Consider the following 123,065-nt stretch of genomic DNA (forward strand, 5'->3'; position numbering starts at 1 on the left):
AGAAGACCATAACCTCATCACCTACATCAAACACTTGAGGTCGGCAGTGCTTGTCTGTGGCCATCTTGTACTTGGCGTTGGATTGCTCTAGCTTCTGGCTTCACGGCTTCTTGGACGGACTGGATTTGTTCTGCCATCTGTTCTGCTGAGATATTTGCGCTGGATACTCTAGGTAGCTTCACTAAGTCTAGTGCATGGTTAGGGACCTTCATGTATACGATGGAGAAAGGGGATCTGCCTGTAGAACTGTGCACTGCATTGTTATAGGCGAACTTAGCCTGAGCAATGGCGAAGTCCCACTGCTTTGGCCTTTCCCGGCATATGCTGCGGATTAAATTCCCTAAGGTCCGGTTTACCACTTCTGTTTGTCCATCTGTCTGCGGATGGGCTGTACTGCTGAAATTAAGTGATGAATCAAACATCTTCCACAGGGTCATCCAAAAGTGACTGAGGAACCGTGTATCGTGATCTAAAGTGATGGTCTTGGGTACCCCATGTAAGCGAACAATCTCCCTGAAAAATAATTTGGCTGTTGCGGATGCATCTGTTGTTTTCTTGCATGGGAGGAAGTGAGCCATTTTTGAGAACCTATCAACCACCACGAAGACGGAGTCCATGTTCCTCTAGGTCTTTGGCAAGCCTAGCACAAAATCCATGGATAAGTCGTTCCATATAGCAGTAGGAACGGGTAGGGGCATGTAGAGACCTGTGTTATGGGTTTGTCCCTTAGTTGTCTGACAAACATAGCACCTGCTTACGATGGTAGACACGTCCCTTCTTAATTTCAGCCAGTAATATCGCCCCTTAACGGCTTCTATTGTTTTGTCCCTTCCCAAGTGTCTTGCTAATCCACCCCCATGCAAATCCCTGATGATCTTTTCGTGGAGAGAGGTGCAAGGGATACACAATTGTTCCCCTTTCATAAGGAACCCATCATAAATAAAGAAGTCCTCAGCTGGCTGGTTAGTCACACATTTCTCCCATACCTGTTGGAAGTCTCCATCCTAGGCATATAAGTCCTTTAGGCACTCAAAACCCACAATCTCAACGCTGAGGGTCTTGATGAAAGCTACACGCCTGCTAAGTGCATCAGCCACTTTATTTTGTTGTCCTGTCTTATACACAATTTTATATGGGAACTTGTCTAGGAAAGCAGACCATCTAGCATGTAAATCACTTCTTAATTGCTTTTGCCCACTAAGATATTTTAGGGCTTGATGGTCAGTGTAGAGAACAAATTCTTTTCCAATCAAATAGTGTTCCCATGTTTTCAGGGCTCTAACCATAGCATAAAACTCCTTGTCGTAAGTAGACCACTTTCTCCTGGTTTCACATAATTTTTCACTAAAGAAAGCAATGGGTCTTTTCTCTTGGGACAATACAGCCCCTATGCCAACTCCACTGGCATCACATTCAACTTCAAATAACTTATTAAAATCTGGCAAGGCAAGAACAGGAGCAGTACATAACTTTTCTTTTATGAGAGCAAAACTTTGCTCTTGTTCTTCTCCCCATTGAAATTTCCCCTTTTTCAAGCATTCAGTAATGGGAGCCATGATACTACTAAAATTCTTAATAGAAACGCCTATAGAAGGTTGCCAACCCATGAAATCGCCTGACATCTGTGACAATGGATGGGGTCGGCCACTCCCTAATGGCTTTCACCTTTTCCTCATTTACTTTCACACCATCCTTGCTTATAATAAATCCCAGGAATAATAAATTATCATTCATAAAGATGCATTTCTTCAAATTAGCATATAATTTATTTTCCCTCAATGTTTTCAGGACCTCCCTAATATGCCCACATGCTCAGTGATAGATTTGTTGTATATCAAAATATCATCAAAATAGACTACCACAAATTTACCAATGAAGGGGCACAATACCTGGTTCATCAGCCTCATGAAAGTGTTGGGTGCGTTGGTTAGTCCAAAGGGTATGACTAACCACTCGAACAAGCCATCTCTAGTCTTGAAGGCTATCTTCCATTCATCTCCGGGACGGATCCTGATTTGATGATATCCACTCCTGAGATCTATTTTTGAGAAAACTACAGCTCCGCTTAGTTGGTCCAACATGTCATCCAGCCTAGAAATGGGAAATTTGTACCCAATGGTGATCTTGTTAATGACCCTGTTGTCGTCACACATTCTCCAACTACCATCATTCTTAGGTGTTAATAAGGCAGGTACTGCACAAGGACTCATGTTGATTTGAATGTGTCCCTTTTTCAATAATTCTTCTACCTTTTCCCGTAAGATTTCATTCTCCTTAGGACTCATCATGTAATGTGGGAGGTTAGGTAGACTAGCACCTGGAACAAAATCAATATGGTGTTGTATATCTCTCATGGGAGGGAGTTCATTTGGTAACTCCTCTAGAACTACATCATTAAATTCATCCAGTAGTCCCTGTATTTCAACTGGAATTGTATTTTCATCATTAACATCTTCTCCTTTTACTACTAACAAATGTATCTCATGAGTATCCTTACATTCTTTAACAAATTCAGCATAATGATGGGTGATGGTAAGGAGATTCTTTTCATGTGCCTTTGGAGTATTTGTAATACTTTTTTCTACTATGGGTAACAAAGTATAACGTGTACCTTCTTTTTCAAGTTGGTAGGTATTCTTCCTATCCATGTGCCTTGCATCTGTATCAAATTGCCAAGGCCTCCCTAACAAAATATGGCAAGCATCCATATCTACAATATCACAATATGCTTCATCATGGTACTTACCAATTGGAAAAGGTACCTTGCAGCGTTCTTCCACTTGTATGTCGCCTCCTTCCTTGATCCACCCAATTGTGTATGGGTTGGGATGTTTTTCAAGAATCAGCTATAATTGTTGGATGATATCCCTGCAAATAATATTTTCCTGACTACCACTATCAATAATTAAATTAAATAATTTTCCCTTGACAGTACATCTGGTACGAAATAATCTGTGCCTATGAGAAATATCCTTATTTTTCTGGGACAATATTAATTTTCTTACCACACAAGTATACTCCTCATGTTCATATGGACCCTCTTCATCCTCCCCATCAGGTCCACAATATACTTCTTCCTCAATATCTTCTTCCTCCTCCCTTTCTACCATATTAACTGCCTTCCTCCTGGGACAGTCACTGGATCTATGTCCAACCTCATTACATTTAAAACATTTAATAGGAGCAGGCCTTGCATAAGGGTTACTGGGTTTAGGAGGATTGGAAGGATTACCTCGAGTATGTCCTCCTGTAGTAGCCTTACCAGCGTTACTGGTGCTGGCCGGGTGAGAAGGTTGTACTGCCGGGACTGATTTGTTCCGGCGGTAATTATCACTGTGCGCCTTGTCTTGGAACATTAATTCTGCTTTCAATGCTAGGTTTCTTGCTTCTTGCACACTAAGAACCATTTGTACACCAATTTTGTCTCTGATGGACGGTCTCAAACCGCTCAGATAACGGGCTGCTTGCTGGTTATCACTTTTAGATAATTGGTTTCTTTCAGCTAATCTCAAAAATTCAGATGTATATTCGTTAACACTACGAGAACCCTGCGCACACCTCTGATAAGATTCAAACATATATTGTTCATAGTCATGAGGTAAAAATCTACCTCTGATTAATTGTTTCAGGCGCCTCCAAGTTCGAACAGGACCCCTTCCTTCTCTCATCCGTTCCCACCAAACAGATGTGCCTCCCTTTAATCGGAAAACTACTAATTTAAATTCATCCGTTCCCACCAAACCTATTGACTTCTGTGATCCAATCCAAAAGTCCCTCTATACCAAGATCTCCACTAAAAGTAGGAATATCTACCTTGAGTTTAAATTCATCATTATTCCTACGAGGATTGAAATTACCTTGAGTGTGCCAATTTCTACCATTTCTGTCGTTGCTGGGAAGAATTGGAGCACCACCAAATTCGAAATCGTCATCACTGTCATTGTCAAGAATTGGTCGTCGAGACGCAGTAGCGACGGGTGGTCTGTCGTGGTCGTCTCCTTCGATCTGCTGTGGATTTTCCCGGTTCCGTGGGACAACCTCCCGTAACAAGGTTTGCAGTTGTTCAGTCACCTCTGCCAACTGCCGTTCGATGTTACATGTGGCTGTACGCTGCTCTTCGATTGCTCTCCAAATAGCTGGGAACCCCTGATCTCCGTCACGGGGTGGGCTGCGACTGCTACCATTTTGGTTGGCCATCTGACTGGGTGAACTCCCTGCTCTGATACCACCTGACGTAGCGTGGAAGCAATGAGAACCGGAGCTGGCTATGCAAGCACCGGGCGTTCGCTAGCCCTAGCGAATAACACTGATTTCTCTAGGAGAGAGAAAAGGTGGCGAAAACCCAAAGAAGAGAACTCAAGAAAATCTGAAAATCTGAAGTATGAATTGATGAATAACTTTGGGAAAATAGCAGTATTTATAATACACTTGAAAATTGTAAAAGAACTAGGAAATAATAACTAGGATAGATCTAAACATCTAATTTGATAGGATCGAACTCTCCTTGGTTTGATCTCCTCCGTCCGATCTCCCTAGGTGCATGGATCTTGGACTAATCTTGATGCTTCTTGGAGTCTTTCTTGATAATCTTGGAAGAGTCTTGCTAATCTTGGATTCTTGGATCCCTTGCTTATCTTGAATTCTTGGATCTTAGTTAACTTATCCTTATCCTAGGAGCTGCCGCCCCTAGGGATGAGATGGGCCTCCATCACTATGTTAATCGATTATATAATAGTGGTGTTCATTTATTGGCTTAGTCCAATAGGGTCTTTGGTTTCAGAATCCCCCAGCCTGGTTTTCTCGTTTGGCTTGCCTTAGAGAGCTTTTATCCTCTGGTGAATCTTGTATGAAGTATATTTCTGGCTCTGAATTAATGAAATGACTAAATGTTTTACCAAAAAAAAAGTAACGTGTTCAGGTAATTAAACAAAATTTTCGTGAGCCGTGAGAGGATCAGGGATGAAAAGAGTGGCAAGTTGAAGTTCCGAGATGATTTAACGAAGGAATGCTTGTAGTAATTTCAAAGTCTGGGCCACAAGTTCCACCATCTCAAGACATGGGAAATTTGAAATAATAATAACAGTAAACAGAACAGGATTTTGAGAATGGTTCGAATGATGATTTTACCAGAACCATGATCAATATTTATAATGTTGAGTCAGAAGATTCCAAGTACAGCACAAATTAGTATAGATTACAACAAGAGAGATGGGAGATAATGATTATCTAGCTAGTTTATCTAGAGAAGAGAAAAATTCTAGATAAATTATAACTGAGATTAACCCATTTGAGTGGAGTCTTGATATCTATCTGATGATGTGGTAACTACTGGTGATATGTCACCATTATCCTCAATATGCCCCCTTAAGCTAATGAGCATAGGAAACACATGCAGCTTGTCAACTTTCAATGTGAACCGTGGGGACAATAGAGGCTTGGTGAAAATGTCAGTGAACTGATCAAGAAAAGGAATACATTGTATCTGAAGTGAACGCTTAAAAAGATCTCAAAGAAAGTGGAAGTCAACTTCAATATGGCGAGTGCGAGCATGAAAAATTGGATGAACAACAAGATAGCAAGCACCCACATTGTCACAATGAAGAGTTGGAGTTGAAAGCAATTGAACTCCAAGATCTATTAAGAGAGACTGTAACCAAAGTAGTTCGGTGGTGGTATTGGCAAGAGAACAGAATTCAGCCTCCGTACTAGAGTGTGTGATTTTCTACTGTTTCTTAGCACTTCAGCTAACAAGATGAGAGCCAAGAAAGATACAATAACCACTAGTGGATCTTCGATCATTTGGACAATCGGCCCAATCAACAACAGAGAATGCAGTAAGGTGGACAAATGACTTTGAGTAGTAAAATAACGCATGGTCCAGTGTATGTTTTAGATACCGAAGAATGCGTTTAACTGTCGTCCAGTGTTCATCAATGGGATTATGTAAAAACTAGCAAGCCTTGTTAACTGAAAAACTAATATCAAGCCAAGTGAGAGTGAGATACTGCAAGTCCCCAACAACACTCCAATACTGAGAAGGGTCAGAGAGTGGTGAGCCATGGAGCTTCAAAAGCTTAGTAGAGGCTGCCATCGGAGTTGAAAGTGGCTTAACACCATCAAGACCAGCACGGTGAAGAAGATCAATAATATACCTGCGCTGGCTGAGATAGAAGCCATAGAAGATAGTTGTCGCTGTTTAATTTGATGGACAAATAATGTGTGATGTTTGGCATCGATGTTGATGCTCTTGGAGTTATAACTGAAGTCAACAATCCGACTGTTGATAGCTCCTTCAGCTGAGCTATTGATTGACGGCATGATGAAGATGCTTTGGTACCAAGTTAGAAATAATAAGAACAGTAAACAGAATAGGATTTTGAGAATGGTTCGAACAGTGACTTTACCAAAACTATGATCAATATTTATAGTTGAGCCGAAAGACTCCAAGTACAACACTAACTAGTATGGATTATCTTAGGATAATGATTATCTAACTAATTTGTCTAAAGAAGAGAAAATTCCTAGATAAACTATAACTGAGATTAACCAGTTTGAGTGGAGTCTTGATATCTATCTAATGATGTGGTAACTACTGGTGACATGTCACCATTATCCTCGATATGGGATATTGGGATTTAATCTCTCAAGAGTACACAAGAACTACTAGGTCTGCTTCTTCGCCAACTGCTGAGAAAGGAAGATTTCTCCGGTATACCCGGCTTGATACAGAGATTATTGAGACAGTATAAGCTTAATTGCTACGATCAGAATAAGTTTAACCAGTTGACTCACTGGATTGTTCTCTTATGGGTTAATTTGCATGCTTAATTTCCTCTGCATGAGAAAAAGAAACAACACAATGTGCTCATACCTAGGATGACTTGATGAGAACTCTTACAACAGTGGAATAAATGAAAGGAGAAAAGGAACAGATATATAATGAAACCTTTAAGAAATAAGCATTTGTTAATGTACATAAATCCTCCATTCCTGGCAAGTGCACAGGAATACCTATGGAACATCAGTGTGGCAAGTCAACCTCTTGGGTTGGACATATAGCTCAAACAAGCAGACTGACTAAAGGGTCTCAGACATTGCATTAATTTAGAATTTTGGAGCTGATAGCCATATATAAGAAATAGTTCTACAACACAGAAGTGTGTAGTGTGTAGTCAGTCTAAGCTTTGGAGCTATATATACATTAATCTAGAGCACCTACGACTGAACAATCTTAAGCGATGAATCATTCGTTGGTATGCCTCGTAAGGCATGCAGCAAGCTAGTACTCACAGAAACTGTAAATGTTGAATGTTTCAAAAATCAGAGCCAACCAATGAGTGGGTTCCAACTAAGACCATGGATGTATAAAAGATCAGTTTAATGAGACTATGTTTCAACCATCTTATTTGGACATTCTACATAGAACTACGTGACTCTTAGACAAACTTATCTCCATTTTTTGAAAGCAGTAACAGCAGTGGGCTGCTAACATGTTACAGGTGGCAAGTTAGGATTTATAGTCCAAGAGGACCAAGACCCACATATACATCTTGTGTCCCCAGATCCGGGGAAGTCAGGAAAGAGTTCTGGCAATTGGCATTCATAAGATGTGTAAATTTACCAAGGTTTTGAATGATCACCTCATAGACCATGACCGTTTTAGGGGAAAAGAACTTTCATCTTCTTACATTTTCTTAATTAATTCTTGTATTTTCTTAGTACTAGTGGAATGGCACGTCGGATGCACGGGGTATTTGATATTGATGGTGATGTATGACTATGCTTTTACATCTCGGGCATAGATGAAAGTTCATATATCGCTTAAGTCCTAAGACAATTATATAATACATAAAAAAGACTATCCTCACAAAATGCCAAGATCTAAGTTTTACAATTATAAAATGTTGGTTGCTAATGCATTAGATTGAAACATTAATGCACCAAATCAATGATAAAATTACATTCAATGACATTATATACAAATACAGTTCATCCTAATGAAACACAAAATTTATGGAGAACTGGAGATGCTACTCTTAACCGATTTCTTGTTTTGTGATAACCTAAAACTTATGAAAATAATTACTATTAATGGTTAGAAGTAAACTAAGCTATTATGTTAATTTACTCAATTAACTACTAAATAGCGGAAGTTGTTATCTAAGATGACTATTAAAAACTTACATTTAAGCCTTAAAACATTTTTTTCATACTTTTTAACCAAGAGGAGATAAAGAAATTAGTTTGAAGCAAAATTTATCAACCAACCACTAGAGTAACATGTATGCAAACACTTTCTAGGCACATTGAGCACCTTCGCACATTTGTACAAGAATAAAACAATCGAACAATTCATAATGTGTCACAATGTTGCATATAACTGAGGACATGAGTTGCGGGCCCTACTTAACAACTGGCCACATGATAACATATAGTCCCAGTGGCCAAATGCCCTTATAACTGAGGACATGGAATGAAATTTCTGTTTTTTGTGTAACTTTTGTTATATTTTTTCATTTTTTTATATTTTTCTATAAATTCTTGTTTTATTCTGCAATTTCTATTCATTTTTCTGTAATTTATGGTTTTTCATTTGTTGTAATTTTTGTTATTTTTCATCAATTTTTATGGTTTTCTACATTTTTGTAATTTTTTTATGTATTTCTTTGTTTTTTGTAATTTATATTATTTTCTTCATTTTCTATATTTTTCAAAATTATTTTGCAATTTTTATTTTTTATTTAATTTATGTTATTTTCTACACTTTCTATCTTTATTTGTATATTATGTATTTTTTATAGTTATATTTTTTGAAAATTTATGTATTATGTGAAAAATTAATGGGTTAGGTTATGGTGGGTTTGGGTTGAACCCGGAATGGGTCATTAACAGGTTGATGGGTCAAGTGCCCCCCAATGGCCTTTTAGAAAAGACAATGTTTTTTTTTTTTTTTGCCAACAACTATCATGCACCCTCATATAGAATTGGGATATGTTGGAAAAACCAAAAAAACTAAGGGGTAGAATTGGTATGAAAAATCAAGGTCTTTTGACCACACTAATTGAATCATTCTCATTTTTATATATGGTAATAGATATATAAATTCTTATTTTATTTTATGATTTTTTTTACTTTTTTGTAATTTATGGTTTTTTCTTCAATTTTTAGGATTTTCTATATTTTTTTGTAAACTTTCTATATGTTTCTTTGTTTTTTTTTTGTAATTTATATTATTTTCTTCATTTTTTGTGTTTTTTCACAATTATTTTGCAATGACAATATATACAATCAGAAAAAAAAAAATAGAAAGTTTAGGGTAAAGTTAGAAAGTAATATAAGCATGTTTTGAGCAAACCAATTGCAACATTCTTAGTTTTTAGTATGGTATATAGAAATTTCTATGAATTTTTATATTTTTTTTTGTAAATTTTCTATGTATGTCTTTATTCTTTTGCAATTTATATTATTTTTTCCATTTTATGTTTTTCATAATTATTTTGCAATGACAATATATACAATGAGAAAAAATAGAAAGTTGAGGGTAAAGTTGAAAAATAAATCAGGGTGTTTTGACCGAACCAATTGTAACAAGGTCACCACCGGAAAGTGTATGTGGCCATTTATGATAAGATCAAATACTTGAGCAATCAAAATAGAATATTGGAAAACAAAAATTATTGAGGATAAAGACGGAAAGTAAAATCAAGGTACAACCATCTTAACAGATTGCATTCTCATTTTTTATCATTGGAAAAAGTTTGATGGACAGCCGCATGAATCATGATAGTTAAATTAAATACTGGAAAAACAAAAATTATAGAGGGTAAAAAGGGAAACTAAAATCAGGCTTTTTGACTAAAGGTTGTTACCATCTCATTTTTATAAATGGTTAATACTGGAAAAACAAAAATTATAGAGGGTAAAAAAGGAAACTAAAATCAGGCTTTTTGACTAAAAGTTGTTACCATCTCACTTGTATAAATGGTACAGATAATTGATCAACTACTAGATCAAGGTTTCTACAGAACAACATGAAAAATGCATAGGCAGATCGCTTTGAACCTGCCATTGACACGAATAAACATCTTTTGTTGTTTAATGAGCCTTCACTCTTCAAAATGTTATTCATTTTAATTTCTATTATCACAATGACATGTAAGATTTTGCAAGTAATTTCTCTGCACCCTTTAATTTTTCAACTGCTTTTTTGAAAGCCCAAAGACAAATCCATTCAACTCAAAATCTCACTTACATCAGAATACAAGACTGGAATATTGAGAAAATCAGGGGGTCAATGATAGCGCCTTTCTGGTTGTTTGGGCCAAATGCATGGTTCAACCATTCAGGTCAACGACAGTTTTAAGACCTTGATACAATCTAATAGCAACCAATTTGTAAAGATTAAAGATTAATTTAAGATGTTCTTGGTTACTAATAGGTACATTATCCACCCTAGTACTTTGTATGTAAAAATATGGCTTTGATAGAGCATAATGGTGGCATGTTATCGACCTCAAATACGCCGAGTTGAATGCATTTGGTTGTATATTTTAATAAAACTCCTTGTTTAAATGTACTACTAGATTTTATATTAGTTATAAACTGTGAAGCAACTCAGACCAAATCCATGATGAGTGAGTGGCCCCTTATTAATAAATGGATCCCTCCTTCTAGTCAATCTCTGAATGTAAAATTTGAGGAAGGAGAATGGTAGAGCTTCAGTTGGCTGTATCTGCAGGAACCAGGAAAGAAAAACATCAGGAGTCAGGATGAAATTGGGAGAAAGTCCTGGGCCTCTTGGCCCAACCACAATTAACGTGGCCAAGACCTGGGCCGCAAGAGAGGCCCATTGATGGCTAAAGCAAGTAGAGTCTCAAGTATATGGATCCAGTGAGATTCAAAGCTTGCCATTGACAGTCTCAACTCTCAAGAGAAACACTCATCCGCTGTGTAGAGAAATTGCAAGCCTAATTGTCTTGAAATCGCTAGGGAAGCGGGATTGGAAATCAAGTACTTGCATTTCTTCAGGAAAGCAAATCAAACCACGGATAAATTTGAAATTAATGCTAAGTTTGGAAGGAGTACAAATACAAATATGTACAGTACAAATGCATACAAAATACAAGGTTTTGTACTCTACAAATTTGTATTTGTACTCCTTCCAAACTGAGCCTAAGTATATATTACTTCGATGGATTTTGGAGAGCACCCATTTGCCATCATCAAAAGACAAAGGCAAGTATAATTTGATGGTGATAAGTGTATGTGATCAACCCTAGTTGGTCACTTTTATCGGGCATTCTCCAAAGTCCAAATGATGGAAAAACCGCACTCGAATTTCATCAAAAGCTATGGACTATTAAATAACTAAAAAGAAAAGCATCCCATTACATATGCTGTCGTGGGTCGTGGCACAAAATTTTTCTTTGGTAGATTTAATTTAGACAATCCATTTGATATGGGACCCATATTTATCACATTTTTCCACCAAGAATAATGATCATTAAATTTTGTTGAATTAGTTCCCCAGACAATATGTGGGTGAATCATGTGAAAGAGTGTTTGGGTTGAAACTTGCTACATAGAAAAAGGGTGAGAGAGAGGTAGACCCCACACCTCATGTAAAGGTCATACAAATTAATTAAAGCCCAACTACGTATGTGTTGTGATTAATAACAAGTACATCACATGGGCAGCTGCTATTTGAATGATTTAATATGGGGCTTAACCAATACAAAATTACATTACAAATGGAGAATGCATTTCCTTTTCATTTTTTTAGCTACAAGTATTAAGTAAATTTGATGTAAGCACCCTTTCATGTAGGGGCCAGGGGGACCCTTCACCCTTGTCATGTCAAAACCCAGTTCCAGACGTAGGTAACCAACCACCAAGAAAATGGTGGAGTTGGCTAGGGGCAAAATTTCATGTCCAACTTACATAGAAGTCTGACTTGTCTCAGTTCACAGCTGGTAACCAAGTGGTTGTTTATAAAGTAGAATGCTAATTCGGATTCCATTGATCAATTTCCCTTAATTTATTCTGCAACTAACTTATGACTGTTCTCATAAATCACAATGCAACAAAGTCAAAAGGAGAGAGTTTCTTCCTTCAACCCTTATTCCCATGTTCCAATTAACTTCTTGTGTTAAGCCCTAATTTTCTTTAATGCCAATTCAAATATGGTTCATTACAAAGCATCCCTACCATTGTTTCAGAGAAATACCAATATTATAAGACTCGGTTTGGATGGAGTATAAATACAAATATGTAGAGTACAAAATCTTACATTTTTATGTATTTATACTGTACATACTCCTTCCAAATTAAAACTGAGCCTAAAGGGAATATTTAAGGTGCCATGAACAGGCCAATCTGATCAGTGAAACCACTGGAATTAGCTAGCTAGGACTGTATTTACTCTTTTTCTTTTATTCTCACGCCCACGACAACCCATGTTACTGGGCTACCAGGACCAAGCTTAAGGTTCCCACATGTGCCTACCACTGAACGACTGTACCATTTTATAAGGAATGGTATATAATACAACTTTTGATTCTAGGAAATGGGTTGGCTGGGTGGCAAACGGACATGCAGCTTTACACTGCAAATCTCTTGATAGAATGACACCAATTCTTTACCACTGTCATACATTGTTTTCGGTAATTTCTGAAGGGCATAATTGCTCGTGATATATGCTAGGCGGTTTGGCACTAATGGGTCTGAGTCAGCCAGTCAGGTATGGTAGTCTGTTCAAACAAGCCAGCCCCTTGGGATTGTTTTAGGTAAGCACTAATACTCTGTGTATTGGCATTAATTTCAAGTTGGTACCTACTATACAGTAAAACTAAGATATTAAACAGTAAAAAACTCCTTCAATTATTACTTGTGTCCATGTAAGAGAGATTGATTGATCAACCCATTTATGAATCCTATTTATTCATGCTAAGCCGAACAGAAAAAAACAAATGAAAAGAAATCAGAAGTATGTTCATGATGGCCAAAACCCTAGTTTCATAGCAGAACGAGGCATTGAACAAGCCTGATCAAAGGAGTCCATATAGAAACAATGTTACTACATGTATTATTTTTGCTTAGGCTCTATCTATTTGTAGTACAATTTCATTTGCACAAATATAAATTCATGATAATGCAAAAGAGAAGAATGCAAATTCTAGTCCGTCTCTATTTTGCTTTGGGTTATGCTTCACAAACAAACAAGATAAATGTTGGAACAAAAATAAATCAGAATTTGCAATCAAATCATTTGTATTTCCATGCTTTGCACTATTGCAAATGAAATTGCACCACAAACAAACCAGGCCTTAGTGATATGCTATGAAAAACCAAAATATCCAGTTATTAATACTTGACCTCTTTTAAATGCTAAACAAATAGTCATTATTATTTATTATTTAGTGTTCCACTAGCTAATATAACTATAAATATTTCAATCTATTAGTGTTAATTAGAAACTCTAAGAGTCCATAATTTAACATTAGACATGACAATAAATAGAATGGATAAGGCTTTATTGAGTTGAATTTTTTTTTTTTTGTCTCCCACCATTATCATCACAGAATAACATTTATATATTCCATGCTAACAGACGTGCAAAGCCCATTTGTGATGGAGTGGTTAATTTATTTCCGAGCTTGTCCCTTTTTATATTTTATTCCTCTTCCTTACTTTTGACTTTACTTAATTAATAATTTACTATAATAAAAATATAACTTTAAAATGAAATCCGAGTCAGGCCTCATCCACTGGTTTTTAGAATGCTAACGGCTGCAAGTTGCCACTTAGCATCATGGATTTGATTTTTATGATTAATCAACCCCCATAAAATAATATGTTCAAATGACAAACCAATCTACTTGGTGGCTTTACATCTTCAAATTTTATGAAGGGTAATATATAACGCAAGGGTAATATGGTTTTGTTTTTAAAAATCAAAACAAACTTACCATTTGGTCATTACTATTTCTAATTTGAAATTTAATACATAGTTGGAGAAATCACAAGAGGAGAAACCAAGACTATAACAGACTAGAAACCTAATTTCATATTATGATGCTGGAAAAACATGATTCCGGAAAAACTTATATCCAATCAGGTGGTTTTTCATCAAAATTAAAGGGGTTTTGATTGGTCAAAGTCTTTCAGGTATCATACATTTTTGGTATCATAGATTTTTCTTTTGATAAGAATATTTTAATTAAACAAAATAATTCTTTAAAATTAGAACCTATCTATATTTCTCACTGAGGTTGGATTTTTCAATCCAATCCAATTGGCCAATAAAGATTCATATATATATATATATATATATATATATATATATATATATATATATATATTTGTATAAGGTATTTATAAACCTTGTATTTGCATCATACATATTTATATTTACACCCTTTCCAGCATATATATTTATAAGTAAAAAAAAAAAACTGTAATTACCTAACATGGTATATAACATAGTGTTGGCATGATAAGTGAAAAAAAATGATTTTTCTCTAAAAAACAAAAAAAAAATAAGAATGATAGTTTATTTTGTTTTTATCTTCATTTTATGCAATCGTCTTTTTCTGCATTGTGCATTGATGTCAATGGGTCGGGTTTGACATTCTCAACCCAAATCTGACCTGAAGAACTCCTACCTGAACCTGACATGACTAGATAAAGATGGGATAGCCAACCTTCCCCACCCTATCTCATATATAATATTCAATGCTAAATATATAACAGAATGGGTTCAAGTGTTCAACACAGGTTTTCCTTAACCCAAACCTGACCCAAAACCCGAGTATGATAGGCCCAACCCTAACCCGATAAGATTGGGTCTGTGGATTTACTGCTTCACCCAACACACTGACATCCTTAATTATTTATTGCCTATAAATCGTCTTTTTATTCACTTTATAAACTATTATTATTTATTTATTTTCTCTTTTCCTCACTCTCATGCATTGCATAATTTATTTGACAGTTATGGCAATTTACACATAGAACCTCTGACCCATTTTCATGGATCCAGGCATATTACTCTTTTCGACATAGATAAAAAAAAGAGGAATATTCAAAAAAAAAAAGCGTTGCCCTCAAAAGATGCATGCCACCAGCCATTTAAAAAAAAGAAGAAAATCTTCTAAAATAATCTTATTAGGGCGACAGATTACTACATTTGAATGACTGAATAAGATTATTCAAAGTTTCAAATTTTTGTTCCCATGTGAAGTTTCTTGGTCAAATTAAAATTTTAAATGGGGGCCCATTATGAGCCAACATATAAGATGTGACAGAGATACCTCTGATTTAAGGTGTCCAAACCGATTACATATAGAGAATATTCCTCAGGTTTAACTGGTCTTTGATGATAGCCACGTCAGCAACAGACTCACAAACCCAATTAATAGTTTGGTTCAATTAAAATAATAAAAGCTGTATTTTTGTCAATATTTTATATTTAAAAACTATCCATATGTGCCAACATGCAATTATATATTGCCAACATGATACAGAGAGCAGTATCGATGTTGACCTAATTTGTTCTATCGTACTTGATTAGTTTCTTGTGGCGGTTGGGCCTGGGGGGCCACGATTAGTTGTCACAAAAATCAACAGCAGTTAGCCCATCCTGGTTGGATCATATCTCAACCAATCTAGGCCCTTTATTACTGGGCCACAGTGCCTTATTTGTGCTTTTGAATGGTCAACCAACACTGAGCCTGACAGCACGTGGCTGGTCAATAATTGTATGATGTTTGATCATGATTAATAGTTGGTTTTAAGTTGTTTGTGTTATGGGCCTTGTGGGCCCTCTTTTAACGGTGGGTATTGGGACTCTCGAGAAGGCACCTAAATCTCGAGGCAAGGATTTCTGGGGCAGGCCTGGGCTGGGCTCTGGCTGAAAATTCGACACGTGTTTGCTGATTCACTTGAAGGCTGAAGCTTAACGAGCACCTAACCGTCAATAACTTAACAGATATCTACCACGTGGCATGCGGTCGTGCCAACCACACACTGAATAAGGGTCCCGTCTATGGTCCATCCATCAACTTGATGGCCAAATGGACCAATTGTTATTAATTAATTAATTAATTAATTAAGAAAGAAGAGAAGAGAAGACATGAGATGAGATGAGGAGCTAAATAATGTTTGATATGTTTATTGGTGTGCTTTTTCAGGTTTTTTTTAACTCAGAAAACCAAAAACTGTGTATTTTTCCTTTATTTGGCAATGAAAGGCATGAAGTTGAAAAATCCGCACTCCAGAAAGTTCACTAAATTTTAAAATGGCCAAAAATACGAAGCTTCAAATAAAGCTTTTCATTTTTATCAAACGGTTTAAACTGACCAAAACCCGGTAAATTATAATAGGCCAGCATAATTTTTTTTAAGGTTAAAATCATATTTCTTTCATTCAAGAAATTGATATAATTACATACAATTGTCAATAAGGTCAATCAGAATTTAAATACAATTTCTCAAGAAAGAACAAAATATATAAATGAATTTTTACAATCCAACAAAAGTGAAAAAATCACCAATAGAAGTAGAACAGCACAACTCCAAACGGTTTTAGCCCCAAAAAATAAACATTTATTTTGACCATATGAATCATGAATATCTTTCTAAAATAAGACTTGCTAAATGGCACCAATGTTATCGGATATCAATTAATAATTATGGTGGGTTAGTTAATCTGGTTTAACTAAAATAGTGATTCGGGTCAATTTATTTTCAAATTACAAAGATCCATTCAAGTGACCCAAGCTGTTTAATCCATCATTTTGGCTGGTCTGTCTAATTTATGAAGTGTTCAATACTGTATTGTGGATGAGACTATTTTGGTCCCCTTCATGATAATAATTGGTGTTCAATTCATTGATGATAGTCCCTGTCCCTTAATAATTCATAAACAAGGATTTTGTTTTTGTTTTCTATATTTTTTTTTGTGAATCCACCGGTGGAGAAAAAGGGGCACGTACCATCAAATGCTTTAGTATTTTGTTGTTTTTTACCATTACACCCAAATCTATAATTTGATGATATACGTTTTATTTTTTCAGCATAAGTTCTACTATTTTTATTGAGGTTTTGAATTATTTAAATTTTATTAATAAACATATTTTTTAATTATTTTCTCACTTATTTTTTTATTAAAACAAATTTTAATGGTTAATATGAATTTATTCATGATATTTACAAATGAATTTGGGTTATTGAATATTATTACTTATTTATAATCGATTGCGTAACTATTTTACAAATTGTATATGAGATATATAGAATAAAAAAATGTGGTATGGATGCAAATGGTAAATTCACACAACTTATCCACAATTTAGAACATTTGTGAAATGTGGCATGATGTAAATTGATTTCTACCATAATGATATAGCATTAACCAATCAATACCCACCAAACCAACGAAGTCTACACAACTAGCCCCCCCCCCCCTCACTATGGTTGAAGATCTGTAATCGTCAATTTCTCGAGATGTTAACGACTGATATATTAAATTTCTCCGGGTTGTGTTTCGTTGTTTCCGTTCACAAGGGCATTTACGATACAAAATAAATGCCCCCCACTATTTTTAGTTTTAATTATCAAAAATTGAATTAATTACGAAATCTTCCCCCGGGAGAAAAAAGTAGATCGTAAGATGAAGCTTTCAGCTTTGAGATAAGGGATCGATTTCCAAGAAAAAACATTAATACGTTAATACTTTCAAGATCTGTTTTTCACAAAAAAATGTTTCTGTCATCCTGTTTGGTAAGGTGATTTTCATCACCGTTTTTTATGTATGTACTGACAGGTAAGCATTACATAGGATATATATCAGTCAACCATTGGGGGAAACGATTCACCAATGTAACGGCGTTTCATGCATCGGTGGGGTTTCGATTTTTTAATAATCGGCTGAACCAAATAATGAGATACATGGGCGTTTGTTGAAATGCCTGTGTGGATCCGACATGGCACTGTTTTTTTGAAAAACGGCCACGACTCCAAACATCCTCGTAGCTACCATCGCCGTTGCCACTTGCCATTTCATTTCCCATAAACATTAAATACAAGTAAAGGAGGTGTTTTAGATGCAGACTATGCAATCGAAACATGCTATGAGGTCGGTGTGAGGTGGGTTCTATAAGGAGAAGATTCAAACTCATATTGAAAGTATCTCATGAAAAATAACAAATAAGAATGGAAAATGTTCTCGGTATACATAATTGAAATGAAGTGAGATCTGCTTCTCACACAGGGTGCCTCACAACGACCTCACAGGAACATCCCACTGTGCATTGGGAACAACTCCAATATATGCCTATGAGGTCGATGTGAGGCATCATTTGTGAGGAATAGATCTGGTCTCAACTGAAATATGCTGTGATGTCAATGTGAGAAGCACTCTGTCAAGAACAGATCGAGATTTTGTGCGCTCCGCTCTGCTCTGATCTCCTCTAAAAGAAAACTGGATTCAGTCAGTGTAGAGCCCGTTTAAATAGCCATTATAACTTTGTATTGGGAATATCTCCCCATAAAATAAAGCACAGAAGCAGTAAAGATGCAAGGCTGTAGAACTGTTCGAACGACGCTTGCACCGACTGAAGTGGATCTCCGAAAGCTATAATATAGGAAAAAAATTTAAAAATAATCAAACCAAAACTCCATAAGCCGGATGGGAAACCTTTTAGGCTACCCCTACTCCTAATTTTTGTCGTGCTATGCCCTTATATTTCAACTTAATTCCAAAGTGGTACTAATTACTCTTAAATGTTGACACGTGGCAAGTTAAATTACTAAAATACCCTTTGAAATTCACAAATATGTATTTTACCACCCTCGAGACTGAGATCAGGTGCATGAATAATCAAAAAGGGAATATGAGTTCACAAGCTGAATAGTTGAATAAACGACTTATTGGATTTAGTCAACATCTATGGAACTTGAACAAAGGGTATGTAGAGAAATACAAAATTGGGCACAGTGTATGGTCTGCTTCAGTTTGAATTAAGACGAAGTAACGACATAGAGGCCGGCTATATAGCCTATACTTATAGGTTGTACTGGTCAATAGATTATTTATTTACAAAGGATGTGGACTTATAAGATGTCGTGGTTGCCAGGAATTTATTTCCTTCAAGCCAAAGTTTCCTTTGCATTTGTGGAGAGTGTGCAACTCATCAAAGTGAATTTATACTCAGTTTGGTTTAAAAAAGTGTTGGATAAGGATGTGTCTTGCAGTCTTATCACTGAAAATTAAAGCAAATGTTTTTTTTTTACTTTTTGCATTTAAAATATGAGTAAAATTGGTCAATGTAAAAAAAAAAGGTAGATTTTAATAATTTCGAAATTTGTGTTTATAGTCATCACAACCAAACAAGTTTAATAAGAATGTAAAATTTATCAAAAAAACAAATGAAGTTTGCATTTTCATGAACCCAACAATATTTGTATTTGCCTTTACACTCTTGCCAAACACAGTTTAAACTCAAGTTCTCAAATGTTGAGTCTTATAAGCTTATTTAGACACATTTAGCACGTTTTGATTGATTAAAAGATCATTTTTTTTCCTGATAAACATTTATGCTCCAATCAATCAACCCTTCAAAGGAATCACAAGAGAGAAACAATGTGGCTTGTACAAAGCAAAAGATGGGATTCTTTATCATATATTACTGGCCAAGTATTAAAATATTGATATAATATATTCCAATGGTGTACCTAAATACACTTGAATGCATTAATACATAGCTTTTTTTTTTTTGAAACATTTAAAAGCTGGCAATTGTCTTTCCAACCCCTTGATCTTATAAATAAAATAAATAAAAAAGTAAAAAGGACAAACATAATACCCATGTTTGTATATCAATCATATCGATATTTTAATCCATGTGTATCAATGTACATCAATATTTTAATCCTTACTAGTGACTTGATTTTGCACATGTAGTTTGCATACACATAGGCTTTAATATTCAAATCTATTCAATTAATGGAATAAATTGAAGAAATCATAACCAAATAATAAGATTCAAAGTATTGGTACAATAACATCATCGGTAGCTATTTTAGAGAGAGAGAGAGAGATCAGTCAATAGAACTTTGAACTTTGTGATATGGCTCGAGAATTTGGATGTGGACAAAGCATGAGAGCTAGAAAGGCTGAAAAGATGGATGATGTTTACCAAATTTATGTGGGAAGTAGTGTAACAATAACTTCTTCAAAGGTGCCAAAGCTGACCTGGTTTGAGTGCATCTGTGGAGCCTTCGAATCGACTCAAAGGTAGCAAAGAAACAACAATATCTGACAAATTAAAGTCATAGTAAATCATTTGGAAGGCAATGTATTGGAAGATGATTTGTGCTCAACGTTAATTAATTATATTGATGATTCCTTTGTTAATAGTAACGATGTTGCTCCTAGCTTTGTTATTCTTGGATTTGGCCTAGTTGGATCGACATATTGTAGTGTGTATTCTTGGAAAATTGTAAAATGGGATGAGCAGTCTATTTGAAGAAGTTGGTTATTTTATGAAGTTTTTAGCAAAATGTAAAATTGTATGTTTTGTAAACAACAACCTAGTAGCACATGAACAAACTAATAGAGCTAGTTAGATTAGCCAAGTCAAATTTAGAATAAATTGATTTGCCTCTGGATTGGATTTTTTATCCATTCTTCCAATTCTCGAGAATCTTGTAATTCTGATATGAATGAATGAATTACTTTTCTTTTGTCCAAAAGAGAGAGAGAAATCAAAAAGAAGGAAAAAAAATCAATCAATCCTTTAATTGTTGTTTCTAGTGTTGGAAAATGGGGTCACTGTAATTTTGGAGGAGAAGCTCTGAAGCACGTCTGAAGGTATTGTCTTTAAAACGTTATTTGCCCCCACTTAGTTTTACTAAGTTTGCTGTTGAGTTACATGCAAATTCGTTCATATGATGCAACAGAGCCTTGGGCGAGAATCTACAACTAGCAAAGTTGAAGAATCTCCGAAGAAACGTTCTGTGAGACTATAGCAGACCGGACTGAGAGAGAGAGAGAAAGATAAAGTAGATTTCGAAAATGTGTGTTTTTGAAGTCTGATTCATGCTCCTTAAATAGTTTATGAAGAGGTATGAAGAAAAGGTAGGTGCTGTTTAAAAAGTAATTAACAGTTAATGACTGTTAACTTTGAATTGTCTCTTGATCACACCCGATCGAATCGTACTCGTTGATCTCACCAACGGTGATCAACGGTTAGCATCGCGCCAAAACCAAAGCCACATTTCGCGAGCCACGCGGGTGTGAGCAAAGTGCACCTCTAAAGCGCCTTATTGCGCCCCACACGCATGTGTGTGTGTTGCGTAGTATCAAACCCCCATACTCTCCTCTACTATTTCTAAGGAGTGTAAATCAACTTCTATTAAAATACTGAAAACAAAGCTTATAATTTTCCAATGTGGGACAAGCTCAAAACTGGGTTTTATAAGAAAAAAGCTAATTTTCAATCAAATGTGCAGGTGCAATTTCTCATGTAATTGACCAATCAAACCCATTGAATTTAATCTCTTATTAGATTAAAATTCAACATCTAGTTCTTTACTTTTATTTAAAATCTTCTCTAAAGCGTTATTTCATGATTTTTATTGTATGTTTCAATCTTGTTGTTGTTGTTGAAATGGTAGCCAATACTTATGTCTATTTTTTCAAAGCTATTGATGAGTCTTAAAGAGCCTAGAGAACCATTCATAACTCATGTGACATTCACTTCTCTCCCAAGTTGCAAAAGTTTTTCCAAGAATTAGATTTTCTTCTTTTTCTTTTTTATTTTTTTAGGTTTTCAAATAAATGTTTCTAATGAAATACATATTTGTTTCCCATTCTTATTGTTCTTTTGATTGCTTTAACTAACATATCTATCTCTCCTTCTCTTTAGTTTTGACCCTTCCTTCTATTGTAGTAAAAGGTAAATGACACCTCCAAATAGAAGAATTCTCCCTATCATTGTTTCAGGGCAAATTGGTACTTGCACCATTCGAGCAGCCGCTTATTGCAACCTTGTTATATTGCTCCCATTACCATTCATCTTTCCCCATATGAATTGTAATTTCTTGTCTTAATGGAGATAGTTTTGGCTTTTGAGCAGATGTCATGCATTGTTTTTTCATTGGTATTTATCATCTTTGTTTGTTGTTGTTTTAACTTTTTTTTTGGGTTTTGATCACCATATTGATGATTAAAGTGGCAATAGCAATTGGGATACTCTATTTTTATATTTCCTCATACAATTTTAATCTTTTTTTTTTTGTATTTCAATGCTATTATGAAATCAATTTGATTTTTTTTCTTTTTTTGTTTCAATTAGCTAATTATACCAATAACTATTTCACGTGCCACGCCTTTATTACTTTGCATATAATAGACACCATGTGGGCTCAACAATTATTATGGTTTTATGGGACATCTAACATCATGAAGATCCTCTACATGAAATGTGTAGAACTAGAAAATACAAGGCATTCTAGTCCACAATTACTTGATTGAATTTTGTTTGATAAATTAACCTTATCTCTCATTGTCCTTATTATAATTTATTTCTCATTGTCTCTTCATTTTAATTAGAATCCAACTAATGCATCTCCATGTTTACATAAGGTGTATTTGTTATCAGGACATTAACAACATTAAAGATATTATATATGATGTGTCATTTTATTATTGGTTCATGTCTTTTGCTGCTGGGTACATTTGATGCACCATATATTTTGCCTCATTTTTATTAGCTTATAACTAATTATTATATAATTTCCCATTTATATTCTTCTAGTTTTGTTATGTGTCTAGTAAGAGTGCAAAAAGTGAATGCAATTTTTTTTTTTTTTTTTTAAATGGAAGGATGCAAACTCAAATTTTGCATGAATGAATTTTTATATTGCATTTACCAATTGAGTGGTGGAAGCGAATTTTGCTTTCATTTTAAATGCAAAAATGGTTGAAAAACCACATCAGTACAAAATTTATCCTAGTTCTGCATTTGCACCCTTACCAAAACGCAGCCTAAACATTTGAAGGATAACAGATCTCACCTAATTTGGACTGTTGTAGGTTGTGTAGGACTTGATTTGATATGATATGGGTTGTTTTGTGGCGTGGGAGCATGGTCTTCTAATGTGGGATGTCACATACAATCCATTTTTTTTTTTCACATAAAATCAGGCATATGTGGTGTAGGAAGTGAATCTTATTTATGTCCCTGACTTTTTGAAACAGATTTTTCAAAAAGCACTTTTACAAAAGTAAAGTCCAATCATTTCCTGTTTGCATGTGTTATCTCCCTATTGGAGAGTAGGTCATGTCCATTTGTCAACAGATCATCAATATATTTGTTTAGTTGGTTTCCTCTGAAATTAATGGCAAAATCGTAATATCCAGTAAAGGAAATGCCAAATAGGTAATGAAAGCCCCTCCATTGACTCGAGTCAATTTCCAATGGCGTGGAATTCTTTAACGACAGAAAATGACACAGGGAATTGGCAACAAATCTGTATTTGCCGAATTAGATTAAGGGCAAATCAGTCATTCCGTTTCAAAATTGGCAAACATCATTTCGCTTTCCAACACTACTTAAAAAGCAAACAAAGAGCTTCTCCTTCTCCTCTCTCCCTGTCTTTCTCTCTGTCTCTCCCCTTGGCCTGTCTGTTTATCACTGCAACATCAATTCTCTTGGGCATTTAGTCGAACAGTTCCTCTTCACTGACTTCTTTCTGATTTCCTGCCGGGAAAAGCAATCCGGTCGACGCGAGTTGAAGTGAAAGAAGACATAAGACGGAGAATGGAGTGATGAAAGTTTTTATTTTTATTTTTTATTTTTTAAGCTATGTCGTTTCCATGACTTGAGTGGTGGGGGGTGAAAGGTAGCGATGGGGAAGGTGGGCTTCGGTTTGGCTTTGAGTTGTGCAGTGGCGTCGTGTACGATCGCAGCTATATTGGTGAGTCGAAGAGTAAAGAGCCGGCGGAAGTGGAGCAGGGTGGTGGGTGTCTTGAAGGAATTAGAAGAGGGATGTTCCACGTCGATAGGAAGATTGAAGCAGGTTGTTGATGCAATGGCCGTTGAGATGCACGCAGGGTTGGCATCTGAAGGCGGGAGCAAACTCAAGATGCTTCTCACCTTCGTTGACAATCTCCCCGACGGGTAATGAGTCTCTCTCTCTCTCTCTCTCTCGTCCTTTCTCTCTTTTATTTTTTGTTGAGGATTTATGGGTTTTACTCTTGTCACTGGGACGATTAATTGGATGGTCCATGCGTCTCCGCTTGTTCATTAGTTTCTCAGGTTTTAGCACTTCTAGGTTTTTTTGTTATTCTTTTGTGTTCTTTTGTTGATTGGAAGTGGTTTTGTCTGTTTTGTTATTATTTTTATTGAGGTTTTAATCCTTCAATCTTTTGGTTCTATCTATTGATGTCCACTTTCTGTGCTTTGTAGAGTTTCATTTTTTAAATTTATTTTATTCTATTTTGCCTTGGTTGTCATGTCTTTGACATTAGAATAGATTTGTTGTGTTGTTTTATTCTTTTCACCAATGTCTTTGCAATTTTTTTCTCCTGATTAATAGTTATTGAAGGGTAACTTGTTCTTTTTCTGTTTCCTTATTGTTGTTGTGCAAATTGAACTCTTTTAAAAATTGTCACTGGTATTGCCTTGAGTTGTTAATTTTGAATTTGATAGAAGTTTGTTTTTTCATTCTTTTCCTTTTTGGTTCCACTGTTTCATTTCTTTATTGTGCATTTTATTATGGAAAACTGTCTTTTATTATTCATACTTTTTCCTTCAAGTGAAGAGAAGAATATAATCTTCTTTTCCTAGTTATGGTGGCGGTTTTGTTTGTTTGTACGGAACTTACTGTATACTACACTGTAAATTAATCAAATGGATCTATCTGCAGTTTTCTCTCATTTGTTATTGCATATATTTGTTTAAATTGTTGTCAATGTGAAAGGAGGGAGGGACATGGAATCCTTATTTTTTATTGATTTCTTGGCTTCATTACTGAACTATTTCAGTGACGTGCACCGCTGATTGTTTGATCCAGCAACTATTCAGGACTTCTGATCGTTGCATTTCCACTTTTATATTGATTGAGAGGGAGGGAGTCAATTTATTGTTGTGATCTTTCCTCCAGGAATGAAAAAGGAACTTACTATGCACTCCATCTTGGCGGAACCAATTTTAGAGTATTGCGGGTTCAGCTAGGGGGGGAAAATTCATTGATCTTGGGACATGAGGTGGATCGACAACCTATTCCCCAACATTTAATGACTAGTACAAGTGAGGTACCCCACCCCCCTAAAAAAGGAAAAAGAAAAGAAAAACTTGTTTGGATAGCTCTAAAATCTTACAGTCTTACCAAATTTACATACTCCTCATGAATGCAGGGTCTTTTTGATTTTATTGTCTCAAAATTAGAACAGTTTGTTGAGAGAGAGGGCAACGGCTCTATGTCTATGCTGGACAAAAGGAGGGAGCTTGGCTTTACGTTTTCTTTTCCTGTTAAACAAACATCTGTTTCATCAGGCATTCTCATCAAGTGGACAAAAGGATTTTCCATTGAAGACATGGTAAGTTGGATATTATTCCAAATATAGAAAAAATACATGGTACATAAACCTTTTCTTTGCTAAACATTTCTTTGATTTATATTCTTCATAACAGAATTCATTGAAAGCATCTCTTACCTCCCCAGTTGAAATTTAGTTCTATATTATTTAATCTACTTGTGATTGGTAGAATTATGGTAAACCTTTTTTTAATAAATTTAACCACAAAGTATTATCTGCAATTAGAAATCATTTCTTGTTATATTTGCAAAATAGGTGGCTGCCCCTCCACCGGGAGTAAAATTTTGGGTTAAAAAAGAGTATGGATTTATGATTACTAATAGCATCTGAATCTGTCTAATACTTGAATGTTGATAGCAGCTTAAAGCGGATATCCTAACTTATAGGTTTCTGCTGATGTAACTCAAGGATGTTTGGATCAATTGACTTTAAACATGAAGTTCAAGAAAATTAATAGAGAACCCGTAGTTAAGAAACATCAGAGTGCAAAACAGCCAGGTCCCAAGGTTCAAATTGTTCATGGCATAGGAAAAAAATCACTACTTGTGCTTAGGTATGATGGACTGATGGCTAAAGAGAGGAGCAAATAATTTGAATAAATTTTTAGTGTTTTTTCTAACTTTTCTATTTAGTATTTTTTGGTCATGGCAGTTTTGGTGGTTCAATCCATGGCATTTAACTAGTTTTATATTCTAAAGATTTTTCTCCAATCCTCAGTTAATTTGGATAATGCATGGAGCCGAAAGAAAAATAACAATTCAAATTGTTTAGAGTTTAGACCTATAAGTAACTTGCATCCTTTATTCTCATTCCAGAGAGTCAGAAGCTTTGCACTGTTAATGAGGATGATTTGTGACATCCTTGAAGCCTGAAACTTCTACATGTATATTCTTTTCTTTACATTGTTTTTTTGGTTAAAAAATATGATCTAGATTGATATTCTGTGGTGGTCCTTCCTCCTGCTAGATTGGATCACTAAGTTCTTATGGTGGATCTTTGATAGCATGGCAATTAAGATACTCTTAGGTGAGTTTGAATGTCCCTATAACCCTTTGCTATTGCAGATGGAGAGAATGCTAATTTTCTCTTCTGTTGTTGAAAATCCATATATCAGCTTTTGTTTTATTTCTACCTTTTTGAAGTTAAATAGATTCAGTGGATTCGGGAGATTTACTTGACAATCTTTTGTAGGCTTATCACACTATTAGAATTGATAAACATATTTTTGGAAGTTGGCTCCTTTTGTCATGTGCTTTTGCCTATTGAAGGAGGGGAAACATAGCTTTGCTAATTTGCTCCTTGGCTGAATGAAAGGTTATTATACACTTCTATCATGAAAAGTCCATGGAATAGTTTGAAGTTTTGAAAATAGATGAATGCTTTTCCTAGTTGGGAAACATAGTTTTTGTTGCCATCCATCTTCCTTGGAATTTGCCTTTTGTGGTAGGGAAAATTTTCTGTTGCTCTTTGCCCTTTTCTTATATTATTCTGGTTCAGGATAGATTCTTACTTAGGGGCCATTGGGCCATTGCTTGGTTTAATGGTAAAATCTTGGGTTTGCAAGCATGAGAACGCAGGGTCCAGTCTGAGAGTAATTACTTTGTGCAAAAAAAAAAAAAATGCCAATAGTTGGGATTGTATCCAAGCTACCCCTCCCAAGACCTTAGATAGCTGGGATTAACATTGGGTAATGGTCTATTGGCCTTTCTATGTATCCTTATCTAGGGGCTGTTTGATAACAGATGGAGTGGCTCAACTGATTCTTAGGTCCTTTGTCTTTCAGTTGATAAATAAAATAGTTAAATGATAAAATATTTGAGGGTATAGCAATCAACCCAATTTCATCTCAAACCATTAAAGGAGGTCAAAACCCTACTTAATAACTTGTTTACTAAATCACAAAACAGTAAGCCTTTCAGTTCAGCTGCTTCAGCTGTCTTTTGGTAAGCTAGAAACCGAGCATGATGGTGAATTTAACTCTGGCTAATAAAATAAGTTATTTTGATTTTTTTGATCGGAAATGGTAACTTTCATTAACTTCAAAGAAAATAGAACGACTATCACCTTCAAAAAGGTGATCCCCAAATCACAAACAGTCTTACAAACATGCCCAAAATAAAATTTCCCTATTAACCCCTTGCTTTGCTAGAGCATTGGCCAAGGGATTTGCTGATCTTCTAGCCCATTTGAACTGTACCCTAAGCTCCCTTGTTAGATTCAAAATTTCCCTTACAGTTTGTCTAAGGGTCCAAGTGCCTAGCTATTTGTTTGCATCCAGCATATTACCAACTTTGAATCTCCCTCCACTTCCAGCTGCTGAAAGCCCAATTGTTTTGCCAATCTGAGCCCTTGCAGTAGTGCCATTACCTCCACCCTAAGTGAGTTACGCAGCCCAACTGGTCCAGAGAAAAGAGCCAGGTTTTTTCCTTCCACATCTCTAAAAACACCCCCAACTCCAGAGGGGCCAGGGTTACCTACAGAACTGCTATCAAAATTCAATTTTACCCTGTGCTGTAAAGAAGAGAACCAACTTTCAAGAATAGTAGTAAATGAGGAAGATGAGCCTGCTACTGCACTCCAGCCTCTAAGCAAGTCATCTACCGAAAAGGCCTTGAAAAGATTCAAAATTTTCAGCCAATGTATGACCTTGATGGTTATTCCTTCTTACCTATTCATCCTTTGATTTCTCTTGCCCTAGGAAAAGAAGCTCAAATTAGTAAACCAAGAATGAATAACTACTTAGAAATTATTTCTTAATCAAAGAAGCACCGGTTTGTAAAATGAACTTTTCACAAAAAATGGTGATCCAATAATGCCGTTTTGAGTGCAACCATATTACAAAATCCCATGGCACTGCTAGCTTTAACTCTGCAAGATTTAATCCAATTGTTTTTTTTATTTTGAGAAAAAATAACTGATTGTATTAAAAAAAAAGAGAAAGTACATGAGGTTGTGTACAGTGTACAGGAAGAACCAGCAATAGAAATTACAAAGGCAGAATTCTTTTACTATACAAGTTTTCTCTAAAGATGCCCGATCTAGCCAAACTGTCAACTGTAGAATTTAGCTCCCTGGGAATCCAGGTTAGATTTACAGCCAAGGTGTCCAAAATATCTCTGACTTCAGTCAGGTAGTGTGCCAGTCTCCATGGGCCTCCCTCCTCCATGTGAATCCAATTGTCCCAACTATGCTTCATCTTGTTCTCCTGTCCCCAGAAAAAAGATGTATATTTCTAGTGTAATGGTGTTATTGATCTATTGAGGAATTTTAAAATGATTCACAGCAAAAGCAGGGAAAGTGGCCAATACAGAATTGATAAGCACGCCTTTGGAAGCTTTTCTAGGGTGTTAGCACTGGAGGAGACCTCTGACTTCTGGAAATTAATTAGCTAGCTTGATGCCCTCAAGTAGTCCTAATAAGTTGCATAAATTTTATGGCAATTAGAATGTTGGCTTTCAGAGTAGCACACAATTGTTGCAAAAAATATGTTTGAGAGGATCGTGCTGTTCCTCTGTAACCTAAGCCCTTTCAATTCACCATTGTTGATTGCAGAGCTAATCATAAGGGTAGGACTTGGGCCGTGAGGATGAATAGGTAGAGGGAAAAGGAATACCCTTGCTGGATCTGCTCGAGGGACAAATCCTACATTTTTGAACACCATTGAATGAAATTGTGAATGCAGTTGGAGAAATACATTGGTACACCAAGGATCTGCAATGGGCCTCAATGTCCAATTTCTCTGTGAAATTCCATTCAATGTGATCATTGGAGGGGTGGAATAGGTAACTTAGCCCAAAGCAAGGTGTAAGCAAGTTAATAGTTAAACCTGAGGGGAGGTCATAGTATTTGACCAAAACCCCAGGGGAAGTATAATTGGTTTACCCTCTTTAATTATCTGCGGAAAATGCTTGACTTGTTTGGACTTGTTTTCCTATCCAACTTACCATTTTTAATTGAATAAATTTTTATTTCCATTTAGATTAAATAATTTTATCATACAGGAATTGCAATAATTATTGATTTGATCTAGGGTTATTGGAACCATTTTGGAATGAACATATATGTATGACACAAATTATACACGTATGCAATGCATATAAAGTTCATGCACGCATTATACTGCATATGTATTCTGCAACCTCTTTCCTGATGTGTTATGTTTGCCTGTCAGATTGGAAAAGATGTTTCTGAATGTTTGCAGCAAGCAATAAGAAAGAGAGGACTTGATATGCGGGTAGCAGCATTGGTAAGGCACCGTCTTATTGATCATCATGATTTTCTGGATTTTGGGTGGCAGCATACATGAGCAAAATGCATGCTTTTTAGTTGTGTTGGGGCCACATAATTTAATTTGGTATGTTGCTTTCTTCAGTAGTTCAGATGGCTAGATTACTAGATTAGGGGTCAGTGAAATCATTGTTCCTACTCTTCAGATATATGAATTGCTCATTCTTGGGTCTGTGAACAGATAGGATTTGGATTGAATTGGGGTACACTGGAGATCAATTTGGTTATTAGAATGTCATGTTTGAAACTTTGAATTCAATTTGTAATCTGATTAAAAAAATTGAATTTCCAAATTGGATCTGATTAAATTTCAGAACTCCCCCAAAAGGCCGACACTGAAAATAAGGAAAAAATTGTACACTTTTCACAGTGCAAATGATTTTTTTGGTGGATAGGTAACTAACTTTTTATTCAAAATTTTCTGTAACAGTAACTTGTCAAAAAATTAAATATAGATAGGCTAAAATGACAAATATATGCAGGAAAGTGGTTTTACCCTATTTTTAATCTGTATCTACCATATATGTACCTAAAACAGTAGAATTTATCCCTTGTGCAATAGAAGCCTAAGATGATATAATCAAGTTTAACTTGAAAGTCAAATAATCCACAAACGGCTCTTTAACCTACATATGACAGAAAATGAACTAACTGCTTGGTCTTAAATAACACAAATAAATCATTTTCTTCATTTCTTGTAAGAGCTTTAAAACAACCCTCCCTTACAAAACTAATTATAAACCAAAAAAATGACGAAAGTAGAGAACTAATTCTTAATTGAATTTATTTGAATCGTAGTGTATCATAGGAATCATATAAATCATAAGATTTGTGCATCAAATTGTAGGATTCATACAAAAATTGTAAGGTTTTTGCAGAAAAGGATTTAGACATAAGATTCAAATCAAAACCCTTTTGGCTTCATGATTCAAATCATGAATCGTATCATGAATCATAAGATTTTGACAATGACCAATGTTTTCGAAGGTAGAGGTATGAGACATCGTGCAAGGATCTTCCAATCAATAAAAGCATAAGCTTTGAGATGTCATTTTTATAAGGAAAATGGACTAAAATAAGTATAAGGATAATAATATGTATGAAGGGACTATAATTATATATAGGAATGTTTGGATGACTAAAGTTTTGAGAATTTAGAAGAATTAATTGCATTTACCCAAATCCATTGCTACTAGAAAGTTCTTAACATAAAACAGAAATTTTTAAGTGGATGTTCAAATCAATGATGATTGCTTATTCTCCTTTCTATGTGACGGTTCATAATTTGACCGTCTGGGTTGAATGGATCAAAACCATTTGATCAAAATAATAGATCTAAGCCATTAGATTGGAATATAAGGATAATAATATGTATGAAGGGACTATAATTATATATAGGAATGTTTGGATGACTAAAGTTTTGAGAATTTAGAAGAATTATTTGCATTTACCCAAATCCATTGCTACTAGAAAGTTCTTAACATAAAACAGAAATTTTTAAGTGGATGTTCAAATCAATGGTGATTGCTTATTCTCCTTTCTATGTGACGGTTCATAATTTGACCGTTTGGGTTGAATGGATCAAAACCATTTGATCAAAATAATAGATCCAAGCCATTAGATTGGAATATTAGGTCAGATTCTACTCAGTATTTTAAAAGTACAAGGTGCAAAAAAGCGTAAGAGACATTTTGCACCCAAGGTACAAGGTGAGGCACACACCTTTTTGAAGCAAGGCAGAAAATGCAAAAAACATTTTACAGCAGATGAATTTTGGGCAGAAATGGAGGAACTGGGTAAAAGTTTGTATCACCTCTCCAAAGTTCTCAATTTTGGTTAATGGACAGTCCGCAGGCTTCTTTGATAGTTCCAGGGGTCTTAGACAGGGTGATCCTCTGTCTCCTCTACTCTTTATATGTGTAATGGAGATCCTCACTTTATTCTATACAAAGGCTGCTGTTTCCGGTGAGTGGGGAGGTTTTGCAATTGCTCCGAGGGGAGAGAAGGTGAATATTCTCCATTTTGCAGATGTTACGTTATGCTTTGTGGATGCCTCCCCCTCACAAGTAGAGTTAAACCTTGGGATCTTATCTTGGTTTGAAGTGGTTTCTGGTCTAAAAGTCAATTGGAACAAGAGTCAAATTATCCCAGTGGGTCAGGTTTCCAATTTAGTAGATTGTGCTGGAATCTTGGCTTGTTAGATAGAGTCCCTTCCATCAAATATTTGGGGCTCCCTCTGGGGGTGAGTGGTGGTTCTTCTACAATTTGGGACCTGGTAATTGAGAGAATGGAAAGAAAGCTGGCCTCTTGGAAGGCAAAATACCTTTCTTTTGGGGGTAGGGTGACTCTGATTAAGAGTACTCTCTCCAATTTACCCATCTATTTCCTGTCTCTTTTCTCTATTCCAAACAATGTTGCAAATCAGCTTGAAAAGCTTCAAAGGAGTTTTCTTTGGAGAGGTTGGGAGGAGGAGAAAAAAGTGCATTTGGTGAGTTGGGAGCAAGTCTGCCTCCCCAAAGATGAAGGGGGGTTAGGCCATAGTTTTCAAAGCGTCTAGGCGATTCTGGGCGACACTGGGGCGCCTAGTCGCCTAGGCGATAAAAATTGTATAATATGAAAAACTAACTTTTGGCTAGTTTCCTAGTTTTATATACCATTCAACATGTATGTTACTTGAAAAATAACAATTCTCTTTATTAAGAAAATTAAATTTCCTCTAAAAATGTGGCAAATCATCACATCTAAAAGATAAAAATCTTTTACATATATTAATTTCATTATTTTCAAAAATAATACTACTATAATAAGTATTTAATAAAGCAAATTCATATTAATTAGCAGCTAAAGAAGATTATTAACTTTATATGATAAATATTCAAGATGGAAAGTAAAATAGAAAAAAAAACAAGGATTGAGTTTCTGTTTTATTTAATTAGAGAGAGAATAGAAAAAAGAACTTTATTATTCTATTGTTACTTTCCCCTTTCTTTTCTTTTCTTTCTTTCTTTCTTTTTCTCTTCTTAAAACCCTTTGATCTTTTAAATTTCAATAGTAAAACAATAAAACAAAATATAATTGATATATATATATATATATAGCATATAATCAAATGTACTAACGCATACATTAATAAGATACAACAATATAACTGATATTATAAAAGGTGCCTGCCTTGTCATTTTTGTCGCCTAGAAGGGCACCTAGTTGCTAAAGGCGTTTGGGCGAGGCGCCCAGCCAAGGGCACCTAGGCCCGCCTAGGCGACGCCTTGACAACCATGGGTTAGGCATAAGGAAGTTGAAATGTTTTAATTCTGCTCTCCTCTACAAGTGGATTTGGAGATTTGTAGCAGAAAATGATGCCTCTTGGAAGTTAAAATACCTTTCTTTTGGGGGTAGGGTGACTCTGATTAAGAGTACTCTCTCCAATTTACCCACCTATTTCCTGTCTCTTTTTTCTATTCCAAACAATGTTGCAAATCAGCTTGAAAAGCTTCAAAGGAGTTTTCTTTGGAGAGGTTGGGAGGAGGAGAAAAAAGTGCATTTGGTGAGTTGGGAGCAAGTCTGCCTCCCCAAAGATGAAGGGGGGTTAGGCATAAGGAAGTTGAAATCTTTTAATTCTGCTCTCCTCTGCAAGTGGGTTTGGAGATTTGTAGCAGAAAATGATGCCTGGTGGAGATCTCCCATTGCTAGCAAATATGGTGTGGAATGGGGTAATTGGAGAACGAGGGACCCTCCTCCCAATTGGGGTAACTCTTTGTGGAGAGGGATAATGAAGAAATTTTCAGCTCCGGCTGCTGGGGTCTCAATTAAAGTTTGCAATGGTATTAGGACCAAATTCTGGAAGGACTCTTGGTGCTCATATGAACCCCTTGCTGATTCCTTTCCTCTCCTCTTCCAGTGTGCTTCGAATCAAGAGGCTTCAGTTGCAGAGTGCTATAGTGTATCTGGTGGTTCAGTTCATTGGTCTCCTTCATTTAGAAGGAACCTTTTTGATTGGGAGGTGGCTGGGGTTTTGAATCTGTTGACCTGTCTTCAGAATCATGAGCTGGAGTACAGTTCAGAGGATAAGTGGCAGTGGAAGTGGAACTCAGATGGTGTGTTCTCTGTCAAGTCTCTGGCTTCTAACCTCTGTAGTAGTGGTGTTCCTGATTTCCTTGGCTGTCAAGTGTGGAATCCCACCAGCCCAACTAAATCTAACTTCCTAGTTTGGACTATGGCTCTTAATAAAAGTCTTACTAGAGCTAACCTTGTGAGAAGGGGCATTCAGATTTTGGACCTGTCGTGCAGTCTATGTGGGAGTAGTGCTGAATCCACTGACCATTTGTGCATCAACTGCCCGTTTTCTGCTCAGCCGTGGAGTCATTTCCTCAGCTCCATGAACTTAAGTTGGGTTATGCCGAGGTCGGTTAAGGAGCTGTTGTGTTGCTGGAAGCTCATGGGTTTGAGCAAGAAAAAGAAGGCTGTTTGGAAGACGATTCCAATTGCTGTGTTTTGGCCCATCTGGTCTGAGAGGAATAGAAGGATATTCTGTAACAAGGCTTTAAGTCCGGAAGAGCTAATTCAGAAAACAGTGGGCAAACTGATGTCTTGGGTGTCTGTGTCTGAGGATTTCAGAAATTGTAATGTGTCAGCTATTTTTCTTTCTAGTTCCTGGTGGAATGTGTAATTGCTGATTTGATCAGTTGGCCTTTTCTGGGACCGATCTCAGCCTCCATTGTGTATTTCTTATCTTAATAAATATTACTTTACCTTTTCCAAAAAAATGTAAATTAGGTTGACTGGTGCAGTGGTTTAGCTATCTGGTTGAATGGCTTTTTGACGAAGTCAACTGTTTTTTGTGTATTGATGGGTTAAGTTGGATCAAACGGTCTTGGCCTCTTGGTTGTCAAATGCTTTGATCATCTTGGTCAATGATGGGCTGAAAACATTGGTTAAATTACAGAGTAATTAGAGTGCAAAGATACATTTTTTTTTTAGAAAAGGTAATGTAATTTTATTGATAGAAAATACTAGTACAAAGGCCCCACAACTAACACCTTAGAAGGGGAAACAGCCCAAACATAGCAAAATTACAGATGCCAAAGGCTCCTAGAATTCAGCCCAGTCCCCAACTGAGTAGCCTGAATTCCCTTCATAGTTTTCAAGGCATCTAGGCGATTCTGGGCGACACTGGGGCGCCTAGTCGCCTAGGCGATAAAAATTTTATAATATAAAAATCTGACTTTTGGCTAGTTTCCTATTTTTATATACCATTCAGCATGTATGCTAATTGAAAAAGTAGCAATTCTCTTTATTAAGAACATTAAATTTCCTCTAAAAATGTGGTAAATCATCACATCTAAAAGATAAAAATCTTTTACATATATTAATTTCATTATTTTCAAAAATAATACTACTATAATAAGTATTTAATAGAGAAAATTCATATTAATTAGCAGCTAAAGACGGTTATCAACTTTATATGATAAATATTCAAGATGGAAAGTAAAATAGAAAACAAAAACAAGGATGGAGTTTATGTTTTATTTAATTAGAGAGAAAGAGGATAGAAAAAATAACTTTATTATTATATTCTTTCTTTCCTCTTTCTTTTCTTTCTTTCTTTTTCTCTTCTCAAAACCTTTCGATCTTTTAAATTTCAATAGTAAAACATTAAAACAAAGTATAATTGATATATATATATAGCATATAATAAAATGTATTAACACATACATTAATAAGATACAGCAATATAAATGATATTATAAAAGGCGCCCACCTTGTCATTTTTGTCGCCTAGGTGGGTGCCTAGTTGCTAAAAGTCAAGGCGTTTGGGCGAGGCGCCCAGCCAAGGGCGCCTAGTCGCCTAGGCGACACCTTGACAACTATGATTCCCTTCGAAGCCGAGACCCAAGAAATCAGCTTTCCAAAAGAAATAGCTATCAGGTCTTTCGGATCCTTATAGATATTCTGAAATAATCTATTGTTCCTTTCTGCCCAAATGGTACTGATAACTGCTGCCGGAATGGACATCCACACTACTGAAGCAAGCTTTGACAATCCCTGTAATCCCCAGCTCCACATCATCTCCTTCACCGAAGCTGGCATTGACCAGGCAAGACCCACCGAACCAAGAAAGTGATTCCAAATACTAGCAGAAATTGAGCAGTGCAGAAACAGATGACTGCTATCTTCCACTCCTTGACCACATAACACACACCTCTGATCCTGAATATGAACCCCTCTCTTACATAGGTGGGCTTTAGTTAAACACCTGTCTAGAACTGCCGCCCACACTAGAGCATTGATTTTTGAGGGAGAGGTTGGATTCCAGATTCTGGAGGCAGGCATTTCTTCTGAAGTACTCATTGTCATGTGAGTGGCAAATGGCTTGACTGAGAAGAGGCCATCTGTACTCCAAGTCCAGGACCAGTTGTCTTCTTTGAGCAGATTTAGGGGTTGAAGGGAGAGCAGATCGAGTAGGTCAGCCAGGACAGGAATTTCCCAATCCTGAAAATTCCTTCTGAAAGAGTGCAAAGATACATAGAAAGCTCAAATTTGTCGTTAACTCGGTATTGTGGCCAGAATTGTCCATTTAATGTATGAAGCACTTCTTGTCATAACTCATCTAATGTGTAGGCATGGATGCATGCCCAATATATTTTCAGGTGTGAACCCCAATACTTAAGTCTGATTCCTCTCTCCTATTGAGTTATTTTTACATTTCTTTATTTATTTAACGTAAGATCTGTAGATGGACACAAATGCTACTACAGTAAACAGGGATACGGTTTCTCATTTCTCAAAATCCAAGGCAAACCCAAATATTTCCAACTGATGGTAGTTGATTTTTTTTTTGATCCCTCTCCCCTTTCTTTTTAAAGGCCAAAACTATGGTTACAAAAAGGTGTGAAGGGTTTGTGGTGGCACAAAGAGCAAACACAAAAAGCAAACAAATTAGGACACCATTTTGACACATAATTTCAAAACTATATGCCCAAAATATTGTTTCTATTTATGCCCATACATTTGTAGTTATGCATGCTATATATACTATAAATCTTTGTTTATATATTATATATTATTGTATTTACAGATGCTAGTAACGTAGCTAGGCCATATGAGCATAATTCTCTGGTCTATGTAAGCAGGTGAATGATACTGTGGGAACATTAGCTCTTGGACATTATCATGATGCGGACACTGTTGCTGCAGTGATTATTGGAACAGGCACAAATGCTTGCTATGTGGAGCGGACAGATTCAATTATCAAGTGTCAAGGCCTTCTGACAAAATCTGGAGGCATGGTATCTTTTCTTCGTAGCTCTAATTCATAATGATTTAATAACTGAATTCATGTGCAGTTGTACTGTTTATGTCTCATTCTAAGCCATCTGCTGTTAATCAGGTTGTGAACATGGAATGGGGAAACTTCTGGTCAACCCATCTGCCAAGAACTTCGTACGATATTGATCTAGATAGTGATAGTCCTAACCCAAATGATCAGGCAAGAGCCAGCTACTATTGAAAAACATTTTTTTTTCTCAAACTTGCCTTCCTCATGGATTTAGTGTATGACATGGCCTTGTAATTTTGGCTTCAGGGGTTTGAGAAGATGATATCAGGAATGTATCTGGGTGATATTGTAAGGAGGGTAATGCTTAGGATGTCAAAGGAATCAGATATTTTTGGGGATGCTACATCTAGGCTATCAGTGCCATTTATCTTGAAGTAAGTTTCATTAATAGATTTTTCTTTCTTAATATAAACATCTGGTATATACCCCTGCTCAACATCTAGAGAATCTCATCAATGATAAGCCTATAAATGGGTGAGTGAAACATCGGTCATTATATGGAAATCCTCTTTCTCTTTATATTCCTATAAGTATCTGCAATTTATATTGATGTTGTTTTCTTGTTTTTAATATTCTGATTTCAACATTGCTTCATTTCTATAGGATTCTAAATAACCTGATCTTTAATTGTATTTATTGCTTTTGATAGTTCTTCCTATGACATGAACATTCTTTTCCCCCATTGTCACCCTATATCTTGCCCCTCACTTGATTTGTGTCTTGGTGCTGTGGCTGCAGCTATCTGTTTAAGATCCTTTGTCCTTCCTTTTCTTTTCTGAAGTTCTAAAACCTAGGTCTCAAAGTTGTTCGTAAGGTGCAATGACGCGGTCTAAGCAGCAGTTATTGACACCTTAGGTATCCTGAACTTTACTCTCTATTTCATGATAGGCACAGTTTTTCTTCTATGTTGCTCATTCACAGTACATGACCATTTGCTGTCAGTTAACCTGTGGTTACATGGATTAATATAGAGAGCTGCTGCTTTTCACCTCTGTACCATGCTGATGCAAATCAGCCAGAAGGAATAACTAAGTGATCCAACCTATCTGCTTAGCTGTAACATCAGTTGCAAAGTCTTTGGATAACTTACATGAGAATTTTGTGCGTTCTTTATATGCCACATGAATGAAGTTTATCATCACATGAGAGAATCTTGTGTTGGAGCACCAGGGCCAGGGATTGAGTTCTAAAGAATTTATTCTGATAAAAGATGGTTTGCTGAGCCTGGGCTGTTTTGTACTTGTACCTTGCTATTTTCCCCTTTGGATGGTAAAGTGATTTCTAAGTATGCAATAAAAGTCAAATTTACTATTGACTATCCAAAAAAAAAATGCATGAATGAAGTTTATCGTGACATTAAGTAGTAGAAATAGGACATCAGAATTTTGTATATGATAAATCTAGACAAGTTGGGGAGCATCATGCATGTAATGTAATGTAATACTAGAACCTTTCATTGCATATCATTTTTATATCATCATCATTATTCTTGGAATAGGATAATCATTTCAATCATCTAGTGGCATCTGTATTTCTGTCTATCCACCATCCATGCATGTGATTATACACTATTATACACTATGATATGCTTATAAGTATCCACATGGTTTTATATACAGAATGCAAACTGGGAGTTTTATCACACAAAGACATCTCAGATGCCTGTTTGGTTCATGGGAATAGGGGTCTGGAATGGGCTATTCTGATTCCAACTGTTTGGTTGGATGGAATTGGAATCCCATTCCCATTCCTGCTGGAATGGCCATTCTCTGCCCCTCCCTTAGGAATGAAATCCCATTCCTGCTGATTTCAATTCCCATTCCCATTCATGTCTGAACCAAACAGACTATGGGAATGGCCCATTCCAATTCCGATTCTGGAGGATTTCGATTCCAATTCCAATTCTGATTCTGACTGCGAACCAAACGGACCCTGTGTAAAAGTGCATGAATATTTCTTTGCGTGCATTGCAAATAATTTCAACTATCAAAGTGGCTGAGCTCTCATTCATCTTTGTGATTGAAATGATGAAACAGACCTTTTCAGTGATATTTCTTTGCGTGCATCCTGTGCATTTAATTTCTTAGGTTTCATTTGTTTGTAGTGAAGAATGCAATTTCTGATTTACTTTTTACTTTGGGTTTTATCTATTTTTTGTTTCATTTTTTTTTGTACTTCATTGGTAATGCAAACAAATAAGATGAGGCAAGAGCTGAAACAGAAATGAACCAGAGTTTGCACTCAGATCATTTGTATTCCCATATTTTTGCATCAGATGAAATTGCACTGAAAACAAACTAGGCCTTAGGTTCTTGAGAAAAAAACAAGGATTTTCAACTCATGACAACCAAAAGGGAAGATCAAATAGAATAGCCATCAAAATTCCAAATTCTGACTGATTTTCTTTTAATATTTCTTTCTTAAAAACGATTAAATGACCGTTGCATGATGATTAATCAACTTTGATCTGTTTGCTTTATGTTGGAGAAGTTTTGGCCTAAAGACTCGACATGGACCCAAAAATTTATTCTTAGAAAGATATAAAACCCATATCCAGCCCAATCACAAGAACACTAAAATGGAACTGAAATGAAGCCCATTTTGTCTGCTCATCACACTATTATATTATTATCTCTCTGGGTCTGTGAAGGAGGGCATTTGTTGATAAAAAGCATAGTGTAAAGTTTACCTTTTTGTTGGTTTACTATTACATACCCTGTTGTTGGGTTTGTTTTTTCGTTTTTGCTTTTACCACTCTAGCATAACAGCCTTAGATTTCCTGTGGAAAGGGAAAATGTCCTAGCTAAGAGGGAGAAGAGATAGGGACATGAAACTTGGGCAGGGAGAAGAGATAATAATAATGTACAAGAAAGTCCCTTGTGGTGGGTGGCATGCATAACCATGCTAATTATCAGCTTTTCTTTAAGCGATGGCAATTAGTCTTTTCCTTTTTCTTCTCTCTACATAATAATTTACTGTTCATGCTTAGTTATACCCACCGTCCACATTATTCTCTGTCATGACATTTTGGCATTGACTCCCTTATTGATCACTTCGGGTCAGAATTCTTTTGTAATTTTATTTCTGTTGGTAGTTTGAGAAAGTGAAGCCCATACAGCTTTATGTCTACTAAGATCTACAATTGCAGAAGTATACGCCATGTTTGATAGTATTTAGAAACTTCAGAAGATGAAATATTTGAAAGTTGAGGGCCAAGGGCACGCCTGCCTGGGCGTCACGCATTGTTGCCCCCAAGCTGCTGCATTGACCTGGATATCTAGCATTCAAGTGGTCTGATATGTCAATAGTTATGAAGAAATTCTGCAATGTACTATACGGATTGTAAATGGATGAAACTCATTCTGGACTATGTTAACCTTCCAATTACCATTCAAGTGGTAAAATCATTGGTCCAATAGCTAAGAATTGGAGTATTCTGGATGGACTCCATATATGATTTAGTGGAATCAGATAGAGATCAACTATCAGGCTATTCATCTGAATCTCTTTCTCATTTGATCTAATTCAAACAGGGTAGGCCTGCCTTTAGTGGTTGTTTTGAGTTGTCCATAAATGTAATTGAGACTCAACTGCAAGTGTAGGGAAAGATGTATGGGTTGCAGATATGATAGTAATTTTTTTAACTCTGCATAGATAGTAATTTTTTTTTAACTCTGCATCTTTCCTTGTGCGACTTCTTTTAGAATCCTTCTGTATCTGCTTTGAGTTCTGCATTGTTCTCAACATCATGCGAATAGTATTTCTATTGTTGTTAAACTCTATGGCTTTTGCACAGCTTTTGTTGTACTCCTGACAGTGTAGCCAATGGAATTCTTTTTAACTTGGAAACATTAGATTTGTCCGGGATTATACGTTAAAGGCATTAATCAGGAGTCTATGGATGTCTATTTAATCTTCTTAGAAATCTTGTGTTACGGAGTTGATACCATCTTTAACGACTTAAAGTAGCATCTATTGACAGTTGCACACCAATGTGTTATATTTATTGGATTTACATATCGCCATTGGATTTTATACACTTGGAAAGGCCTTTCCGTTCATTAAATTTACTTTATCTGAATCTCGTAGACAAATATGCAACAAATTTTTACTCGAGTTCTAAATGTATGTATAGGACGCCTCTGATGGCTGCCATGCATGAAGATGATTCTCCTGACTTGAAGGATGTATCAAGAATCTTGAAAGAAACTCTTGAGGTACAATAGTTGTCTACTTTGTTCAGATGTGTTTATTTTTCCTTATACCTTGTATAAAAAATTTCTGTTACAACTTACCTTTTTGTCTGGTTCTGTTTTTTTGGATGAATTTTGTAGTCTGATTCTTTCTCTTTGAATGATAATGATATGCCTTTTTTAGATATCTGATGTCCCACTGAAGGTGAGGAAGCTGATCGTGAGAATATGTGATGTGGTGACCCGGAGGGCTGCCCGATTGGCTGCTGCAGGTATCGTAGGGATCTTGAAGAAAATTGGAAGGGATGGGAGTGGTGGCATTATGAGTGGAAGAACCAAGAGTGGTGAAACATCAAGCAGAAAGAGAAGAACAGTCGTGGCGATAGAGGGTGGTTTGTACACTAGTTATTCCCTATTCAGGGAGTACTTGAATGAAGCTGTGGCTGAGATTTTGGGGGAAGAAATGGCTCCGTATGTTGTCCTCAAGGTTTCAGAAGATGGCTCAGGAATCGGAGCTGCTCTGCTTGCTGCTTCTCATTCTTATCCCAGTATTGGTCCTGTAAACGTTGCCATAAAATGATAAAAAGTATATAGTCTCTTGTAAAAAGAAGAATTCATTTTTCATATTTAAAATATATATATATATATATATATATATATATATATATATATATATATATAGAAGCTTCCATGTTGTGCAATGCCTTTATAGATATTGCATGTGAATATCTACTTTTTTCTTCTTTTCATTTTTGTTACAAAAATCACCAATCCATTGCCCATTGTTGATTGTTCGCTATCCTGGCAACAAGTGGGATCTAAATTCAAATTCCACGACTGAAAATCATAAATTCTATTCTCTACCCGTTTTTTATTGAGCCCATATACCTAAACAAGCTTATATTCACCCCAACGTTAGCACCATATACTGCTGACTCTGAGCACAAGTTGAACCCCAATATAGTTGTGGGCCAGTAAGGATGTCTTTTACAGTTGAAGATGATTTGTGTCATACGGGGAGTGGAACATGCTCACACAAATTTTGCGATTCCAAGAATTAATTTTTAAGTTTGGATGCATAAGAAATCTTCAAATCAAGTCTTGCTTGTGTTCAAAACTCATTTTAAAAATTGATTCTTGAAACTGAGAAATTTAGCTTGAAAAAATAATCATTTTTAGTTCGAAACTCGTTCATCAAATAGTGATTCTTTGGAGCTGAATTTTAACTAGGCTGGATTGAATCATGCCATGTCATCACACAAAGAAGAGTTAGTATTATCCAGGTGAGGAAAAAGTATGGAATATGTGTCAATTAGAGTTTACACGTGGCTAAATTTATGGCACACATCATTTAAATTACCACATTAGTCGTCAAATATGCCATGTCAGCTGGTGAAACGTCAATACTGTGGTCTAGATACTGATAATATATGATTTTATCAAAATGGGATCAAGTCATGCATCCTGTTTAATTTTTTCCCCAATTAAATACTGGAAAATGAATTTTATCATATACTTGGTCTATGCAAGTGGCAACCTAATATGCAGGATGCCAAACAGAACAAGTTTTTCATATACTTGATCCTAAGAATTCCAATTGAAAAGAAAAAAGAAAATTACCTAGGGACCCTAATTATTGAGGGAAGAGTAATCAAAAGAGACTTTCAAAAAAGTAGAGGATAATGTAAACAAAAAGCTTGCAGGATGGAAGAGAAACTCTCTTTCTCTACGAAAAAGGGTCACCCTCCTAAAGGCTTCTATCGCAATGATGCCACAGTTCCTAATAAGGTCCTTCAAGTTTCCTAAAGAGTTGGTAGAAACCCTAGAAAAGAAACAGAGAAACTTCCTCTAGGGAGGTAAGGAAAAAAAGAGCATAAATTTGGTAAAATGGGACACAATTTGTAAGCCCAAGTAAGATTGTCAATGGACTGGTTTTGGATTGGACCCTGTCCAGTCTAAAATCAATTTGGACGGATTGGATGGACCAATAAAACATATTGGATTGGACCAATCCGGTCCATAATATTTATTAGATTGGATTGGACCTGGTCTATTTGTAATAAATTTATATTAGATTGGATTAAGACAATATTTGGTCCATTGATATAAAGCACTATTCATTTTCTTTCTCTTGCAATCCATTCATCAGAGTCATCGTCCGCCGCCGCCTCCGGCAACACTTCTGCCTATCTCCGCTCACCTCCGCCTCCGCCTCTGGCAACGTTGCTGTAGGTGGGCAGAGGCAGCGGCGCTGGTGGTCATTTCTCTACCCAACGCCGCCACCTCCGCCCACCAGTGCCGCCGCCTTTGCTTTTGCCCACCTCTAGCAACGTTGCCGGAGGCGAAGGTGGAGGTGACAATGTTGGGTAGAGGAATGACCACCAACATTGCCGCCACATTTGCCTCTACCCACCTCCGGCAATGTTGCTGGAGGCGGAGGTGGCGGCGTTGGGTGGATGAATGACCACCAACGCCGCCACCGCTGCCTCTGCCTCCGCTCACCTCCGGCAACATTGTCGAAGGCTGTGGTGGGCGATGGTGCTGATGAATGGATTGAAAGAGGAAGAAGATGAATAGTGTTTTTGCCATAAATTGATATTATTTTTAAAAAGTTAACCTATTTTTGAATTTTTTTTAAATATTACTTTTATTGATATTAGGGCCCAAAAGTTGCTTATCTGCTATCCCACAGAGAAATTCTAAAAAAAGGAATTGGTTGGAATATATGAAATGATCAATCTATTAATTTGTGGAAAGATATTTGGGTAGGAAAGTCTTAGGACCTAGGGAGAGCATAACTATAACCTATTGGTAAGTGATGTCATAAATGACACAAAAAATTATAATAATGACAAAATATTGGGCCTACTCCCTCAGAACCTATGGGAAAAAATCAGAGCCATCCCATCCGGATGAGGGAGCAACAAGATTCCATGATTTAGAAACTTGATCCTAAAGGAAAATTTTCAATAAAGACGGTCTATCGACTGATGGGGGAAGGTTATGACCATGATGCAATGGAAAATAGACAGAGTAAACTATGGAAATTAATATGTCCGCAAAGGATCATATTCTTCCTCTACCTCTGTTTAAAAAAGAAGATTTTAGCAAACTCAAGGTTGAAAAGCCGGGCCTTAAGAGGTGATGCTGATTGTCCCTTATGTGGGCAGGAGGAGGATAATGAGCATTTGTTTATGTACTGCCAAGACTCAAAACAAGTATGGGAGATTACAGGGGAAATTAGACTTACCCCAATCTCTAATTAGTCGATGATGGAGTGGTGGGATAGGATCCGACGTAACACAACAGAAAATAAGCATAAATATGGTTTAGAAAAAGTTTGGTTTATTCTATGGAATATATGGGAAAAAAGAAATGAGAAGATATTTAACAATAAGTATGTTCCCCCAGTATAAGTATAATTAGTGCAAAGATCAGATCGGAATTTGATAAATATCTTAAGATTTTCAATCTTGGTAAAGAGATAGCAAGGAAGGTGAAATTAAATATTGGATGGGCCAAACCAGGAGTGGAGACTGGAGAGATCAAAATAAACTTCGATGCCTCCCTCCCACAGGATGAGTGGCAAATGTGTCATAGGAGCAATTATGAGGGATGAATTAGGTCAGTCCATTTATTTGGACCAGTTGTAGAGATATAGGTGATTGTTCGATAAATGAAGTTGAAGGATGAGCCGCTTTTGAAGCCCACCAAATTGCATGCGTTAACTATGATGATTCGAGACTTGTCATCAACTACCTCAACAAGAAGACAGAGCCTCCATGGAACATCAGTAATTTCATCGATGGATGCCACGACTTGCAAGACCTCAATAATCTTAGAATAAGATATAGACATGTTCTCAGAGAAGCAAATAGCGCAGGTGACAGATTGGCAAACTTGGGACACCTAAGAGAATTTCGAGCCCCTCCTCTAGTGACTCGGATTTGGCTTTTATCTGTTTACTTAGATGCTTGTGGTTTTTCTTCTCGTTTGTCTAAGGTGTAATTTCCCTTCTTCTGGTTTCTCCTTGTCATTAATTCCAACTAGTGAATGACCCCGTATTAAGTACGGGGAATCCGTATTATTAAATTTATATTTATTAATATTTTAAATAATTATTAAAATTTTAAGAAATATTTATTTTAAAAAATAGTTTTTCAATATTTATTAGAATATGGATTGAAATTGATTGTGGATAACCACTTTTATATTTTCTATATTTTGTAGAAATGGATTGAAAATGGTGGTAGTGGGTTGTGGGCTTTAACAGTAATTTTTTAGAAAATGCCATGTGTCTACCTTTTCAGATAAATGAGAAGGCCATGTGTTTGAATAGTGGGGAGTTGTAGCCTGATAATGGATTGTGGGCTTTAGCAGGAATTTCTCAGAAATCGCCAGGTGTCTAACTTTCTAAAAAAATGAGATGGCCATTTGTTTGAAAGATGGTAGTGGACTTTAACAGTAACTTATCAGAAAATGCCATATGTCACTCATTGGAAATTGGGTAAATTGTAAAAGACTTTCCATCGTATCCAACCTGGGCTTGGTTTGGGCTTCTTCAAATTTCACTCATTGATGGTTATATTTCCGTATACCGTAGCCTTAGGCCCAAGACGTTCCCTTGTGAGTTTGGACTCTTGCTACCCCATGTCTATGGAGTATAGAGAAAGATACAGAACACGATTGTCTCTCGCTCGCTAGTGTTGTTCTTCCGTGACTGTGAACCGTAAGCTGCGCAGTCTCTGAATCAACTCCTATGGCCGGTGAAAGCAAACCCAACGTCAAGAGCAAGAAGAGGAGGCAGCGTTATCTTCCCCATAATGTGAGTCCTCTCTCTCTCTCTCTCTCTATCTATCTATTGATCCCAGAAGAACCCTGAGAACTGTTTGATATGTGATCTCAATGAAACTTCTCTTACTCATTTGTTTTTCCTCTTCTTGTCTTTTGTCTTTCAGAAACCCGTAAAGAAGGGTTCCTACCCATTACGACCTGGAGTTCAGGGTTTCTTCCTCACCTGTGATGGCGGTAGAGAACGCCAAGCCACTAACGAGGCCATTAATGTCATTGATAGCGTATGCTTCTTTCCTTCTCTGTTTGTGCGTGTGTGAGTTGTCTTAGTATTTTCCTTAATCTTTTAGCTCTCCAAAATGGGTATACTATGGCTTCAAAAGTTCCAGTTTTTCATAGATAAGTTATCAATTTTGTTTTGTTTTTGAGGGTTGAATTTTGATTTTGTACAGAAGCTAAGAAGTTGTTTTTTCCTTGTAACTTTGAATTCTTCTGTTGTTTTAAATGGGTTCACCTTCAATCTTCAGTTAGTAGTGTATGTGGTCTTTCTAGATTGCCATTTTGGTGTTGTAGTAAATTCAACTTACCATTTGTAACTGATTATAGTTCTAGTGTTTGCAAATAATTGGTTGAGATATATGTTAATTTATGAAACAACCAGTTTCTCTTCGTGCAGCTGAAATCCTGGTGGCAGGAGGTAGTTGAAGTCGTGAATAACTTTCTACTCGATGGCTGATTATATGTTTTTGCTTCCAGAATATGGAATCATTTATTGTCTATCTTCATTTCACAGTGGGATTCATTTGAATACGAGAGCCTTTTGGGACGATCTCTATAATCATGCAAAAGGATTTAATGTAGTGGAAATCATCAAGAAACGGAGTAGGTTGAGGAAGTTATTTTGCTTTGAGTATATCCAGCCATAGAGACAATATGTTTTCTGATGTTTCTCTGCCCGTGTAACTCTGTTTCTGCCTCCTAAGGCCTTGTACTTTGTTAACTTTCCTCAGTTAACTCTTAATAAAATCTAATCTTTCTATTGGAATCTGATTCAGATGGAAAGGTGGAAGCTTGCTTCCCAGGAAAAAAAAAAGGAAAAATCTCCTCCAATTAGTATTAAAATTGGTACCAATGTTCTCTGCTAGATGATTTTAAATGCTAATTAAGTGACACTTTCTGTTGATTTTTTCTTATGCCTAGTATTAGTCTTTTATTTTTCCGTGTTTTACTCTTCTTAGTGGTGCCTGAATTTTGGTGCCCCCTCCAACTGTTAACTGCTGCGGTTTACAGTTATGATTCTTAAGAACCACATTTATTTTTTGGTTGGTGAGACCATTGCTTCTTCCTGAGGTAGAAGTGGAGCTTCTTTATTTTCCAGTGGGGTATCTTGAGATAGTGTGGCAGTCTAGTACAATTTACCTGCTCCTGATTCTATTTCAAACTCTTATATGGCTTATTGACTGGAGAGGATATTGAGATTCATGTTGTATCCTGCCTTTTATTCAGTACTGTTCCTTTTGATATTTTCTAGAATGTTTGAGCCCCTCTTCTGTTTGCGTCCTTTACTAATGCTTGCTGCTACATTTGAGCTGGTATTAAAATTAAAACACTGCATTCATGGCCTCCTTTCAACATTCAGTTACAGAACTTCAAAATTGAGACATAGGACCATCCAGATCAAGATAAGGACTTTAAACACTATTCTTTATGGAGGCAAGATGAAATTACTTATTTGGTTGCTTTTTGTATTGGAAAATTAGTTACTCAATGCAAGAAGTGAATAGACGGATGCAATAACATGTAGAAAAAGCCAGAAGGCACACTAACATCACACTTCAATTGGTGATCTGTCCACGAATTGCAACCTAGTTGCTATTTCATGAAATATTTAGAATTCAGAAAGATAAAGGTGGGGTTTGAAGCTTGCTTTATCTCCTTAGATTAAAGAACTTTCTAGAAAAGTTAGGGGTTTTGATCTTTCTGGGTTTGAAAACTTTCATCATCTTCTTTGATGAAAGTTAGCTGTATTTAGGACACTGATAAGTTAGCTGATATTTTGCACTTTCACACTCATGGAAATACCAATTTCCATGACTATGAAGGTTAGGACACTGATAAGTTAGCTGATATTTTGCACCTTTACATTCATGGAAATGCCAATTAGGTCACTCTTAATTTGTTTTAAGACCTCTTGGTTATTCTTGTATGCAGGGAACAACTCATTGCTTTCAATGTGCAGAGAAGATAGCAATATAAAATAACCAGAAAAGTTAAATGAAGTGACAGATTTAATGTAGTTTTCTTGGTAGCCTACATCCATGGGGGAGCATCAAAATACCACTACTTGTGGAAAAGTAGAACATACAAGGATGATAAATTGAACCCTCTCCTATGCAACACAAACAACAAAATAGAAATCCACTGGTCACAACTATGCATCTAGTGAACTGCATTGCTAGGATTGATGTTCAAATGTTTACATGAAAAAGGCTTCTAGTAGCAATAATCTAAAACTTGGAATCAAGTGTTCTTTTTTGTGTCAAGTCTTGTGACTTCATACTTGCTTATGCTCACTAATTTCTCTTATTAATTCAATACTTCTACTCTTACAATAAAAAAAGGAATTCGGGAGCCAATATTAGTGGATAGTGGATAGTGAATAGTGGATTGAAGGAGATCCCAGCACCCAAGCTTTTGTTACTTCAGTCATTGGGGTATTAGCATATTTGCAAGACATTGTCAGTGATTTTTTCTTTATTTAGGTATTCTTGTATATTAATACATGCCCTATGCTTGTAATGCATAAAAACTAAGAATAGAAAGACTTGAACACTCATTAATATGCAAAATGAATTTGATGTGTTTTTTTTTTCATAGTTTGGAATATTCTTTTATTAGCAGTCTAAACTTGGCAGAAAGCTTGCTGTTAGATTAAAATTCCTGTTTGTTCTTGCTTTATAACATCTTACATCTATCAGCTTCATATTGTGATTTAAGTAGTCTGTCTTTTAAGTTAGTGAACTCTCCTAGGTTTTCCATGTGTTGCATCATCTCAGAATCATTCACACACCATGTACACTTCCAAGTGAAAGAGAAAGAACTGGATCATGCTTATTTTACCTTTGGAATCTCTAGATTAGTTGCATTAAGTATCGGATCTTAACCTACTTGTCTGTGATATTGTGCTGAATAGTCATTATCTCAATGCTTCCTCTAAAACAAAATCTTATTTTTTTTTATTCGTACCATCCTCCATTTTCTAAACATGTCTAGAAAATGAATGTGGCAGAAATGCAAATGCTAAGATGAATAAGTAGAAAAACTAGAAAGGATAGGATTAGGAATAAAGTTATCCATTGGAACCTAGGAGTAGTTCCAATAGGTGATAAAATGAGAGAGAGTAGATAGTTTGGGCACGTGCATAGAAGATCACTAACTGCGCCAGTTAGAAGAAGTGAATTGTTGCACATTGAAGGGGCTAGAAGATCTCAGGGTAACCAAAAAGGACATGGGTAGAAGTAGTAAGAAATGATTTAAGCACTAATAATTTAACAGTGGATATGGCTTTAAATAGAATGGATTGGTGAAACAGGTTGACCCCATATGGTTGGGATAAGCATGGATGATGATGATGACCATCCTCCATTTTTATGGACTCCATTAAGTGAATTTGACCTTGATCTAGCGTAGGCCTTTTTAATTATTTGTATAGCTACTATAGCATAAAAAATCCCATTCCTTGTCAATCACAGGGTTGGAGACTATCTGTTGTGCAAAGGGTATGCACAACAGATAGTAGCAGTTGTAATTGATTGCTTAAAGCAGTAAATGTGGAGACTATCTTGCGTTTGAGAAGAATTTTCTCTCAGCTCATGAATTCATGGTCTGAGCATGAGAGAGTTTCTTTGTTACAATTCACAAAGAATATGGTGCTAAAAGTTTTGACCTCTTGTTATGTTCATGTTATGAAAAGATTATGTGACATTTTGATGGAAGTCATTGGTTTTGAATTTAACTTTTCCCCTTGCATGACCCTGAAATATGCTTACAATATTTATGCCCGTGGGTTCAACCACTAAATAAATTGTTTTCCCCTCACTTTGAGATTTGAATAGATTTTGTACTCCCGCAGTTAGCATTTCTTTTTATTTTGCAGTTCTATGAGGAGCTAGTCCATGGAGAAAGCATGTGTGTGCAGCGTGCAGTGCTTCCAAATAAGCCCATGAATAAAATAACTAAATTTTCAGATTCTGATTCTTCAAGTGCAGAGGATGGTGATGACAGTGATGAGGATAATGAGTCAGATCCTCATAAAGAGGATGACACAAATTGTGAAAATCCAGAAATAAAAAAATCTGATGCTCAGAAAGAAGATGCTGCAAATCATGAAAATGAAGCAAATGAAGAGTCAGGTTCTGCAAGTCAAGCAAATGAAAAATCAGATCCTCAAATAGAGGACCATGCAAGTCATGAAAAAGGAAATTCTGATCCTCATAGGGAGGAAACTGGTAATGATGAAAATCAGTCAAATGAAATAGTTGAGGCACCGGCAAAAAAACAACGCCTAGATACTGAGACATCAAAATGTGAAAATGCAGTCTGTTACAAAAAGGAAGAAAAATCCATTGATAAGCTAATTGAAGCTGAACTCAAAGAGCTGGGTGATAGGAACAAGGTGAGCTTATAAAATAAACTGAATTTTTCTATACAATTTTGGTTTATATTATTTTTAGAAAGGATATGCAAAAGAGGTATGTGGGATTTTTATTTGGCTCTTCATTACTTCTTTTCTTTTTTCCTCATGTTTGTTTCTTGAAAAAAATAATGGTGTCAATATGTCTTCCCTTTAACAGATTTTTTCCTTTGTTCTGTTTAATATGCTGAGATTTTTCTCATTTATAATGTCCTGATCTTCTTAGATTTATTCTGTGCTGCAAAGGAAGTAGATGATGCCAATTATAGATTGATTAGTCTTTAAGTTGTTATTTTTTAATTAACCTATGGGTGTTAACTTTCTTTTGATATTTCCTCTGCTTTTTTTCTTGCTTGATTCTTCTACCTCCTTTATCAATGTGTAGTATTTTTTTATCAATATATTAATGCTAGCTTGTGAGCTGGTCATTGTCCCTAATCTCTTAGTAATCTTCAATACATGTACTGAACTCAATTGACCTACATACCAACTTTTGGGGTCAGCTCTTTAAATCCTGTCCTGCCAATATGCTCTATCAAGAGAAATTTACATTTTACATTACATGTAATTTCCTAATAATCGATATATGTTATTAATCCCTAGATTGTCATCCCAATACATGATTAAAAACAATGTTTTCAAAACCGGACCGGACCGGACGGTCGAACCGGAAAATGGTAACCAGTCACCTGACTGGTTCCGATTTACCCCAAAACCGTTATTTGGCCAAAAACCATTGATTTGTTTAGCGAACCACTGACCCAGGTGGTCGAACCATCAAACCATCAAACTGGGAGTGGTTTTTGGCCATTTTTTGGGTTCTTTAAATTTTTATTTTATTTTTTATTTTTTTTGTCAAAGCAGGCCGTCCGTTCGGACTGTTCGACCTGGGAACCAGACCCAGAACGCTTCCCTGTCCGGTCTGGTTTTAAAAACCTTGATTAAAAAGAGTCAGATGTATTTTCATGTTGTTCAACATAGGACCTTTCTCTCAAACCCCTTTGCTAGGGATGCCAACTGATAGGATATCAGCAAGACTAAAACTCCTCTTTATAGTAAAGTAAAATTTATATACAGAAAAGCTAAAATAAAGCCACATAACACATTACAATATCTACAAAGTGACATACATACAACCCCCATAACTTACAGAGCCAACTCAATTGGTGCCAACAAATCAATTTCTAAACCTAAGACTGGAAAATTTTAAAGAGTACAACTACAAGCAAACCCAACTAAAACTGTTTAGTGTGGAGATCAACCTCTGACAGAAGCATTCCCAACTGTTTGAGATTGCCTAGAACAAAGAGTGTTTGGCAGCAGATGCTTTCTCTGTTGGCAGTGAGACGGGTGATTGGTGCCCCATTTTTAGAAGGAATTTAAATGACTGGGGGGGTGGAACCTTGGATGGAGTTGCAGCAAAGGCTAAACTTGATAAGACTTGATAGTTCAAGACAAGATAGAAGAATATGGATGTGAGAGACTTAAGGAAGATTTACAGTCAAACCCATTCTATTATAAGCAGATTGGTGCTGAGACAGAAATATTCCCGGAGGTTGGAGTGTGGAAATCAGCAGCCCCTGTGAAAGTAGTTTTCATGGTGTGGAAAGCTACACTGGTGAAATGCCTCACAGTTGATAATCTGACTAGGAGGGGAATGGTGGTAAGTAACAATGCATAATGTGTGGTGAGGCAACAGAAGAGGCAGACAATTTATTCATACAAAATGCAGCTTTGCAAGAAGTTTATGGGTAAATGTTTTGTGAGTATTTGGGATACAGCTATGTTTCCCAAAGTCTTATCAAGTTTCCCACATTGGTGGAGCTGTTGTTGAGCTGGCAACAGAAGAGAACTAATGGAGGTGGGAGATGAAAACATCAGAGGCTCCAAAGACACACATGGTGTTCCCCAACAGAGCCAGCTGTTTGGCCATCACCTGAGCCACACTGCAAATCCGAGCTTGAGCATGGTTGCCAATCAGGAGAGATCTTGTTCACCCCTAGAACTATCCCTTATCCTTTCTTCAATATGTGGAAACCCTTCAAATGACTATACTTCTTATATACTGTAAACGTGTTCTAGTAAAAATATAAAAACTTGCTGAAGTTAAACTGGATAAAGTCAAGCACCTGAGTCTTATTTTATTCTTAATGTTCTCAGCTTCTGTTAAAAATTTAACCTGGCTAGGTTTTGTGGTTGAAAGAAGTCGAAAACAGTTCACTTGATGTATGGAACTGTTTGAGATTAGATGCAAAACAGAAACTAAACAAACAAGAGAGGAAGGGAAGAGAGAGAGCTGGCGGCAATGAGTGTTAGAGAGTGAGAGTTTCGAACTTAACCTCACTCTAACACTCTAAACATTTTATTAAGGTGTTAATCTTTGATAAATTACAGAGAGGCCCTTGAGTGGGTAGAAAAAATACAAAAAACAGAACATTACAGAGTATGGGCCCAGAATAAGGCCCATAACAAAGAGAAACATAACATAACATGAAATGACAGTCTATGGGCCATTCGGCCCATCTCCTCTACACTCCCCCTCAAGCTGAGCATAGATGTTAATCATGCCCAGCTTGCTAGTATCATGTTGAAGCCTTGCCTTGGAAATGCCCTTGGTGAGAAAATCTGCCAATTGTCCTTCAGAAGTAATGAATGGAAGACACACTTCACCGGAGGAGACTCTTTCTCGAATAAAGTGTCGATCAACCTCAATATGTTTGGTTCGATCATGTTGTACCGGGTTGTGAGCAATGCAGCCTGATTATCACAGTACAACATCATGGGTTTGTCATGATCAATTTCTTCCATTAAGGACCTTAGCCACAACAATTCCGAGACTCCATGTGCCATGGCTCTATACTCTGCTTCTGCGGAGGATCGGGCCACAACAGATTGTTTCTTACTCCTCCAAGAGACAACATTACCAGCCACCAGACTGCAATACCTTGAAGTAGGTCTTCTATCATCAATATTTCCAGCCCAATCAGCATCAGTATAGGCTTCAAGTTTCAGATGACCATGCTTGGTAAATAGAATTCCTTTTCCTGGAGAGCCTTTCAGATAGCACAAAATCCATTCTGCGGCTGCCATATGAGTATCTCTAGGAGCATGCATGAACTGGTTAATGCAACTGGCAGCATACGCAATATCTGGCCTAGTCATGCACAGATACAGAAGCTTCCCAAGAAGTCTCTGAAAGACCCCTTTGTCTTCCAACAAAGTTCCATCCGAAGCTGAAAGTTTGTAACTCATCAATGGGAGTTGCAGCTGGTCTTGCACCCAGTTTTCCAGTTTCAGACAACAAATCAAGGACATATTTCCTTTGGGAAATAAGAATCCCATCCTTGGATCTGACAACTTCTATGCCAAGGAAGTATCTCAACTCCCCCAGATCCTTAATCTCAAATTCTGTACGGAGGAAAGACTTAAGAGCCAGAATGCCTGAGGCATCATCACCAGTTACTATAATGTCATCAACATACACAATGAGATACACTGCTAGAAATCCACTTTTCTTTACAAACAGAGTATGATCTGATTGTGTCTGAACATAGCCGAATTTAACAAGTGCAGCTCTAAATCTCTCAAACCAGGCTCTAGGAGTTTGTTTGAGACCATAAAGTGATTTCTTCAATTTACATACTTTTCCTTGCATATCTTTCCCATACATTCCTGGAGGAAGACACATGTAGACCTCCTCATGTAAGTCACCATTCAGAAATGCATTCTTTACATCTAACTGATAGAGAGGCCAATCAAAGTGAACTGCCAGAGATAAAAGAACCCTCACAGATGTCATCTTGGCAACAGGGGCAAAAGTCTCCAGGTAGTCAATCCCATATCCATGTATGTAGCCTTTTGCAACAAGTCTGGCCTTGTACCTCTCAATAGTTCCATCAGCCCTGTATTTAATGGTAAAGATCCATTTGCACCCAACTAGATCCTCCCCTTCAGGCAAATCCACCACCTCCCAAGACCCATTTGCATGTAGAGCATCCATTTCAGTCTTCATGGCATCTCTCCATTCTGGAATCCCAAGAGCTTCTGAGACAGACCTAGGAATGGGGTTAGAAGCAACAGAAAAGAGGTAGGCAAAGTATGAAGGAGAAAGCAGGTCATAAGAAAGGTGTTTGGAAATGTAGTGTGCAGTACACTTCCGCTTCCCTTTCCTAACAGCAATGGGGACATCAAGGTCTAGGAAGGATGATTCCAAAGGAGCTGAAGCAGTACCTGTTATCTCATCTGTGATTGGGAATGTATGAGCCTCATCTGTTGTAAGGGAAACTACTTGTTCATTCCTGGATCTCTCTACCTTTGATACACTTTGGGATTATGGGTAGGACGAGGAGGTAAAGAAATAGGGGCACTAGGACAAGAGGTATGAAGTGATTGATCATCCTTTGATTCATTTGGTGAGGATACAGGTTTGTCAAGAGGGTCAACTGGGACAGGAAGAGGAAGAGCAAAAACTTGTGACAGACTCTCCCCCTGTGGACAATGTCCTTCCTGAGAGGAACCATAAAAAAGAGAAAGTTCATCAAAGGTAACATCCATAGAAACATGTCGGGTGCCAGTCTTTGGATCAAAACAACAATAACCCTTTTGTGTGGGGGAGTAACCATGGAAGATACATTTGTGGGCTTTCGGTTCAAACTTATGTCTCTGCACACTTGGAATGTGAACATAGCAGGTACAGCCAAACACACGAAGAGGAATTGGGAAGAGATCCTTGTCTGGATGAAGAAGACAGAAGGGGGATTTAAACCCTAAAACCCTGGATGGCATACGGTTTATGAGATAGGTAGCAGTAAGTACAACATCACCCCAAAATCTTGTGGGAACATGTGAGGCAAACAAAAGGCTCCTTGCAACTTCAACAATATGTCTATTTTTCCTCTCAGCATCTCCATTTTGTTCAGGGGTTCTAACACAGGAGCTTTGATGAATAACCCCTATGTCAGAGAGATACAAGGATAAACTCTTCTCAAAATACTCTTTTGCATTGTCAGATCTGAAAACCTTAATTCTGGTATCAAATTGAGTTAAAACAAGCTCATGAAACTGCCTCACAAGTCTTGGGACTTCATCCCGGGATTTCATTAAATATATCCAAGTGAATCTAGAAAAGTCATCAATAAACAGGACAAAATATCTGTAACCCCCCATAGAGGATAAGTGGTAAGGCCCCCACACATCAGAATGCACAATATGAAAAGGAAAAGAGGATCTTTTATTGCTCACAGGATAATTTTTTCTACAATGCTTTGACAACTGATAGGACTCACAATTGAGACTGGACACACTGACTCCCTTAAACAGTTTGGGAAACAAATGACTTAAAGCAGAAAAAGGTAAATGACCCAACCGACAATGACTCAACATAATTTGACTGACAGACTCTGGAACAGTAGAACCAAAAGCAACATTCTTGGGATGATCAAAGCATTGGCCAGGGGTGTCGAGCAAGTATATTCCATTCGCTTCATGGCCACTCCCAATCACCTTCTGAGACTTCAGGTCCTGAAACACACAATGAGAAGGGAAAAAGGTTACACAACAATTCAATGACTTGGTCAAGTTACTTACAGATAATAAGTTGGTATTTAATTTAGGTACATGAAGAGTGGAAGATAAGAGTAAGGAGTCTGTAGCCTTGACAGTTCCCTTGCCAGAAATAGGGGCAAGAGAACCATCAGCTAAGGTGATTTTGTCACGACCAGGAAGTAAATCATATGAAACAAACAAAGTGGAAAGGTTGGTCATGTGATCAGAAGCACCTGAGTCTATGATCCATGGGGTTTTGAGATTACCTGAGGTGGATGCATGGTTAGCAGAAACCCTTATACCTGAGTGAGCAAATGCGGTGGTGGCTGGACTTCCAAAAGGGTTGGATGATGAAGTTACACCTTCAAGCTGGCTGATCATCTTTCCAAACTTCTCATATTCAGCTTTCATGGCTGCCAACTGTGCACTGGTAGACTCAACCTCTGTATCTGTGCTTGTGGCTGCATGTGCACTTCCTGTCTTTCTACTATCATTCTTCTTCTGGAATCTGATAGGAACAAGATTGGGATGCAATTTCCAGCACTTGTCCTTTGTGTGTTTTGGCTTCTTACAATATTCACACACCACCTCCTTCTTTCCTGTGCCACTGTGAGCTCCTGTAACCCCTTTGGTTTAATTCCCATATTTGCAAAATGATCATTGATACTGACTCCTTGAACCTGCACTTGCCTCCTACTTTCTTCACTGCTGACCAAAGCATATGCTTGTGACAATGAAACATCTTCCTTGGACAAGATGTTTTGCTTTGTAATGTCATATTCAGAGTTCAGCCCTGTCAAGAACTCAAAGACCCTATTCCTTTCAACCAATTTCCTATATGTTTCAGCATCCTTGAGGGTATCCCATGTCACAGCCTCTATCAAATCAATCTCTTGCCATAGAGATTTCAGGGTTGAGAAGTATGTTGCAAGTGACTTCTCCCCCTGCCTTAGATTCTTCACATCACTTCTCAGTTTGTAGGCTCTAGCAACATTCAACTTTTGGGAGTAAGTTTCTGCAACACTATCCCAGATTTCTTTAGCCGAGTTCATCCACAGATAATGTTGGCTAATTTGTGGTTGCATTGAGTTCACAAGCCACCCAATCACTGTGTAATTCTCCTGCACCCATTTCTCATAAGAGGGATCCTCCTCTGGGGGAGCTTTCTTGCTCCCAGAGATAAACCCCCACTTTCCTCTACTGCAAATATGAATTTTTACGGATTGCGACCAGGCCAAATAATTGGTTCCATCCAATTTAACTGTAGTTACAACCAACAAGGAATTAGTTGTAGTTCCCAAATTATGTCCATATTCAGCAGTGCTCTTGTTCTCAATTTCTGAGAAGTCCATTATGTAACAGCTTCAATTAGGGTTTCGGCAAGCCTTCCAAAAGTGACCTGATTTCAAAGAACTCAGATTGGGTTGAAACAATAGCAAACACAGTAACACACAAACTCAGTTAAGATCTGACAGCCGGGAGAACCAAGTTTAGTGGCAGCACTTTCAAGGAGAGGAAACCCTGATTCAGCCTTCAAGGAACAACCAGTAGGCCTCCAAACAATATGTATCCTTGGTTCCCAACAATAATTTCCCAAGGAGAACAACAAATACAGTCCACAGTACCTAAGAGGACTTTTTACAAACACTATGTATGCAACAGTCAACACTTCACTGTTAACCCAGCAGAAATCACTTCAAGAACACTCCATCTAGGTCCAAGAAGTAGCTGAACTAAAGTAGAGGCTTGTACCACTTAGTTTAGATCAGTTTTCAGCAGTTTTGGAAGTCCAATAACAGCCGAACTACACTTCCAGAATAACCCAGAAATTTCTGAGTAGAATCAGTCCAGCAACGGTGGGCCGAATGGAGGTGTGCTTTGAATGCTTTAACAGTCCTCCCAAATAACAAAATAACTCAGCAAAGAACTGAGAAAACAACTTACAGTATCTCTGGTTTGAACTTCAAACCAGGCCGAACACTTTGCTCTCTGAGCTAGTTTCGAAATCCCCTTTTTCTGATTTCAAATCAGGCTGGAAAACTTGCTCTCTGATTCTTCCTGGTCACCGAACCCTTCTCCAAGTGTATAGAAACTTGGGCACACTCCAATGACCTCCAAGAACCAGGCGAATGATTGTAAACATTCAGCCCTAGAACCTCCTCATGCAGTTGGCTGAACTAGAACCACATGAGGGACACGCCAAGCAATGACCCGCTCTGATACCAAGTTGAAAACAGTTCACTTGATGCATGGAACTGTTTGAGATTAGATGCAAAACAGAAACTAAACAAACAAGAGAGGAAGGGAAGAGAGAGAGCTGGCGGCAATGAGTGTTAGAGAGTGAGAGTTTCGAACTTAACCTCACTCTAACACTCTAAACATTTTATTAAGGTGTTAATCTTTGATAAATTACAGAGAGGCCCTTGAGTGGGCAGAAAAAATACAAAAAACAGAACATTACAGAGTATGGGCCCAGAATAAGGCCCATAACAAAGAGAAACATAACATAACATGAAATGACAGTCTATGGGCCATTCGGCCCATCTCCTCTACAAAAGGCTACTAACATTGAACCAGGGACAACCAGGCAAGGAGAAAGAGTCGTGTAGGCTCTGTCATCTCCTGAAAAAAGTATGAAGCATGTCATCCACATTTACATTGGCTAACAATTCATAGAATAAAGAGGGAGATTAATCCTTTTGAACCAGGGGCAACCAGGCAAGAAGAGAGAGTCATGGGCTTTGTCATCATATGAAAAAATTATGAAGCATGTCATCTACATTTACATTGACTAACAATTCATAGAATAAAATCTTGTTAACAACATTTTAACTGATCAAAAAAAAAAAAAACAATTCATAGAATAAAGAGGGAGATTAATCCCTTTTGAGGACTTCCCTTATAATTTTCTTCATCCATGTATTTTCCTTTGAGTTCACTTCTGCTACGACACTGTCGTAGCGCAGGGCTAACACAGAAAATCATGGCCTTGGATCTACTGCAGTGGCCCCACCAATCACTTCATCTAATTCAAGGTCGGGCCATGACAGCAAATCAAAGGCTTTGATTTACTTGTTTCAGTGCAGGGCTACGACACTGTCGTAGCAAATGTGGGTTGTTTTCCTTTTTCCCCAGTGCTGCATTGCCTGCTCCTTTTACCAACTGTTCTTGTTCCTTATTTATGTTAATAAAGATGTCCCTGTTAATGATTAAAATATTGTGATGAATTGGATTACCTTTCCTTTTTTATTTGCAAGTATTATTCAGCTTCTTTTTATGGAGACTTTTCTATGTATTTTAATTTTTAGCCCTCTTTTCTATTGTGGGCCTTGGACTGTTTTTTCCCTTCTAGACTCTAGTGCATACACAAGGAGTGGTTTACTCTTGTGCTGAGACTGACTTATCTGTGAAACAGAGGCGTTTTGTCAGTCTTGATTCAGGTTGTAATGGAGTTGTCTTTGTCCAAATGCATAAGAGAGATGGGGACCCTAGCCCCAAAGAGATTGTTCAGCACATGATGACATCAACTGCTTCCACTAGGAAACATGTTTCAAGGTAGGTATATCCTATGTTTCATCTCTTTCAAGTTAAATTTATCTGAAGGATCAAAGATACATTCTTTATTTTGTCTGCATTGCACAAAATATTTGTATTTTGGTGCCTATTTGCTGAACTGAAAATATATCTTGTAACATATGCAGGTTCATCTTGCGAGTATTGCCAGTTGAAGTTACATGCTATGCTTCAGAAGAGGAAATCTCAAAAGCAATCAAACCTCTTATTTCCCGATACTTCCCAGCAGATGCTCAGATGCCACAGAAAGTATAGTTAAAACACTAATTTTCTGTTGTTGTTAATGCATGACTGGTAGCTTTAGGCCTTCCTCTAACATAATGATCTTTATTTTATTTTATTTTAACTATTTTACCTTTATTGTCAGTTTTCAGTATTATATGAAGCACGTGCAAATAGTGGCATTGAAAGGATGGCAATTATAAATTCAGTTGCAAAATCTGTTCCTGGACCCCACAAAGTGGATCTTAGTAACCCAGATAAGACCATTATAATTCAAATAGTGAAGGTAACTAAACTTCTTATGGTGTGTTTGGCCTTGGATATTTACAAATTCATCTTCTCCATTATACAACTGTTCCTTTATAGAAATTTTGTGCTGGCATTTGAATAGAATATTGTGGTTAAAGTGTTGAATTAGTTCCATCAATCTAGTTTTATTACTTTAGTTATGTTTGGCCTTATCCATCAGTGGCAACTTTAGTTAAGGTATGGAAGATACACCTTCCAGTTATTTGATGCCTTCTTTAATGCTTATTATAATTTTGATCATAATGCCAGATGGGTGGACCTTTCTACTGGGATGATATGAGAATAATAAGTTATCTTGTTATTATGGGAGAATTGTGCATACCATATCTAGACCTCTATAATCTAGGGACTCAATATAGCTCTAATACATAGATTATGGTGGTTATCCTTTGATTACTTTTCAATCTCTGGTACTTGAGGGGTTCAAATCATCAAGTAGGGAGCTTCCCCTGTCTGGTTCTAGGGGAAAAAGTGAGTCCCTTTAGTTTTTCATTTCATTGAGCTTGGATTTTAGCTAATTTTGTACTGTTTCCCTGCTGGTTAACCTCTCCTGCTTCCTGCTGTTTTTGCATTACATTTTGGCCTCTGGATTTTTTGGATGCAATGCTGAAATTGTATCTTTCAGACAACAATGTGGTGAAATGTTATGCATTATAGAATGTTGGAAATCTTTACCTGTAATATATCATCTTGAATTGAGCATTAGTCTTGGAAATAATCTGTCTGTGGTTATGGGATCTGTAGAACTGCCCGAGGCCCTTGTAACTGTGTTAATTTTTAAGAGAATTCTACTTTGAATGGGTATCTTCTAAGGTACCAAATGGACCAAAAATCAGCTTGAGATATGATTGCTGCTATGTCTTTTAACTGCATAATTAAATTATGGAAGGGGGGGGGGGAGGGTTCAGAGAATGAGAGAAGGTAAATACCTCCTGAAATAATGCATAGATCAAAGGTTAAGGATTATTCATCAAGGATGATCCTTTGGTGCAAGAAAGTTCTCATGGGAAACCCATCCAGATGTTGCTCTTGGCTGGCCATTAGGACCTGTGGTATGTGATGCAATCCTATATGCTGGTCCTGTTTATCAAAAGCCTAGATACTACATGCCTGAGGGAGGGTTCAGAGAATGAGAGAAGGTAAAGACCTCCTGAAATAATGCATAGATCAAAGGTTAAGGATTATTCATCAAGGATGATCCTTTGGTGCAAGAAAGTTCTCATGTGAAACCCATCCAGATGTTGCTCTTGGCTGGCCATTAGGACCTGTGGTATGTGATGCAATCCTATATGCTGGTCCTGTTTATCAAAAGCCTAGATACTACATGCCCTTTAATTTTGAGATCCAAGTTATTCATCTAAATAAATTAGCCTGGGAATCCTAATTTCAGATACCCTCAGCTCAATAGAGTTTGAGATCTGGATGAGGTATGTAATAACATTGCCTGTTTTAATCTATTTACAGGACCACCTAAACTAGGTATAAAAATTAGCTTTTAGCGTTTTTGACATGATTGCTTAATGGGACAAAGAAAATATGCATTAATGTGACATGATGATCCATAATCTTGGGTGCAACCCAAACAGTGGTGGTTACCCCTCGGGCTGATATTTATAAACATGGGTGATGTTGCTGTCTATAGGACATCCTGGCTTGATCCTTTGGGATTTCGTTGGATTTTGGTGCATGCATTAAAGTTGATATGCTTGTTTGACAACTGGGTTGTTCCTAGCCCAAATTTATACTTATATTTGATGTACGGATTTTTAGCTTTTCTGGTTGAGGAAGGAATTTATAGGGCCGAATGCTTGTGGTTGCCTTGGTAAACTAATTCTTAGACAAAACAAAGCAACCAGAAATAAAAAAAAAAAAAAATCTTAAGAGACCATTTGCTGAAATTTGAATGGGCCCAGGCCCCAGGCCCCAGGCCAGATGCAATTTAAATTCTTAAAAGTCTCCCCAACTTGCACGGTTGCACCCCTACTTTTTGTTACATTCATCCAAATGGCTATATACCCATTTCCTGTGTGCTTCATTTCTATTGCTTATGGATAATAATCACTATAGCACTTGGGATGGGAGTCTATATAGCATTTGATCAATATGCTTTGCCTTGTTAAAAGTGGTCTTAGTCATTTGTACCTAGAAAAAGAAATAGAGAATGCTTTGTCTAATTCTGACATTAGTGCATTTGCTGATTGCTTTCTTTCATTATTATTTCTTTTTGCTGAACTCCATTTAATTAATGCCCTTTTTTTGATAGATCATTTAACTAATGTCCTTGAGAATTCTGACTGCCATATTCTGTTTCATATTTTTCAGACAATGTGTTTGATTGGGGTCGTTGAAAAGTACAAGGAGTTATCTAAATACAATCTGAGGCAGCTCACATCCCCAAAGCCGTAGCTTTATGACATTTCAAATTTGAAATTAGTTGGTTTCTTCAAGTTTGAATAAACTGTAGGAAACCCTTTCCCCGGTTAATTTTACGAGTGATAACTTATGATTGCAGTCTGTGTGCATGTAAGAGTTAAAGAAGGTATAGGACTTGGGGAGCAAAAAAAATTACAAATACATCTAAATTTTATAAATAGACATGCAAGCCAAACGTTTTATCTGAATTTTGATTTGTAGCCCTGTAATTGGCATGCTAGAACTCTCCACTTATTGAAAATTAGAGTTGTCTTTTGATCTTATCCTTTGAGAAACTATTGCAATGTTATCATTTATGATGATATTTAGGGAAAGTTTTAGTCGCCATTAACATGTTTCTGGATTCAACCCCAATTTCCTTATTCGACTCTGTGATGTGAATATGATACGGATGAGCATGCTGGATAGATCAAAATTTGGACCCAGAGTTTTCTTTCCTTTGCTCTTTTTTTCCAGGGTGGCGTGAGTATGGTTTATTATTATTATTTATTACTTTTTATTGAAGCATCCTCTACCATACCTGTCTTCCACATGGGCTCAAAGCCCGTCCTTTAATCTAGTCAAGGCGCTGGCAACAAAGATATGGCGAATTGACAGCACCACGCTTCAATCCCTTTTTCTTTGGAAATGCATTTATTGTAAGAGTAAGCTCTTTTTTTGATATAAAAAAGACTTAAAAATCTCTCTTTCCTGAAGGTCTCAAAATGGATGGTTCTTGCACTTTTTTAAGTGGTCCTTTGTGAAATCTCAGCAAACGATTTCTGAATTGGGTTGTGGGTCGATTGATAACATCTCTTGCGTCTGTTCCCGGCACGGCCACTTGCTTTCATGTGGATGTGGGATAAACCTATCTTCTTTTTCCTGCTGAAGCCCTTTGGGTGGTCGGTGGTCCAGTCCAAGAGGTGTTTGGTCTCCACTTTTCCTTGTCGTTCTTTAGAGTGCAAGAGAATTACTGCCAGTGCCAGTCATATATAAACAAATGGTTTTCCGTTTACATTGTCTTAATTCTTACGCCTGTAGTGAGAATTTAGTCCTCTCCTTTAAACTACAATTTCCATATTTAGGAGTTCGTAAATCTTCTTCCCAGAATCCTCCTCCCACCCACCTTGCAGTGCTCTTATTGTAAAATTGAAGTTTTGGCTCTACTGGAGGCCCTCAAATTGATTAGCTCCCTAAATCTTCATCATGTCCTCCGTGGCGTATCTTTAACGTTATTGCTGATTTCAAAGTCTTATTTCATAACATCCTCCATTGCTCATTTTTGTATGTTATTAGATCATGCAATGGGTTGCACACGTTATTGCATTTCACACTCCCTCGTTTAACTACATTGTCTAACCCTCCTGACTTCACGTTAAATGCTTTGTACTCTGCCCGAGATTTGAGCAATGAATGAGTTTAACCATCTGATATTTAACCGTTTCTGTATCTCAAACCATCTTTAGTATCCTATATGGTTTGATTTTCAAGCGATAATCAGACTGATTTACAGGGACTAAGGTTGCCGCTATTATTTAAAACTACTTTTATGTATGCTTTATTGGCAGTAAAAAGATCCATTTAAATCATTATTACAAGCTTCTTGGCCTATTAACCTGAATTGTCCAACACCCAAAATGTTGGCCTAGAATAATTCTTCACCCAAGTAGTTAGAAGATTTGCTTAGGAGGCAAGGTATATTTTGGAATCTTCATTCAAAAACTTTGAGCAAAAGCATATTGTTTCCTGGGAGAACAACATATTTGTGAAAAATGACTAGAAAATTTCTTATTATTTTTCCGTTGAATGAAATCCTTCAAACTCTAATACATTTTTTCAACAAATAAAAATGGAATACATATTAATCACAATTCACAAATACCCCCCAAACCCCAACCCCCACCCACCCTAACCATTGTGTTGTTACTGGCATATCTTCTGCCATCTCTTTTTCCCAATTCTTATAGCCAAAGCCCTGCCATCTCTTTTTCCCAATTCTTATAGCCAAAGCCCATCAGCCCAAGGACTAGGGACTATCCAAAAAAAAAAAAACACCAAATCCCAAAAACCAATTGAAGTACCTCTAAGGCTTGTATACTTTCTTATTCATTTACACCCAAACCCTTGTAACCTCAGTACCTCACAAACTCCTTTGTAAAGAAAGAAAATCCAACTGCAAGATCATTCTGGGAAGCACTGCAAACACAAAAAAAGAACAATGCCCCCCATCCTTCCTAGCTTCAAAGAAAGCTGCAAGAAAACCAAAAAGAAATAGAAAAGGAAAAAATAAACAAAACAACTCAACTCAACTACTCAAGATGTATTTTGTATTTGTACTTGTATAGGAGAACAATCCCCTTTCTTTTCCCATTTCTCTTTGGGAACCCACCAAACCCTCAAATTCTTATCAAGTCCCCCACTGTACAGCAAGAACCCACCACCAATACTATTAGGTGAGGCCTGTAGGCACTTCACTGGTCCTTCATGGCCCCTTAGGACTCCAACACTAGTAAGCCCACCACCAGCCTCTCTCTTCCATATACCTATGCTCTTATCAGCTGAGCCAGTGCACAAAAACTCCCCCATGGAGCACATACACAACACAGCCATTTTATGTGCTTTTAATTCACAAACCAATTCCCAACTGCTAACATCCTCGTCTCCCTCCCACCCCATCACACACCCATCTGATCCACCTCCATATACCATCCTCCCATCCTCACAAACCACCACTGAATTCAATGACACATCCCTGTGACCTTCCAACACTCCCTTCAGACAATGTGAGTTCTGTGTACCTTTGCACCAAACCTTAATCTTTCCATCCGCAGATGCCGAGTACACCAGTCCCCTGTGCGCAACCAACCCATTAATCGCATCGTCGTGGGCTTTAATGGACTCCAAGCACTTGAGGTCGGAGACCCTCCAAACCTTCAACGTCTTGTCCCAGGATCCTGAATAGATGATGCCATTGTAGATTGCCAGACAAGAAATGCTATCAGCATGCTCAATCCATAGACGCCGGTGGTTCCGCCGTGTTTGGACATAATTGCTCTGCTTCATGAATTTGCCCAAGTAGTCCTTGGTCGTGGGCAATGTAGCAACAAGCCTGAAAATGTTCTCCGAGCTCCTCGACACCTTCCAAACTCTAATCCTGCTATCTTGGTGCGCTGTGAATACTTTGTTGCCTACAGTCACAAGGGCCTTGACAGAGCCATCACCCTGCCCGAACTTAGCGAACTGCCTGAGGTCGGGCTGTTGCCACACTATTATGTCCTTACCTTGTGAGGCACTTAGGATGAACTCACCACAGATCGCCAAGCAAGAGACTGATCCTATGTGCCCGGATAAGACGGCCAAGGATCGATAAGACCCGCAGATGGGTATGCCTCGAAATCGAAATTTAAGATCTTCTGACGCGAATCTATATGAAGTGTGGGGACTATCATCGGAATCACTGCTGCTACTGCTGCTTGCGGTTGCTGAGAGTAATGGGGTAGAAAGTGTTGCTTCTGAAACAGGAGAATCTGTTGAAGAGACCATCTCCTGGTTTATGGATTGAGAGAATATGAGATGATAGTGTAATAAATCACTCAATCTGTAGTGGGTTTATAGAGAGCTTAGGACCAAGAGTACAGGAACAGAGAGAGAGAGAGAGAGAGAGAGAGAGAGAGAGAGAGAGAGAGGGAAAGCCGTTGGTGGGGAATATAAATAAAAAGGGGGAGCCTCCTAACACAGAATGCTTGTGGAGATGGTTTTGTATATATTTTAATAGGGGGGAGGTGCAACGGCTACTTTGAATAAAACTAAGTTCCAAAGTCATTTAAAGGACCACATACTTTAGGGGCTGTTAAAGAGAAGTCTGTCAGCATCTGTGGGTAACTGGGTATAGTATACACATTTTTCTTTGTTGTTGTTTGACCAAATAGCCCTCAGGATCTTTGGGGACTGCATGGGACAAACAATTTAGTGGATCCCACATATAATCCACTCTAAGTGCAAGGATCAACATGATCAATGAACATTAAAATGGAATATCTGTCACTGTTTTGCCTGGACATCTACCCATTTGTCTGCCAGGTTGGGGCAAGTTGTCCGACCGTTCAGAGTTCAGATTGAAACATTTTTTTTTGGTAACTAAGTTCAGACTGAAACTTGGACCCAGTCGGATTTCACCAATTTGAAAAAATAATTGTGGATAGACGTTTCTCAGGGATTAAAAAGGGTACGGTGAGAAAGGAATGGAAGAGCCATTTGATTTTGATAGAGGAATAGATTCAGACCTTTTATTGCAGCACATCTCATCTCATAGTTCTTATTCAATGAATACGGCCCATGATAGGCTGGAATAGCAGAGCAGGGTTCATGTACCCGATCCAACAAATATTGTTGCCAGAGTTGAGCTGAGATATCATAGTTTTGATTCATTAAATATGGGTCCCATCTGTAGGGCCCAATTCGTAAATGAAAAACCCTTTTCGAATGTTAATTTAGCTCTTGACTTAGAATCTAAAACAATGGATTGGGGGACCCGTTATATCGCTGACACACCTTAGAATCACCATATTTACTTCTTTTTATTTTTTGGTCAAGCAAGATATCTTTCGACATGATGGGTGTTTCAGTAATTTTACTTCTAAAGCTTTTAGGTTATGTTTGAAGTTTGGTCTGTAAGACCACCAGCCCTAATTATTGAATCAATTAGCTCAACTATATTTTAATATTTGATTATTTGAATATGCTTTTCTAAGTTTTACGTAGAAGGTGTCGGTCACTGGCAGTCATACTTGTACATACGGTAATAGTAACACATGTAATATAAGGTAGAGAGTAGTAGAAGCTTCTTTCTTTTATCTATTGCTACAAACCTGGATCAATTTGTCCATTTGAACCATTAAACAAGCTGGTCCAGGACAAACTATCAAACCCGAGATCCAGGTAGAGAAGAGCTGATCATTGGATCATATGGTTGGACCCATTGGTATACTTGGCTAACCCATCTCTGATTAGTACTTGGACATGCCCTCTGTAGAAGGACAACTTTCCAAAGAAATGGGTGAGAAGAAAAAGCAACCAGAGAGTATAGTCAAAGGTAGGGGTTTCAAATGGAACTAAACATCAGTATAGTAATAACTGAATAAAATTTTGGTAGAGAGGCTATATAAACTACCATATACAAACAAAAGGGAAAGACATCATCATTCAATTGAGACATTTAATTAGTGGTGAGCACTTTTAGAATATTACAAGGAAAAGCTGACAGAAAATTCATTATTTTTGTTTGTTCCATTGTTTTGTTGGTGGGTTAGGCGAGGTTGTTTGGTATAGGAAGAAAGCTACAAAAACTAGAACATGGTTCATTGCTTAATTAACTGGGAACAGAACTCAATTATATGGAATCTAAATAATGCTAGACTTTGGTTATATTTCAAGTGGGCAAAGAAGAATTTAGAAGAAGCAGCCATACTAGGTCAAATTATGGGTATGTGATAAATATAACAAATATGACAAACAAGAAGAACGAATTGACAGGTTTATGGCTTTATGCCATGTCCAGTCTTAGGTTTTATAAACAATTAGAACATTCACATGAAGAACTAAAAGAGTATTAGTTATGTTGTTGGGATCTTGGGGATGGGAATATGTTCTAATTTCAGATTGTTTGCCTAAATTCTGGGTATTTTTTATACTAATCTCAATGTGTTTTGATTTAGTAGGTGTTTGGCATTGGTGCTGGGAATATCGCATCATTTTCTGATAAAAACAATACTGGGCATGAGGTTGAAAGATTTTTTATTTGGAAGTGTGCTGCTATATAGGCGTTTTCTGAGAAAACAATATTGGTTTTATTTAGTACTAGTGCTGGTAGCAATATTTTCAACATTAATCTATATTATCCAATGTCTAAGATGATGCTACATTGAAGTCACATCATTGCACTGCTGATAACATGTCGTTTACTCATAAAACATTGAATTTGACGTTGCTCCAGACTACACTTTCCCAATTTCTAAGACGGTTTGGAGCAATATTTTTTTCTGAAAATACAGTACCAAACAAGAGAGCGCTGTTTGAAACACCACTTTCTCTGATGCAACACCTATGTGGCACTTTTTTCTCAAAAATCGACATCAGTGCCAGACATCACCTTAATCAAGGGATCTATGTTAAGAAGGTATAAATGGCAAAACGAGACAGGTATATTTGTCAGGTGGGCTTCCATTTTGACATTGAAAAAGAAAAGCAAGCTCTAACCTTCACTTGATATTAACTTATTAAGAAATCTCTCTCTCTAGTATTTATATAACGAAAATCATGAGACCAACATGCCCCTCCTTTTATAGATTGAATGATAGAACAAGTATCTTGTATTAGAAGAGAAGGGACAAGTTACAAACAAAAAGAGCTAAAAGCTGTCAGTGTTCAGGGTGGAAAAGGGGCTCCAAATCAGGAAACCTTTGAACAACGCCATTTGCTATGGATGCATTCATTGGATTGAGAATAGTGAATTTCATAGGAGTTTGCCATGGCCGTACGCACAAAACACTGAACCATGTTATAAGGCTTAAACCTTGTATATTCCTTCTGTTTATACCGTTTACTCTAAATTTCTTGCAGCACGATATTAAAAAAAAAAAAAAAGCCCCCAATAACATCCCTTTGTTTCTTTGCTGTACCGTAATTTCCGCATGAAGAAATGATAAAGCAGCCTAATCTTGATCCCCCCACCCCATTAATTAATATTGGTATAACATCCCTTTGTTTCTTTGCTGTACCGTAATTTCCGCATGAAGAAATGATAAAGCAGCCTAATCTTGATCCCCCCACCCCATTAATTAATATTGGTATAGTGGTCCCAGTCTATTCTCTATATTTTTGCTCAAATAGTCGAATACTCGAATCAACTACTGAAAGTAAGCAAATTTATCCAACCAGCAGCTGCACTCGAATCAACAAAACACTCTCGCCAGTCCCAATAGCCACTGCAGCCGTACATTGGAAACATCTGCCCGTCATTCATTGAGAGATGTTTCCTATGTGTTTTTTTTAGAATTTGATGTGAATATGTAGGCTTTGAATCCAACCCACCCCACCCTCAAATAAGGGGAGGGTATATTACCAAAAAAAAAAGGGAGGGTAGGGTTGGGGAGGACTTTGCATAAGATATTGATACCACCTCGTTCGGGTTCTTAGTCAAGCAATCATGTTGGACAATCAGCCAATAGCAAAATCAACATTTGCCGACTTCCTCTATGCTGTAAATATGGTAACAAACCAGATACCCTTGTTTGACAATTTTGGACCAAAATGCGGCATTAAAATATATAGCATATATAGAAACTTTGCTCCCATTCACAAGAATCATGAATAGACATATCTACATGTTTGAGAAGCTTGGAGTGCACTAGAGAGGTTCTGCAAACTGAGCTGCCTCCAAATCAAGCTCCTGTGTCATGACACAATTCATAAACCAGTCGCTATTGAAAATCCATATCCCTCTCTTTGAAGCCAAAAGTACCTCATCCATGTCTTCTTCACTTGCAACAAAGATTGTTCTTGATGGCTCGTTAACTTTATCCAATCCACAAAGAACCTGTAAAATTCAAAGTAATAACACCAAACAATGCTATAGTGCTACCGTGTATACAATTAACCTAAAGCCACTGTCAATGCAAACTTAAATGAAAATCAATATTTGCAACACTGCGCAACCATGTTTGCTCTCGTCTTTCTTATGTGGAAGCACAAACAATGAATTCTCATCAATTCATACAAGGTAATTGAAGTCACAAATAGGGGTGAGGATTATTTGGTTAAAACCAAAAATTTTGGTTTCAGTTCAGTTATTTCAGTTTTTGAATTTTGGAAGCCTAACTTGTAATTGGGAAAACCAAATAAAACGAATGCTCAACCTTAGTCATAAATTCCATCAATGGTCCTAACTATATTAAATACGAGAGATTGAATCCTAAATTAAACAAATTCAAACATTTAAAAAAATGGATCTTTTAACTAACAAGGAGCCATTATTTGGTAAATGGGATATTACCCAATGTTGGTCACAGCTATAGGGTCTTGGGAGGGGTGGACCAGATATGAACCCAAATATTGACATTCTTAGCATAAAGGTGTCATTGCTTGACATGATAAAATCTTAGGCTGGCAAACATGAAAATGCAGACTCAATTCTGCAAGAAGCCACTTCATGCTAAAAACACCAGAGTGTAGGTCTTTTAAGGTGTGAGCAATGTTAAACAACACAAACACACATTCACATATTCAAAGGATAAAGTTGTCAATAATGGAAGATTGATGAAAAAACAAGGTTTTAAATTGTGAAATTATTCCTGTTTGAAATCAAAATGAAATAACTTTACCCAAAAAATCTAAATGAAATGATAATGTTTCAAATTGCTATCATTAATTGAAATATCTGAAATGCTTTCAACAGGGCTAACCAACATTAGTTTTCTCAAAAACTTCAAAGTCGACAATTTAGCACTCTAACCTACATGAACAATTACAACTCCATCTTGCAGAAATGCCAATTTCTTATATTGTTGGCTAAGGTTCACATGTCAAGGGAGAGGATTATATCCAAAAATCAGTCAATATGCAAGCTGTAGAAGGTAAAGCTGCATATCATAAAGCCACCACCTCCATGTCAAATGCCTGGAAAGAAAGATCTGAGGCAATTTTCTATTACCATCTGAAATAATTTGTCTACCTGCTGTTCTGGTTTCCTTTCAGAACCTTCAGATAAAATATATCTTTTAGCCATAAGTAATTCTCACTACATTCTTTGCATTTGATGATTGTTCCACCTTTTTTTTAATTTTGTTCAAAATTTAAAGAATAGATATATGCAAGTTTGTAAAGATGCATCAAGTAAAATATAAACATTCTATGTGATAACATGTATGATATGTTAATCATTTTGCTCATGTGAATTTTATTCAGATTGAACAAATATGCATCACCAATTGAGAATAGGCACTCTTAAAAACCAGTGGATCCAAACATTCATAGTTTAGTGCAACATTATAAACTTACATTTCCACCAGCAGTCTCAATAATGATTGAAAGGACATCAACAGGAGGCTGAACATGTTTAGCAAGATAGATGTCGTATCCTTTAAGCAAAGATTGGCGACTTGTTTTTCCCTTATGAACAGCATCCTTCAATTCCATTCTGTATCTCAATTCATATTCTTCATCTTTTAGAATGAATGGTAATTCATCTGTAAAATGAGAAGAGTGGTTAATGAAGGATCATTAGAGTGCTTTACCAAGTATTAAATACTAAGATGTACAGGTGATTTGACACACCCACAAATCTGCCTTCCTTGAAGCTTGCTTTTAACCAACTTGATGAGACTATCCAAGCTCTGCATGGTTGATAATAATTCATAAGCACCAATACATAAAGGTGTGAAGACAAGTAAAGATCGAAAATATTTATATTTTCCATGGTCTGATTTGCTCAACGGGCTCTGAGAGCTGAGTTTTTGCTTATGCTTTAGATTCTTAAGCTGACACACTCTCCTCGGATTTTGATAATGTAGAGGGTGATCAATAGACTGTCATTGTATATATGTGTTATGGTTCTAGAATGACTGTACAGTAAGGTTGGTTAACTTGATTGAACAGTCTTGCCAGGAGAGAGGCTAGGAGTGAATTATTCGGGTATGGATCTTCCAGGGCAACATTTATTCTTTGTTTTTTGTGGAATACTGTGCATGTTCTTTTGTGTACATGGAACAGTTCACATTACACATGCTGAATAACAAACAATGCTTTACATATAACTGCAATTTAGACAAAAGATGGTTAAAGATTTTTTAATTAGTGCAACAGTCAAGTTTTAGCAAAAATCTACAGATAGATGATAGCACAATGAAATAATAAAACTAGAAATGAAATAGAGTAAGTTTACTAAACACCAGTGGCCCCAAAAAATTCTGAATTACATTGTAGACACAATATGCTGAATAGATGTCTTGTATTCTATGGGTTTATTTACACACTGAGAGAGACAAGGTGGGGTATACTGAAAGCAATGAGATGAGAAACTCTATTCTTCAGGAACTAACAGGAGAGAACTAGGGTTCTACACTTCTTGAGAAGATAGTAGAATTTCTTAAGATCCGTCTTTGTTTATTTTTCTTTCGTGGTTTTTTTTTTTTTCCTTTTGGTTTTACACGGCCATAAAGATATTTTCATGTACCACAGAGAGGGGGCATGTATAACTAACAGCACTAAAAGAGGGTTAACTTGCTCTGCATCTTTGGTAACCATTTACAACTAATTCTTCTCAGTACAGATGGAAACTCTGCACCTTGCATTGGCAAAGCACTATGGAGTATGGACTTTGTTCAAACCTTTTTTTGAAGATATTTTAGATTGAGCTGAGCACACCTAGATGGTTAGCACTGAATGTTGTTTGCCTCGACTTTGGAAAAAAGGTAATGGAAAGCTATATTAATGGCACCAATGCATGTATAATGATGACAAATATTCAAGATCAAGTATTTAAATATTGGTAAAGTTGGGTTGTACGTGCTAATAAAAAATGCTAATAGTAAGACAACGAAGCTTACCATATACGTACAAGAATTCAAGTAATTAGCTCAACCCTACACAATGAAAAAACCTAGAGTGGTCTTGCCCACAAGGCAGTAAAAAACACATGGTTGGCACTTCCCCATCTCACTGCATATGATACAATGATTTGGAAACTAAAATCCCCCTTGGAATCCCCCCATAACACAGTTAAGATTGGAGCTTCTTAAACCTTATTTTTGCTTCATACATTGGACACTTAACGAGGAACTCGCAGTTCTGAAGGCCTGCCTTATCAGTTTTAAATGTGTATGCAAGGACTTGCCCACAAGGCAGTAAAAAACACATGGTTGGCACTTCCCCATCTCACTGCATATGATACAATGGTTTGGAAACTAAAATCCCCCTTGGAATCCCCCCATAACACACAGTTAAGATTGGATCTTCTTAAACCTTATTTTTGCTTCATACATTGGACACTTAACACGGAACTCACAGTTCTGAAGGCCTGCCTTATCAGTTTTAAATGTGTATGCAAGGACTTCCTTGGTAAATTTGACTAGAAAGTCTGCCTCCATAGCAATTTTATTCTTCACGGCATTTTTTGCACAAAGTGACTGCTCTCAAACTTGTACTTGTATTCGGTTGTTAGACCAAGATTTTACCATTGCACTAAACAATGGTCCCCATCCATAATCATGCATCTTGAACCAATTTTGTACTAGGCTATCACCCAATTTTGGTCCCATCTATCTGTGGCCTTGGGATGGGTGGACTGAATATGAACCTAACCTTTATTTATTTACTTATTTAAGCACAAAGTGATTACTCTAGGAGACTCAGACTAGAGGTGATCATGGACTGGGCCAGGAAAGCTTAGCACCTTAATAAGGACTATAGCCCAGGTCTGGGCGCTGCCAGGACTGGGTTCTGGACCTAAAATGTAAGCCTAGTCCTAGGTTGGGCTGGATTCTGGGCCTATGACTTTAATTTATAAACTATTAAATATATAATATTTAATATGAATTATAGGTGCCATATTATAATATTCATGTACAAAATAAAATATAGTATGTATATAAGTGTGTGTGTGTGTAGGCTGGGCCAGGCCTAAAGTATTGGGCCCAGGCCCAGAGTTAATGGCCTGGGTGGAAAATTATCACCCCTATCTTGGACTTCAAACCCATGTTCTCATGCTTGTAAATCCAAGATTTTACCATTACATCAACTTAAAGCTACTTTTGGAATTGTTTTTGGTGTCTTTTTGGGAGAAGAAAAAGTAACAGTTGTTTTTAGGAAACATTAGGGTTGGTTATTTCTCCCAGGGCCCACAATGCCCAGACTGGCCCGTCTCAAGAACTTCTGTGCCCAGGCAGCAGTTTTTCTTCCAATCCTAGCCCACCCCAGAAGTTTTGTTGTGTGTTGTTAAATAAAATATGTATATAAGGCCATTACTCCATGTTGGTCCCAACTATTTGTAGTCTTGGTTGGGAGGGGTAGACTGGACTCAGTCCCAATCTTTGGCATTTTTTGCATACAATGGCCACTCTCAAACTTGAACCCGCATTCTCACATTTGCGAGCTTGAGGTTTTACCATTAAATAATACATGTATTTATAATTTGTATATACGTATTTGTGTATATAAAGAAAATTTTATAGTGTGTGTACATACGTATGTATAATAAATTTTTATATATATTTTCTGTAATTTTAATTATAAACTTGAATTGAAATTTTAATTTTTAAAATATAATTTTATTAGTTTATACAGGGAGGACCGGATGCCCAGCCTGGCCCAGCCCAAGTCCAAGCCTGGACATATATTATCAGGCCTGGGGTGTGGGCCAGGCCAGACCCAAGCAGCCCCAGATGTTGTTACTACTATATTAAAACCTGGCCTAGTCCTGGCCCATGATCATCCCTAGGAAAACATTCTACATGTTAGAAACCACATTCTATATCTAGAAAATGGTAAAAAGAAAATATGTCAGTGCTTCTACAAAACAGGAAGCAGTAGAACAGACAATAGATTAGTGGCACTATATGATGGTTAAGATGAAAAGCGAAGGAAATAGACTTACTAATATACACTTGAGAACCCTATCGAATATCGATCAAAAAATATATATATACACTTGAAAACCCCATTGTAAATCAAAACATGATCTAAACTTTTAAATAAGCTACAAATAGAAAGCTTGATGTGATTAACTTTTTCTTTAGGAGAGAATAGAGGAAAGTGTAATAAACTTTTAGTAGAAATCAAACATAACTTCTTTGTCATGACCTATGCAGTACATAGAATACTAACCCTGAACACAAGGCAGTGCAAAAATTCAGAGTCCTTCTTGCTTTTCCTGTGACAACATGAGTGCTCACTCTCCCATCAGATGTAACAACACCACCAAGGCCTTCAATAATCTATGATATCCACATCCATGCCCAAGAATTATAAGCCATAAACAGCACCAAGTAAAAGAAGATAACAAAAATTCAACTGTAAATGAAATACCCACTAAAGCAGACATCCAAGATTGATGCTTTATTACATGATACTTGGTCTATCGAAGCAAACATGAATAAAATGTTCAGGTAACTATGTAAGAAGAACAATAACTAATCCCAGCGCAACTAGAGAAATTAGAACTTGTCATGCATTTTCTGAGTGAGTTCTTACAAGTAAACTCCAATGGCAAATGGATGCTGACTCAAGTTTTCAACACATATCATCTCTTTTTCTGATGCCATTACCAAGTGTACAAAACAAAGAGATTAATACACTTGGTAAATATAAAAGACTAAGAATGCAACAAAACCATTGTGATATCTAAACTACCATTAACTGTTTAAATACACAGAAGAAATCGCAGGGGTTCTAAATAATGTTACATGTTCTATTTTGTCCATTCTCATAAAGAAAATCTATGATTTAAGACATGAGCCTAGTGAATGTGTCTAGTGTGACCAAGGAGAAAAATGAAAATGAATTAATAACTTTCCAGCAGGAGTTAGAAATTATAACAATGCCTAAACAAAACTATGCTTTACTAGATTTCATCTTCTTTGTCCAAAAGCCATAGAAATTGAGTGAGGAAAAAATACAAAGTGGATAAGTAGGGAGAGAGTGAGATAGCAGCTGTCAACTAGGAGAAGAAATGGACTCTAGGGTTAAGATCAGGTTCATGATAAAGATTTTATATTAGAGAACAATAATTAAAGAGATTTAGGAGAAAACACACACAATCCTGGAGAAGGAACTGCCAAAAACTCAAGTCATCATGCCATTACATTGAAAAAAAAAACTACAAGATATATTTATCAATGTTTTGGTAACTGCTAACTGGAAAAGACCAGTTATAAGTTGTCTAAAGGAATGTCAAAAGTTATAGGTAGTTAATTAAAAAAGAAAAGCAAAGAAAAAACTTTAATGGCAATTGTGCAACTGCTTGACATCCACAACTTTGACCAATTCTTGCACTTTTTTCCTGATCTGCAAAGGGATTTAACTCCTATTTTATTAAAAGGTTGAAGTAGATTGGGTCTCACCAGCCTGAAGAAATATGTAGTAGTGAAAGTCTTGGTTTAAGGACCATGTACATACAAGGAGTGGACCACTAAAGCTTTCATAAAATGATAAGTTTAGACACATTGACACTCTGCAAAGTCTTACAAGCACTGCATTATATTGATACATAAAAATGTCAAAGTTCAATCTCTGATTATTTCAGAACTTCCTTATATACACAACTGAGTTTTCATTTACAGCAATTGAAATTACAAATCCACAAATTCCAAATCAAATTATTCTTTGTGTGCACCGATGATAACAGAACCTACCTTTGTAAGATGCATTTTCTTAACCTCATCTGCTATATTCATTAGCATAATTCTATGGCATTCCCCTTTTGACTGATGTTTCTCACTTGTATTATATTCATTTGGCATGATATGAAGTGGACTTTCTTCAACATGGGATGCCAAAGAACTACAATTCAGAGCATCTTTGTGATTAACTTCCACAAGAGTTTTATCTACAGAAGTACCCAAGGAGTAACCACCAACAGAAGAATCATTTCCTCGTCCATTTTCAGAAACAAGTTCCCAATTAGAATCCAAATGACAGCCAATATGATGACCACCCTTTACTTTTTTTGATTTCAAAGAGGACAAGGATGCTTCCCACACCCGTTTCTTTGCACCTTGTCTAGAACAAGAACAATACTTTACATCAGTACCATCTCCAGTTTCAGCTGCTTCTGGAGCAATGGTGGTGTTCTTGCAATCATCCCACAGAACCACATCCATGCAATTCTTTACAAAATCACTAGAAGAAGAACCTGCAGTGTAGGGAGGGTTGTAATACTACATATTAGTAATTGAAGAACATTTGATTGTAGAAATGAATTACTTAATTCTAAATGTCCTGCCAAATACATAGAGAATATAGAAAGAAATGAAAGAAACCAAAAAGAATATTTTACCTACCATCCACTAAACATCCACCATTCCCCAAGACCTGACACTGACTTTTGGTTTGGGGACCAATTTGATTTAGTGCTGCTGCTTCCTCCAAACAATTATTTGTCATAGGATTAGACAATTCCCCTATACCCACCGGTTCTTGCATTTCAACAGGAAAAGATGATGTTGATGGAGCATGAGGCTTTAATGGAAAGCCCAATTCAAACTGTTTTGAATGATTAGCAGGAAGATTGATATCCTTATTAATATGAGAAACCATAAGGATGGAGCCACCAGGAAAGCATAATGCTCTCCGAATATCAGCTCTAATTGGAACCTTGCGAACTTTACCCTTGGTATCCACTTCTGCTACTGATACAAAACTCTGCATTGCAATCCATTTTAGGGATAATTAATCATCAGATATTATGAAAACAGTTTCTCTGTAAAAATTGGTTCCAGCATTCTTCTCTTTCTGAAAATGACAGATGGTGAAGCATCAATCATAAAAATGACAAATGGTGAAGTTTACAATATTTTGACTGGTTGTCTTCATCAACAAGACTTTCACATAAAGAATGCTGTCACCAAAATTGACAGGTAAATAGAAGTGAAGGCGATCCAATTGCAAATTTGCAATCTGATCTAAAAAATGGAGACTTGTAAAATTCAGGCTTCACTCAAAATCTAATTATTACTTCAGTTCCATATTCTTCTTATGGAAACTATATTGGATTAAAGATTTGGATGGTACCAAGGGAGTTGTGTTTCACTCACTGAACAAGAAAGTGACCATTTTCAGAAATTGGCACTCAAGATGCTTATAAACAATTATAAATAGGACATCATTGGAAATCCAGCCAAAAAGGACATACATCCATAATTTAGCAATGTATACGGCACTGAACAGAATGGAATGGAGAAACAGGGTTAATGTAGGTGATCCCATATGGTGAGGACAAGGCTTAGATGATGATGATGATGACATCATTAGAAGACCATCAGAATTGAGCATATCAACCAAGAAATATGACATGATCCTAAATATATTTATACCCATTTCAGTTCAAGTCCAGTCAAGATACCTGTTTAAACCAAAAGCCTTCAGATTCTTTGTCTGCCCAACAAAATATTGTACGTACACCAACACTCTGAAGTCTCCTTTTCAGCTCTGTGTAGAGAAGGCGGCCAATCCCCTGAAAATTGCCCAGATCCGTCAAATGTAAAGAAAGTGTCAGATGTGCCAGATTTGTTCAATACATTAAATTAAGAATCTGATTATGACTGAGAACAAAAAAAATGCATTCTACAATCCAAGATTATGGAAAATTACAGCTAATAAAATATTCAATTTTATCAGCACTAAATCACTAATAAAATATTCAATTGGACACATTTAAACAAAGAACACCGTTGTCTTCTGTTGGAACATTGTAAATCTAACATGAAAGTCAAGAGAAGATCTCCCTAGATATATAGACTCCAATATTTTGAAGAACAGAAAATATAAGAATTGGAACTTATGGTTCAATTATGTTTATCTGTCAATCCCTTCTTGCCACATTGAGAATTAACAGCATTTCAACCAATGCACCAATTTTAAAAACAAAAATACAACAATGGAGTTCAAATATAGCACTCAACATGAAATCTTTGTGCATTAGAAAAAAATACAGAGTGCTCTCTGGCCTCTGCAATTTAAATAGAAACTGACAAAACTTTGCATGAAGACAGCATGTAGATGAAACAGAAACCGGAAACAACTAAACCTTGTGTTGGTAGTTTGAACTTATGGCAGCAACGGGGATCTCAGCATACTGTGTGTCAACAGGAATTATTTGATAAGTTATTGCACCTACCACCTGTATAAATAAAATGACCAAGAATAATACATCAATATTAAAAGTCAGAGAGCTATTCTGTTCAATTTAGATACATCACTAAGAGCAAGCAAAAGTATGCTCATATCCCATATCATTTAGGAAATACAGTCTACTAGAGAAGTTGTTTTTGTTAATCAGGAAAAGACAATAAGCATTATGTCCTCTGTTTGTCTATTTCCTTTTTTTGAAAGTAAAAGTTTATTGAAAAAGAAGAAAAAGCAAAAAAGGATGAAGCAAAATCCTGACAATCAACCAGACCCAAACAGCAAGATGGACTCCTAGAAAAAGTTTGTCTTGCAGAGGAAACAGAGAACAAGGGACTAAATAGGAAAAGGAGCTTTTTGGGATGTCTTGAGATTGGCAGAAAGATGGACTCCTAGAAAACCCGCTTACATTAACCAAGACTAGGTCATATAAATAAAGTAACAGAGAAACATGTCCATAAAAAATAATAGATGTATTTGTGCTAATTTCATAAAGATGGAAATAATAGAAAAATAAAAATAAATATTAAATAGATTTCCCATGCATAGATTTTTGTGTCCATGTTAAGCAAAACTGAGATAACCACAACCTAGCAGTTCTTACATTATTGAACAAGCATACAAATTGTTTATTGAAAATCCAAGTATCTGTATCATATAACACCATTGCCAGTTTACCACCAAGAACACTTCTAGACGTGATGGTAATTGGGTGCATGGAAAAATGAGACTCAGGTGAAGCATGATTATAAAGAACTTTGCCCAGAATGGAGCAGGAGAGTGCTGTTTGTGGATAGAAAGAACACAAATGATCCAATTGTAATAGCTATATAACAGCACCAAGCACTCCACAATTTGATAAACCATGGCTTAAATGTAATTACACCAATGGAAATAAAGAGACATTACTTACCTCAGTAGATCTTTCGCTAGAATTTGATTTCAACAACAAGGTACAGTATTTTCTGCAGGATGAAGCACAGCAAATTTCAACAGATTAAAAACTTGGAATACACATAAACTGCAGGATGAACCACAACCAATTCTAAAATTCTACCTTATTAATGACACAAGCGGTGAACTAGTTTAGATGTATTTAAACAAATGCCAATACAATTACATTTACATCCAGTAGCAGCACAATTCACAGATATAATCTTCCTTTATAGGTTTCTACAGGCATATCAAAAGCATGGAGAAAAGCAGATATGGGAAGATATTTCTTACCCATTCAGTACACATTTTTCAAGGAACAGTGATTCCTTTCCAGTATTTGCAGCATAATTCATTGACGGTAGTTCTTTCGTGTAAATCCCTAGCACTTCCTGGAATTCCATCAACAAACAACTTTAAAAAGAGTGGTTAGAATTCCCAACATGACCACTTGCATAACTTCCTGGTAGATGTATTTGTGTGTTAGAATACACAACAAATGAGCTATTCTGTGACCAAGAATCAAGGATCAAATGCTTGCATTGTGACTCAAGAGGACAGTAATAAAATCATACTTCAGCTTCCTTGTAGGGGCCAATTTTACTTCCATTAAAAACAAAAACACTACTCACATTTACTCATATAGTGAAAGAGAAGGTACCTGCAGCAGGCATTTGCTACGACTATCAATATCTTTGGGATTAATGAGCAGGAATAAGTAATTCCCCATAGAGAAACCTCCCTCTCTTTCCACTGAAGAATTCGAAAACATCATAAAAAATACCCAATTGCATATAGATATCAAAGGCCATCTAAAAATCCAAAAGCTATATGAATCAAATGAATAAACATAATCTTTTACCTCTTTCTTCAGAATCCTGGTGCTGAAGCTCATTACAGTGCTTCTTTGCCATGCATTTTCTTGAATTGTCCACTGATTCAGGAAAAAAAAGAGTCGTACAGAATAATAATCTGGCTATTGGAGTTAAACGACAAAGTGTGTTGTTATCCTAAAAAAAATTGGCGGAATTATCACCTGAAATTTTGATTTTTACGGTATCTGAAACTGAGATATGGAGATTGTTTCTGCTCGATTTGCAGACGAAGTCGCTTCCTTCAATCTCGACGTTGCAGTTCCCTGGAAAAAATTAATAATAATAATAACAATAAGCCTTGCAAAAAGTACCAATGAGAAGAACATGGGAGTTTCCTCCCTGTTCATTTTAAGTTTTGGGAGGACTAGGGCTCCCTTCTCTCGTAAGTTCTAGGGTTTGTTTTCCGGTTACCGATCGGAATGGGTGAGGAAGACGAAGAGCTCTTTCTTCTGCAGCGCCTTCTTCCCGCCATGACTGTTCACAAATTACGGTTCAACTAGAAAAAAAAAATGAAGTTTGAGCCTTTATAAATGGGCGCGAATCGGCACAACCGTAAATTTGTTAATATGTAGGGCCGTAGAGGGAATTTTACAGTAACATGGGGTTTGTCGGGCGGGTTGAGTCGGGTCAAGAGCAACGCAAGCCCAACCCTGGTCTTAAGGCCCAAGCCCAGACTGAGCCTGAGGTCAAGATCTGTCCAACCTATGCCCAGGCCGAATGGAAATTTGACGTAATTGGATTGGGTCTATGCCTGAGTTGGACTTGGACGACCTATTAGCTTCAATGTAATAAAAAGTTTAATAAAACTATGGGTTTTATGCATGTCATAAAAGTTAAATTTGACTATATAATATTAACTTATATTTTAGCTTTTTCTTTAGACACGTACATGTCCTTACACCAGTTATCATTATATAAACCTTTATATATTTTGCTTTTATCCATGCATATTAGTATGTATAAAAGTATGTATGCATATGTATTTACGTATGGCTATAGATAAGTTTTAGTAATCGGCCCAGCTTGGATTTGGCTAAGATCAGGCTTCAACTTGGGCTTGGGCCACCTAAAGATAAAGCCCGGGCTAACCTAAAAAAATAATAGGAAGACCTGAGATTTTGGAGCTAGGCCCAACCCATGAACAAAACATCTAAGTTCAGCCCGTATAAAATCCTTTGTTGAATAAGTCTGGGCTCGGATTGGGCCCTCCCAAGTCCCAAGGTGCACCCCAAAGCAGGACTCTACTCATGGGTCCTAGTCCAACAAACTCGTTAATTGGGAAGTACAAGAAAGTGAAGAAACCCCAGTCCAGACAACCTCGGGCAACCACTAGAAAGTATCAACCAATGAAAATGTACATTTAGTTTTTTCAAATATATATCCTTGGGAAATGCCCTTTGTGAGGGATTTTACACAGCACAGCATTGTGCCATTGCAAGGTATTCCCCACATGGAAAGCTGTGCAGCCGTAATTGACGAAAAACCTGGAAAGCCAAACAAGCCCATAGGGTTTCATCTGAAACCTCCATACAAGTAGATGAAGCAACTTTTGATCATAACCTCCATAAAAGTTAACTTAGGTCCGTAAATAGGATTGACAAAAGGCTACAACTTGAGTGAACCGGTCTGGATTGGGCTGTGAACCTAGACCCAACACCAGCAGATGTGAAACCGAAGGCCCAAGCCCGAATTTGAAGACCTGGGCCATTCCCAGCCTAATCCCACCGCTTTCGGGCCTGTGTCAGGTTAGGCTTGACCTGGATGCTCTTACCTAACCACATGGCCACGTTGAAGAATCTTTACCAAACACACCCAACTGGTAGGGCCGTCCCACCAATCACCATCCATGTCCCATCTCCATTTTTCCTGTAACCCACTCCGAAGACCAATATAGATTGATATCATTATTGTTGTTGGCCGGCTTATAAAGTTGAATCCGTTCACCAAACAAAAAGACTTAACCGTTCATTTGGCAATCAAACAAAATAAGCTAAAATTCGAATAAAAAATAAATCAGAATTTACACTCATATCATTTGTATTATTATAGTTTTAGTTTTGCATCAGTGCAAATAGATTTACATTGCAACCAAACGCAGCCTTAGCTTATAAAATTACAATCTAATAAACTACGTCAAATTTCAATTCTATATATAGGGTTCATCCCAATTCGTCTAGGCGAATCAACATCATCACCTTTTGTTCTAATAATGGCCGGAATTCTCCTGAAACCAACTTCTTCATTGCTCATTGTCTTAACATGCTTCTTCTCCTCTAGTGTTGCCACTAGTGGTGCTGGAAAGCCACATCGCTTCTCCCGGACTCTATTACCGGAGTCCGTGGGGCTAAAGCAGGAGGAGACTGCAACCCACCTTCACTTCTACTTCCATGACATTCTTGGTGGCACCAACCCAACTGCCGTCCCCATTGTGGAAGCAGCAGCAACGAAGACATCTGCCACAGCGTTTGGCCGGGTCATAATGATGGATGACCCATTAACTGAAACTCTGGAGGCTACTTCGAAGCTTGTAGGGAGATGTCAAGGATTCTATGCCTATGCATCACAAAGTGAGTTTAGCTTCTTAATGGTCATGAACTTTGCCTTCACAGAAGGGGAGTACAATGGCAGCACGCTTAGTGTGTTAGGGAGAAACCCTGTTCAGTCGACGGTGAGGGAGATGCCGGTGGTGGGAGGAACTGGGCTTTTCCGGTTCGCTCGAGGCTATGCTCAGGCCGAGACTCGCACTTTCGACCTTAAAACTGGTGATGCAGTTGTTGAATACAATGTATTTGTAGTTCATTAATCCGTTATTTAAGGGTCCATGGCTTTCTCTTTCTATGTACCCCCTTTTTATTTTCTAGTGTTATCGTTACTGTTATCTTTATTTCACAACCACAACCGGGTAGTAAACAATTACCAAGTTTGTAGACAAATTGAGATGCAATAGAATCAGCCTGAGAATAAATTCCTTACACAGCTTCAATTGGTCTTTATGGAATACAAATCTCTCTCTCTAACACAGGAGCAAGTAAGTAAATGTCACTTCCCCTTATAAATGATGAGTGATGACAAAAACAATCTCTAATGAGAAGAGAAAGAATATATTTGTACACTCAACTGAGAAAAATCACTGAAAACTGGTGATGCAGTTGTTGAATACAATGTATTTGTAGTTCATTAATCCGTTATTTAAGGGTCCATGGCTTTCTCTTTCTATGTACCCCCTTTTTATTTTCTAGTGTTATCGTTACTGTTATCTTTATTTCACAACCACAACCGGGTAGTAAACAATTACCAAGTTTGTAGACAAATTGAGATGCAATAGAATCAGCCTGAGAATAAATTCCTTACACAGCTTCAATTGGTCTTTATGGAATACAAATCTCTCTCTCTAACACAGGAGCAAGTAAGTAAATGTCACTTCCCCTTATAAATGATGAGTGATGACAAAAACAATCTCTAATGAGAAGAGAAAGAATATATTTGTACACTCAACTGAGAAAAATCACTGAAAACTGGTGATGCAGTTGTTGAATACAATGTATTTGTAGTTCATTAATCCGTTATTTAAGGGTCCATGGCTTTCTCTTTCTATGTACCCCCTTTTTATTTTCTAGTGTTATCGTTACTGTTATCTTTATTTCACAACCACAACCGGGTAGTAAACAATTACCAAGTTTGTAGACAAATTGAGATGCAATAGAATCAGCCTGAGAATAAATTCCTTACACAGCTTCAATTGGTCTTTATGGAATACAAATCTCTCTCTCTAACACAGGAGCAAGTAAGTAAATGTCACTTCCCCTTATAAATGATGAGTGATGACAAAAACAATCTCTAATGAGAAGAGAAAGAATATATTTGTACACTCAACTGAGAAAAATCACTGAAAACTCAGAACTCTTTAAGCAGCAGGTTTGTATAGTTTCTCCACCATCTTTCTGTATTCTGTAAAACCAACCAACGACAAAATCAGAAAGATATTATTAGAACTCTTCCATATAGAAGGAATGGAAGCCCATAATTTGTACTTATGAATTGATGTCTTTATGTTGAACTTAATAACAGTCACTAACCTTCTTGATTGATCCAAAGCGCAGCTGCCTGGGTATTCAGAGGTGAGCTTGTGTTTGGTTCTGAATCCACAAAGCAGAGCAATTTAAAAATCAGTAAATAAAGATTTACTCAAATGGGCCAGTTTTAATTCTTTTAAGAACTTAAAATCCAAGCTAAATGGGACAAATTACCTCCAAGCAGACTTTGGATTGATAGCAGTATCGTTCTCACATCATATGCAGATGACCATTTGTCCTGTAATTCCAGGAAAAGAAAGTTGACTCTTAGATACGATTAGATTAAAAATAAGAAACTAATTTAACAATTCAGTTCCTTAAAATAGGCGGAAAAGCAACTAATATATGTACCTGAAGGATGTCTAAGCAAATGTTGCCATAGACATCCACATTGGGATGGAAGCAACTGGTATCGAATTTCACCTTCGGAGGCTTGAATGGATAATCAGCCGGAAAGGAAAGGGAGAGCTTGTACTCTGTTCCTTCGAACACTGTACCTTTGCTTCCACAGATGGTCCCCTTCCAACAGAATATGTTGTCTTCCTCCGGAAAAGCAGATATACCGGGATCTCCACTCATCTGAGAACAGAAGAACGAACCAAGATTGTCAAAGCCAACATAAGAGGAAATTGAACTACTTGAAATTTCTGAAGTCTACAGGGAAAAAACGATTTCGGGGTTTTGAAACTCTAAAAAGCATGACTCTTAGTTCTTACCATAAGTGCCATCAGTTCGGACTGCAACCTGTTTCCATGAAGCAATAGCAGAAACAGAAGAAACCAACATCAGAAAAGTTGTTGAAGAAAATCATGACTGAAATTCAAATCCAATCAGCAAGGAAACGCAATATGAACAAGCCCTAATCTCAACACGAATCCAACGGAGAAATAAATAAAAGCAATCCAGGAAAAAGAATTAAAGAGACCATAAAGATCAAAAAATAACATGAGAAACAGCCCGATAAAGAGAATAAAGTGGTTCATCTTTATTACGGATCTAGAGAATTTAATGTACCTCTTCAAAACAGACTGGGTATCGACGCTCTTGGCCACAGGGACAGACTGCTTCGAGGTCGTGATCGCGGTAGAGATAGCAGGGGCATTGTTGTAGCCCTGAGTTTCGGTTGTCATCTTTACAGAGAAATTGAGATTGAGAAATCAAAGAGTCGGCAATCAATAGGAGAAGAAGAAGACGACGATAGTCTGGGTCTTCTTCTTCCTCGGAGAAGATCAAGGGAGCTAATACAGCGCGAGAGGAACAAGAGCGCAAGAGATGGGAATGAAAGGCGTCGGAATTAATTTAAAACGCTCTCTCCATCAACCAAACGCAAAGCGACAGATTTCGAAATTTTTGAACGTTAAAGGTGTTGTTGGCTTCGTTACAACGGCTAGTTAACCTTTTAAAATAGAAAGTTTTCATCCAGTGCCAGCAAATCACGTCTCTCTCTCTCTCTCTCACTTGAATGAATGAATTCACATATGCGTGATGAGTTGTTGAGTCATGTTACTCTTGCGGATCATTATGACATGGGTCAACTCATAACAATAACAATCTACCAATTGGACGGTTATTATGAAATTACCAAGTGTCCGTTTGGATCACAATCAGAATAAGAATGGTCTATTCTCGTACTATATTTGTGGAAATAAACATGGAATGGGATTTCATTCCCAAAGGATGGGGAGAGAATGACCATTCCCTCAGGGAATCCACTAAGAATGAGAATGAGATACTAATTTTGCCCAATCAAACCATTGGAATGGGAATGGGTCATTCTGATTCCAATTCCAGGTCTCTATTCCTGCAAACCAAATAGGCCCTAAATTGATTTTTGGCCAAGTATAGCATGATGAAAATGTTGGATTTGTGTCCTCACTTGTTTTTTTGCAAATGACAATTATATGTTCACAAGGGCGAATCCAAGGGAGGGACAATTCTTTCTAGAGTCTATCACATGTTATGAAAAAGCTTCAAGTCAAAAGGTAAATCTAAAAAAGTCTAAAATATTTTTTTTAGTAAAAACTTGCATCATAGACTCCAGAAAAATGATTGCTTCGACCATGGGAATGAAGAGGGTGGAACTAGACCTGTTCATGGGCAGGGTAGCCAGTCAGGTTTGGTCATAATTTTAGGCCCGCGGGCTCAAGCTCAAGCCTAAAGCATGGGGCCTAACGTTTTTTTGGGCCAAGCTCGGGCTTTCTAAAAAAAGCCCGGCCCGAGCCCAAGACCAACTTGATACAATATATTAAATAATAAAAATATATTTTATTTAATAAAAAATATATATACAATATTTTTTCTTTGCTCTTCTTCTCTTTTCTTCCAAGTAATAGTGAGATGTTTATTATTTTTGAGTTTTGAAGGTTTTTAATATAAATAAAACACTTTTTTTATTGAATAAAAAAAGAAAAAAATTTGTTTTCAAATTTCTGGTCGGGCTTGAGCTCGGGCTCAAGACTTAGGCCCGATGGTCGGGCCGGGCTTGGGCTCGAGCGTAAGTGTATTCTGTTGATACATATACAAAGCCCAACCTGACCTAACCCATGAACAGGTCTAGGTGGAACATCCTTCAATATACCTGGGGTTACCAACTAAAACAGGCAAAACTAAGAAGGCTCTTTTTAGCCATCTAATTGAAAGAGCAGTGACAAAAACAACTAGTTGGCAGGAGAAATTCCTATCCCAGGTAGGAAAGGAAGTGCTATTAAAGGTTGTAATTGCTGCAATACCATCTTACACCATGTCATGCTTTTTGCTTCCAAAAGGAGTGTGTGATACACTCCAAAAAAATCCAAAGGAGTTTTTTTTTATGGTGTAAAGGGGATAAAAAGAAAAATCCATGGGGTAAGTTAGGCTAATTCAAGTAGAAACAAACTAAATGGGGGTATGGGGTTTAGGGACCCTCACCATTTCAACCTAGCCTTGCTTGCTAAACATGCGTGGGTTCAAACAATAAAAGCTAAATGGTTAAGAGGAAAAAATTCTTGTTGAGTTTGGGTCGATGTTAAGTTATTAGGCCCAACTTTGTTTATTTTTATTTACGTTATTTAGTTAGGAAGTTATTGGGCCTTAAGCCCATCAGCTTATGTTAGTTTAAGTTATGTCTTTTCAACTATTTACTAGTAGCCGACTTACTAAGGGTATTACTGTACTTGTTCATTCTTTTATAAAGTATATAAATCAAAGGAAGGGGGCAGCCAGAACTAATTTCTTTTTGGTTACCACCCATTATCTTCTACTTCCTCTTCTCTTTCTTTCTCTCTTGTTGAAACCTTTCAGCTTTTGCTTCTTTTCTTCACAAATATTATATCAAAATCAATTATCCACAACTTCTACTTGGTATCAGAACAATCATAAGGTTACTTGAGCTGCTCCACCATGTCGCCCTAGATCGACTGACTACATGGTGAGGTGAGAGGCTAATCGAAGACCTCAGGTAAGCCTAGTTTTTGGATTTTTTTTGTGGATCTGCATTGTCTTGTAACTGGTCTAGGGTTTTTCACCAAATTCAGGAAGAACTGGAGAAAGGGAGAGAGTCTTGTTTTTGTAGGGCTCTTAATTTTTTACCTAGGAAGTGGCACCCTAGTTTTTTTTTTTTTTTGGTTCCTTGAAGTTTTCTAAAGGGGGCGGTTCAAGTCCCACCTATTTTGGAGGCCTCTAGAGGGAGCAGTTGCTTCTTCTCTCTATTCTCCTACTCCCACAAAAAAAGAATGTTTGGAGGGAGGAGCTTCTAAGGTACCAGAAGGGTGTTTGTGGTGCCTAAAGGAGATAAATACCTATTTTTTCATCTTAAAGTGATTTTCTAACCCTTTTTTTGGGAATAATGGAGGGTTACGGAGTTAAAAACAAACCTAGGAGTGAGATGGGACAAGGGGGAGGAGGTGTTGGAGACCTTTTCGGGGCTGGGACCACCACTATAGTTAAGTTAGATGGTACAAACTATTTAGAATGGTCACAATCTGCAAAGATGGCTATTGGTGCTCGTAGGAAGTTGGGGTATATTACTAGTGAGGAAGTGAAACCCGAGACTAACTATTCCTTATGGGTACAAGAGAACTATATGGTAATGACTTGGTTGTGCAATTCTATGGTACCTCATATAAGTAAAAACTTTTTGTGGGCTAACACAGATAAGGAGATTTGGGATGTGGTTGTAGAAACCTATTCATAGAGTGAGAATATTGCTAGAGCCTACTAGTTGAGAAACCAAGTAATTGCTATCAGACAAGGAGATAAACCTATTGTTGTTTATTTTTTGACCCTCAAAACCTTGTGGCAGGAGCTTGACCATTTAGAGACTGTGAATTGGGAAAGTAGCAAGGATGCAACAACCTATCAGAAGCTTTTAGAGAAGAATAGGGATTTTGAATTTCTTGTTGGACTTAACCTCAAGTATGGCATTGCACGACAGCATATCCTTTCTAGAGATAGTGTTACTCTCTCTCAGGCATATGCCTTTGTATCAGGAGAGGAGAGTAGGAGGAATGTGATGATGAGGAATCCAAGTCTTGAGCAGTCTACTATGGTTAGCACAATGAAACCTAAGTAGAGCGGGGATAGGGGTGGAAATGAAATCAGGAAGGAAGGTAAGAAGGATCTGATCTGTAACTATTGTAAGAAGCCTAAACACGTGAGAGATATCTGTTGGAACCTTCACCCTCACCTTGTGCCGAATAGACTTAGAAACAAGAAGGAAAATGTAAACATGGCAGTAACGAGTGACTTGTCTGGACCTCCTACTACAATTACTTTGGAATCGGTTACAACTGTTGCAATGAGGGCCGAACTAGAGAGGTATGGGAAGTTACTTAATCAGCAAGATACAATCAGACCTAATCCATTATCAGGTAGACAGATAGGTACAGGTGGATCAGGAGGTGAACATTCTACTTCTTTTGCTCATACATGTACTTCACATGCCACTACAAACTATGTTTCTACTATAGGTAAGGAGGGACCTCTTTAGATTATATGTTTTGGAGCCTTAGAGCATATAACCAATATTTCTACCATTTTCTCCTCTTACCAACTCTACTTTGGTAGAGATAGAGTTTCAACAGTTGATGGATCTCATGTTCCCATTACTAGGAAGAGGTCTGTCAAGATAACTGATTCCATTTCCCTACACACTGTCCTCCATGTTCCCAAACTATGTACTGATATGTTATCCGTTAGTAGTTTGACAAAGAATTTGAATTGCTTAGTGATTTTCTCTCCTGGCCATTGTGTTTTGTAGGATTTGGTTTCAAAAAGAGGACGAATGGGAGTAGTCGTGAGGTGAATGGAATCTACCTTTTGGATGTGCTTTGTAGCCATTAGAGGCATCTTGTCAGTAGGAATTTTGAGTCAGGGTCTGTGGGTCAAATTATGCTTTGGCATAATCGGTTGGATCATTTTTCTTTTCTTTCTTTGTGTTTCTTATTTCCAAAGTTATTTAAGTCTTTTAATTTGCCTAGTTTAGAGTGTGAATGTTGTCAACTTAGAAAACATTGTAGACATTCCTTTAAATATAGTAATAAAAGATGTTCATCTGCCTTTAATGTTATTCATATTGATGTGTGGGGACCATACCATGTTCCTTCTATGGGTGGTTATCAATACTTTCTTTTATTTGATGATGATTTTTCTTAGTATTCTTGAATATACTTGATGAGATCCCGTAATGAGGTGACATCCTTGGTTCGACAATTTCATCAAATGGTGCTAACACAATTTGGGGTACAATTGGAAGTGTTTAGTTCAGACAATGCCAATGAATATTTTAAAAAGAACTTTGCTTCATACCTATCAGAGTATGGAGTAATTCATTTGAGCAGTTGTTCTTACACTCCATAGCAAAATGGTATAGTAGAAAGAAAGAACAGACATATTGTAGAGATTGCAAGGAACATGATGATAACATCTATTGTTCCAGTTCAATTTTGGGGTGATGTAGTTTTTTTTAATCAATAACAAGAAACCTTATTAAAGATATGAAACTATGTGAAGCTTAGGTACAAAGGGGAGGTAAAAAGACTTAACTCCCCACCAAAGAATATAAGGAAAATTAAAAAATTAGCCCAAAAAGTCGAAACCTTATCCACCCCTTGCTTTGTTAACCCATCAGCAAAAGAATTAGTAGTCTTTTTCACCAAGTTGTAATGAACCACAATATCCCTACTCAGCCAATTAAATTTATTCTTGTCATTGTTATAACTTCATAATCCACTGCCTCCCCCCTTTAGCCACCTAATCACCACCTCCGAGTCACCTTCAAGAACCAAACATCTGATGCTCAACTCCCTTACTCTTTGGATACCTTCTAGGGCTGTGAAGATCTCAACCCTAAGAGAGTCTCCTTCCCCAATTGGGCCTGAGAACATAGCAATAATAGCCCCTGCTTCACTCCTAAATACTCCCCCAATCCTAAAAGGCCCTAGGTTCCTTATACAACTACCATCAAAATTCAATTTTATGAACCCAGAAGGAGGAGGGGACCACGAAGGACTATAGGTCCTCTTACAAAGGGCAGAGGAGGCTATCTCCTTCCACTTTCTCACCACATCAGCCACAGAATAATCTGAGAACAATTCCACAGTTTTCAACCAATATGCAACCCTTAACAGGATTATATCTAATAAGTTTCCAATGGTTCTTTCCTTATCTGAAAATATTCGTGAGTTTCTTTCTTCCCATAGAGACCCAACACACTGCTGCCCTAATGTTTCTCCACATAGTCTTCCCTCTCTTCTTTGGCCATCTGAAAAAAGATGGAAAGAACAAGCTTTGGACACTCCAAGGGGGAATCCAAACACACCTAAAAAGGGAAAAGACCCACTCTCAAACTGATTTAGCAATCGAACAAGTGACCATAAGGTGGTAACTAGTTTCCCCATCAGCTTTACAGATAGTACATCTATTAGGAAGTAAACAATAGTTGGGTCTCTTCTTTTGAAGTAGGTCATTTGTGTTAATTCTTTCCAAGAAAGTTCCCCAACAAAAACTATCAACCCGAGGAGGAATGGGCCTACTCCAAATTTCTTTAACCGGGAAAGACAATCCAATGGGATCAGAAGGCAGAGTTAAAGTCTCGAAAAATGAAGCACAAGAGAAAACACCTAAAGAGGAGGGAACCCAAAATCTGGTGTCCTCCTTAATGGGATCCAAGAAGACATTTTCAAGAATGGTTAACAAAGACAAAATGTGGTCCAAGTCTGTGTCCCTAATTGCCCTTCTCAGCCCTAGGTTCCACCCAAACCCTAAAGGAGAGTCTAAGGGGGTTAAGAAGGAAGAAATGGGTTCATTTTTTAAATTAGAAAGACCATACAAAGAGGGGAATTGGTCCATTAGATGAGTAAGAGGTATCTCATCCCTACTCTCCATCCTTTTATTAAATTCCTTGAATCTGCTCTCTGAATCAGTCTCCTAAGTACATCAGCAATTAGAGTGAATAGGAAAGGGGATAGTGGATCACCTTGTCTTATTCCTCTCGAGGCAGGGAAGAAATCCACCACCATTCCATTCACCAAGATTAAGTAGTGGCAACTTCTAATACAACCCCAAATCCAATTACACCAACTGTCTCCAAAGCCAAAACTTTTCAATACCTTCAACAAGAAGGACCAATCAACCAAGTCATAAGCATTCTCCAAGTCTAGTTTACACACCACTCCTTTCTTCTTGGATTTCTTAAAACTCTCCAGACTCTCATTTGCAATCAAGATTTGATCAGTAATTTGTCTTCCCATCACAAAAACACATTGGTTAGGTGCAATTATAGAAGGAAGAACCTTATTTAACCTTAGAGACAACACTTTTGCGATTATTTTGTACAAACTATTCACCAAACTAATAGGTTTGAAGTCCCTTGGTTGTGAAGCCTCTTTCTTCTTAGGAACTAGAGCATTGGAAGTGGAGTTCAAGCTCGAGTTGATTATTCCCCTTCTGTGGAACTCTTCAAACACTGACCCAATATCTTCCTCCACAATACCCCAACAATCTTGATAAAAAGCCATTGTGAATCCGTACGGACCTGGAGCTTTTGTTCTATCCATTGAAAAGATTGCTTCCTTTATCTCCTCCAAATCAAATCTCCTTTCTAACCACTCTTTATTTTCTAGACTTAGAGTCAGCCAATCTAAACCCTCCAACTAGATCCTTTCATTTAAAGGTCTTTTGAAAATAGATTTGAAATGGCCAACAAAGGTTTCTGCTATTTCTACCGGGTGGGAAATAATTGTTCCTTCGACTTCCAATTTTGAAATGAAATTCTTCCTTCTTCTATTGTTTGCCACTAAGTGAAAGAATCCGGTGTTTCTATCCTCCTCCTTCAACCACTTGCACCTAGATTTCTGCCTTCAGCTTATTTCCTCATTAATCAAAAGATCCTCTAATTGCTTCCTTACACTCCATCTCCTTTCTCTGTCTTCTTCACCAAAAAGATTCCTTCATTGCTTCATATCCAGCTCTTCTATCTGCTCTATCAACACCTGTTTCCTTTCCTCAATTCTCCCAAACTCCAACTGTTCCACTCCTTTATTTGGGATTTTAAGAACTGAAGCTTTTTATGGAACCTCATTCCTTCCCATTGTACTGGCAGATTATAATGTTGCCACCATTCCTTGATTTTCTCAATGAAGCCCAGGTGGGTCAACCACATGTTTTCAAATCTAAACAGTGCAGGACCATCACCTCTCAAATCCTCCTTACACATTACTATAGGCCAATGGTCTGAGGTAAGCCTTGGGAGCACCCTAGATATTAAGTTACTCCAATGTGCCTCCCAATCTATAGAAAAGAGAAACCTGTCCAACTTAGAGCAAATTGGGCTTGATTGGAGGTTGGACTAGGTGAAGGTATTGTTAAGCATTGGGAGTTCTTTAAGCTCAAATGAATCCACAAACTGATTGAAGCTCCTCATACTTGTTGTGACTCTCTATCTAGGGTTGTTGGTTTCCTCTATGACTCTCTATCACTCAACTCTTCCCACAGTTTCTTTCTTTGCCTATAGTCATTGGGCCCATAAACATTTGTTATAACCCATTTGAAACCATTTTCCACCTGCCTAAATTTCAATGAAACAGAATGATCCCCTATCAACTCCTCTAGTCCTATAAGCACACATTCTTTTCACAGCCACAATACCACCTAAGGACCCCCACGACAGAGCAACCGCCCACTTAATCCCCTTATCTCTCTAGACACTTCTTGCCCACCTACAATCAAAATCCATTCTTTTGGATTCCTGAAGTAATACCACATCTGGATTGAACTTCTTAAACACCTCTTTGATTGTTGCTCTCTTTCTAGCACTACCTAGCCCCCTCGCATTCCAACTTATGATTCTCATCACAATTTTGTAAGAATCTACCCTATCACCACCAAAATCTACTTGGGCTCTTTCCTTTTGCCCCATCTGGCCCCAAACTTCTTATCCCCCTCAATATCTCTTTTTAATCTCTTAACCTCACTCAATTTTCTTTTCTTGAACTTTCTATCCTCCTTTTTTTGTAGAAATGCTTTTAAATCATTTGGGTTCTTCAGTTTACATCCCCAACTTTCCCACAAATTCTACCACTAAATCTTCCCTACGATTCTCCTTTTTATCTAGCTTTCCAAGCTCTCCACGTCTACCCCTCTCCTCATTCCTTTTCTCTTTCTCTCCACTAGGCACTCTTTTTGTCCCATTTGTACCCTCCCTTTGCAAATCATTCCTTTCCACTTCACCCATTATCCTCTCAATGATACCCCATATCCTTTTATCCCTGCCCTGTAATCCTACTATTGTCTCCCCCTCCTCCCCTTGTAATCTCATTGTGGTTTCCTATCCATGGGCCTTTAACTCTTGGTTGGAAAAGGAATATGGAACAATGGACACAGAACACTCATTAGTAGCACAAACTGAATTGAAAGAGTTGTCAGAGTTACCTGGTTCCAACCGAGGGTTGTAGGAAAGGGGCAGATGAGGGTGGTTGGTTTTCAAACCCTGTAAAGAACAATTGAAGCTTCCTGTCTCCTCGAGTTGGAGGGAACTATTCCCCGTCAACTAGTTTACACAAATACCTTTTTCTCTACCCGGTTGTCCACCTCTCTGTGATGTACTCTTGTTCAGATCTGGGTAAGCATGACCTACCACCTTAACGGCTACTTGCAAGGGGCCGAACCTTGGTAGAGGCTTGTCCAAAATTGAGCTTTGGTCTACCCTGTTCAAATTTATTGGAGTCTCCAAATCTGTCTTCTGTACACCCATCGGATTTTCAAGAAAGAGTTGCTCTAAGTTTAACTCATCTATGATCTGTCCTGCGTGGGAATCTTCCTGTGTTGAGCCATCCAAACTTGCACAGTCATCTGAAATCCCCTCTTCACCACTCTCCGTGCTGCAACTTATCCAACCTCTATCTTCCTCCTCTCTCTCTTCTATTATACCCCTACTATAGTGTGGGTATGGGCGATCTTCTACACTGGAAGCCTGCTCGCCATAGTTCGAACAAAGATTCTAGCTTAGGGGCGCCTTCCTCCGCCTGTTTGCGATTTCTGATAACCTTGAGAAGCAAACAGATCGGGCTCCTCTTTTCTGGAAGAAGATAAACAGACGTTTCCATCTACAGTCGAATAGAGCTTGTCCCGCTCCACGTGATGATGGCTCGCTATAAGTGGTGAGTGGACCAAAAGATGGCTCGACCAATCTTACACCCAGTTTAGAAGTGGTGGCTCTGTTAAGACGTGTCGAGTTACAATCTCTTTTGGCCACATCAGCATAGGAAGGGCCACCAAAACTCTTGAATTTAATTCAAAAAAATTTGAATTAATTGCTTTTAAAGGAAGGCTTTGAGAGGTGGAAAAACCCTATGATTGATCACTTATACCAGGCTTGACTGATCACTTATACCAGGCTCCATTTGATCACTGATCACTTCTGGCCATGTTCTGTCGCCAGCCAAACCTTATACCAGGCTCCATCTGAAAGAATTTCGAGAGCACGAGGCAAGCTCTCCGACTTCAGCCCTGCAACTCTGATCTTCACAGCATGCAAGCTTCTCAAGTTCAACTCCAGAAGAACACCCCCTAGGGCTCTAACGATTCTTCCTAAGGTCTATTCATTCCAGAGATTGAAAGGGAGTCCTAAGAGTTTGATCTAGAAGTTGCAGTCCTTTAGCACAACTTTGTTAAATAACGAAACCCATTTTTATATTTGTATCAGTCCTCCATATACTTGGACTGTATTGAAACTCAGTTTTTCATCACCTGTATCGATGATGGCTTTAAATCGGGTGCCTTCTCGTGTTCTTAGATATATAGCACCCTGTTTAGCCTTCTTTTTCCTGAGGGGGAGGTGTTCCATATTCCTCTCAAGGTTTTAGGTTGTGTTTGCTTTTTCCATGTTCTTGGTCCTCACCGCTCAAAGCTTGATCCAAGGCAATGAAGCGTGCATTTCTTGGGTATGCAGAAAACCAGAAGGGATATTGTTGCTATGACCCAGTCTCTAGAAGTTGGTATATATTATGGATGTCACCTTTTTTAGTCAACACCTTTCTTCCAGAGGGGTTCTTCTTAGGGGGAGTGTTTTGGGGAAGGAAGTGAGCAATCTATTCTTCTTCCAGTTCCAATCCCTGTTGTCTACTCTTGTGTCTGACCCGCCTGTGTCCACTCCTGCGTTCAACCCTCCTATGTCACCTACTTTACCACCTCCCTTGTGTCATGTTTCTCAGTGCTTTTCACGACAATGCCTTTGACTTCACAAGGAGGTTGATTCCATAGCAGGAAAACCCACATCACTTTCGGAGACTCCAAATTCGGTTGACACTGACCTAGGTATGCCTCTTGCTTCCTCTGATGTTTTAGTTCCTATTGATTCCACTAACCCCATTATAGATGACCACCTTTTTCCTATTTCCAGGAGATCAGGTGATTCCTTAAAATGGACTTACAAGCATTGTCACACCAATGTTCATTGAAAGGAAGGGAAAGTTATTTTAAAATGCAGCTATAATAAATCAAGGACTGCAATCTAGCAAGCAATTATTGGGGTCATGACAGAAAAAAATAAAAGAAAATACAGGGGGCATCAGATTGCAAGGCTAGCTCTACCTGGGTAATCCATTTTTGGTTGCAGCCTTGCAGGGTTTGAGATTGTACTATTATCATTTGAAAACATAAAAACATGTGTATATTTTCCTTTTCCTCCTCCAACCCATTCCACTCATCAACCCCTCCCTCAAAGGAAAAGAAAAAAGGTGTTTTCCCTTGCATCAGATAAGTTGTAACTACTCCCATGTCCAGATGCACCTTGCATGTATTGAAATTAATCATAAACCCCAAAACAACATCAACAAATGAGGTTGTGTTAACTGAGAAACATAGATTCGCAGAAGAAGCCCCTTGTCAAAAACAATTGTGATCTCTACATGGGAAAGTTCAGTGCAACCAGTTTGGCGGGCGAGAGGATTGAGAGATCGATGACTGATTCGCCAGTGTGCCTCAAGTTCACAGTCTGAAACAGGGCAGCCACTAGTTTCTGAAAAGGATTCATCCCATCCAAGCCTTGTGAATTCCATTTCAGAGAGCAAAAGAGTGTAAACTGAACCAGTATGAACTCGAAAACAGTAACAACCAAAAGACAAGAATGCAAACTAGGAAGCAAGTGAAAGTATTTCATCTCTCTTGTATTCATCAGCATGTACTTGAACTCGGGCTTCTTAGTAAACCACCCCAAAACCCATATCAGAAATCTCAAGCAAGACGGGTATAATTTGTTCCCAAGAAGAACCTGAGGGATAAGAAGTAGGAGGAGTCCAGAGTTCTTGCTGAAGACAATCATGTTCTCATTTGTAGGAACGAAACTACAACTTGCAAACGTAGAGACAGTAGTGAAGACAGAGAATGTGGGGATCTGAAGGCCCTTGTTCCTGAGTACATCTCTTGCACTTGTAACAAGGCTCACATATAGTGCAACCAATGCAGATCCCCCTATATGAACCACTAGAAGATAACCCAGAATTACAAAAACCAGATATCTTATTGATTTATATCTCAAATCTTCTTCATTAGTACTCAAGATTGATCCGACTGTAGACACAAGGTCGACACTACTGGGTTTCCTGGATTCAGTTTCAGACAAAGTTACCATCCCCAACTCTATCTGATCCACGGGATTCGTGGGACTCATGGACTCACTATTTGTAGAACAGACTCTGCTATGGTTTCATCTGTGTTCCAGATGGTTCACATCATCAGAATCTTCTCTTCTTCGTTGCATAAACAAGTTCCTTGTTCCATATACTTCAATTGTTTTGAGAAAGACGCCAACTGCTCCTCTGTGAGCTTCATTGAACAAACCAGTAGGGGAAGGAGATAAATAACCCCATTTCTACATTAAATAAAAAATAGGATATCTGTCTATATCCATAAATGTGCACAATATATAGCAAAATATTGCAGCAACAATAACAATGTGTTGTTTAATAATAAAAGATGATTTCATTATTTCTCTCATTACGTACATGATAGCTCCAATCTGTAACCAATATTCAGCAATAGTATAATTCATGATCTATACTCACATTTACTGCAGCTCCAGCATTATTATCAAGATCAACCTTGCTCTCACCACTGAACACAATAAGAAACATAAGTTAATTTTAATGCAAAACTATGACATAAAGAACTCAAGATTCTGAGACTTTTTTCATTGCACACAAGACTTCCATATAATAAGAATTTTTAATTTATCTATTTAACACTCTAACTAAATAGCTACTGTGCTTTTTGAGTGCATTTGAACCTCTCTCCAGTAGCTAAATCACCCTTGTTGCTGGAATTAGGTTTATCAGTGCCGGATGATTCATCAGACCCACCATCTCCTGAACGTGCAAAATGTGCCAAAACAGGTGCCAAGTGAGCCATAGAACAAAGTTTGGTGACAGTGCCTAGTGACTATCTGGTTCGAGGGCAACTAACCGAAAAAGCACATGTTTATAGCTTTGGTGTGCTGGTTCTTGAGATTGCATGTGGTAGAAAGAACAGTATCTTCACACAAGATACTGGTTCTGTTCTACAAATAGTAAGATTCTTTGCCCTGTTGTGCTACATATTAAGCAGTGGTTGATGTGTTTGATTTCAACTGTTAAGCATAGATGTGTAAAGCATTCATTCCATTTGATAACGGCATTCATTTTGTCCACAGGTTTGGAATAATTTTAAGTCAAATACACTGCCAGAATCTGTAGACAAATGCCTGAATGATGAATTTTCAGTGAAAGAAGCATCCAAATGCCCTCCAAATTGGGATTCTATGCATACAGACTTCAGTTTCCTTAAGGCCATCCATGTCTGATGTTGTTCAAATGCTAACTAATGAAGATTTCTCTATTCCTTTGCCAGTGCAACCTCCCTTTCTGAATGCAAGTGTAATGGGTGCACCCATGTCTATTGGCATGGGGAATTACACCCAAGTGTAATGAATGCAAATGCTAGCTACATTCTCAGGACCGATTGGCATGGGGAATTAATTCACTGAAGGCTGAACTTTTGGACCGAGGAAGAATCAACAGGCCACAAGATATTAGCTGCTCTTGGTTTTGATAATGAAAAAGCTAAAGAGTTGGCCCAGTCTGTAAGTTAATGTCTGTAAGTTCTAACTGAAGCTGGGACTTGATTCCATACTTGAACAGCTGTCATAGGTTGTAGGTGCCTCCATGTCTGATTTCCTCAGTACAACCTACTCCAGGCTAGGATTGTAGTTGCACTATACAACTTTTTTAAATAAGTTAAGTTGTATTCAATAATCAAAAACAGGGGGAAGGATGTACAAAAAATGGCCATGGAAACGCACACAAGCCCAAACTAAAAGATGGACATTGTATTTGCACTATACAGAGAGTCCCTCCCCAACCCAGATTTAGCTAAGCCATCAGAAACCTGATTTAGCTCCCTTGGAATCCATCTGAAACCACAGTTAATAAGAGATGAGATCTCTAGGAGAATGTGAGAGAGATTCCAAGGGCCTATACCCAGATTCTTGACCCAACTTATAGCAATCCTGAATCTCCTGCCACTACTAGAGATCTAAATTGAAGTTTAGCAATCCTAAGCCCCTCTAGGAGGGCACGCATCTCATCTCCAGCAGCATTTGAAACTGAAGTAGGACCACTGTAAGCCCAAAGAAGGTCCTTGGGCAATGTGGAATTGCAGAATACAATGAGAAGCCCAAAGAAGGCTTCTCAAAAAAATTTATTATAATTGTTTTTTGCTTCTAAATAATAATAAATCACGTGCTTTGATGAAACTGTTTTCCTATTCTTGGAATGAATTTGATTAGTGAAATCTGATGTAAGGAAAATATATTTTTAACCATCTTTCTTACTTCTGTGGTACCTCTGTGGTACCAGGTACCAGATAAGTCTGATTAATGATACATATACATCTCTCTCTTTCTCTCTCTAAAGCAACATCAAGAAATTTTTTAGCAAAATAAAATGCAATAAACTATCCAAATTAGGGTAGCCAAAAGCGATAAAGTAAAACAGCATTTTGCTGATTACAGTACAGCAGAAGTGATAATCACTCAGGAGATCTCAGACAGAAAAAGGTCTGTCAGCCCTTTTAATTAGTCTTCTAACTAGAATACTAATTTAGAGGTCAAGTGCATTTGTCCATTGTTTTTTTTTCTGGCTGCCCCATTTACCAAATGATACCCCAAATAAGAACAAGTACCGAAGAGATTTTCTTTTAGATAGTCAACAGGAGTAATCTGTATTAGACTTTTTAAAACTTGCTATCCAAAAATTGAAATAGTAAGAACAAGTACACAACAACTTATAGTTGACAACTAACGCATTCTCTGTTACATTAAAACCATTGAAGAGAAATGTTGCCAAACTATTGAATAAGAAGATGTCATGGCATGGAATTCATGTCTTCGATTACCCAAATAAAAGAGAAAAGAATTCATGCCTTCAATTTTGAAAACAACTACATCTACACATAGAGAACACACAAAGTTTCAAGTATTGACAAATCTGAGCAATAATAACCCACGTAAGAGTAAACTTATCAGCCCATATATGCATTATTGCCTGCGGGACCTTTGGGCTTTGGTGCCATCCAGTGAGAAGTTCCAACACAAACATCAAGGGGAGGTTTTCCAACATGAGCAATACAGCATGTATGTAAGGACGACCTAAGTGGAACTGCTCTGTCAAAACTACATAGCTTGACAATTGGAGTGTCATCAAATCTCTTACCATCCAAATTAATCAAGATGTTTTCACCTTCATGAATAATGTGCTTAGAATGCAGTTCTGACGAGGCAGATGCAATATCCCTAACAATAAATAATGCTAACTCCACAAGAGCATGTTTTGAACCAATTTTTGATAGCTTCTAAATAACTCTGTGCCTGTTTGGCAACTCTTTTCTAGAAGATCTGTTACAAGATCTAATGGTTACAAGACAGGGTGAGATTTTGTAAATAGATCTTGGAAGACCAAAGACTGCTTGGTTGAAATATTTTACATAGATCTTACAAAAGATCATAAAATGTGAATGTCTTGTGTGTGGGCCAACAAACCTTTCATTTAACACATGGGACCCACATACCATGGACATGTATGTGGGGCCCATGTACATTTTACAAGGTGGGCCTGACATACTATTGATGGACATGCATGTGGAGTCCATGTGTGGACATGTATGTGGGACCCACGTACATTTTGCAAGGTGGGCCCCACATACCATTGGTGGACATGCATGTAGGGTCCATGTGTGGACATGTATGTGGGGCCCACATACATTTTATAAGGTGGACCCCACATGCCATTGGTGGACATGCATGTGGGTCCATGTGTGGACATGTATGTGGGGCCCACATACATTTTTCAAGGTGGGCCCTACATACAATTGGTAGACATGTATGTGGGGTCCATGTGTGGACATGTATGTGGGGCCCACATACATTTTATAAGGTGGACCCTACATGCCATTAGTGGACAAGCATGTGGGTCCATGTGTGGGCATGCATGTGGGGCCCACATACATTTTTCAAGGTGGGCCCCACATACCATTGGTGGATATGTATGTAGGGTCCATGTGTGGACATGTATGTGGGGCCTACGTACATTTTGCAAGGTGGGCCCCACATACCATTGGTGGACATGCATGTAGGTTCCATGTGTGGACATGTATGTAGGTTCCATGTGTGGACATGTATGTGGGGCCTACGTACATTTTGCAAGGTGGGCCCCACATACCATTGGTGGACATGCATGTAGGTTCCATGTGTGGACATGTATGTAGGTTCCATGTGTGGACATGTATGAAGGTTCCATGTGTGGACATGTATGTGGGGCCCATATACATTTTACAAGGTGGGCCCTACATGCCATTGGTGGATATGCATGTGGGTCCGTGTGTAAACATGTATGTGGGGCCTATATACATTTTACAAGGTGGGTCCCACATAATACCTAATGTGAGCCCTACATACAATTTCCAAGGCAGACCCCACATACCATTGGTAGGTTCCACTTACACATTCAAATAGTGTTTGTGGAAAGAGAACCCATTTTCTCTCAAGCGTGTACATCATACCACACATTCGAAGAAGATAGGGCGCTAAAAGACTGTAAAAGCTTCATTTGAAGCTTCCTAAAAAAGCTCAAATTCAGGCTTATGGCATCTTTTATGGGCTGGAGCTTTTCCCAAATAGATCTTTCTATTGACAAATGGGAAAATCCCATAATTCAGGCTTCCAAACTTCTAAACAGCCCGAAGCCCACGCAAAAAGACTTGCCAAACGCAGCCTCTGTTTCACAAAGAGAGTTACAGACCGGATGATAAGAGAAACAAGAAATAAAAACAATAATATAAAACTTAAAAACAAAATTACCTTTAAGGTACAATCTGTTACATACTCCATCACAATGTTAGACTGCAGCAGCATCCAATGCTCTTTATCACCATTTTATGGAGAAACCCACTTTGAAGAGATTTGATGCCCATAAATTTCCACAATATAGGGATTTTTTTAACCCTTAACATTCTAGCTTCATCCAAACAAGCATACTCACAATTCCTTATCCCCCACATTCTTCTAAAGTGCACACCTAGATCATTGAATACCAGGAGATGTACTTGGAGAAGATTAAATCATTTGAAATTGTAAATGCACATACTACAAAAAAAGAGCGTAATACAATATATATGATCACCAAAAGAGAATAAATCATACAAACATAATAGAGAATGAAATAATTTCACACAAGCAGCTAGTTTGTAATGACAATCAACAAAATCAAGTTTCTACTTAAATAAATTAAACCAGATTTCTGATTTAAAAAGGTTGAAAAGAAAAAGAGAAAGAAGGGTCACGAATAGAAGAGGAAAGGGAGAGAGGAAGACAAGGAGTAGGAAAGGGTTCGGCAGAATTATTGTTTCTAGCTGCCCACTAAAATGTATTTATATTGTAATCTATTACAATGACTAATTACCATAATACCCTTACTTAAAAAAAAATAAAAGAAAGACAAATAATGCCCAGCTGGCCCAATTATTCTAAATAAAAAATAAAATAAATAGCAAGTATAAAATGTGGGATTGGAACCCCACAAACACTAACAGCTTATCAACTATCTCTACACTCCCCTTCAAGTTGGGAGTAGATATTTGTCATACCCAATTTGCGTAAATTTATCTCCAACCTGAATTTTGTGACGGCTTTAGTAAAGAGATCAACTAACTGCATGTCAGAGGTAACATAAGGAAGACACACTTCTTGAGATGCAACACACTCTCGGATAAAATGTTTGTCCACCTCGGTATGTTTAGTCCTGTCATGCTGTATTGGGTTAAGGGCAATGTTAATTGTTGATTGATTATCACAATACAACATCAAAGGTTTCTCATAGTCAATTCCAAGTTCATCCAACAAAGATTTCAGTCATAACACTTCTGCAATACCATTGGCCATGGACCTGTATTCAACTTCAACACTGGAGCGAGCAACAACATTTTGTTTCTTGATTCTCCAAGAAACAAGGTTCCCCCCCACAAATGCACAATACCCCGAGGTAGATCTTCTATCATCAATAGATCCAACCCAATCAACACCTGTATATACCTCTATCTTCATTGTGTCCACTGTTCTTGAAAAGTATGCTTCTCCCTGAGCATCTCTTCAAATAAGCAAGTATCCTTTCCACCGCAAGAAGGTGAGTGGTACTAGGAGAATGCATGTACTGACTACCAACATTGACAGCATATGAAATGTCTGGTCGTGTTAGGCAGAGATAAAGAAGTTTCCCAACCAACCTTTGACACATAGCCTTGTCATCAAGAGGTTCTCCACCTTCTGCACTTATTTTATGGTTCAACTCAATGGGTGTGTCACCAGGCTTTACTTCTAACTTTCCAGCTTCTTCCAATAAGTTAAGGACATACTTTCTTTGAGAGATGAAGATGCCATGCTTAGATCGAGCCACCTCAATTCCCAGGAAATAACGTAGTTCTCCCACGTCCTTTACTTCAAATTCTTTGTGAAGATTCTACTTAAGAGCATTTATCTCATTAATATCACTTCCAGTCACCACAATATCATCCGCATAGACAGCAAGTATGGTCAAAGAGAAGTCTGTCTTCTTAAAGAAGAGAGTGTAATTTGATTGAACCTGCATGTAGTTGAACTTTTCTAATGCCAATCTAAACCTGTCAAACCAAGCTCTCGAAGACGATTTCAGCCTATACAAAGCCTTATTTAGTCGACAAACTTTCTTTCCTGCTTCTGTACTGTAAAAACCGGGAGGTAACTCCATGTACACCTCCTCCTACAAATCTCCGTTTAGAAAAGCATTCTTGATGTCCATTTGAAAAAGTGGTCAAAAGAAATTTGCAGCCATAGATAGTAGGACTCTAATTTTGTTCATCTTTGCAATTGGTGCAAAGGTCTTCATATAGTCTATGCCATAAGTTTGTGTGAAGCCCTTTGCAACCAATCTGGCCTTTGTATCTCTCTACAGAGCCATCAACATTATATTTCACTATAAACACCCATCTGCATCCAACAAGTTTCTTCCTCTCAAACTAGTCAACTAGTTCTCAAGTGTTGTTCTTAATAAGTGCATCCATCTCTATTTGCAATGCTTCCTTCCATTCAAGTATCAGAAGAGCCTCTTGCACTATTCTGGGTATAGGAATGGTAGCAATAGATGCCAGAAATGATCTATAGGATTCTGAGAGATGACCATAAGAGAGAAACTGGGAGATATAATGAGCAGTGGATGAAGTACAACGACGCTTTCCTTTACGAATTGCAATTGGGAGATCAAGATCATCTGAAGGAAGGGACTGATGCTCAACAGTGTTAGGTGAAGTATCTACAACAGTGGGTGTAATGCTTGGATCTGAAACTGTAGGAGGTGTTGGAATCAGCCTAGACTGCTGTGAACGAGAATCAACCTGCCTCCACCACTATTTGTAATACACTCTTAACTCCCTGCACTTTTGACAACCCTCTTCACGGCACTCCCCCTCAATAAATGGGATAGGTAATGGAACTTCTTGGGCTGAAATCCCTTCCTCACGACTCTCCTCCTGAGGAGAGGCCCTATGATAGTAGTGTTAGACAGTTGTATGCCCTTAGCTTCAATCAGAATTATGTACATTATGAATTTATTGTAAATGAATAAAGTACACATTTGATTCATGTTCCTATGGTGTGTTTCTGTGTAATACCCTTAAATTGGACACTTAATGAGACTTGTGTTAGTTTAAAATGTTCACAACCATTGGGTGAGACCCGAAGCACATGCAGTGTAGGATTAATAGAACCTTTGAACCGGACTAGATTTCTAGTATTGCCTTGGACCTTGGAGATAGATGGGCAAAACTGGAAAGTTACACCTAACCCCTACACTCGATTATGATACTACACTAAATGTCGGATTAGGCTGCCTTTGATGTACCAATCAGTGAGATCCTTAGTGGGGGTCAAAACCTGGGTATGTTGGGACAGTCCGAGAATTCATCTGAGTGGGTGATCATAGTGACAGGATCATCCCCTTTGTCGGACAAAGGTAATGATCGGGGATGCACTCTCTCTGATGGAAACCAAGACTGTCGGCAGCCGATTTCAATTGTTGAGATTTTGTTTTGCAAAATATATTTACATAAAGATATATATATATATATATATATATATATATATATATATTCGAAATGATTTGCAAAAGGTTTTAATTCCCAGGATCCATGTAAGCGGAGAGTGCAACACTGTTCCTTGCAGTCGAGGGAGAGGTCCTCCCTTGTCGGGCAATGTTTGATCATTATGGGCTAAGAGGTTAAGTGTAAGACCATTGAGGATAATACCTGATGGGCTAATCTTGCATTTGCCCACAAGTCCCTGGGTGTTACAAGGTGGCTTGGCCCAGGGACCACTTAGGGTAAGTGTTGGGCCCATAGAGCCCATAAGATGGGTTTCAGGGGGTGCACTGTCCATAACAGTGTATTCGGTCAGGCCTTGTAACAAAGGCTGGGCTGAACCCATGTGGCTGATATGTAGATCAAAGGCTGGGCTGAACCCGTAACCAACACGTGTATTTCATTACATTCACCGATGACTATTCTCGGTATGGTTACGTGTACCTAATGAGACATAAGTCTGAATCCTTTGAAAAGTTCAGAGAGTTCAGACAAGAGGTCGAGAAACAGTTAGGGAGAGAAATTAAGTCTCTTCGATCAGATCGAGGCGGCGAATATCTCTCTGATGAATTCAGGGACTACTTAAAGGTAAACGGGATAGTATCACAGTTAGCTTCTCCTGCTACACCACAACTTAACGGTGTTTCAGAGAGGAGGAATAGGACCCTATTAGATATGGTCTGGTCACTCCTCATCCATTCAGAGTTACCCACATCCTTTTGGGGATACGCATTAGAGGCTGCGATATACGTGCTGAACCGGGTTCCAACCAAATCGGTTCCTAAGACTCCTTATGAGCTTTGGACTGGAAAGAAACCAAGTGTACGACACTTGAAGATTTGGGGTTGTCCGGATCACGTTAAAAGAACGAATCCGGACAAATTGGAATCCAAGACTAGTTGTTGCCTATTCGTAGGCTACCCAAAGGGCTCGGTGGGCTACCTATTCTATGATCCAAGTGAGCAGAAGGTGTTCTGCAGTCGGAATGCACAATTCTTGGAAACTGACTACATCTTGGACAATCTTCGTCAGGAAATTGTTCTTGATGAGGAGAGCTCAGTTGCAGTGGGAGGTGTCCCACAAGTTCCAGGTAATGACCAACCTAGAAGATCTACCCGGGTGTCCAGGCCACCGGTCCGTTTTGGTTACGATCAGGATAGTTACCTGGTCGAAACCTTGACTAGTGAAGAGGATCTTGTAACTTATACGAAAGCTATGTTGGACATAGACTCCCTTAAATGGATAGATGCCATGAGAGTTGAGATGGATTCAATGGAGACCAATGGAGTCTGGACTCTAGCGCATCCGCCCTCCGGGGTAAAAGCAATTGGTTGCAAATGGATCTACAAGAGGAAGAAGGGCCCCGATGGCAGGGTTGAGACCTACAAAGCTCGTATGGTGGCGAAAGGATACACTCAGAAAGAAGGCATCGATTATGAGGAAACCTTTTCGCCCGTGGCCATGCTTAAATCCATTAGGATCCTGCTAGCTATAGCAGCTTACTATGACTATGAGATTTAAAAGATGGATGTCAAAACTGCGTTCCTGAATGGAGATCTTACTGAAGATATCTATATGCAGCAACCGCAAGGTTTTGTAGCTACGGGTCAGGAACACATGGTCTGTAAGTTGAATAGATCCATATATGGACTCAAGCAAGATTCTAGAAGTTGGAACATCTGATTTGACTCTATGATCAAAAAGTTTGATTTTGAGCAAAATCCGGATGAACCCTATGTTTACAGGAAGACCGGTGGTGACAAGGTTACATTTCTGGTTCTGTATGTAGATGACATTCTGTTCATTGGGAATGATGTAGGAATGTTAACTACGATAAAAGTATGGCTATCACAACAATTCTCCATGAAAGACCTTGGAGAAGCCTCCTATATACTGGGTCTTCGACTCTATAGAGATAGATCGAAGCGGATAATAAGATTATCTCAATCTGATTATATTGACAAAATAGTCAAGAGATATAGCATGGAAAACTCCAAGAAAGTAAATGTTCCTTTCAGGCATAGAGTCAATCTCTCCAAGAAGATGTCTCCAAAGACCTCTGAGGAGATCGAGAGCATGAAAGACGTTCCCTATGCCTCAGCCGTAGGGAGCATCATGTATGCCATGCTGTGCACTCGTCCTGACATTGCCCAGGCAGTGAGTGTAGTAAGCAGATTCCAGGCCAACCTAGGGTAGGAGCATTGGATTGCTGTGAAATGCATACTTAAGTACCTTTGAAGGACAAAAGAGTTTTGTCTGGTATTCGATGGTAGTTCACTACAGATCCAAGGGTATATAGATGCGGATTTCCAGTCGAATCCGGATGATAGAAAGTCTACATCTGGATATGTTTTCACGATAGGATCGTGTGTTGTTTGCTGGAAAAGCAGCAAACAGGGGTCCACAGCAGACTCCACAACCGAGGCCGAATACATTGCTGCAAGTGAAGCTGCCAAGGAAGCCGTGTGGATGAAGAAGTTCATTCACGAATTGGGAGTAGTTCCGTCCAGTACATCACCCATCCCATTGTTGTGTGACAACAATGGAGCGATTGCTCAGGCTAAGGAGCCACGAGCCCACTCGAAGTCGAAGCACATCGAGAGGAAGTACCACATACTCCGGGAGATTGTTGGTAGAGGGGATATCTTGATTCAGAAGGCATCAGCAGAGAATGTAGCAGACCCATTGACTAAGCCACTAACACAGAAAGTGTTTGAGAAACACGTGGAAAGTATGGGACTCCGGCTTATACCAGATTGGACCTAAGTGCAAGTGGGAGCTGTTAGAAAATTGTATGCCCTTAGCTTCAATCAGAATTATGTACATTATGAATTTATTGTAAATGAATAAAGTACACATTTGATTCATGTTCCTGTGGTGTGTTTCTGTGTAATACCCTTAAATTGGACACTTGATAAGACTTGTGTTAGTTTAGAATGTTCACAACCATTGGGTAAGTCTGGGGAGATTTATACTGCCAAGGCTGACACTAGTGTGCGGCCAACTATTGGGGTGGCTTGTCTCAACTACCAGGGTGAGACCCAAAGCACATGCAGTGTAGGATTAATAGAACCTTTGAACCAGACTAGATTTCCAGTATTGCCCTGGACCTTGGAGATAGATGGGCAAAACTGGAAAGTTACACCTAACCCCTAGACTCGATTATGATACTACACTAGATGTTGGATTGGGCTGCCTTTGATATACCAATCAGTGAGATCCTTAGTGGGGGTCAAAACCTAGGTATGTTGGGACAGTCCGAGAATTCATCTGAGTGGGTGATCATAGTGATAGGATCAACCCCTTTGTCGGACAAGGGTAATGATCAGGGATGCACTCTCTCTGATGGAAACCAAGATTGCCGGCAGCCGATTTCAATTGTTGAGATTTTGTTTTGCAAAATATATTTATATATATATATATATATATATATATATATATATATATATATATGTTATGGTTTCGAAATGATTTTCAAAAGGTTTTAATTCCCAGGATCCATGTAAGCGGAGAGTGCAACATTGTTCCTTGCAGTCGAGGGAAAGGTCCTCCCTTGTCGGGCTGTGTTTGATCATTATGGGCTGAGAGGTTAAGTGTAAGATCATTGAGGATAATACCTGATGGGCTAATCTTGCATCTGCCCACAAGTCCCTGGGTGTTACAAGGTGGCTTGGCCCAAGGACCACTTAGGGTAAGTGTTGAGTCCATAGAGCCCATAAGATGGGTTTCAGGGGGTGCACTGTCCATAACAGTGTATTCGGCCAGGCCTTGTAACAAAGGCTGGGCTGAACCCATGTGGCTGATGTGTAGATCAATGTTTGGGTCCCACGCCATACAAGGAAGCCCAACTGGGTAGCAGTTTGGAAGGCTAAGTGAGTACATAACCTTAAATGGGCCTTAAGCCCATTTCGAACTGGGCTGATTTGATCAGTCAATTAAAAGGGGCGAATTCTGAGATGGATCAGCTGATAGGATTGGGCCTAGACCCTATCCACTTAGAGAGTCCAACATCTAAATGAGATTTAGATCTGGAAGCCTCCTAATTAGATTAGGAGATGGCTGATCTGATCTGCAGATAAGATAAGGGTTATCCCTTATCACTTAAAGGGACTTCTAATCCAAATATGATTTGGATTAGCAACTCCTAATGGGATTAGGAGCTGCTCCCTTTAAGATTATGAAAGAAAAAAGGGGCGGGAACAGTTAGTGATTGATGTTCAATTCTCTTTAGAGCTGAAAATCACAAGAAGAGAGATTTCTGCACCCTGCGAATTCTCTCTTGCCGCCTCCTTCCTGCCGCCGCCATCACCTTCAATTCGATCTCCAGTTCTTGGGAGAAATCAAGATATGATCTTGATTCCAATCTTTTGGGAAAAGATTGGTTGGAGCTGTACTCACCAGCCATCCAGTTGATTCTTGCGAAGGGTCAAGTTCTTTTGGAAGAACATTGCTGATTTTGCTCCATCCTGCACTGCACCATTTTCAGTGGGAGCAGATTTTGGATCCTTCCTTGGGCGTGAACACCTACATTGGGAGATACTGTTTCTCCGTATCAGGTACATCCTCCCTCCTATTCCTTTTGGTTCAGATCTGATTTGGTTCATGGTTCAAGATTGATTATTGAAAATATGTTTTCTAAAATAGGGAATTCGATTCCCTACAAAGATGGGAGAAATTTTTTTGAAATTCGCCCAGTCCATTCCGCCAGACTTGGGCGTCCATCCGATGGATATCCCATCCCTTCAAGTAGGGCATATCCTCAAGAAAGGTGACATCCTTGGACACTTAACGCCTTCCCGAAACAGGATCATAACAGCAATACCCTTTTTGATTTTGTGCATACCCAAGGAAAATACATTTAGCAGCTTTGGAATCAAATTTGGAGCGATGAGGTCCCAAGATTTGAACAAAGCAAATACACCCAAAGGTTTTAGGGGAATAGTGAATAAGTCCTTGTTTGGATATAGAAGGTTGAATGGTGTTTTCATGACCAAAACCTATGAGGGAATTCGGTTAATAAGGTAAACAACAGTACGGATTGCATCCCCTCAGAAGCGTATAGGAACATTTGAGTTGAGCATAATGCTTCTGGCTACTTCCAAAATATGTCTGTTTTTTCTCTCAGCAACCCCATTCTGCTAAGGTGTACGGGGACAAGTGCTGTGATGAATAACTCCACGGTCTAGAAGATATGATGCTAGGGGTTTTGCAAAATACTCATTGGCATTATCAGATCTGAGAATTTTGATCTTGATTTCAGATTGGGTCAATACCATCTGATGGAAAGCTTGGGTCAGTGAAGGAACTTCATCTCGAGAGTGCATAAGGTAAATCCACGAGAAACGAGTATAATCATCAACAAATAACAAGAAGTATTTGTACCCCCCCCCCATGGCAGGAGTATGATATGGCCCCCAAACATCAGTATATGCAATTTCAAAGGGAATATTGCTTCTTTTATTGCTCAAAGAATAAGTTGACCTACAATGTTTTGCAATTTTGCAGTTTTCACACCTCAAACTAGACACTTGGACTGACTTAAACAAACTTGAAAATAGACTCTTCAAAGCCAAAAGACAAATGACCTAATCTTTTATGCCAAAGCATAATCTGACCCAAAGACTGAGAAACAAACAATCTCCCAACTTTATTTTCCTTCCCCCGTGGATGCTCAAGTAGGTAGACTCCATTCGTCTCATGGCCAATTCTGATCACCTTCCTCATTTCTAGATCCTGAAAAACACAATGATCGGGAAAAAAAGTCACTGAACAATTTTGATTCTTAATAATACTACTAACTGAAAGCAAGTTAGCACTAAGCTTAGAGACATGCAAAATTGAGGACAAGGAGATTGCATCCAACAGTCTGATGTCTCCCTTGCTAGAAATAGGAACAAGAGAGCCATCGGCAATAGACACTTTGTCTTTGCCTGAAAATAAACAGTAGGTGGTAAACAAGGTGGATAAACTAGTCATATGGTCAGAAGCACATGAATCTACTACCCAAAAGGGTCTAGTGTTACCTGGGGCTGAAGTGTGATATGTTGTAGCTCTTGTACCTGAGGAAGCAAAAGCTGAAGTAGGAATGGCAGGAGTAACAGTTGAAGACTGAGATGATCACCCGAAAATATCAGCTTCATTCTCTAATTGTGTCAAGGCAGCCCGGTCAGCAGCTAAGGCATGTAGAGATGTGGTTCTTGTATTGGAAGATGATGCATTGTTGGTGTTGACTGCCATATTAGCACTTCCTTTCTTATTTTTGAATCTAGCTGGAACAAGATGGGGATGCAACTTCCAACAAGTATCCCTAGTATGATTGGGCTTCTTACAATGATCACAAAACATCTCCCTTTTATCTTCCTTCTTTATTTCCTTTTCCTGATCTTTCCCAAATTTCTATTTTATTGCTACTAGGGCTGATTCCATGGGTTGAACTTGTAACATCACTTTTCTTCTACTATGCACTAGTGAATAAGCCTGAGACAAGGTCACACTATCCCTGGTAAGAAGTTGTTGTCTTACTATGTTAAATTCTGAATTTAGACTTGCTAGGAATTCAAAAATTCTGTTTGTTTCAACAAACTTGCTATAGGTAGTTGCATCTCTCTGACTTTCCCATTCAATGGTTTCCAAATGGTCAATTTCATGCCACAGATTTCAAAGTAGCAAAGTAAACGGAGGCTGGCTTCTCCCCCTGCTTGAGTTATTCACTTCACAGTTCAGTTTATAAGCCCTAGCAATATTAAGAGGTTGTTAGTAGGTCTCTTTCATATTATCCCATATTTTCTTAGCCGTTTTGGCCCATAAAGAATTTTGGCTAATGTAGGGCTGCATTGAATTCCACAGCCATGTCATCACCAAATAGTTCTCTTGAACCCATTTGGCAAGTGATGTGTCTTCGTTTGTTGGTTCTTTATATCTCCCGTTACATAGCCTAATTTACCTTTACCCCCAATAGCCATCATGGCTGATTGTGCCCACTCCAAGTAATTTGTTCCATCGAACCTGACAGTTCTAATTTGAAAAGAACTTTCAGTCATGCTTCCAACCCCTAAAAAACCTTCCCCTGGAGTCTTGAATTCACTTCCAACTTTCTCCATTTTAAAGAGGATGTTAACAGTCACTACTTTGATAAAAAAAAACTCTTTTATAAAAAAGTCTTTGCTGAATTAGAAAACACAGTGGGGAATCTTCACAGTCAAGAAGAATTACCCAGAAATCAATTTTAGATTGTTGGTAACTCCCAAGAAACACTCCTCAGTCGACAAGAACACCTAGAAATCAAAAAATCAGATTATTGTAGCTGCTCAAGAACCAGTCACAGTCACAGAAAAAGTGGGAGCAATAGTTGACTGTGGGATTTCACGGAAAACTCAGAGAAACTAGCAGATATATAAAAAAACTTCTGAATTAAGGTGATCTCTATCAGAAAACTAACAGCAATAATTGACTTAAACCGGAATTGTCAAAAACTGTCAAAACTACTCCTTTTAAGGTCGATCTCTGTCAAGAAACCCTAAAGAAATGGAAAATGAGACAGAATTCTATTAACCATTGCTTCCAGAAGGTTAAAAATTGTTCCCTTTAAGGTTGATCTCAATAAAGATGAGTTCTTTCTCAGAAAGAATTTGATCGCCACCTTTAACCTTTAGATTAAGTCCTAATCTTTGACTTACCTGACTTCTCTGACTCTTCCTGGTCACCGAGCACTCTCCAAAGGTCATGTAACCCCTTGGGCACAATTCGAATCTCTAGTGATCCTCCAAGAATCAGGTGAAGATGCAATACTTCAGATTCAATAGCTTCTCATGTTGTCGACTGGGCTAGGCTCACATGAGAGCCCTAAATTACTCTAGTTTTGGCTCTGATACCAACTTGAATAAATTAAATCAACAAATAGTTGTTTTTTGATTTAAAAAGGTAGAAAGAAAAAGAGAAAGAAGGGTCAATAGAAGAGGAAAGGGAGAGAGGAAGAGAAGGAGTGGGAAAGAAAGGGTTCGGAAGAATTATTGTTTCTATCCTCCCATTAAGATGTATTTATATTGTAATCCATTACAATGACTAATTACCATAATACCCTTGCTTAAAACAAATAAAAGAAAGACAAACAAGGCCTAGTCGGCCCAATTATTCTAAATAAAAAATAAAATAAATAGCAGGTATAAAATGTGGGGTTGGAATCCCACAAACACTAACAGCTTATCAGCTATCTCTACATAGTAGAGAATGAAATAATTTCACACAAGCAACTAGTTTGTAATGACAATCAACAAAATCAAGCTTCTCATTATAATGGATATGAAACTAAACAAAATTGAATGGAAAAGCAGGATTTATGCAGCCAACCCTGTGAATCGCAAGGTTAGCTACAAAAATGGGGACACCTATGAATTGTAGAAAAAAAAATAGGAGCAGATCCATCGATGTATGAATATTTTGCAGACATGAACTATACTCACCGATTGCCTTGATCTGGTGTGAAAAACCATCAATGGTAGCAGTGAAGAAGTAGATCGACCCCAAACAGAGTAGGAGCAGATTTGCAAAAGATAAAACCAGCCGGTTAGTAAAAAAAAAAAAAAAAAAGAAGGAAGAATGAGGAGGAGGAGGAGAGGAAGAAGAAGATTCAATCAGTGGGCGATTTTGAAGAAGAAGGAGGAGGAAGAGGAGGAGGAGGATAATGGTTCAGCAGTGGTCTTACCTCGCCGGAGGTTGGTTTGGCTGGCTCTTTGTTCGGCGATGGAGTTCTCCCAATCTCTTCGACTGGATTGAAAATGAGGAGGATAATGGTTCATCAGTGGTCTTACCTCCCCGGAGGTTGGTTTGGTTGGCTCTCTATTCGGCGATGGAGTTCTCCCAATCTGTTTGGTTCTCCCAATCTCTTCGACTGGATTGAAAATGAGGAGGGTAATCTTGTTAGAAAAAATAAAAAATATATTCATAGTCCGAAATGGGAAATGCATTCCCTAGGGAGGGGTCGGGAATGGCCATTCCCCCATATGGGGGATTTCCATTCCACCTGGAATGGGAATGGGAATGAGACTCTCATTCCGATCAACTAAACACATGGGAATGGACCGTTCCGATTCCGATTCCAGACTCCTATTCCTTCGAACCAAATAGACCCTTAGCTTTTCTGCCGAATGAAATTCCTTTTTAGTAAGAAAAAAAACATTTTCTACATTAATTGCACGGCTGTAATTGGCCCTACTCATGAGCCAAGCTACAGGCCTCACTTTGCACTATGTTTGGCTTGGGCTTTAATGGTGGACCCATTCGGCAAAAGCCAAGCCAAATCCTGGCCATAAACAAGTCTAGCCATGATCATTCTTTGTGATTTACTTTGAGAGGGGGGATTGGGGGAAGATGAAGAGAATGGAGATTGAAGACTAGGTCAAATTTTTTTATAATGCACCTATAAGAAATATTGTCCATATCAAAGTTTATCTTAAGTTAAGGTTAAACAATATAAACTCTTTTTAACTTTGGGTTGGGCTAAGATTGAGGCATTATTCATAGTACATAAGTCATTACAATCTGGGTCCAATATGAAATCCAATTCAAACAAATTGGACTGAAAGAAAAAGGGTAAATTATAAAGACCCCCTTACTATGGCATCGATGACAAAGACCCCCTATATTTGTTTTTGCGACGAAGACCCCTCCGTTAGTCCATTAGTTAGCTTCAAAAAAGATTATCGTCTGACTGTTTAAACTTTTCTAAATGCGCAAACTACCCTTTTCTTTGGATTACCACTATTGTCTTGAGAAAAACAGAGACTTGGAGAAACCGACGAAGGAGAAGACTACTTGTGCTGAGGATGTGGCGCCGGGGAAGAAGGAGGAAAAGGAAGAAGTTAAGGAGCAAGAGAATCCGGCGGACAAGTAGACTTCACAGGCGTCGGTGGCGGCAAAGTGAACTCATGCTTCCGAAAGGTTTGCTGGATGAGTTGCTTGAATTCCCGAAGAGCCCTTCTTTTCATTCTCAGGAAGATCAGCAACCACGTTTGTCTCCTCTTTGAACAAAACAGATTGAGCAAGCATTCCCTCCTCAGCGGGCTTTGTTTTCTCCACTTCCAATGGATCCTCCACTAGTCATCTCACTAGTGGTCGTTGTCCCCCTTTCCATGATCCCTCCAGAAGCATGAGTTCATAGTCGAACACTAGTTTTTTTTCCCGGTATCAGTCGTCGAATCCTAGTTAACAAAACACTGCATGTAAAACAAACCACTAACAAATATGCAAGTATCCCGCTTAAACAAGAACTAAGGAGTCAGACACATAATTAAATTGAAATCCAAGAACGGAAAACTAAATTATACAACAACCCAGTAAATAAAATCAGGGAAAAATCGAGTAATTCATCACGGAACCAAAAGATGTAAAAAAAGGGAAATTTTCAAAACAGTATCCTATAAATTGGGCCTAGTGTCACTTTAAAACAAGCCAATCCAATGTCCGAACTTTCAAAATGTATTAATCCGTGATGGCCCGTGCGAATTAAATTTTGAAAATGACAAAATTACCCTATAAAATCACTGTTCATCATCTTCTTCCACAGAATAAGACACTGTTCATGTGTGTCGTGTCCTAGCTGCAACTGCTTCCTCAAGACAATCCCGTTAGTTGCAGCTTCAGGGTTGTTCTTCACATCCTCTACCACCCGAGTGGCTTCATCCTCCCACTTCTTCCTAAACACCAGACACCTCTGCAACGATGAATCTCCTCTTGAAAAAAAAAGCTCACAGCGCTCTTCTTCACCATCGTCCTAGCTATCACCATCTCTAAACTACGCGGGAAGCGCTTTAACCTCCCTCCAGGTCCCCTGCTCATCCCAATCTTCGGCAATTGGCTCTAAGTCGGGGATGACCTGAACCACCGTAATCTGACTGACTTAGCCAAGAAGTTCAGTGACATCTTCCTACACACTCAAGGGGTTGAGTTCGGTTCACAAACCCAGAATGTGGTCTTTGATATCTTCATGGGGAAGGACCAAGACATGGTGGTCAAACGTTTCTTTTGATTCGGAATTGAATTTTCAAAGAAATCATGAATGCCATTAGGAACAACAGGAATATCTACAATACCAAGATGGGCATGGGCTATGGCGTCCCATTATCAGGAACCACCGCTGACACGCTACTCCCCTTCTACAATTCTGTTATCTCCCATTTCGGAATCGAGTTGTCTCTTGTGCTCTGTTGCTTAGCAAGACTATTGGCATTTCTTAAAGAAATCCATAATTTCTTTCATGAAAAACAAAAGAAAAGAAAAGAAAAAGTAAAGAAGAAAAAGAGAGAAAGACAGAGAGCTTGTATTTGCGTCTGTAATTGGGTGTGGTTGTTTTTTCCTTTTTTTAACCTTTTGTTATCATTCTAGATACGTACACAAGAGAGGAGCTGAGGTTTGCTGATCAGTGTGGTTTTAGCGCAGGAAACTCAAATTTCGATTTTTCACATTGGAAGAAATGAAAGCAGGAAAACATGACAACAGGTCCAAACTTTATTTACAAGCAACATGAGAACGAAGAAAATCGGCATAAGGTGCGTAGAAACAGGAGAACATGCATGATATCTTGCCACTTAGGGCTGCAGATAAAATCAAACTAAATAAGTCTGTATTCAAATTTTATAGGCGAGAGGGCCGGAATTGAGTTGCTGTAATGGTGATGGGAAAACGTTAGGTGCGTTTTTCGAGGGTGTGGGGACAAAGATATGATTAAGATTTATCGGTAGTTATTGGAGTGGTTAGAAAGGAAGAAAATTAATTTGATGATTGATAAAGAAAATTAGATGACGGTCGAAGTGCATTATAGTGGTGGTTAACGGTTTTGTATTAAATTTATACATTTTAAAAATTTAAGTAATGAATTGACAAGTTTGGAGACGAAACTGATACCAGGCCCAAGGTGTGAAAGTGCTACAAGAAATGAACAAAAGCTTCAACTTTGGATGCCCCCTGGGGAAATCCCGTTCTGGGTCAGAGCAGAAGAAAGCCTGACACATCGTTCTAGCATTCATCTCCATGTATACCGGACGCTACCATAAACTACAGATGTTCTCTCTCCATAAACACGTGTTGAGCATCGAACGAGGCCCTCCATTAGTTTCTCGAAGTCTGATTCCACTTTCTTGGAGAAATGTAGTAATTGAGATGTTTGAGTGAAACATGAAGATGCTCTGAGAACGGTCCAGCGAATTCGATGCTGCAATGATTTAGAAAGAAGATTCATTTTAGAAGATGGAAGAATCACAGAGTTTCCAATCTCTCGTTCGAAAATTTGTTGTATTCAGTAAAAAGAGAGGTGTTGGGTAAAATCCTATTTGTTGTATTTGTTGCTGTTGTAAAGATGTTAACCATTCTGAGAGGCTTTGGTGATATGGAATCTGCGTAATTTTTCTTCAGTATGCTGACTTAACTGTGTAAACTCGTGAATTGTTTTTGTTTTCAAATGAATTTGTCATTGATCAGTTTTGGTTGCGACTCGATGGATAGAATGTGTGAAATGGAGGTCAGGCTGGTTCAGACTAGGCGGCCCAATGAGACCAAGAAGACCACTAAGACGCCTGAAGAAAGAAGGAAATAGATTGAGGTATGTGTTTCTGCTACGAGGTTATTGCAACACAAATCTAGCTCTTTCCAATTGAATTTAGCTTGGTTTTGATTTGGAGCTATTTTTGGGTTGGTTAGGAATTAAGAAATAAATGGCAAGAAAAAGAAAATGGAAGAAGTTCAGTAGGGTATTTTTGGTAATTTAATGCCTTCAATTTTATTTAATACAGCAATAGTGATTTCATTGCTCAAATAGAGTTTCAACACCCTATAATAATTTTCATTTTCATGGTCGTCTGTTCCACAACATCTAATTAATTTATAGTTAATTCTTCCACAATTACACTTGTTCCCTTTTAGTTTATATATTGATAAATATAATTGTCTTGTTATAAGATATTCATTATCAAAGATAGATGTTGATTGTTCACATAAAATGGGTCCTGTATGCACAAATGGGGAAGTGACAAGCGACGTCTTTTTTACAATCAATCAGATCCAGATATCCAATAGCATTTTTTTTACCATATTAATATCAAGGAAAAAACATTGTTTCAGTAAGATCTGTATACCAAAGAACAAAATAGAGACAAATCATAGGGAATTGAAACTTGTCAAAGGCTCCTTCGGGTCATAAAACATTAATCACAGTGATCCAAGTCACTCTTCCATATGATTCAATGTCTTACCATACTCTGAACTAAGCCTTACTCCCATGGGTATTCACATTCACAGAGATCATACAAAACTAGAGACAAATTATTATCCTCTTTTAACTGTAATTTTAGCTGTCTGAGCAATCTCAAAGGCGGCCCCATTTGTCAACTATCAACCTCATAGACCCCCTAAACATGTTAATTTTAGCGTTACATATTAGACAGTTTTGTATGCCCTTAGTTCCAATCAGTTTTGATGTACTTTTAATATTTAATGTAAATAAATAAAGTACATGTTTGATTCATGTTGTGTGACACACTAAAACTAGACACTTAATGAGACTTGTGTTAGTTTTAAATGTTCACAGTCGTTGGATAAGTCTGGGGAGATTTATCCTGTCAAGGCTAACACTGGTGTGTTGCCAACTGTTGGGGTGGCTTGTCTCAGCCACTAGGGTGAGACCCAAAGCACACGCAGTGTAGGATTACTTGAACCCTTGAATCAGACCATATTTCCAGTATTGCTTTAGACCTTGGAGATTGATGGGCAAAATTGAAAAGTTACACATGACCCCTAGACCCGATTATGGTATTGCACTAGGTGTCGGATTGAGCTATCTTTGATATGCCAATTAGTGAGATCCTTAGCGGGGTTCAAAACCTGGGTATGTTGGGACAATCTGAGAATTCATCTGAGTGGGTGATCATAGTGACGGGATCAACCCCTTTGTCGGACAAAGGTAATGATCGGGGATGCACTCTCTCTGATGGAAACCAAACTGTCGGCAGTTGATTTCAATCGTTGGAATTTTGTTTTGCAAAATTTTTATATATATGATATATACTTATATATGGTTTTAAATTGCTTGCAAATGGTTTTAATTCCCAAGATCCATGTGAGTAGAGAGTGCAACACTGTTCCTAATAGCCGAGGGAGAGGTTCTCTCTTGTCGGGCAGTGATTGATCATTATGGGCTGAGAGGTTAAGTGTAAGGCCATTTAAGATAATACCTGATGGGCTAATCTTGCATCTGCCCACAGTCCCTGGGTTATTATAAGATGGCTTGGTCCAGGGATCACTTAGTGTAAGTGTTGGGCCCATAGGGTCCATGTGATGGGCTCAAGGGGTTCACTGGGCTTTCCAGTGAATTCGGATAAGCCTTGTAACAAAGGGTGGGCCGAACCCATGTGACTGATGTGGAGATCAATGCTTGGGTCCCACGCCATACAAAAAAGCCCAACTGAGCAGCAATTTGGAATTTTATTGAGCACTAATTACTTATTGGGCCTAAAAGCCCATTTCGAACTGGGCTGATCTGATCACCCACTTACAGGGGCGAATCTGTAGATAGGATTAAGATTATCCCCTATCCAAATTCATATTTGGATTGGGATAACTCCTAATTGGATTAGGAGGTTTCTTAATCACTAAGAAAGGAGAAAACCCTAAAAAAAAAGAATTGTAAGAATTCGACCTAGGGTTTTTGTAGTTAACACTCTCTGCAATTTGAGATAGGATCTCATCCTCCTTAAGCTGAAAACTGCATTCACGCCACTTTCAGCTTAGGGATCTCCTCCAGCCGCCGCCACCTTGCTGCATAGTTCGAACTCCATTGAAGGGAGAATCAAGAAATCTGTTCTTGATATCAATCTTTGCTGAAAGGCTGATTTGGTTCGGTGCTCTAAGCCTCCAATGAGTTCTTGTGAAGATTTCAGTACGTGAGACATACACTGTTGGTTCTGCCCCACCATCGCTGTGTCATCTTCCGCGGGAACAGATATTGGATCTTTCTTTGGGCGTGAACGCCGATGTTGGGAGATTTTGATTCTCAGTATCAGGTATAACCCTTCCCCTGATCTTTAGTTCAGATCTAGTCTGGTTTGGTTCGAGTAGATCCTTGAATATTTGATTTTAAAATAAGGGAATGCGATTCCCAGTTGGAAGAAATGTAGGAAATTTTTGAAATTCTCCCACCCATTCCGCAACCTTTTTGGCGTCCATACGATGGATCCTACCATTCTTCCATTACATAGATTAACTGTGGTGCCTGACTTCATCAAAGTCAATTATCTTGGTCATTGCGAGTAGTGGAGACATTCAGCAACACAGGTGCGGTTAAATTGATGAGACACCATCTTTAAACTTATGACCTTCACTGTTAGGGTATGGCCACTGGTATCAGGCTTCAACTGGTTGACCTTTGTAAAGAGTGTCCTCCACAATTTATCTCTCCAGATCACCTACTATGTTTTTGACAGTTTCCTTTATAGTCTTCAATTCAATTTCCAGTTTCAATTTCTCATTTTTACAATCAATCATTTTATTTAATTTACTCAGATTCAAACAACCTCTTGAGCTGGCGGAGTGCAACTTCAGCATCCTTAGGTGCCTTTTCTTTTGCTAGAATGTTTTTTTCTGCAACTTCCAACTTTCTCTTCAATTCGTCCTCAGTGCACAATTTCTTTTTCAATTTATCATCGAGATCCTTGAGTTTTTCCTCTGTAGTCTTCAATTTGAGTTCTATTTCCAATTTTTCCTGCTTGATATAAATCAACAGTTTGTACCCATAATCAATCAACTTTTTGTGCTGGCAGATTAGATCTTCAGAATCTCCTAATGCTTCTTCTTTTGTTGTGATCTTTTCTTCTGCAATATCCAATTTCCTCTTCACTTCCTCTTCATTATGCAACTTTTTTTGCAATTCATCTTCAAATGGACTTGATTTTTTCCTTAACAGAATTCAACTCAAGTTCCACTATCAATTTTTCATGTTGATGAATTTGAGCTTTGGCATCCTCTAACAACTTTTCTTTTGCTATAATCTTTTCTTCTGCAACATCAATTTCCTCTTTAATTCTTCCTCACTGCATGCCTTCTTTGCCAGTTCATCTTCAAGGTCCTTGACCTTGTCCTTTGTAGTCTTCAACTCAAACTCCAATTGCAATCTCT

At 37.9% G+C, this 123,065-nt stretch overlaps 5 protein-coding genes and 2 pseudogenes across 7 annotated transcripts; 3 read left to right on the forward strand and 4 right to left on the reverse strand.

The window, feature by feature from the left end:
- Window positions 1-23,634: 23,634 nt before the first annotated feature.
- LOC104608892 (hexokinase-3-like) lies at window positions 23,635-42,028 on the forward strand. The gene is made up of 9 exons (XM_010275013.3): window positions 23,635-24,184; window positions 25,170-25,320; window positions 25,423-25,605; window positions 29,777-29,851; window positions 37,023-37,178; window positions 37,280-37,378; window positions 37,475-37,602; window positions 41,364-41,445; window positions 41,606-42,028. The coding sequence occupies exons 1-9, from the start codon at window positions 23,913-23,915 to the stop codon at window positions 41,999-42,001; spliced, it is 1,542 nt and encodes a 513-aa protein (XP_010273315.1). The 5' UTR covers window positions 23,635-23,912; the 3' UTR covers window positions 42,002-42,028.
- Window positions 42,029-46,032: 4,004 nt separating this feature from the next.
- LOC104608891 (THUMP domain-containing protein) lies at window positions 46,033-63,247 on the forward strand. The gene is made up of 7 exons (XM_010275012.3): window positions 46,033-46,246; window positions 46,380-46,496; window positions 50,369-50,887; window positions 59,865-60,004; window positions 60,151-60,271; window positions 60,390-60,530; window positions 62,876-63,247. The coding sequence occupies exons 1-7, from the start codon at window positions 46,181-46,183 to the stop codon at window positions 62,957-62,959; spliced, it is 1,188 nt and encodes a 395-aa protein (XP_010273314.1). The 5' UTR covers window positions 46,033-46,180; the 3' UTR covers window positions 62,960-63,247.
- A 1,631-nt stretch (window positions 63,248-64,878) lies between these two features.
- On the reverse strand, window positions 64,879-66,691 carry LOC104608890 (protein JINGUBANG-like). Its single transcript, XM_010275011.3, has one exon. The coding sequence runs from the start codon at window positions 66,506-66,508 to the stop codon at window positions 65,279-65,281; it is 1,230 nt and encodes a 409-aa protein (XP_010273313.1). The 5' UTR covers window positions 66,509-66,691; the 3' UTR covers window positions 64,879-65,278.
- Window positions 66,692-70,142: 3,451 nt separating this feature from the next.
- Window positions 70,143-82,187, reverse strand: LOC104608888 (N-acetyltransferase). 2 transcript variants are annotated; one of them, XM_010275010.3, is made up of 15 exons: window positions 82,078-82,187; window positions 81,828-81,929; window positions 81,654-81,725; window positions 81,453-81,544; window positions 81,086-81,183; window positions 80,772-80,823; window positions 79,761-79,853; window positions 79,077-79,187; window positions 78,016-78,376; window positions 77,368-77,867; window positions 75,842-75,951; window positions 72,296-72,354; window positions 72,020-72,207; window positions 70,485-70,559; window positions 70,143-70,412 (listed from the first exon to the last, which is right to left on the reverse strand). In XM_010275010.3, exons 1-15 carry the CDS (start codon window positions 82,136-82,138, stop codon window positions 70,371-70,373), a joined length of 2,016 nt encoding a protein of 671 aa, XP_010273312.1. In that variant the 5' UTR covers window positions 82,139-82,187; the 3' UTR covers window positions 70,143-70,370. The 2 variants fall into 2 exon arrangements, with proteins under 2 accessions (XP_010273312.1, XP_010273311.1); XM_010275009.3 differs by having other exon boundaries at window positions 70,144-70,559.
- A 1,638-nt stretch (window positions 82,188-83,825) lies between these two features.
- LOC104608887 (dirigent protein 22 pseudogene) lies at window positions 83,826-84,640 on the forward strand (annotated as a pseudogene). The gene has a single exon (XR_016078928.1). The product of XR_016078928.1 is annotated as a dirigent protein 22 pseudogene (transcript).
- Window positions 84,641-85,355: 715 nt separating this feature from the next.
- Window positions 85,356-87,050, reverse strand: LOC104608886 (ubiquitin-conjugating enzyme E2 20-like). Its single transcript, XM_010275007.3, has 6 exons — window positions 86,754-87,050; window positions 86,456-86,483; window positions 86,091-86,318; window positions 85,914-85,977; window positions 85,743-85,802; window positions 85,356-85,614 (listed from the first exon to the last, which is right to left on the reverse strand). The coding sequence occupies exons 1-6, from the start codon at window positions 86,867-86,869 to the stop codon at window positions 85,571-85,573; spliced, it is 540 nt and encodes a 179-aa protein (XP_010273309.1). The 5' UTR covers window positions 86,870-87,050; the 3' UTR covers window positions 85,356-85,570.
- Window positions 87,051-98,118: 11,068 nt separating this feature from the next.
- LOC104608946 (sodium transporter HKT1 pseudogene) lies at window positions 98,119-98,883 on the reverse strand (annotated as a pseudogene).
- Between the last annotated feature and the right edge of the window lie 24,182 nt (window positions 98,884-123,065).

This window comes from Nelumbo nucifera, chromosome 7 (assembly GCF_055504915.1).
Source record: "Nelumbo nucifera cultivar China Antique chromosome 7, China Antique-T2T, whole genome shotgun sequence".
NCBI classification, from domain to species: Eukaryota; Viridiplantae; Streptophyta; class Magnoliopsida; order Proteales; family Nelumbonaceae; genus Nelumbo; species Nelumbo nucifera.

Bases quoted from the DNA above. Each gene is read 5' to 3' on its own strand.
- LOC104608891 (XM_010275012.3), top strand. From the start codon at position 46,181: ATGGCCGGTGAAAGCAAACCCAACGTCAAGAGCAAGAAGAGGAGGCAG. The intron at 46,497-50,368 runs GTATGCTTCTTT...TTTATTTTGCAG, and splicing joins CCATTAATGTCATTGATAGC to TTCTATGAGGAGCTAGTCCA. The intron at 60,531-62,875 runs GTAACTAAACTT...CATATTTTTCAG, and splicing joins TTATAATTCAAATAGTGAAG to ACAATGTGTTTGATTGGGGT.
- LOC104608888 (XM_010275009.3), bottom strand. From the start codon at position 82,138: ATGGCGGGAAGAAGGCGCTGCAGAAGAAAGAGCTCTTCGTCTTCCTCA. The intron at 79,188-79,760 runs GTTTAGTTGTTT...GGCAATTTTCAG, and splicing joins GTTCAAACTACCAACACAAG to GGGATTGGCCGCCTTCTCTA. The intron at 77,868-78,015 runs GTAGGTAAAATA...CCTACACTGCAG, and splicing joins TGGTGGATGTTTAGTGGATG to GTTCTTCTTCTAGTGATTTT.
- LOC104608886 (XM_010275007.3), bottom strand. From the start codon at position 86,869: ATGACAACCGAAACTCAGGGCTACAACAATGCCCCTGCTATCTCTACC. The intron at 86,484-86,753 runs GTACATTAAATT...TCATGGAAACAG, and splicing joins ACCCAGTCTGTTTTGAAGAG to GTTGCAGTCCGAACTGATGG. The intron at 85,615-85,742 runs GTTAGTGACTGT...TTGGTTTTACAG, and splicing joins GCTTTGGATCAATCAAGAAG to AATACAGAAAGATGGTGGAG.
- LOC104608892 (XM_010275013.3), top strand. From the start codon at position 23,913: ATGGGGAAGGTGGGCTTCGGTTTGGCTTTGAGTTGTGCAGTGGCGTCG. The intron at 37,179-37,279 runs GTATCTTTTCTT...GCTGTTAATCAG, and splicing joins TGACAAAATCTGGAGGCATG to GTTGTGAACATGGAATGGGG. The intron at 37,379-37,474 runs GCAAGAGCCAGC...TTTTGGCTTCAG, and splicing joins GTCCTAACCCAAATGATCAG to GGGTTTGAGAAGATGATATC.
- LOC104608890 (XM_010275011.3), bottom strand. From the start codon at position 66,508: ATGGTCTCTTCAACAGATTCTCCTGTTTCAGAAGCAACACTTTCTACC.